General features: G+C 47.0%; 1 protein-coding gene across 1 annotated transcript; it reads left to right on the forward strand.

Moving 5' to 3' along the window:
• Positions 1-22022: 22022 nt before the first annotated feature.
• LOC309568140 (von Willebrand factor A domain-containing protein 5A-like) lies at positions 22023-103078 on the forward strand (the record flags this gene model as incomplete). Its single annotated transcript, XM_082273746.1, has 19 exons — positions 22023-22168; positions 24657-24700; positions 27144-27343; positions 30578-30797; positions 32980-33131; positions 35598-35739; positions 53720-53889; positions 54115-54203; positions 54488-54632; positions 61034-61119; positions 67822-67936; positions 69190-69366; positions 73529-73632; positions 77286-77494; positions 79512-79610; positions 88421-88465; positions 96526-96635; positions 98755-98881; positions 102821-103078. 19 exons carry the CDS (start codon positions 22023-22025, stop codon positions 102898-102900), a joined length of 2460 nt encoding a protein of 819 aa, XP_082129872.1. The 3' UTR covers positions 102901-103078.
• Positions 103079-144179: the final 41101 nt, after the last annotated feature.

A 144179-nucleotide genomic window follows, 5' to 3' on the forward strand; every position in this document is an offset into this window, starting at 1 on the left:
ATCACAACTCTGTTAAGCAGACAGCTCCTAGATTTACCTAGCTGTCTCCCTGTTAAGCAGAGAAAACTATATACACCTACCTAGCACCTACTTAGGAGGGTGATACAATTGTATATTAATGAAAAGCCTGCAAAGGGTTATAGCCATAGACTTCTGAGGCATAAACCCCACTTGGTCGGAGTGGATAATAGAAGATATCACTTTATTTAGTCTTACGGCCAAAACCTTTGCTAGTATTTTGACATTGTTTTGTAAGAGGGATAAAGGGCCTAACAAAGTCAGGATCTAGGGGGTCTTTGCCCGGTTTCAATAGCAAGACTTTATTGGCTTTGGTCAGAGATGGAGGGAGACACCTATTTTTCTTAGCCTCATTAAACACTGCTAACAGTCCTGGTAACATACTTTCAGCATATTGTTTGTACACTTTGATGGGAATGCCATCTTCCCCTGGGGCTTTTTAGTTGTGGAACACAATGGGTAAAACCAGGGCTTTTTTTCAGGGGGAACGTGGGGGAACGCAGTGCCGGCACCTCCAGAACTGAATGTATGTAATAGCAGGTGCTGGGGTGTGCTGGGGGGGTCTTTTGATGCTGGCTGATGAGGGATCTATTGTTGCTGGAAGGGATCTATTTTTGCAGGGGGGTCTATTGTTGCTGGTAGGGATCTATAGTTGCTGGGGGTGGGTCTTACGTTGTAGAGGGTTAGTTGTTGCTGGGAAGGATGTACTGTTGAGGGAGGGGGTCTTTGTTGCTGGCTTCTGGAGGGTCTATTGATGCTGGCTGTTAGGAGTCTATTGTTGCTGGTAGGGATCTATTGTTGCTGGCTTCTGTAGGGTATATTGATGCTGGCTACTGAAGAACCTTTTGTTGCTGGAGGGGATCTATTTTTGCAGGGGGGTCTTTGTTGCTGGTAGGGATCTATTGTTGCTGGGGTGGGTCTTATGTTGTAGAGGGTTAGTTGTTGCTGGGAAGGAAGTACTGTTGAGGGAGGGGGTCTTTGTTGCTGGCTTCTGGAGGGTCTATTGATGCTGGCTGTTAGGATTCTATTGTTGCTGGTAGGGATCTATTGTTGCTGGCTTCTGTAGGGTATATTGATGCTGGCTACTGAAGAACCTTTTGTTGCTGGAGGGGATCTATTTTTGCAGGGGGGGTCTATTGTTGCTGGTAGGGATCTATTGTTGCTGGGGGTGGGTCTTATGTTGTAGAGGGTTAGTTGTTGCTGGGAAGGATGTACTGTGGAGGGAGGGGGTCTTTGTTGCTGGCTGCTGGAGGGTCTATTGATGCTGGCTGTTTGGAGTCTATTGTTGCTGGGGTGGATCTATTGTTGTTGGAGTGTCCATTGTTGCTAGATCTATTTTACTGTCTTTCTTGTTATCATTAACAAATTCCATACAAATTACTTAGCACCACAAAATAATACTTGGGACTGTATTCTCAAAAAGGGGCGGAACCAAAGAACGGTGCTTGGAGGTGGGTAAGGGACGGTGTCAAAGGGTAACTTGAAAGGGAGGAGTTCCTGAACCTATTCTCTGAGAAAAAAATCCCTGGGTATAACCCACAGGAGGTTTTCAATGATCAGGCCAAGGTTCAGGAATTATAATGACCTGGCCTCTACAATGGCCTGTAGGGCACACATAGTAAAACTTATAATACAAACTTGAAGAACTGAACTGTTTATGGGCCGACCGGTCCTTTCACCCACTTGCCACTCCACTGCCAGCAGGAACCCAACTCCGATCAAAGTTGAAAGCACCTAGCACTGGGTAGAGAACTCTTTGTACACCCTAGTAGAAAAAAAATCAACTCAAGTTCCCAGCACAACGCGCAGGCACAAGTGGAAAGAAATATAATGTAACCCCAGGTCATGTAGAAGCAATTACCCTACAGGGGGTAAATATAGCTCAGTCCTCTTATGCTGCAGGCCTCCTGGCCTGACGAAAAGCATTCTCATTGGCATCCAGCCAGGCAGGAGCACTAGCTGCGTTTTCAAAGAAATGGACCTGGCCCCTGGCAGTGATCTGAAGCCTTGCAGGGTAAAGCATTGCATATGGAGCCTGTCATTTCTGGAGAAGTTCTTTAACCTCAGAAAAGAGAGCCCTGCATTTCTGGACTTCAGAGGAAAAGTCAGGATAAAAGGGGATGCGTACCCTATTAAACGCAATGTTTTGTCTCTCACAGGCCAGACGCAGGATGATCTCCCTATCTCTGTAGTGCAGCATCCGAGCCAGGAGTGGACGAGGAGGGTGCCCCGGTGGACGGGACCTTTTAGGGACTCTGTGTGGTCTCTCCACTGCATAGAGTGATGTAATGGCCTCCTTTCCAAAGACATAAAGTAGCCACCTCTCCACAAAGTCTGTGGGGTCTCTACCCTCCACCTTCTCTGGGAGACCCACAATGCGCACATTATTGCGTCTCAGCCTGTTTTTAGGGTCATCAGCGTGCATATCAACAGCTTTGGCTAGCCTAGTATATGATTGTGATTCTCAAATTAATGTGGGAAGCTTGTCCTCTATGTCACTGATCCTGCTCTCAGCAGCAGTTGTTCTCTCCCTGATTTTTTGCAGATCTTGTCCTATCAAAACCACCTCCTCCTTCAACTCGCTGAATCGTTCTTGCAGTGTGTTTACCGATTTTGTGCACTTATTAACTGCCCTCAAGATCTCTGCCCCCTTCAATGCAGAGATCATCATTCGTTCCCCCTTCAATGCAGAGATCATCATTCGTGCCCCCTTCAATGCAGAGATCATCATTCGTTCCCCCTTCAATGCAGAGATCATCATTCGTGCCCCCTTCAATGCAGAGATCATCATTCGTGCCCCCTTCAATGCAGAGATCATCATTCGTGCCCCCTTCAATGCAGAGATCATCATTCGTGCCCCCTTTCAATGCAGAGACTAGCATGCTGCGTGCCCCCTTCAATGCAGAGACCATCGTGCCCCCTTCAATGCAGAGATCATCGTGCCCTCTTCAATGCAGAGATCATCGTGCCCCCTTTAATGCAGAGTGAACAGCGTGCCAACTTGCCAAGCCCCCTCCCCCCGAGACCGGTGCACTTGACTTACCTGTTGTAGCGGCGGCTTCTTCTCTTCAGTCCCCGTGTCTCCTCGAGTCCTCCCACCTCCTCCTTGGCCAATGACATTGGCCGAGGAGGAGGAGGATCCATGTGACAATAGCAAATTTTTATTCGCTTTTGTCACATAATGGGTGGGCTCGGGGGGCACTGCTCTGCTCCCCGGGTCCAACCTTACCTACTAGAGCCAAATTGTAATAGGTGGGGAGTCGGGGACTGTCTGGGAGGCGGCGGCGAGGCGGCCTGGAGGAGAAAAGGGTGAATTCACTGGTTGCTAGACGCTAAATGGCTCTTGCCTAGCAACCATTGCAGTGTGTGGGCTGCGCTCCGGCCGCCTGCCTGCAGAGAGAGAGCGCCGACAAAGGACAGAGAGAGCAGCAGAGTGGTCAGCGGATCAGGATGATATACAGATGGTCACAACTCACAAGACGGTTCTGCGAACTTCGAAATATTTAGTAACCGGTTCCGTGGAACCGGTGCGAACCGGCTGAATCCCACCACTGGTCTTAGGGGGGTTTACTCATGGCCTCCTTGGACTTCTCTGTGCCATGTGGGCAACTCTGCGGGAGTAGGGTTGCCACCTCATCCCTTTAAACCAGGACACACATTAATTACACAGGTTCTGTGGCTGGTTAAGGTGGTAATTACACTCACTCAGTGCCTTATGTGCATTAAATTAGCATCAGAACCTGTGTAATTCATGGTGTGTCCTGGTTTAAAGGGATGAGGTGGCAACCCTATGCGGGAGGCAACAGCATCAGCATATTGTTGCTCTGTGCGCGGAGCTTCGCTCTTGTTTTTACAGATGACCATCAAGGACTGGGTTGAGCCAAACGTGCCAGGAGAGAGTCACTGGATGTACTGGAACCTTCAGGCGTCCAAAAAGGCGAGCCTGCTGCACCGGAACAGGATTGATTCAGGGTAACTGGTGGGAGCTCTGTGAAAAGCGGCTGCTCACATGCCGATCCTGGCCATGCCCCCAGAGCATGCAGATTAGTGCTTTCTTTTTTGGGGGAGGGGGTATCTTCACTGACACATAATGCTCAAACTTTTTTTGGGAGGTGGGGGGGGGGGCGCAATTTGGCATTTTTGCCCTGGGCTCTAGATTACCACATCTACACCACACTACCTGTAGCTGACAGAGGGGTCTAGCGACATAAACATATTACCTTGCACATGCTAGTATAGGGAAAGGAATCAGGGCTGGGACAAGGGGTGGGCAGGAGGGAAGGCTGCCCTGGGCGCAATGTTTTTTTGCAGGCATTTGGGCGCCCTGATCCTAACCGTAAGGGAAGGAGAGGGTGCAGTTTGGCATCTCTGCCCTGGGCGCTGGATGGCCTTGTCCCAGCACTGGCAGGAATGGCCTTCTGGACAAAATAATGGCAGCTGGGTACCTATCACTGTGGTGGAGCACAGGCCATAAACTTAAGGTAAGGGGTCAACTCCATGAGCATGTCAAAAAAAGCCAAGGGGTTTCCAGTCACAACTTACCAACCAGCCTGCGACCAAACAAATGAACCTGTCTAACAGTATGCGTTAAAAACTGGTTTAGTTGCACACATTTGCAAATGCATGCGTAAGCAGCAAGCTGCAGGCCCCGGCAAGGCACCCTGATATCTGCAGACCCTAACTCTACCTTTGAAGAGTCTCTACAGTAAGAGCACCTGTATTCTGATGGATAGATGGAGGACAGGTGACTGGGGGAGCCCACCCCTCCTTAAAGGCACAGGGTCACACTGAACACCTAGCACATTGCACAATGGCAGCAAAGATGTCAGCAACTCCATGAGCAGCTGCAAAGCTAGCAGTTTTTCCAAGTAAAAACAGCAAGATAAAAATAATTAGCCATTCAAAAGATTTAAAAAAAAGCCTTTTCTGCCAAATTCACCCTAAATCCATACATTTCCCATGCAGTACTTTTTTATTGCCACTAGATGTCTACAGTCTGATGACCAACATAATTTTAATCTACTTCCTCTGAGCCCAGGTTCTGCTGGCCCTGCCCCCAGCCTATGACTGAACAGTAAAAGGAGAAGCAGCACAGTGCTCCCTCCTTCTATCAGCATGCTTCTTGTCAGCACCATGAACTGATTTGGCTCCTTGACCTGCTTCTTCCTCTCACACTCCAGCCCAGTTGTACAGGACTGATACCAGATCACATACAGGTTCTTTAACCACTTACCGCAAAGCTTGGGTGCCGATCGATCGGTTGAGCGATTCCCCCCCTCCCGCCGCCTTCCGTGACTTTGCCTGGGCCTCCTGTCCCACCGGAGACCCGAGCACCCAGCCGGCGCGTCCGCTGGCTGGATGGAGTCCCGATCTAAGCCGGAAGCGGCTTCGATCGGGTCTCCGATAACGTAACCCGGAGGCGGCGTCCATGACGTCACTTCCGGGTTACTCTGCTGCAAAAGGCGGCAGATTTAAAAAAGGACTGTATACAAAAATGCCGTTTTGAGCGTTTTGAATACATGGAAGTGCAGTGGAGGGGTTTGGGGTCTTTTAGACCCTCGATCCCTCCATAAAGAGTACCTGTCACTGCATATAGGTGTCACAAGGGATGTTTACATTGCTTGTGACAGCAATAAAAGTGATCAGATTTTTTTTTTTTTTTTTAAAAACCTGTAATAAAGTTAAAAAATAAATAAAATAAATAGGAAAAAAAAAAATTTAGCCTCCCCCGTCACCGTTAGCTCGCGCACGAAAGTAAACGTATACGGATGTCGAGCTGCAAATTAAATCACTGTTCAAACCACACATGTGAGGTATCGCCGCGATCGCCAGAGCGTGAGAAATCATTTAAAAAAAACAGCTACATTCTAACTGTAAACTGGTAACCGTTAAAAAATTTTAAACGTCGCCTATTGAGATTTCTATTGACCGTAGTTTGTCGCCATTCCACTGGTGTGTGCAATTTTAAACCGTAACATGTTGGGTATCAATTTACTTGGCGTGACATCATCTTTCACAATATACAAAAAAAATGGGCTAACTTTACTGTTTAGTATTTTTTAAATGCAGTGAAATGTGATTTTATGTAATTTTTCCAAAAAAATAGCGTTTAAAGACCGCTGTGCAAATACAGCATGACAAAAAATATTGCAATGACCGACATTTTATTCTCCAGAGTCTTTGCTAAAAAAAAAAAAAAAAAAAATATATATATATAATGTTTGGGGGTTCTAAGTAGTTTTCTAGGAAAAAATACTGATTTTAACTTGTAAACAAAAAGTGTCCGAAATAGGCCTGGGGCTTAAGTGGTAAAAAAAAATAATTGTAATGATTGATTGCAGGGCTGAATGAATGTCTGCCCATTATATTTGGCTGGAGTTTAGCTATTTCATTAAATCCAAAAACAAAAAATTTTAAATATTGCAGCTCACCAATCGCTAAATGTGGTCACGGCATTCGTTTTCTCTTTTAGGATTTTTTCCCCTTTATTTTCTCCTGTTGATCCGGGCAGTAATACATTTCTTGTCTGGGTGTCTCCAGTCTGGATGGAGGAGCGACGGAGACACCATTGGATAGCAGAATTGTCAGTCGGGGGGGGGGGGGGAGAGGGGTGTTGGATGGACTAGTAGATTTAGATACAAAACAAATTGAAGCCAAACTCCAGCCCACACTTTTGGGATCTATATATATATATATATATATATATATATATATATACACGCACACTCTTATAAATAACTGTAAACAAATATGTTAAAATGTATTAAAACATAGATGGTGTCAGTAGGGCAGAGATTGGGGTCAGTGGTTTTCTTTTATTATTTTCGTTTTTTATAATTTTTTACAATTGTTTTATTTATTTATTTATTTATTTATTTTTTACAATTTTTTAGAAGTCCCTTTGGGGGCTTTGGTGAAATATCAGGGATCTGAACTGACCCCTGATGTCTCACTTTTGAGATACTGTGTTCATTCAAAAAAGGGAGGAGCCATTAAATGACATATTTACCCTGCCCCTTCCCCCTCACTCCATCTTAAAACATCCCCTGCAGCAACTGGTAGGAGAGAAGAGGAGGGAAGCCATCAGCACTGTGGGGGGGGGGGGGGGCAAGGGGTCCCAGGCAGCAGGGGGGGCAAGGGGGCCCAGGCAGCAGGGGGAATCTGCGCCGCATGGGGTGATTAGGGTGTGCCCAGGCACCTCCAGCACACCCTGTGCACACAGCTATGGTCTGTGGAGTCTGTATACTTTGTCTGGACAGCTTGTTCTGTTATAAAAGGATGAATATTCTATGGTTACTGGTAGGATCACCAGGTGAAAAAAAAAGAAAAAAAAAACTAAAAAACAAAAACTAATGGAGCCATCACATAAGAATTGGTATGTTGCAATATAATAAAAAGTTTCTTTTAGGGTTTTATACCACTTTAAATTGTGGAATCTGCTTTAAAACACAAAGCACATTAATAAGATTTATTCTGTGCTCCCTCCTCTTTTCCAGCAGACTGTCTATAAACACAGGCGGACGCACCCAGCAATGATTTACTTCCTCAGCTCCTCGGAAAGAGCAACAGATAGCAGAAGAGGAGAGGACTCAGCACTGAGTGTACATAGGTACTGTATCTATAACAATATACAGACATGTGTTCTGCATGTGATGCTGGAGATATAATGCATGGATCTGATGCAGATGGAGGAGGCATTGAAGATTCATCAGGTGTCTGATGACTTGGAGAGGAAGAACAGATATGCATCAATGATTTAGATTGGCTAGATTTTTTGGTTATTATCCTCTAGTTTATTGGTCATGCTGAGACATGCAAAATATCTGAATTTTTCAGAATGGAGGGGACATTAGAAACAGCAATCTTGGTGCAGGTGGGGAAGGATGTAATTTTAATGGGGGGGGGGGGGGGTCTGGCGTCTGGCTGTCAATGGAGGGTCACAAGCAAATATCTCAACTGATGGGGGGGCAGGAGTATCTGTTTTTCAAAGATAGATAGGAAACAGATTGAGATCCCATACCTAAGGGTTTTCAGAGACGCAGAATATAAAATATATTTTAAACTTATAAAAGACACACATTATTATAGCTCATTAATACATCCCTAAATATACATTTTTAGAGAAGCACAACGAGCCAATCAGTTCATGTGCTGACAAGAAGCATGCTGATAGGAAGAAAGCGCAAAGTGTCAGAGAGATGAGCTCATCACTGTGCTGCTTCTTCTTTCAGTGTCCAGTCACAAACTGGGGGCTCATCCGGGATTACCTAGGTTTCCTTAGAGGCAGCCTAAGGACATCTTGTGGCAGAAAAAGACCTTTGCATTGAAGATGAATATTGCAGCAAAAGCTGTTTTTTATTCTGTCTTTTAAATGCTAATAATTACTTTTAAAGGGAAACGCCAGTCAAAAATGAAAATGTTCCTATTAATAGTATGTTAACAATCTTTATGTTTGATATTATTCATTTTCTGCCTAGCTGCTTGTTGAGCTTAGAAAGTCTTATCTACACTGGACAAACAGCTTCTTTCTGTTTTTCACCAACAACTCTATTTCCTGTTATCTTAATTTGATAAGTTGTATCTCACTTCCTGATAAGGTTGTCAGTCTTTCTTAGACAGGCATGCCTTCACCATGATCTCCCCCTGTCTTCACAGCCTTGTTTAGGCCAGCAGCTTCTCCTGAGAGAGAGAGAGAGAGAGAGAGAGAGAGGGGGGGGAGAGAAGGGGGGAGGTTGAGAGAGGGGGAGGAGAGAGAGGGAGAGAGAAAGAGTGGGGGAGAGGGAGAGAGAGAGAAGGAGAGAGAGGAGAGAGAGACGGAGAGAGAGAGAGGGGGAGAGAGGGAAGGAGATAGAAAGAGGGAGGGAGAGAAAGAGAGGGAGAGAGGAGAGAGAGAGGAGAGAGAAGGGGAGAGAGGGAAGGAGATAGAAAGAGGGAGGGAGAGAAAGAGAGGGGGAGAGGGGGAAAGAGAGGGAGGGAGAGACAGAGGGGGGGAGGGAGAGATAGAGAGGGAGAGAGGGAGAGAGGGAGAAGGAGAGAGAGAGGAAGGGGGAGAGAGGAAGGGGGGGGAGAGGCAGAGAAGGAGAGAGAAAGAGGGAGGGAAGGAGAAGTAGAGAGAGAGAGAGAAAGAGGGAGGGAGGGAAGGAGGGAGGGAACAAGAGAGAGAGAGAGAGAGGGGGGAGAGAGAGAGAGGGGGAGAGAGAGAGAGGGAGGGAAGGAGAGAGAGGGAGAGAGAGAGAGAGAGGGAGAGGGAGGGAAGGAGAGAGAGAGGGAGAGACAGAGAGAGAGAGGGAAGGAGAGAGAGAGGGATGGAGGGAGAGAAAAGGGAGGGGGGGGGGCGGCACAATATATGAAAGAAATAAGGTACAAAGGAACATTTGTGAAAGTTTAGAAGGATATAGATCCATTTCTATTGCTCATTATATGTGAGTAATGAGTTTGTTTCTCTCTGTTTCCACTAGTGCAACTTGTCATGCAACTTCGGACACATTAAGTCGCATGACAAGTCACAGCCCATTGATTTCAAAGGCACCTGTTCCCATCTATGCCACTTTGAAAATCAGCAACTTTGAAAAGGTGCCTGCACTACTTTGATGCAACTCTTGATGTGAATTTTGTCCAGAGAGTATAAATTTGAATCAAATTTGCATCAAAGTGGCACTCTAAGTCGCAATAGTGGAAATGGAGACTAAAGCTCCGTTTCCACTAGGTTGCTGATTTTTGTGGCAGCACTGAATACTGCAAAATAAAGGTAGAAAAACTGGAATTTTTTCATTGTGACACATAAGGCTGAACTCCGCTCACATTAATGATTGCAGGGGAGAATTCAAGGTATTAGGTTGTACTTCCGCTTTAATATTCTAATCATTATTATTATTATCTTGGTGTTCTGCTTTAATCATAAATTGAATATTCAGTATGATAATAGAAATTATACATAAAAATTCATTGGGAAACCTATACATTTTAAGATAAATTAAAATTGACCAAAACCAATATTATTTTCCCTTTAACCCCTTCATGCCGACGTAAAGCAAATATGCTGCCTTCTGCTGCAAGGGGTTGTAACGGGATGATATGCAGCTGCAGGCATCACCCCGGTACCGTTCTTTAGAGCCAACGGTCGGCTTTGTTGTAATAACAACCAATGCTCAGGAGACCCGAGCAACCATCCACAACCTCTTCCGGCTGGCTGGAGACCCGAACAAAGCTGGAAATGGCTTTGATCGAGACTCAGATCTAGTATTCCGGAAGCCACATCACTACATCACTTCTGGTTTACTGGAGTCTTACAGGTGTCAGTTTTAAAAAATAGAAAGTATTCAAAAACGCTGATTTTGCCATTTTTAATACTTTCAAGTGCAGTGGAGGGGTTTGGGGTCTTATAGACCCCCGATCCCTCCATAAAGAGTACCTGTCACTGCCTATTACTCTCACAACGGATGTTTACATTGCTTGTGACAGCAATAAAAGTGATAAAAAAAAATGTAAAAGGACAGTGTAAAAATAGAAAATATAAAGTAAAATAAATAAGAAAAAAAAATGCAAGCGCCCCATCCCTCCATGCTTGCGCGCAGAAGCGACTGCACACTCGAACCCAAAAATGTAAAATGGTGTTCAAACCACACATGTGAGGTATCGCCGCGATCATAACAGCGAGAGCAATAATTCTAGCTCTAGACCTCCTCTGTAACTCCAAACTGGTAACCCCTAACATTGTTTAAAAAGTCGCCTATGGGAGTTTTTTAAGAAATTTCTATTGAGTTTTTTAAAAGCATGAAACGTGACAATGATGCACACCCTGTTTAGTAGAGAAGTACAAATGAAAAACATAACCTTAACAATTCTAAGATATAACATGGTCAATTATGATGTCTAATAGCAAGGTTGATGTATAGCAAGGTATATGACCGAGTGTAATTCTTGGAAATGGGGAAAAACCCTTAAAGTGGTAGTATAATCCGCTTTTTTACTTTTACCTACAGGTGAGCCTATAATAAGGCCTATAATAAGGCTTACCTGTAGGTAAAATGAATATCTCCTAAACCGGCATGGTTTAGGAGATACTCACTCTGGATGCAGCCGCTGACACCAGCAGCGCATGCGCTCTAAAGGTCCGGCGTTTCTTGCTGGACATTCAGTGCTCCTTGCCGGCTCCTTGCTGGAAAGTGAATTCCCACACATCGCGGCTCCGGCCATTCACAGCGCCGGAGCCGCCAAACCTGGAATAGACGCCAAAGGGAACATGTCAGCAGCTCCAAGTGATTGTGTCGGGGCTTTGTTTCTAAGGTAAGTATTTCATAATGTGCTAGTAGGGTTTTTTTTTTTTTAGTTTTTGTCTTTTTGGAGGGATGAAACCGCTTTAAGAGATGAAGTGACTGTTATTATTGAAGGTTTGAGTATAAACCAGTTGAATTTCAGTAACTATTAGGATAACTAGATATTCCAGATGGTGTATGTGGGGTGCATGTAAGCGAAAGAATATATGTTGTAAATATCTATTATTCTGTACTGGAATCGTTTCTTTATAGAGATATTTTAAGGTCTGGAACTGATTTGGGGTTGTAGGGGTTTGAGAGGGAGGGAGGGGTGTGGTGATTCTAAAGGAAGGGGATGGGGGGGTGATGTGGGTTATAATAAGGGGGGGTTTGATAATTGAATTTAGGAAAGTCGGAAAACGAATGGGGTTAGGGTTGGAAGAGGGGGAAGGGGGGAAGGGGAGTGGCCTACTTATGGAAGTGTAAAAGGTATATGTATGGCCATTAGTGCCGGGGCAAAGTCATCCAGCGCCCAGGGCAAGGGTGCCAAACTATGCCCCCCCTTCCCTTAGGGTTAGGATCAAGGTGCCCCCCCCCCAATCCCTGCAATAAACCATTACACCCAGGGCAACCGGCCTTCCTGCCCACCCCTTGTCCCGGCCCTGGTGGCCATCCTCCTCCCCTACAAAATGTTGTTTCTTAGGTGGTAGCTGTACTATTTCCTATGGGAATTTTTAACTTCTGTAGTTTGTCGCTATTCCACGAGTGTACGCAATTTTAAAGTACGACATATTAGGTATCTATTTACTCCATCATCTTTCACATTATACAAAAAAACATTGGGCTTTTTTTTTTAATTCATAAAAGTGCATTTTTCAAAAAAAATTGCGCTTGAAAGACCGCTGCGCAAATACAGTGTGACATAAAATATTGCAGTGAACATCATTTTCTTTTCTAGGGTCTCTGCTAAAAAAAATAAATATAATGTTTGGGGGTTCTAAGTAATTTTTCAGCAAAAGATATTGATTTTATCTTGTAAGCAAGTAATAAATAAATAAATAAACTAATAAGAAATGAAATGATTTCCTTTCCAGAGCCAGTCATCAGATTTAAAGTCTATGTACTTCCTGACAATGAACTTGTCTTATTTACTCCCTTTGGTCTGATAAATAAACCAGTGAAAGGGTTTTGTTACATCTGCTCGATAAGTGCAAAAAAGAAAAACCTGTTGATCCTGACAGATATCTATGCTGTCCCCTGCACTCTGTGCTGTTATCATTGTTCCCCAATTCATCTCTTTGGACTTGAGAACATTTTCCTCATATTCATACCTCCCAACTTTCTGAAATGGGAATGAGGGACACCTATTAGCAAAATTATGTAGGCATAGCCCCCCCCCCCAGCCACTCCCCTTAAGCCCCGGAAGATTTTACCCCCTTCCTGACCAGGGGGTATTTTGCGATTCGGCACTGCGTGACTTTAACGGACAATTGCACGGTCGTGTGACACTGTACCTAAACGAATTTGACGTCCTTTTTTTCCCACAAACAGAGCTTTCTTTTGGTGGTATTTGATCACCTGTGCAATTTTTTGATTATGCGCTATAAACAAAAAAAGAGCAACAATTTTGCAAAAATAACAATATTTTTCACATTTTTTATATGAAATTCCCAAAAAAAAATGTAAAAATCTAAATTTTTTTTGCATTTTAGGCCAATTTGTTTTCTGCTACCTATGTTTGGTAAAAAAAAATCGCAATAAGCGTATTTTGATTGGTTTGCGCAAAAGTTATTGCGTTTACTAAGGGAAAGATTTTTGTCATTTTTATTGTTTTTTTTTTTTACGAGTAATGGCGGTGATCTGCGATTTTTTTTTGCTGGACTGCGACATTGCGGCGGACAGATCGGACCCTTGACTGACATTTTTGACACTTTTGGGGGTACCAGTGACATTACTGCAGTAATCAGTGCTATACATATGCACTGTTACTGTAAAAATGACACTGGCAGGGAAGGGGTTAACTTTATTGGAGAAGGAGGGGTTAAGTGTGTCCCTAGGGGCGTGGTTCTAACTGTTATGGGATGTGGCTGTTTGTGTAACTACAGAGATATACGATCCTGCATAGCAGGGCCGTATTATCTCTGCATTTACACAGGGGAGAATGACAGGCGCGTGGGTCACACGCGTGGGGATGACAGTGAGCGAGCGGGGGCGCGCCTCCGGCAGCACGCGCTCGCCCCCTATTGGCTCAAAGGCGAGTGACGTACCCATACGTCACTTTGCCTGCACGGGGCTGACCGCAGCAGTATTTGTACTTGCGGCGGTCGGCAAGTGGTTAAAGGAGAATTGTACTAAAAAATTACAGTAATAGGTTCAACCTGCAAGTGCTTTTTTCCCACTACTTTTCCTTTATATTGGCTTTTAGAATTTACAAATGCAGAATTTGGAAACTAGATGAAAGGTATAGCCCTGGGAAACACTTTTTGAAAGATAAAAAGTGCAACTATGTAGATCAGACCAAAATAAGGGACAAATGAGGAGGAAAGAGGGACTTTGTTCTAAACCAGGGACAGTCTTTCAAAATCAGGGACAGTCAGGAGCTATGCAAATTCATACCTCCTAACCGTCCCTGATTCGCCGGGACTGTCCCGAAATTTGATCCATGTCCTGGAGTCCGGGCGGAATCAGGGCTAAGTCCCGGAATGTCTGCGGCATGTGCGGGGCATCTTGGTTCCTGCACCCTACGGACAACACTTTGCATGGCAGCCGGCATCTCTTCCCGGCTGCCTCTAACACACACAGTGCAGAGCGGAGGGAACTGAACCCTCCTTCTCTTCCTGCTGTGATGTTTTCCTGGACACAGAGGAGGAGGTGGGGAGGACTGGTCTGAAGTCTGTAATGATTTCTCTGTACACAAGACTTTATGAAGAGGGGGGGCATGGGGAAGAGGGAGAGGGGGGCAAGTCTTCAAAGTTCACGTGGAGTGATTTGAGGAGTGGGCACAACATTCTAGCTAAACAGCGCTGATCTGAGGTCTGTAATTATGTATCTATAGGCGAGACTTGCAGAGAAGGGGGGCATGGGAAAGAGGGGGAAGAGGGCAAGCCTACAGTTTACTTGGGCTGATTTAAGAAGGGGGGGGGGATATGTGCTAGGGAACACTTTAGGATTGGAGAGGCCTTTTGCTCCAGGAAGGGGGTTGGATATGAAATCATCCCCCTCACCCCCCCAGCAAAAGTCTTCTCCCCTCACAAAGCGCCCCCTAGCACATATTCCCCCTCCAAATCAAAGAGATGCTGGCTGCCACATATCGGGTGGCCCTAGACACCCCACAAAAGATGTAGTACAATTGCTCCAGCTGCCCAAGCTAGTGCCTCCCTTCCAGGCAAGTTAGTGGAGCCAAGTGTGGGTTCCAGGACATAGAAGAGGTTCACACTATGAATTGCACAGGAATGCAGTGTGCGTTCTGTGCGATTCACACATGACCCATGTGCAATTCACACACACTATTCGTTTTTTACTACTATTAAAAAAAACCTGTCAGCTCCAGTTGGAGCTGCTGTACTAACCAATGCAAGGTTAGTTCAGCGATACCCGGACTGAGCTTCTGTGTTCTGACAGGGAGCGGCCCTCCCGCCAGAACACTCTAATCAGAGCTCTCTGCTATTGGCTGAGAGCGCTGATCGGGAGTGGGCCGGCTCCTGGTTTTTCAGCATGCACACCCAACAGAAGCCAGCTGAACAGCCGGCTTCTATCAGACAGATTGACATACATAGGGCCAAATGTCGGACGTTTTTTTTTAACCAGCTGTTTTCTCCTGACATTCGGCCTGTGTGTATGAAGCTTTACGTAGGGAGGAGAAGGAGGGATTTGAGAGGAAGGGTGAACTTGTGCTTTAGGGGGGAGAGAATTTTTGCTGGGATAAGAAATGTGGGGGGGATTTGTTGTGCTGGAAAGGGGGATTGGGGGGGGGGGATTTGTGTTAGGAGGGGGAACTAAGGGGTGTGAGAATAAGTGCTAGTATAGAGAAGAAGGGGGAATTGTACTGGGACTGGGGATTTGGGGAGGGTGGAGGATGACTTGTACTGGGGAAGGGGGGAAGAATATTTGCATGGGAGGATTTGTTCTGGGAGGGGGGGAGAAAGGATTTGCGCAGAGGGGGTTAGTGTGCAAATTAGTGCTTTTTTTTTTTTTTTTGGAGGGGAAGGAGTAAGATTGTGCTTGTGGATGGAATTTTGCCCTTTCCTTATCCCTACACTGTCACCCCTGATTCCTGAACTCTTTTTGTTTTTTACTCCTGATTCTTACTATGCATTACACACCCCTGTCCCCTTCACTGTGTACATTGCATACTCCTGCCCCCTGCATTCTGTACATTACATACTCCTGTCCCCTGCACTGTGTACATTACATACTCCTGCCCCCTGCATTCTGTACATTACACACTCCTGTCCCCTGCATTCTGTACATTACACACTCCTGTCCCCTGCATTCTGTGCATTACACACTCCTGTCCCCTGCATTCTGTGCATTACACACTCCTGTCCCCGGCATTCTGTACATTATACACTCCTGTCCCCTGCATTCTGTGCATTACACACTCCTGTCCCCTGCATTCTGTGCATTACACACTCCTGTCTCCGGAATTCTGTACATTACACACTCCTGTCCCCTGCACTGTGTACATTACATAGTCCTGTCCCCTGCATTCTGTACATTACACACTCCTGTCCTCTGCATTCTGTACATTACATACTCCTGTCCCCTGCATTCTGTACATTACACACTCATGTTCCCTGCATTCTGTACATTACACACTCATGTCCCCTGCATTCTGTACATTACATACTCCTGTCCCCTGCATTCTGTGCAATACATACTCCTGACCCCTGCATTCTATACATTACACACTCCTGTCCCCTGCATTCTATACATTATACACTCCTGCTCCCTGCATTCTATACATTACACACTCCTGACCCCTGCATTCTATACATTACACACTCCTGTCCCCTGCATTCTATACATTATACACTCCTGCTCCCTGCATTCTATACATTACACACTCCTGTCCCCTGCATTCTATACATTACACACTCTCGCCCCCTGCATTCTATACATTACACACTCCTGTCCCCTGCATTCTGTACATTACACACTCCTGCCCCCTGCATTCTATACATTACACACTCCTGACCCCTGCATTCTATACATTACACACTCCTGTCCCCTGCATTCCATACATTACACACTCCTGCCCCCTGCATTCTTTACATTACACACTCCTGACCCCTGCATTCTATATATTACACACTCCTGCCCCCTGCATTCTATACATTACACACTCCTGTCCCCTGAATACTATACATTACACACTCCTGACCCCTGCATTCTATACATTACACACTCCTGTCCCCTGAATTCTATACATTACACACTCCTGCCCCCTGCATTCTATACATTACACACTCCTGACCCCTGCATTCTATATATTACACACTCCTGCCCCCTGCATTCTATACATTACACACTCCTGCCCCCTGCATTCTATACATTACACACTCCTGCCCCCTGCATTCTATACATTACACACTCCTGCCCCCTGCATTCTGTGCATTACACACTCCTGCCCCCTGCATTCTGTACATTACATACTCCTGCGCCCGGCATTCTGTACATTACACACTCCTGTCCCCTGCATTCTGTACATTACACACTCCTGTCCCCTGCATTCTGTACATTACATACTCCTGTCCCCTGCATTCTGTGCATTACACACTCCTGTCCCCTGCATTCTGTACATTACACACTCCTGTCCCCTGCATTCTGTACATTACACACTCCTGTCCCCTGCATTCTGTACATTACACACTCCTGTCCCCTGCATTCTGTACATTACATACTCCTGTCCCCTGCATTCTGTGCATTACACACTCCTGCCCCCTGCATTCTGTACATTACATACTCCTGCGCCCGGCATTCTGTACATTACACACTCCTGTCCCCTGCATTCTGTACATTACACACTCCTGTCCCCTGCATTCTGTACATTACATACTCCTGTCCCCTGCATTCTGTGCATTACACACTCCTGTCCCCTGCATTCTGTACATTACATTCTCCTGTCCCCGGCATTCTGTACATTACATACTCCTGCTGGTTACGGAGCAGTCCCTGAATATTGTAATGAAGTTCTTCTTTAAGGTAGACTCAGACAAAGCAATTAAAGCATATTTTATAAGAATATTTTATAGGAAGCCAGGGTTTTGTTTAACCAATTCCCTGCTAAGCGCTTGGCCACGCCTACATTTTACCTGGGCATACGTAGCGCGCTGCAGGACTTGTCCCTCCTCCAGTGTCCCTCATTCTGAAGTTCAAAAGTTGGGAGGTATGCATATTTTATAGACATGAGGAGAGGAGGAGGTTTTCTGCAGCTATAAGCCCCCGTTCACACTAAGGCGACCTGTGAGGCGACCTGGTCGCCTCACAGGTCGCCGCAGGTCGCCTCCCATAGGGAAGCTGCGGACCCGTTCTAATAGGAGCGACACAAGTCGCTCCGACTTAGAAAAAGGAGGAGCTTCTTTGGGGCGACCAGGAGGCGGCCGCCATAGACTTCAATGTTATGAAGTCCGTGGCGGCCGCTCCGAGGTCGCGGCGCGCTGCTCGCATCGCGATCTCGGAGGTCGCCCCGGGAAGTAGCGTCGCGTGTATGTGAACCGGCGCTAAAACCCTTCTAAAAACAAAAAATGCTACATTTGGCAACCAGATGGCACTAAGTGTCACAGGCACATACTTAGCGCTATCTAGTGGCCAATTTCGATATTTTCCATGTTAAATTGATTAAACATTCAACCAGCACAGGAAATAGCATAATATTCTTTTTCTTTTTGCCCCATTCACACAGATTTTATGTACATGCACTTTCAATTGGCAAATTGATACACACGTTTTTCATAAATGCACCCCTTAACCTCACCTTGACCTTAACTTTTAAGGTAACCCTGCAAATGAATCCTAATGCTTAACCCTAAAATTGCACCTAATTTATAGAGTGTACACTTATCTTTTCAGAGAAAAAAAGGAGGAGGTGGATTAACACTGTACAATGAATCCCGATCACAAAGACCAGTGGCGCTGTATGGGCATAAATGGCGTATAAAAGTTTAATTATATGATTTATATATCATGATGTAATTTAATTTGCTTAGCCGATTGTTGTGTAAAGGTATTACAAAGAAATGTGCAATTAAACTACAGTCCTCCCATGATGATGATTTAAAAGCCAATAAATGCTTCCATTTTAAAGGATCCTTTGATGTAAAAATACTCCAATGGGAAATGTTAATGTCCAGATTATCTAGACTGAATGAGAAAAAAATCTGAACTTCAATATACTGTATAGTCATAGTATTAGTGAATAAATTGCAGATCTGTCAGAGCAAGATCACCTAGGATAGACCCATCTTATTCATGTGTGGTGTCTGGAAAGCACCAGTGTCTAAATCAGGTGCACGTGGCAATTATAAAGGCAGCAAAGGATTCTACTTCAAACCAATGGACAACAATTGAAATGTGCTTGTAACAAGCAATCAATGGGAGGATAATCTACATGGAATTGAAGAGAGAGATCCTGTGGCCAATAGAGGCAGGGCTGCTGTTAGAAATCACGGGGCCCCGTACAGCCTACCTGACAGAGCCAGGGGGGCCCGGGGGCCCTGTCAGGTAAGCTGTATGGGGCCCCATGATTTCTATCCCTGGGAATAGAAGCAGGCATAGTGAAGGGAGATTAGATGGGAACATGAAGATCTTGGACACAAAGCAATGACTTGACAGATTCTATAATTAGCAGACAGGGCCCCCCACACAGAGCTCCCCTTACATCAGAGCCCCCCAAAACAGAGCCCCCCTTACTTTAGAGACCCCCCACACAAAGCCCCCCTTACTTTAGAGCCCCCCTTACTTTAGAGCCCCCCCACACAGAGCCCCCCTTACATCAGAGACCCCCCACACAGAGCCCCCTCTCATCAGAGACCCCCCACACAGAGCCCTCTCTCATCAGAGACCCCCCACACAAACCCCCCCTCACATCAGAGACCCCCCCCCACACAGAGCCTTTCTTACATCAGAGACCCCACACACAAAGCCCCCCTTACATCAGAGACCCCCACACACAAAGCCCCCCTTACATCAGAGACCCCCCACGCAAAGCCCCCCTTACATCAGAGACCCCCACAGAGCTCCCCTTACATCAGAGACCCCACACACAGAGCCCCCTTACATCAGAGCCCCCCCCCCCCCACACAGAGCCCCCTTACATCAGAGACCCCTCCACACACAGAGCCCCCCTTACATCAGGGCCCCCCACACAGTGCCCCCTTACATCAAAAAAACCCTCCACAGAGCCCCCTTACATCAGAGCCCCCCACACAGAGCCCCATTACATTCAGAGCCCCCTCACACAGAGCTCCCCTTACATCAGAGCCACCCCCACACAGAGCCACCCCACATCAGAGAACCCTCCACATCAGAGACCCCACACACAGAGCTCCCCTTACATCAGAGCCCCCCACACAGAGCTCCTTTACATCAGAGGTGACCCCCCTCCACACAGAGCCCCACTTACATCAGAGACCCCCCTCCACACAGAGCCCCCTTACATCAGAGGCCCCCTTCACATCAGAGACCCCCCCACACAAAGCCCCCCTTCCATCAGAGACCCCCCCACATCAGAGAGCCCCCCCACACAGAGCCCCCCTTACATCACAGAGCCCCCACACAGACCCCCCCTTACATCACAGACTCCCCACACAAAGCCCCCCTCACATCAGAGACCCCCCTTACATTTATTGCAGGAGAGAGACCTCACCTCACGCTGTCTTCAGCTTTTTTTTTCTTTAAACTTCCCGCTCACTCATCCCCGGGGAGTGTGGGCGGGGCAGACCCAGGAGGAAAAGGGGCGGGAGGAGGAGGAGAAGGGGTGGGAGGAGGAGGAGCTGACGATCTCTCTCCTCTGGCGTTCCTGCAGAGAGAAGGAGGGATCAGTCAGCGGCGGCATCTCTGTGGCTGAGCTGTGTGTAGTACACAGCTCAGACTGCAGCAGTAGGAGACCGAGGCACAGCCGCACAGCGGGAGGTAAGCGGCAGCCGCGGCCTGTGTTAGCCCTGTCCAGGCTGCGGTCGCTGCTTACCTCCCGCTGTGCTGCCTGATCTTCTGCGAGCTGTGATGGCCGCACGGCGCCCGTTGCCCATGGCGCCCTGTGCGGCCGCACAGCTCGCACACCCAAAAGGCCGGCCCTGTTAGCAGACATATATGATATAGGTCTCCAGGAGCTGGTAGCACCTCTCCTCTCAGCTTACAGATCCATCCCCACAGGGGAAAAAAGACAATCTCCTCAGGGCTCCAGACTATTTAACAGCAAACCAACCACCATCTGGGCACACTTTCCCAGGGATTGGCTAGGCCCTGCTGAATATTCAGACTGGACATTTAACCACTTCCCGCCCGCCCTATAGGCAAATGATGGCGGGAAGGTGGTTGCATTATCCTGATTGGAAGTCATATGACGCGCAGAGCGGCGATCGGTGATGCGGCGTGTCACTCTGACACACCGAATCTCCGATCTTGGTAAAGAGCCTACTGACGTAGGCTCTTTACCATGTGACCAGCTGTGTCCAATCACAGCTGGTCACATAGTAAATAGGAAGTGCCGTTGATCGGCTTTCCTCAGTTCGTGCCTGACAGGCACCAGTAGAGGAGAGCCGATCTGCGGCTCTCCTGACAGGGGGGGGGGGGTCTGCACTGGTAATCAGAGCATTGATTACCAGTGCAGACCCTTGGGGGGGGGGGTTCCACTAGAACCACCAGGGATGCCCACCCATGACCCCAGGGATTCCCACCATGTCCACCAGGGATGGCAATCAGGGCTCAGGGAGCCAGCCAGTGCCCTCCCCATCAGTGCTGCCCACCAGTGCCCATCGTTGCCATCTATCACTGCTGCCCACCAGTGCCCATTATTGCCCAGTCGTGCCGCCTATCAGTGCCCATTAGTGCCCATCAGTGCCGATCAGTGCCACCTATCAGTGCCCATCAGTGCCGCCTATCAGTGCCCATCAATGCCGCCTATCAGTGCCCAGCAGTGCCGCCTATCAGTTCCCACCAATGCTGCATATCAGTGCTACCTATCAGTGACACATATCAGTGCCACCTATCAGTGTTGCCTATCAGTGCCGTATATTAGTTCCACCCCATCAGTGCCACCCCATCAGTGCCTCCTCATCAGTGCCTGTCAGTGCGGCCTCATCAGTGCTCATCAGTAAAGGAAAAAACGCATCTATAACATAAACAAAAAACTTTTTTTAATTTTAAACATTTTCGATCTTTTTTTATTTGTTTAGCAAAAAAGAAAAAAAACCTTGCAGTGATCAAATACCACCAAAAGAAATCTCTATTTGTGGGAAGAAAATCACATAAATTTGGTGTAGGTACAGTGTTGCATGGCCACGCAATTGTCATTCAAAATGCAACAGCGCTAAAAGCTATAAATTGGCCTGGGCGGGAAGGGGGGAAAAGTGCCCGGTATTGAAGTGGTTAAATCCTCCTGCCCTAAGCTGTAGAAACTTCTTCTAGTGATTACAGCAAAGGCCAAAAGGAAATTTCCCTAGCAACCTAACTAGGAGGATGCTACATCACAAAGTGATCCTTATCGACATTTTTTGGCTTTCAGGTTGCCAAAACTGTTGAGGAAGCACCATGGATGGAAAGACAAGCAGGATATTCTGTTGTTTGCCAAGACCAAGCCGACACTCCAAGAGCAGGTCATCATCTGGAGAACTAAACCCACCACATAAGGAGGACAACTGTGTCCAAATGGTTGAGAAAGAGAACTTGTTATCAGTGTAATTTTCTTAAATCTGACTTTCATCGTCCCTTCAGTCTTGCACAGTAGTACAGGTTCCTCTACTCTACTGAATTTTCTTTCTCTGATTTAATTGCACACTGTGAGCTTCTAATAATGTGCATTAGAAGGTGCAGCAAGTCAGGCAGAGCCTGCCTCGTTTCCTGGCTGGAGGACATGCAGCATCATCTAGCCCTTTCCTCCCCAGCCTGACTGTCCCTGGCCGCCCTTCCCCAGCCTCACTGTCCCTGTCCCTATCATTCATTGAACCATAGTTCTTACCATCATGGAGGTTCAGCGTCACATTAGGGTGGTTTGCGTGGAAATACAGCTTGCCTAGGAACATCCACTTCTTCAAAATTACATCCACTCATTAAGACATTTATGCTGGGTTCACATACATGCAAATTGGAATCAGACCTGATTCGCATCTGAACCGGTGAACAGACACGCACCGTACCCCAGGCACTAACCCGCGGCCGCACATATGTGAACTCGGCTTCAGATATTTGCAGAGCCCACCCACTGCTTGTATCAGAGCTCTTAGGTAGGGATGAGATCAGGCATGTTCGAATATTAGTCGAACCGAGCTATTCCATCAGGAAGCTATTACCCCAGACTGTCAATAATAAGCAGCTAAGGCATTCCCACACCCAGTAGCCATACATATGGCTGCAGACGGAGAATGCCTCAACTGCGTATGATGGGTAATCCACAGTGGTTGTGGGATTCCTGGTGGGATAGCTCAGGTGGGTTCAGACTAGTATCCAAACATGCCCGATCTCATCCCTACCTAAGAGCTCTGAGGCAGGGTGCTGTGATGTATCCAGCATGTGTGGTTAAATGATGAATCTTATCCATGTAGACAGGAAGTGGCTAAATGAGGCTGCAGGAGATCAGTAGTTTGACGGTGGCGGGTATCAGACCCCTGGCCTTCTCATCCAACTCGTGACCAAAGACCAGGCAATCTCACACCCTGCCGCCACTTGCGTAACAATGCCACTCTCAGCTGCACCCGGCACACAGATTGTCCAGCTTGCGGGACCACAATCTAGATGCCAGCAGACTGAGAGCGATTGTCACCGGGCTAATTAAACAATTAACCCTTTCTCTGCCACCACCTCTATGTTATAATGAGCCCAGAGGACGCTTGTCATTTTAGAAATACCAATTATGACTTTAGAATAATCATCTGTAACACTCACCACAGACAGGAATGTCCAGAGGATTTATCCTAAACAGTAGCGCTCTTCAGGGGGCAGATTCTGTGGGGTCAGTTTGCCTTTAAGAGCTTAGAGACAAAAGTAACACTTTTCAAAATAAGGTTTAATTATAAGAGAGGTTAAAATATGTGCAAATAAAAATATTTACAGAAAAATGGGTTACAAAGAAATAGAGACACAATACAGCAATTTAGAAGAATAGATAAAGAATTAGAAATGAAATACTTGCATTCAAAAGTCCTGGGCATTTCAGAGTTTCAGAGGCTGAACATGAGTGATCCGTTCCCCCTTAAGCGATGTTACTGCTTGATGTTAAAATTGAGAACTGCGAGCTCCATCAGCTCCTGTCTTTTTCTCTGACCCGCAGGGGGTGTCACCAGAAGTACTTGACCAATAAACACTGGGGCCATGGGCGGCCCCGGAGGTTCATAAACTGCTAAGGGATCCCCTGGTTAGACAGATTTCTAACAGAAGACATATCTCGAAATATGTAATGGTTACATTCTTAAAAACTGATATTTTATTGTCCGGCATTAAATGTATTATCCACAGACACTAAACAGGGGTTATCTCAGAATAACCTCTGACCCATAAGGCATCTGATCGCTAGCTTGTCTTCCCTAGGATCGAAATGTGATCATGTATGATCTTAATTCGATCGGTATTTTATTTGCCATTCAAATATATATTTTCTAGAGACATATCATGTTCGGTTAAAAAGTTATGAATTGGGTATGGATTTGTGAGATGTAGGTGTTACATTTTAATTAACAACTGGGCTTGTGGAATTTACAAGGCAACCTCCCTGGCCATCTGCTCAGACCTCTGTCTGCGTTTGAGATAAGATCTGCTCGTTTATGACCCGGCATCTGCCAGGATGTGTTAATAAGGTTTGCTTTGAAGCCCTGAGGCCCAAACTTCCTGCATTCCAGGAGGTAATTAACACTGCAAAAAGGAGCTGGGATGAGGGGCTGGTAAAGGAATGACCTTTTTGGTTTTGAAAACTGTCAGCTGCTGGAGTTACGCAAAATGGTGGCAACAGCGCAGGATACCATGACAAAATGGTGTCCCAGCGCACGATCTCATTACAAGTAGCACTGAAATTGGGAAAAAAAAAAGGTAAAAAGGGATTTTGTGGAAATCAAAATATTTCAATACCAAACTAAAAATGTCATCCAATTAGGGTTTACAGCTACCTGTAGCTGGATATACTTTTCAGGCAAGAGGTCTTTCATACTGCTTCTTGTTATTTCTTTCCTTCTGTAGGACACCATGTTATGGCCTCCTCACCGTGTCGTCCCGCCAGCCAGGTGAGTGTACTTTTACTGGTAGATTACAGTATGAGCAACCTGGGAGGCGGCACCAGACCCAAACTTTAAGGAGGTGTGAGTCCTTAATTATATGATTTTCTTGTACAACTTCTGTACACTCTTCATTAGATTTAGCTTCAACTATGTAGTGGGGCCTGTCTGATTGGATACAAATTGAAAGTGTTCTTTAGGTTTGACCTCATATTATATGATTTTTGGTAAATCTAAAGGAAAATTGTACAAAAATGTTGTATAATGTATGGCCAGCTCTAATTTAGCACTTGACAAGAAGCCTGGTAAGCTGCCCATGCATCAGTCTTTTTTTTTTCCAACCAGACCCAATTCCTCCATCCACACATTTGAGGTGGATGGGTGAATCTTCCCCTGTGTCATTGTACTCTGACAGAGGGGAGACCTCCCCAACATAAGAATACACAGATCAGTTATAAAGGCTATAGTCTACAGCGCTGATCAAGCGGCCAAAATCGGACAGGATGGTTGAACAGAAGTCAAATGGAAGATTACTTTTGTTCAACCACAGTGGCCATACATGGATCGAAATTCAGATGGTCTCTGCTGAACCAGTTGAATTTTGATCCAAGTATGGCTAGCTTTACAGTACTTGAAGAATCCCTGTTTGACCTTCTTGGATTCCTCGTAGGATCTGTACCAAGATTTCTACAACCTCCACTACCTCCAGGGCTTTCGGAGTTCTCAATAATGACTATGGGCATGTTCTCTGACCAGAAGGGTATTTAAGCTCTAACCTTTGAAGTGCCTGGTGCTGTATATGTTTGCCAGCTCCATGAGAGCTAAAGACCTATAACACTTATCTGCCAGTTTCCATTTAGTTGCTCACCCCTCTTTTGACTACTCACTGCCTTGACCTGACTTTTCTCTTGCCCATCGCCTGCTGTGACCCCTGCCTAGACCTTATTACTCTCTAGTCTGATGCGACCCCTGCCTGGACCTTACTACTCTCTAGCTTGCTGCAACCCCTGCCTGGACCTTACTACTCTAGCCTGCTGCGACCCCTGCCTGGACCATACTACTCTCCATCTTGCTGCAACCCCTGCCTGGACCTTACTAATCTCTAGCCTGCTGCGACCCCTGCCTGGACCTTACTACTCTAGCCTGCAGCAAACCCTACCTGGACCTTACTACTCTCTAGCCTGCTGCGACCGCTGCCTGGACCTTACTACTCTAGCCTGCAGCAAACCCTACCTGGACCTTACTACTCTCTAGCCTGCTGCGACCGCTGCCTGGACCTTACTACTCTCTAGCCTGCTGGGACACTTGCGTGGACCTTACTACTCTCTAGCCTGCTGCGACCCCTGCATGGACCTTACTAATCTCTAGCCTGCTGCGACCCCTGCCTGGACCTTACTACTCTAGCCTGCAGCAAACCCTACCTGGACCTTACTACTCTCTAGCCTGCTGCGACCGCTGCCTGGACCTTACTACTCTCTAGCCTGCTGGAACACTTTCGTGGACCTTACTACTCTCTAGCCTGCTGCGACCCCTGCATGGACCTTACTACTCTCTAGCCTGCTGTGACCTTCCTGGACCTTACTACTCTCTAGCCTGTCTTGAAACCTGCTTGGACTTGACTACTCTCTTGCCTGCCATCTGCCACAACTCTGCCTGGACCTGACTACTTTCTTGTTTGCTACCTACCAAGACCTCAACCTTAACCTGACTAATTTCTTGTTTTCTGCTTCCAAAGACCACTACCTGGACCTTACTACTCTCTTGCCTGTCACCTGCCACGATCATGGGCCTGGACTAGTCATATATTTGCTGTCTGTCATGGCCTCTGCCTGGACTGGACTACTCTCTTGTTTGCCACCTGTCAAGACCTTTTTGTGGACTTGACTACTTTTCTGCCATGATCGCAGGCCTAGGCTTGACTACTGTCTTGTCTACCGCACCATGAACAGTCTCTGCTTTGCAGTCCTTCTGTCCATCAACAAATTGATGGGGCGATTCTGAGCGAAAACCAGGGACCAAAGAAATTTGGGGACCAACAGTGTCTCCAGCCCATTTCCAGGAGTCTGGTGAAAACCAACTGGTACTTAGACTTTTCACATTGTGTGAGCCCACTTCACCAGTCATGGGGCACCATAACAGAGTCTATGACTTAAATTGAATCTATGGGCCCACCTTAAGAAGACATTGTCACCTTGTACATTCTGGTTATTGACCACAAATGCCTGAGCACTGTCCCATGGAAAAGGTTACATGCTCCCACATACCCAGAAGACCCTCTCTGCTAGTGAAGGCTCTTGAAGTGCAAGGAGGTGCCAACGTCTTGTCTATAATAATTTTCATGGGTGTTCCCCTAGACCTAGAAATAATTTCCTATGAGGAAGCTTGAGAAAGGTTTATCTAGCAGATGTATAAATCAGACCCCAATTTTAGGCTTCTTCTTGTGTGTGCCCAGTCCCTTTGCAGGGGATCTGGGTTGATGTCCAAGTAGAAGGCTTTGTGGCCGATGTATCAGCAACACTCAAGTATAGGAACAAGAAGAAGGCAGTGGACGTGGTCTTTGTCTTCCCCGTGGATGAAGACTCTGCCATCTACAGCTTTGAGGCCACAATAGAGGAGAAGAAGATTATAGCCGACCTCCAGGAGAAGACGCAGGTAATGAGGAAGCTTTATTTACAAAATTCTTCAGTTTCCTTCTCTTGGGGCCATTTACAAAATCTACAAGATTTCTCATCTTGGGACCCATTCACACTATCTTCTTTCAGTAATGCACAGTCCATTGCAGTGCCATTCATTTTGAATGGTTCCTCAAGACACCTAGTTGGTGCGCAGTTGTAATCACAAGTGAACCATTTTGTGTGTTGAGATGCAATGCATTAAAAATATACCATAACAATGTTCACTCTCCCATCTGTATCTACAGTGCATCTGGAAAGTATTTACAGCGCTTCACTTTTTCCACATTTTGTTATGTTACAGCCTTATTCCAAAATGGATGAAATTTATTATTTTTTCTCAAAATTCTACAAACAATCCCTAATAATGACAATTTGAAAGACGTTTGTTTAAAATCTTTGCAAATTTATTAAAAATAAAAAAATGAAAAAAGTTACATGTACATAAGTATTCACAGCCTGTGTTCAATAATTTGTTGAAGCACCTTTGGCACCAACTACAGCCTCAAGTCTTTTTGAGTATGATGCTACAAGCTTGGCACACTTATTTTTGGACAGTTTCTCCCATTGTTTTTTTGCAGGACTTCTCAAGCTCCATCAGGTTGGATGGGGAGCGTCCTTGCAGAGCCATTTTCAGATCTCTCCACAGATGTTCAATTGGGTTCAATTCTGAGCTCTGGCTGGGCCAATCAAGGACATTCACAGAGTTGTCCCATAGCCACTCCTTTGTTATCTTGGCTGTGTGCTTAGGGTCATTGTCCTGTTGGAAGATGAACCCTCACCTGACTCTGAGGTCAAGAGTGCTCTGGAGCAGGTTTTCATCAAGGATGTATCTGTAAATTTCTGCGTTTAACTTTCCCTCGATTGTCACTAATCTCCCAGTCCCTGCCGCTGAAAAACATCCCCACAGCATGACGCTGCCACCACCATGCTTCATTGTAGGGATGGTATTGATAAGGTGATGAGAGGTGCCTGGTTTTCTCCAGACTTGACACTTGTTATTCAGGCCAAAGAGTTCAATCTTTGTTTCATCAGACCAGAGAATTTTGTTTCTCATGGTCTGAGAGTCCTTCAGGTGCCTTTTGATAAACTCCAGGCAGACTGTCATGTGCCTTTTACTGAGGAGTGACTTCCGTCTGGCCACTCTACCATACAGGCCTTATTGGTGGAGTGCTGCAGAGAGGTTCTCCTCTCTCCACAGAGAAACACTGGAGCTCTGTCAGAGTGACTATCGGGTTCTTGGTCACTTCTCTAAGTAAGGCCCTTCTCCCCCGATCGCTCAGTTTGGCGGGGCGGCCGGTTCTAGGAAGAGTCTTGTTGGTTCCAAACTTCTTTCATTTACAGATAATGGAGGCCACTGTGCTCATTGAGACCTTCAATGCTGAAAAAATGTTTCTGTACCCTTCCCCAGATCTGTGCCTCCATACAATCCTGTCTCGGAGGTCTACAGACAATTCCTTGGACTTCATGGCTTGGTTTGTGCCCTGACATGCACTGGTAACTGTGGGACCTCATATAGACAGGTGTGTGCCTTTCCAAATCATGTCCAATCAACTGAGTTTACCTCACGTGGATTCCAATCAAGTTGTAGAAACATTTTAACCACTTAAGCCCCAGAAGATTTTACCCCCTTCCTGACCAGGGCCTATTTTGCGATTCGTCACTGCGTGATTTTAACGGACAATTGCGCGGTCGTGCGACGCTGTACCCAAATGAAATCGATGTCCTTATTTTCCCACAAACAGAGCTTTCTTTTGGTGGTATTTGATCACCTGTGTGATTTTTTGATCATGCGCTATAAACAAAAAAAAGAGCGACAATAACAAAAAAAAGAGCGACAATTTTGCAAAAATAACAATATTTTTCACATTTTTTTATATGAAATTCCCCCCCCCCCCCCAAAAAAAATGTAAAAATCAAAATTTTTTAACATTTTATGCCAATTTGTTTTCTGCTACATATTTTTGGTAAAAAAAAAATCACAATAAGCGTATTTTGATTGGTTTGCGCAAAAGTTTTTTGCGTTTACTGACTAAGGGAAAGATTTTTGTCATTTTTATTGTTTTTTTTTTTTTTAACGAGTATTGGCGGCGATCTGCGATTTTTTTTGCGGGACTGCGACATTGCGGCGGACAGATCGGACCGCTGACTGACATTTTTGACACTTTTGGGGTTACCATTGACATTACTGCAGTAATCAGTGCTGTATATATGCACTGTTACTGTAAAAATGACACTGGCAGGGAAGGGGCTAACTTTATTGGAGAAGGAGGGGTTAAGTGTGTCCCTAGGGGCGTGATTTTAACTGTAAAGGGATGTGGCTGTTTGTGTAACTACAGAGACATATACGATCCTACATAGCAGGACCGTATGATCTCTGCACTTACACAGGGGAGAATGACAGGTGGCTTTGTTTACATTAGCCGCCTGCCTTTCTCCCTCTCCACCGGGAGATCGCGAGTGACCGGCTGACATCGGGCCCGTCGGTCACACGCGCGGACATGTTAGGGAGCGGGCGGGGGCGGGAGCGCGCCTCTGGCGGCGCGCGCTCACCCCCTAGAGGCTCACAGGCTAGCGACGTAGCCCTACGTCACTTTGCCTGTGAGGAGCTGACTGCCGCCGTAAATAGTCTTGCGGCGGTCGGCAAGTGGTTAAGGATGATCAGTGGAAACAGGATGTACCTGTGCTCCATTTTGAGTGTCATGGCAAAGGCTGTGAATACTTATGTACTGTACATGGGATTTTTTTCATTGTTTATTTGCAAAGATTTCAAACAAACTTTTTTCACGTTGTCATTACGGGGGATTGTTTGAAGAATTTTGAGGAAAATAATGAATTGAATATTTTGGAATAAGGCTGTAACAGAACAAAATGTGGAAAATGTGAAGCGCTGGGAATACTTTCCGGATGCACTGTATGTTGGTGCAGAAAAACACGGATCAAATGCATATTTTTACTGCCCCCTTGCTGCCCGTTTGAACCTAACCTTAGTTTTTTGTTTTTTTTAAAGAGTTTTAATAAAGATAGTAGAGATGTACACAACAAAAAGATGTGTTTTGTTTAGTTTCTGATTAATTTGTGAAGTTAATTATTTCATTTTGTCAAATTTGTTATGTTACAATGATTTATTTCTGGAATTGGTTTCCAATATTCGGATTCCTTTCATATATTCGTTGTTCCGAATCAATTCCTATTCTTCCTGCCTGTCTTTTAGGCTTACAAAACCTTTGATGGGTCCATCTGTCGGCCCCGGGAAGCCTTCCTCCAGAAGGAAGAGGAGAGTATGGAAAATATCTTCAGCTGCAGCATTGGGGAGCTCCTTCCTGGTCAGGAGGCCGAGGTCACCCTGAGATATGTGCTGGAGCTGCTGGTGGAAGCAGACGGAGCTGTGCGTTTTGTACTGCCAGACATCCTCAAACACTCAATCCTAAAAGGTACAAATAAGAAGGTATTAAAAAAATATATGTATGTATGTTACGAAAAGTCCCATACAGCCTTATTCAGGTGAGATTCATTAGCTCATCTCTGCCTGCCCCCCTCCCAGTTGAGATTCAAAGGCTCAACACTCCCAGCTCCACCTCACGGTAGTGATTCTTCAGCTTAGCTCTTCCTGCTCCTCTTCTTAGTAATGATTCATTAGCTCCGCTCTCCCTGCTCTTCTTCCCAGTAGTGATTCGTTAGCTCAGCTCTCCCTGCCCCCCTCCCAGTAGTGATTCATTAGCTCAGCTCTCCCTGCTCCCCCTCCCAGTTGAGATTCATCAGCTCAGCTCTCCCTGCTCCCCCTCACAGTAGTGATTTATTAGCTCCGCTCTCCCTGCTCCTCTTCCCAGTTGAGATTCATTAGCTCAGCTCTCCCTGCCCCCCTCCCAGTTGAGATTCATTAGCTCAGCCCTCCCTGCCCCCCTTCCCAGTAGCGATTCATTAGCTCAGCTCTCCCTGCCCCTCTTCCCAGTAGTGATTCTTTAGCTCAGCTCTCCCTGCCCCCCTCCCAGTTGAGATCCATTAGCTCAGCTCTCCCTGCCCCCCTCCCAGTTGAGATTCATCAGCTCAGCTCTCCCTGCCCCTCTTCCCAGTAGCGATTCATTAGCTCAGCTCTCCCTGCCCCTCTTCCCAGTAGTGATTCTTTAGCTCAGCTCTCCCTGCCCCCCTCCCAGTTGAGATCCATTAGCTCAGCCCTCCCTGCCCCTCTTCCCAGTAGTGATTCATTAGCTCAGCTCTCCCTGTCCCCCTCCCAGTTGAGATTCATTAGCTCAGCTCTCCCTGCCCCTCTTCCCAGTAGCGATTAATTAGCTCAGCTCTCCCTGCCCCCCCCCCCCCAGTTGAGATTCATTAGCTCAGCTCTCCCTGCCCCCCTCCCAGTTGAGATTCATTAGCTCAGCTCTCCCTGCCCCTCTTCCCAGTAGCGATTAATTAGCTCAGCTCTCCCTGCCCCCCCCCCCAGTTGAGATTCATTAGCTCAGCTCTCCCTGCCCCCTCTCCCAGTTGATATTCATTATTTCAGCTCTCCCTGCTCCTCCTCATGGTAGTGATTTTTTAGCTTAGCTCTCCCTGCTCCTCTTCCCAGTAGTGATCCATTAGCTCAGCTCTCCCTGCCCTCCCTCCCAGTTGAGATTCATTAGCTCAGCTCTCCCTGCTCCCCCACACAGTAGTGATTTATTAGCTTGGCTCCCCCTGCCCCCCCCTGCTCCCCTGCACAGTAGTGGTTCTTTAGCTTAGCTCTTTCTGCTCCTCTTCTCAGTAGTAATTCATTAGCTCAGCTCTCCCTGCTTCTCTTCCCAGTAGTGATTCATTAGCTCAGCTCTCCCTGCCCCCCTCCCAGCAGAGATGAATTAGCTCAGCTCTATCTGCACCCCCTACCAGTAGTGATTCATTAGCTCAGCTCTCCCTGCAACCCCTCCCAGCAGTGATTTATTAGCTCAGCTCTTCCTGCTCCCCCTCTCAGTAGTGATTTGACCAGCAGTGACTGACCATCAATTTCCCTACTCCCAGCATTGACTGACCATCAAGGTTTTGTTCACATGGGTGCATTGCGGGAATTTGCGCAAAATAGTTCATTCCTGCAATGCACAAAACATGCTTCCCATTTGTACCATGCATTTTTGGTGTGTGGCGATTTTTAAAAATGGTGCAAGCACCTTTTTTTGTGTGTGTGTTTTTCACAAATAGGGCAGCCCGTTGAAATGAATGGTGATGTGAAAAAGACCTAACCCTGCAGCTCAGTTCTCCCTGCTGCCCCCTCCCAGCAGTGACTTGGCAGTTCCTTTCCCCTTGCTCCCACTTCCCAGCAGTGACTCAAGCGAGAGGCTGCAACAGAGTCTTATCTGTGTCAAACAGCCAAGAAATGCACACGCAGCAAGATTTACACAATTGTGCCATCTCTGAGCTGGCATCTCAGTCGGCGTATTACAGGCTGACCTTGGATGATGCCTAGATAAAGATGGTGTTGTCCTTCTGGAGAGAAAAGCAGATAAATGCATTGTCAGGGAAGTACTGTGTTAAATACCCGCATGTACCTTTTTTAATGTCATGTATGTGATGCTAGGTCCACTCTAAGGCCTTTACATATGAGCAGCGCTCTTATATGCTTTAAAGCAACCTCTCTCTACCATTTTCCAGGCCACACTGGGAGCATGACTGCCCGTCCACAGATCCCCCAAACCCTGAGTCTGAGTGCTCACTTCAAGTCTGTGTACGGCATCACCAAGATCGAGTCCAACTGTGATATCACCCCTCTGGAGTACACGGATAATGACAACACCGACGCCAAGGTGAGTGGGGCTCATTTCTTCTACTAACCAGATAAATCTTCCATCCTTTTGACTTTTGGTCACTATCATATACAGTATATCACAAAGTAAGTACACCCCTCACATTTTTTGTAAATATTTTATTCTATCTTTTCATGTGACAACACTGAAGAAATGACACTTTGCTACAATGTAAAGTAGTGAATGTACAGCTTGTATAACAGTGTAAATTTGCTGTCCCCTCAAAATAACTCAACACGCAGTCATTAATGTCTAAACCGCTGGCAACAAAAGTGAGTACACCCTAAGTGAAAATGTCCAAATTGGGCCCAAAGTGCCAATATTTTGTGTGACCACCATTATTTTCCAGCACTGCCTTAACCCTCTTGGGCATGGAGTTCACCAGAGCTTCACAGGTTACCACTGGAGTCCTCTTCCACTCCTCCATGATGACATCACAGAGCTGGTGGATGTTAGAGACCTTGCACTCCTCCACCTTCCGTTTGAGGATTCCCCACAGATTCTCAATAGGGTTTAGGTCTGCAGACACGCTTGGCCAGTCATCACCTTTACCCTCAGCTTCTTTAGCAAGGCAGTGGTCGTCTTGGAGGTGTGTTTGTGGTCCAAATAGAGGGGATCATGCTCTGCTTCAGTATGTCACAGTACATGTTGGCATTCATGGTTCCCTCAATGAACTGTAGCTCCCCAGTACTGGCAGCACTCATGGAGCCCCAGACCATGACACTCCCACCACCATGCTTGACTGTAGGCAAGACACACTTGTCTTTGTACTCCTCACCTGGGTGCCGCCACACACGCTTGACACCATCTGAAATAAATACGTTTATCTTGGTCTCATCAGACCACAAGACATGTCTACTTGTCTGCTTGTCTTCAGCAAACTGTTTGCAGGCTTTCTTGTGCATCATCTTTAGAAGAGGCTTCCTTCTGGGATGACAGCCATGCAGACCAATTTGATGCAGTGTGCAGCGTACGGTCTGAGCACTGACAGGCTGACCCCCCACCCCTTCAACCTCTGCAGCAATGCTGGCAGCACTCATACGTCTATTTCCCAAAGACAACCTCTGGATATGATGCTAAGCATGTACAAGCAACTTTATGCTCGACCATGGCGAGGCCTGTTCTGAGTGGAACCTGTCCTGTTAAACCGCTGTATGGTCTTGGCCACCGTGCTGCAGCTCAGTTTCTGGGTCTTGGCAATCTTATAGCCTAGGCCATCTTTATGTAGAGCAACAATTCTTTTTTTCGGATCCTCAGAGAGTTCTTTGCCATGAGGTGCCATGTTGAACTTCCAGTGACCAGTATGAGAGAGTGAGAGCGATAACACCAAATTTAACACACCTGCTCCCCATTCACACCTGAGACCTTGTAACACTAATGAGTCACATGACACCGGGGAGGAAAAATGGCTAATTGGGCCCAATTTGGGACATTTCCACTTAGGGGTGTACTCACTTTTGTTGCCAGCGGTTTAGACATTAATGGCTGTGTGTTGAGTTATTTTGAGGGGACAGCAAATTTACACTGTTATACAAGCTGTACACTCACTACTTTACATTGTAGCAAAGTGTCATTTCTTCAGTGTTGTCACAAAAAGATGTAAAAAAATATTTACAAAAATGTGAGGGGTGTACTCACCTCTGCCCCCCTTTCACATCACCCCCCACTGTAGCACCTTCTGACCCCCCCCCCCCTCCCTCACAGTAGTGTCCTGTGCTCCCAAAGCAGTGCCCTCCACTCCCCCGTAGTAGTGTCCTCTGCCCCCCACACAGTAATGACCTCTTTCCCCCCGACCATAGAAATGTTCCCTTTCCCCCTTCTCATCACTCTAGTAGTTTCCTGTGCCCCACCCCCGGCCTACAATGGTATCCTATAGCCCTTTAAAGCAGTGTCCTTTGTCCCCACAGTTGTGCTCTGTGCTCCCCACACAGTAATGACCTCTTTCCCTTCTCATCAACCCCCCCCCCCCCCCAGGAGTGTGCTCTGCCTCTCTGCTCCCCCTCCCCCAAAGTAGTGCCCTCTGCCCCTACAGTAGTGTCTTGGGTCCCCCCCCCCCGCCCCAGTAGTGTCCTTCACCCCCCAAACCAGCGTGCTCTGCTCTTCTGCTGCTGGCTCATCTCTATTATAGAACTTCAGCTTGGGTATGGGAACACTTTGCCCTAAGCACCGGTCTTCAGCCACGAGGGACTGAGCGGGCAGTTGAGCTTGGGTATTGTTTGACTCTTTGGTCTATTTCCTGTACTAACTGCATACAGCAGGGAGCCTAAAACTACGGCCCTCCAGCTGTTGAAGAACTACACATCCCATGAGGCATTGGAAAACTCTGACATTCACAGACATGACTAGGCATGATGGGAATTGTAGTTCCTGAACAACTGGAGGGCCATAATTTGAAGACCCCTGGCATACAGGGATACCAAAGATTACTTTGAACCAGAATGTGTAATATTCGTGTTCTTGCCTCAGGTGTCACTGGTGGAGGGACACAAGTTTGATCGAGACGTAGAACTATTGGCTTATTACACCGATGTGAACAAACCCAGCGTGATGGTGGAGGCGGGGCTTGGATCTACAGACACCGCCCAGGATTTAAGAGCGCCACCAACAGGTGATATCACAAGCACACATGACCTCTACAGCTAACATTTTGTAGCAGAGTATAAATGCTTGTGAACATGGGGGTCTACCTGGGGGGGGCAGTGTCCTGCTGAACTATAGCAAGCAATAAAGAGTCCTCCCTAGATGACATCACATTCAGATGGGGCGGATGGTGTCACGGAACCATGAACCAGACGTACAACAACAGATAAGTGAAAATAAGAAGGCTTTATTGAAAATCAAGCTGTAAAGCAAAAGTCCAAACGGAAGGCGAAACCGAGGCAGAGTCCTTGCGAAGCCAGAGGTCAGGAACCAGGAGGGTAGTCAGACGAAGCCAGGATCAGGAACCAGCAGGGTAGTCAGACGAAGCCAGGATCAGGAACCAGCAGGGTAGTCAGACGAAGCCAGGATCAGGAACCAGAAGCAGCAGCAGTCTTAGAAGCATGTGAACACAGGAGGACCAAGCAAGGAACTGAAGCCACAGACCTCCTATATATATGAGCTAGGCATCCAGCTCCTCCCCGTGGGAAGGAGGAGCCGCAGGGTGGGAGGCTACAAGAAACCCAGAAACCAAGATGGCCGCCAGCACATGTCAAACGAAGGAGAACAGCAAGAAGGTAAGACCATGACAGTACCTCCCCCTCAAGGGCCCCTCCTCCGCGGAGTAAAGAACGGTTTCTGGGGGAAGCGTGCGTGGAAGGCTCGGAGCAAGGCAGGAGCATGGACATCTGCGGAGGGAACCCAGGAACGCTCCTCTGGACCATAACCACGCCAATGAACCAAAAACTGCACCCGACCGCGGACCAGGCGTGAGTCCAGGATATTGCTCACCTCATACTCCTCACGATTGCCCACTTGGACCGGACGGGGCCGAGGAACCGAGGAAGTGAAACGATTACACACCAGTGGCTTCAACAGGGAGACATGAAACACGTTGGAGATCCGCATGCCAGGAGGAAGCGCAAGGGCATAGGCTACCGGGTTTACCCTGCGAAGCACTCGGAAGGGACCAACAAAGCGAGGCGCCAGCTTGGGAGTGGGCACTCGAAGGTTGAGGTTGCGGGTGGACAACCATACACGGTCTCCGGCCTGGTAGGAAGGAGCAGGCGCTCGTCTGCGATCAGCCTGGAGTCTCTGGCGCTGCGCAGAAACCTCAAGGGACCTCTGGATCTGTACCCAAGAAGCACGTAGGACGGAAAGGTGATCCTCCACAGCCGGAATATCCTGGGGAGAGAATACCTCCGGTAACACGGCAGGTTGGAACCCATAATTGGCCATGAAGGGAGACGTCCCAGAGGAAGAGTTCACCGCCGTGTTCCTGGCAAACTCAGCCCAAGGCAGGAGGTCAACCCAATTGTCTTGGTGATCGGAGACATAGCAACGAAGGAATTGTTCCAAGGCCTGATTGGATCGTTCTGCGGCCCCATTGGACTGAGGGTGGTAGGCCGAGGAGAAGGAGAGATGAATCCCCAACTGGGAGCAAAAGGCGCGCCAGAACCTGGACACAAACTGACTCCCCCGATCCGACACAATCTCCTTGGGCAAACCGTGCAACCGGAAGACCTCCCTGGCAAAAATCGTGGCCAACTCCTGTGCAGAGGGTAACTTCTTGAGAGGAACACAGTGGCACATTTTGGAAAATCGATCCACAATCATGAGAATGACCGTATGGCCTCGGGATGCAGGGAGGTCCACAATGAAATCCATCCCCAGGTGTGACCATGGGCGCTCCCCGGAGGCTATGGGTTGCAGAAGGCCCAACGGAAGGTGCCGAGGGGACTTACTCTGGGCACAAACGGAGCATGCCGCTACATATGCGGCGATGTCGGAACGTAGGGAAGGCCACCAGAACAGACGTGAAACAGCCCAGGACAGCTGATTCTTTCCAGGATGCCCCGCGGTCTTGGAGTTATGGTAGGTTCGCAACAACCGAGTGCGCAACTCCTCAGGCACAAAACATCTGCCGTTGGGTCTCTCAGAGGGAGCACCAGATTGAGCCGCCAAAATCTGCTCACCCAGGGGAGAGGTCAGGCTGGTGCGAATGGCGGCCAGGATCTGATTCGGAGGTATGACCGAAGTCGGAATCGACTCCTCCCTGGACAGGTCGGAGTACTGCCGTGATAAGGCATCCGCCCTGATGTTCTTGGAACCGGGTAGGTAGGAGACCACGTAATTAAAACGTGACAAGAACAGAGCCCATCTGGCCTGACGTGGTGTCAATCTCTTGGCCTCAGAAAGGTAGGTCAGATTCTTGTGGTCCGTCAGGATGAGGACCGGAACCACCGAACCCTCAAGCAAGTGCCTCCATTCTTTAAGGGCCTGCACGATGGCCAATAACTCCCTGTCACCAATCTGATAGTTGCACTCCGCGGAAGACAGTTTCCGGGAGTAAAACCCACAAGGAAGCAGAGGACCCTCTGGTGTTCTACGCTGAGACAGAAGGGCGCCTACTCCCGTCTCAGACGCGTCCACCTTGAGGACAAAGGGCAACCCAGGGTTGGGATGCGACAGAATCGGAGCCGACACAAAGGCGGACTTTAGAGCCTCAAAAGCTCGGATGGCCTCGAGCGGCCAGACCAGTGAATTACTGCCCTTCCTGGTCAGATCCGTGAGAGGCTTGGCTAGCATGGAAAAGTCCCTGATGAACTTCCGATAATAATTGGCGAAGCCCAAAAAGCGCTGCAGGGAGCGAAGACCACTAGGCTGGGGCCACTGTAAGACAGCCGAAACCTTCTCAGGATCCATGGAGAACCCCTCAGCGGAAATGATGTAACCTAAGAAGGTTACCTGGGATCGGTGAAATTCGCATTTCTCAAGCTTACCGAACAGCTTGTTCTCTCGTAACCGTTGCAACACTCGTCTGACATCCAGAATGTGGGTCTCCATGGATTCAGAATATACCAAGATGTCATCCAAATAGACCACCACACACTGCTGCAACAGGTCACGGAAAACCTCGTTAATGAATTCCTGAAAGACTGCGGGCGCATTGCACAACCCAAAGGGCATAACCAAGGATTCATAATGACCGGTCCTGGTGTTAAACGCGGTCTTCCACTCATCGCCCGCCTTGATCCTTACGAGGTTATATGCCGCCCTCAGGTCGAGTTTGGTAAAGACCATGGCCCCTCTAAGGCGATCGAACAGCTCGGAAATCAAGGGTATCGGGTAAGCGTTCTTGATCGTGATGCGATTGAGACCCCTGTAATCGATGCAAGGCCTCAACTCACCGCCCTTCTTTTTCACAAAGAAAAATCCAGCCCCTGCCGGGGACGAGGATTTGCGAATGTGTCCGCGTGAAAGCGCCTCCTTCCCGTACTCCTCCATGGCCTCATTCTCCGCTACCGACAGTGGATAGACCTTGCCACGAGGAGGAACGGCACCAGGTTGTAACTCGATGGCACAATCGTATGGGCGGTGCGGAGGTAGGGCAACCGCGCGCACCTTATCGAATGCATCCCGGTACTCCTCGTATTCAGGAGGCAACAGAGAGTCCGAGGAAGTACACAGCAACTTGACAGGCCCATGGATGCAACTAGCCCCACACTGCGGTGACCACGAGAGGATCTCGGCCGATCTCCAATCGAAAGTCGGATTATGCTTCTGGAGCCAGGGGTACCCCAAGACCACCGAGTAGTGTGGAGACGAAATAACCTGGAAGCAGACCGACTCTCTGTGAACGGCACCAATGGCTATCCTCACTGGAAGGGTCTCATGAGTCACGTGTGGCGGCAGAAGGGGTCTGCCGTCTATCGCCTCAAGAGCCAGTGGAGAACCTCGGGCCTGCAGAGGAATGGAATTGGCGGCAGCGAACACACTATCAATGAACAAGCCACCAGCACCAGAGTCCACCAACGCCTGGGTCGTCACTGAGCCCCCGACCCAGGAGAGGACAACAGTGATCAGTGGTTTGTCAACACGGGAAACCGGGGACGAGGAGACTCCACCCAAGATCTGCCCCCGACAGGATCTCAGGTGCGAGCGTTTCCCGGACGGTTCGGGCATGCCAACCGAAAATGCCCACCGAGACCACAGTACATGCATCGACCCTCGCGTCTTCGGAGTACCCTCTCCCCCTCGGACAGGCGAGCAAAGCCCAGCTGCATGGGTTCACCCCCAGCCAAGTCATCCCCAGGAGGCGTGGGAGGAGAGGGAGGCACGGGTGGGACAGCAAAGGTAGGCGCCAATCTGTTAGGAGGTCTCTGCAAACTCTCCTTAAAGGAAGGTCTCTCCCTGAGTCTGGTGTCAATCAAAATCAAGAAAGAAATAAGAGACTCGAGCTCCACTGGTAGGTCCTTAGCTGCAACCTCATCCTTCAAGGCATCCGAGAGACCATGAGAGAAAGCAGCGACCAGAGCCTCATTATTCCAGCCCACCTCTGCTGCCAGGGTACGAAACTCAATGGCGTATTCAGCTACGGATCGTGAACCCTGTCTGATGGACATAAGGAGCTTCGCAGCAGAGGCAGCACGAGCCGGCACATCGAATACCCTCCGAAGAGAAGCAACAAAACCGGAAAACTCGGCAACCACCGGATTGTTGTTCTCCCATAAAGGGCTGGCCCAGGCCAAGGCCTTGTCCGAGAGCAGCGAAATTAAGAAGCCCACCTTTGATCTCTCAGTAGGAAAGGCATGTGGCAGCAACTCGAAATAAATGCCCACCTGGTTAAGGAAACCTCGGCACTGAGTTGGCTCTCCCCCAAAGCGCTGTGGAAGGGGGGCAGAACCGATCATACCCCGAAACACCGCAGGCGCAACAACAGGTGTCGGGGTAGACTCTGGCGCAACAACCGGAGCGGCAGTAGGAGCGGGCCCAGGAGCGACAACCGACCCATCGGCAACGGGAGCGAAATGAGCCGTGCGTTCCAGCAGGGTTTGCAACGCCACGGCGAACCGACCCAACAGGTGATCCTGCTGATCAAGTCTGGCAACCAGCGTGGGTAGCGAGGATGGCCCTGTACCGTCAGAATTCATGGCTTGGTCCTAATGTCACGGAACCATGAACCAGACGTACAACAACAGATAAGTGAAAATAAGAAGGCTTTATTGAAAATCAAGCTGTAAAGCAAAAGTCCAAACGGAAGGCGAAACCGAGGCAGAGTCCTTGCGAAGCCAGAGGTCAGGAACCAGGAGGGTAGTCAGACGAAGCCAGGATCAGGAACCAGCAGGGTAGTCAGACGAAGCCAGGATCAGGAACCAGCAGGGTAGTCAGACGAAGCCAGGATCAGGAACCAGAAGCAGCAGCAGTCTTAGAAGCATGTGAACACAGGAGGACCAAGCAAGGAACTGAAGCCACAGACCTCCTATATATATGAGCTAGGCATCCAGCTCCTCCCCGTGGGAAGGAGGAGCCGCAGGGTGGGAGGCTACAAGAAACCCAGAAACCAAGATGGCCGCCAGCACATGTCAAACGAAGGAGAACAGCAAGAAGGTAAGACCATGACAGATGGTGGTTACGTTAGTGATGTCATAATGATCATTACTGGAGAGATCTCATGTGGAACATAGAGTAAGCTGGGATTGTGCAATACCTGGGTTGGGACAAGGGGTGGGCAGGAGGGACAGCTGCCCTGGGCACAGCGAAACAAGCAGAGAATGGATGCAGGACAATAAACCCATTCTACAGCATGCATTAACAGTGGAGGAGTGGGTGCAGTTCTGAATCCTTGCCCTGTGCACTAGATGAAATTGTCCTGGTAATGCAGCCCAGATTTTTTGGGGGGCTACGCTGATTAAAAGGGACACTAAACTCTAAACCCCCCTTCTTTCTACCTATATTTCATGACCTGTGTGAATAATATGTGTATAGTCAGGGAAAAAAGTATTTGATCCCCTGCTGATTTTGTACGTTTGCCCGCTAACAAAGAAATGATCAGTCTATAATTTAAATGGTTGGTTTATTTTACCAGTGAGAGACAGAATATCAACAAAAATATCCAGAAAAACGCATTTCAAAAAAGTTCTAAAGTGATTTGCATTTTAATGAGTGAAATGAGTATTTGATCCCCTATCAATCAGTACGATTTCTGGCTCCCAAGTGTCTTCTGTACAGGTAACAAGCTGAGATTAGGAGCACTCTTTTAAAGGGAGTGCTCCTAATCTCAGCTTGTTACCTGTATAAAATACACTTTTCCACAGAAGCAAACAATCAGATTCCAATCTCTACACCATTTTTTTCTTTTTAAGCCCGTGGTGTGTGAAACACACTCGAACTAATACCCGGTGCATAAAAAAGTGCACACACGCAAACGTGAGACACAAAGACTGCACTAGGTGAACACATGGCCCCCCTCCGAAAAGGAAGGGCCCTGACCCTGATCCCCTGGGGCGCAAGACTCCCGACGGGGACTGAACCTCTACACCATGGCCAAGAGCAAAGAGCTGTCCAAGGATGTCAGGGACTGTAGACCTACACAAGGCTAGAATGGGCTACAAGACCATGTCCAAGCAGCTTGGTGAGAGGGTGACAACAGTTGGTGAGATTATTCTTAAACGTGAGACACACAAAAAGTGCACTAGGCATACACATGGCCCTCCTCCAAAAAGGAAGGGCCCTGACCCTGATCCCTGATCCCCCGGGGCGCAAGACTCCTGATGGGGACTGAACCTCTACACCATGGCCAAGACCAAAGAGCTGTCCAAGGACTGTAGACCTACACAAGGCTGGAATGGGCTACAAGACCATCCCCAAGCAGCTTGGTGAGAGGGTGACAACAGTTGGTGAGATTATTCGCAAATGGAAGAAACACAAAATAACTGCCAATCTCCCTCGGTCTGGGGCTCCATGGAAGATCTCACCTCGTGGAGTTTCAATGATCATGAGAACGGTGAGGAATCAGCCCAGAACTACACAGGAGAATCTTGTCAATGATCTCAAGGCAGCTGGGACCATAGTCCTCAAGAAAACAATTGGTAACACACTACGCCATGAAGGACTGAAATCCTGCAGCGCCTGCAAGGTCCCCCTGCTCAAGAAAGCACATGTACAGGCCCGTCTGAAGTTTGCTAATGAACATCTGAATGATTCAGAGGAGAACTGGGAGAAAGTGTTATGGTCAGATGAGACTCTCATGGCATCAACTCAACTCGCTGTTTTTGGAGGAGGAGGAATGCTGCCTATGACCCCAAGAACACCATCCCCACCGTCAAACATGGAGGTGGAAACATTATGCTTTGGGGGCGTTTTTCTGCTAAGTGGACAGGACAACTTCACCTCATCTAAAGGACGATAGATAGGGCCATGTACCATCAAATCTTGGGTGATAACCTCCTTCCCTCAACCAGGGTATTGAAAATAAGTAGTGGATGGGTATTCCAGCATGACAATGACCCAAAACACACGGCCAAGGCAACAAAGGAGTGGCGGCGGACAGATCGGACCCCTAACCTGAATTTTTGACACTGTTGGGGGGACCAGTGACATTACTACAGTAATCAGTGCTAAAAATATGCACTGTTACTGTAATAATGACACTGGCAGGAAAGGGGTTAACTCAGGGGCGATCAAAGGGTTGAGTGTATGCCTAGGGGGTGTTTTCTAACTGTGAGGGGGGTGAGCTTGTGGAATCAACACAGAGACCTGTGATCCTAAATAGGAGGAACACAGGAGCTCATGTGTTTACAACAGCAGACCACCGTTCTCTCTCCACGGGGAGCGATCACGGGTGCCCGGCGGCAATCGCGGTCGCCGGCCCCGTGGACCAGCTTCCACGCTGCCTAATGGGGGTGAGTGCGCACCTCCGGCGGTGCAGGCGCACCCCCAGTAGCGCTCTTGCGAACCGACGTACCTATACCTCGGTGTGCGCAGCCGAGCCAGCCTGCCACAGTATGTCTGCGGTGGGTGGTCGGCCTGTTGTTAAGCATAATTAGCGTTAGGATGGAATTCTACTTTAATGGCCTATTTGTGCTTCATACATCAGTGCTCTAATATTGTGTGACATAAAAAAAAAAATTGAAACCACCACTATTTTATTCTCCGAGGTCTTTGCCTTCAGAAAATATACACTCACTGGCCACTTTATTAGGTACACCTGTTCATTTGCTTGGTAACACAAATTGCTAATCAGCCAATCACATGGCAGCAACTTAAAGGCATCTAGACGTGGTGAAGACTACTTGCGGAAGTTCAAACCGAGCATCAGAATGGGGAAGAAAAGGGATTTAAAAACTTGTTCACACTGAACACGGCATAAAAATCATGCAATTTGACATGAACTCGCATGATTTCAAAGTCGCATTGCAGTTTGACTTTGGGGGACGATTTGAAAGATATCTGTGCGGGTTTATACACAGATGTCTAATGAAGTCACCCCCCCAAGTCACCAAAAGTAGTGCAGGAACTACTTTTGGAAATCGGTGCGTCGCACCGATTGGGACACACCAAAGGCTACAATTGGCACAGGCTCACCAAAACTGGACAATAGAAGATTGGAAAACGTTGCCTGGGCTGATGAGTGTCGATTTCAGCTGCGACATTCAGATGGTAGGATCAGAATTTGGCGCATGGATCCATCCTGCCTTGTATCACCGGTTCAGGCTGGTGGTGGTGTAATGGTGTGGGGGATATTTTCTTGGCACACTTTGGACCCCTTAGTACCAATTGAGCGTCGATTAACCTCTTGCTGCGCCGTGACCCCCGATCTTGGTAAAGAGCCAATGACGTGTCTCTTTACCCATGTGATCGGCTGTGTTCAATCACAGCCGATCACATGTAAATGAGGAAGTGCCATTTATCCGCACTCCTCGCCTCACACTGTCAGAGTGTGTGGCGATGATAGACGATCAGCGGCTCCTCCTCAAAGGGGAGTCCCGGACAGGTAATCAGTACACTGATCATCAGTGCCCTGGTTACAGTAATGCAAGAGCAGTGCCCATCAGTGACACCAAACAATGCCCATCAGTGACACCGATCAATGCAAATCAGTGACAGCAATCTGTGGCCATTAGTGACCCCAATCAGTGCCTATTAGTGATGCCAGTCAGTGCCGTCAGTACCTGCTCATCTGTGGTGCCCATCAGTGCTGCCTATCAGTGCCCATTAGTGCCACCTATCAGTGCCCATCAGTGCCACCTATTCGTGCCCATCTGTGCCACATATTAGTGCCTCCTCATCAGTGCCACCTAATCAGTGCCACCTCATCAGTGCCCATAAGTACCACCTCATCAGTGTCCATCAGTGCAGCCTATCAGTGTCCATCGCTGTTGCCTCATCAGCGCACATCAGTGAAGGAGAACAATTACTTATTTACAAAATTTACTGACAAACTATAGAAAAACTTTTTTTTCTTTTTTTTTTTTCTATAGTTTGTCAATAAATTATTTGAAAACAATAAAAAAAAAAAAAAACAGTGGTGATTAAATACCACCAAAAGAAAGCTCTATTTGTGTGAAAAAAAAGTGATAAAAATTTTATTTTGGTACAGCATTGCATGACCGCGCGATTGTCATTCAAAGTGTGACAGCGCTGAAAGCTGAAAATTGGCTTGGGCAGGAAGAGGGTGAAAGTGCCCGGTATTGAAGTGGTTAAATGCCACGGCCAACCTGAGTATTGTTGCTGACCATGTCCATCCCTTTATGACTACTGTGTCCCCTTCCAGCAGGATAATGCACCATGTCACAAAGTTCCAATCATCTCACCACTAGTTTTTTCAACATAACATTGAGGTCACTGTACTCCAATGGCCTCCACACTCATCAGATCCGGTCACTGTACTCCAATGGCCTCCACACTCACCAGATCCGGTCACTGTACTCCAATGGCCTCCACACTCATCAGATCCGGTCACTGTACTCCAATGGCCTCCACACTCACCAGATCCGGTCACTGTACTCCAATGGCCTCCACACTCACCAGGTCCGATCACCGTACTCCAATGGCCTCCACACTCACCAGATCCGGTCACTGTACTCCAATGGCCTTCTCACTCACCAGATCCGGTCACCATACTCCAACGGCCTCCACACTCACCAGGTCCGATCACCGTACTCCAATGGCCTTCTCACTCACCAGGTCCGGTCACCGTACTCCAATGGCCTCCACACTCACCAGATCCGATCACCGTACTCCAATGGCCTCCACACTCACCAGAACCAGACATTGTACTCCAATGGCCTCCACACTCACCACATCTCATCGAATAGAGCACCTTTGGGAATGTGGTGGAACGGGAGATTCACATCATGGATGTGCAGCCAACAAATCTGCAGCAACTGCGTGATGCTATCATGTCACTAAGGAGCAAAATCTCTGAGGAACGTTTCCAACACCTTGTAGAATCTATGCCGCGAAGAATGAAGGCAAAAAGGGGGTCCATCCCGGTACTAGCACGGTGTACCTAATAAAGTGGCCGGTGAGTGTATAATGTTTGAGAGGTATAAACAATCTTCAGGCCTAAAATGATTATTGTTAAAGCGGAGTTCCACCCTAAAATTCAACTTACCTCCATTTTCATGCCCGGGGTCACCTGAAAAACAAATGGATAATCGCAAATTTTTTTTTTTTTTTTTTACTTACCTGGTTTAGAAGAAAATATACTCACCTTACTTCCTCTTCCTCCCCTCGGCGGCCACGGCAATTCATCACTTCCTGGCTTGCAATGATTCCTGGGAGCTGAACGTCATCGCTCCCAGGAATCAATGAGCTTGCACCGGCCCCCGACGTCAGTTCCGGTGCGGGCGCCATCATACCTTGCTAAACAGCTTCTGGGCATGCCCAGAAGCTGTGCAGGGATGACGCTGCGGCACCGAGGCCGATGCAGTGCATCGTGGGACCAAAGAAGACGGAAGAGGACACGGAAGAGGATCGCGCTGGCTTCAAACTGCCCACACCTGAGATGGCAGCGCTGGACAATACTTTGTCAAGGTAAGTATTTCTTCCTACAGGTAAGTGCAACCCGGGACAGATCAGAGGCTAGCCATTGTGGAATGTACTAGCCCTGACTGTCCCGGGGGTATTTTTATTAAAAAAAGCTTTCCCAGGGTGAAACTCCGCTTTAAGGTGACCTCTAAGGCTCCTTCAAATTGTCATTCTGTGTTCAGAATTTATTTGTTCTTTTCCAAATTGTATTTTTTTTCCTTTCATTTGATGCTCCGTGTTCCCGGAAGATATGACCCAGCCATAAAATGTCATAACAGGAAGCCATAAAAATCAAATCATAAAACACAATCAGATAGGGAGGTGGAGGATGTTTGTCAACCAACAGATCTACTTCCTCTTAGACCCGGTTCACACTGATGCGAGTGCCGGGTTCGCATGTAATGTCGGAGCGCACTGCTCCGACATTACATGCGATCAGCTGTGCGGTGCGAGTTTAGCCATACAGTTTGTATGGCTAAATTCGCATCGCACCCGGTGCAAACACGCACAGGAGGCATTTTTGCAGCCGCATCAGGATCGGATCGCACAGCGGTTCACACTTGTGCGATCCCATCCTGTGCGAACTGCACGATCGCACTGCGATATGCGATCAAACTGGGGGTGTCGTTAAGATTACATTGACACCCCCAGCGTATCGCATATGGCAGTGTGAACTGCCGGGGGTGCGTGTGCGATGCGGGAAAAGGCTGCGAATTCGCAGCCTTCCCGCATCGCAATAGTGTGACCCGAGCCTGACACCGAATAATAGAGAAGTCTGCTATATAACATTCCCAAAAAAATAAATATTTTTTTCATCATTTTAGGCCAATTTGTTTTCTGCTACATATTTTTGGTAAAAGAAAAATCACAATATGCATATTTTGATTGGTTTGTGCAAAAGTTATCGCTTATATAAACTAGGGGAAAGATTTATGTAATTTTTATTTATTTATTTTTACTAGTAATGGCGGCGATCTACAATTTTTAGCGGGACTGCGACATTGCGGCGGACAGATCGGACCCCTAACTGACATTTTTGACACTTTTGGGGGGACCAGTGACATTACTACAGTAATCAGTGCTAAAAATGTGCACTGTTACTGTAATAATGACACTGGCAGGCAGTGGCGGCCGGTTCATAGGGGGCGCAAATAAAAAATAAAATAAAAAAAATTACCATTTGCAGCCCACTAGGGGCGCCGGACCTACTACGGTCTATGGGGGGGGGGGTGGGATTTTGCACCCCACGTGCGCCAGGCAGAGGCGTTGATTGGAAGCCATCTGGGGATCATCGGGGCGCAGAGCAATGCGCCCCGACACTCCCCACTGTAGTGCTGTCCTGGCTGTGATTGGTCCAGACTCCAGCCTGGACCAATCATACAGGAGGACATGCCGGGTGTGTGCGTCAGTCACTCACCGTCCCAGCGTCGCGTCATCACCTTCCCGCCTGCCGTCAGACGGACTCAGAGAGGAGGAGCAGCAGGCCGGCGCGCGTGATCGAGGAGGAAGAACAGGAGAAGAGGTCGCTCATCTCGTCTTCAGAGTAGTCCCGGCCGTCAGCATCAGCAGCAGCACGTCGCCAGGCACCAGGCAGTGTAAGTCGACTCGGTCCGGTCGTCGTGACGGAGGTAAGTGAAGTGATGCCTCAGACTCAGTGCCTCCCTCCTCTCTCTCTCCTGTGTGCGGGCAGCGGGACTGCGGACTCTTGTCCGTCCGGCGGTGGGGAACTTTGCAGACTCAGTCAGAGTCTGTCTGACTGAGTCTGACCAGGCCAGCCTGGCAGCCAGGACACCTCCTCTTCCTCCGAGTCCTATCTCTCCAAGCCAGCCAGTCAGTCTCCTGGAGGATAGATGCCAGCCACCAGAACCATGATGTGTTGGGAGGATTGGGAACCATCTTATACCAGGCCGCTGTGTGCCATTTACTATTAATAAATATATAGTGCCAGCCAGGCTAGCAGCCTGCTTAGCAGTGTACACAATATAAGACAGTGCAGGCCAGGCCAATTACACTGTACACAGGTAATGTGCTATCCTATACCATCATCTGTGCCATGCCTGTACCATCACCTGTGCCATGCCTGTACCATCACCTGTGCCATGCCTGTACCATCATCTGTGCCATGCCTGTACCATCACCTGTGCCATTCCCTTACCATGACCTGTGCCATGCCTATACCATCTCCTGTACCATGACCTGTGCCATGCCTATACCATCTCCTGTACCATGACCTGTGACATGCCTGTACCATGACCTGTGCCATGTCTGAACCATGACCTGTGACATGCCTGTACCATGACCTGTGACATGCCTGTACCATGACCTGTGCCATTCCTGAACCATGACCTGTGACATGCCTGTACCATGACCTGTGACATGCCTGTACCATCACCTGTGCCATGCCCTTACCATGACCTGTGCCATGCCTGTACCATGACCTGTGACATGCCTGTACCATGACCTGTGACATACCTGTACCATGACCTATGCCATTCCTGTGCAATGCCTGTACCATGACCTGTGACATGCCCAGTGGCGTTGCGTGAGTTGTCAGCACCCGGGGCAAGGCAAGTAATTTGCGCCCCCTAACCCGCGGGATTTTAGCCCTCGAGTCTCTTCCACTAGATTAGTTAAAGAAACCCTTACCCCCTAAGCACATGTATTGTTTGTTATGAAAATACTGATGTAATTAAAGTAAAATGCATCTAAATACAAGTTTGAATGACCAGCGTGCCCCCTTTCAATGCAGAGAGACCAGCGTGCCCCCATTCAATGCAGAGACCAGCATGTCCCCATTCAATGCAGAGAGACCAGCGTGCCCCCTTTCAATGCAGAATGACCAGCGTGCCCCCTTTCAATGCAGAGAGACCAGCGTGCCCCCTTTCAATGCAGAGAGACCAGTGTGCCCCATTTAATGCAGGATGACCAGCGTGCCCCCTTTCAAAGCAGACAGACCAGCGTGCCCCCTTCAATGCAGAGAGACTTACCTGCAGCAGTGGCTTCTCCTCAGTTCCCTGTGTCTCCTCGAGTCCTCCCGCCACCTGCTCGGCCAATGGCATGCGTTCGCCTTTCGGCCAATCAGGAAGCGGGTCCGAGACCCGCTTTCTGATTGGCCAGGAGGAGGATCCGTGTGACAATAGCGAATTTTCATTCGCTATTGTCACACAATGGGTGGGCTCGGGCGCACTGCTCTGCGCCCCGGGTCCACCCTTTTTTGAAGCCTATTAGAGCCTCTGGCTCTAATCAGTGGATTTAAAAGAAAAACCCACTCTGTGACAGCGGCAGGCTGCTAACTCACTCGCTGCTAAACTGACTGAGGAGAGACAGCATAGGCGGGGCTTGGCTTGCAACGCTACCCCACCCTACAACAATGGACAGGTGAGGCACAGTCCAGCCCCGCCCCGCCATTTTCACCCATAGGGCGACCGCGCTGGACATCTCCCAGCCTAAAGATGGAGGCAGCTGCAGACAGTGTGTGAACTGTGTATGTCAGAGTCAGACAGACAGAGTGACACTGCGGATGCGCCCCCCCAGATGTTGCGCCCGGTGCGGCTGGCCCCCCCTGCACCCCCCACGCTACGCCACTGGACATGCCTGTACCATGACCTGTGACATGCCTGTACCATGACCTGTGACATGCCTGTACCATGACCTATGCCATTCCTGTGCAATGCCTGTACCATGACCTGTGACATGCCTGTACCATGACCTGTGACATGCCTGTACCATGACCTGTGACATGCCTGTACCATCACCTGTGCCATGCCTATACCATCATCTGTGCCATGCCTGTACCATGACCTGTGCCATGCCTATACCATGACCTGTGCCATGCCTATACCATGACCTGTGCCATGCCTATACCATCATCTGTGTCATGCCTGTGCCATGCCTGTACCATGACCTCAAACTCACGCAATTTATTACCACGTTTTTGCCCCGAAGCAATACCTATTACATTTTTCTTTTTGCGCCCCCCCCCCCAAAAAAAAAATTTGAGCACCAGCTGCCACTGCTGGCAGAGAAGGGGTTAACCCAGGGGCGATCAAAGGGTTAATTGTGAGCCTAGGTGAGTGATTCTAACAGTATGGGGGAGGGGCTTGTGAAATCACCATAGAGACCTGTGTTCCTATATAGGCGGATCACAGGGGCTCTGTGATCATTCTAGAGAGAAGAACGGTCGGCTGTGTTTACAACAGCTGACTGTCCTTCTCTCTCAGCGGGGGGGGGGGGGGGGTTGGCGGGGCCTGGTGGAAATGGCGGCCGCCGGTCCCGTGGATTGGTATCCCCACTGCCTAGTGGGGGCAAGAGCGCACTGCCAGCGGTGCGCACTCGCCCCCTAGCACCGCTCCTGCGACCGACATACCTCTACGTCGATTTGCGTAGCCGAGCCAGCCTGCCGCAGTAAAACTAAAGTAAGCTTTTTTATGCTCTTTCTTGCTTTTTTTGCACGTTTTTGGGGACTTAGGCGTCTTTTCTGGGCGAAAGCTCCTCTCAAAAATGTGAGTTTTGTGAGTGGGGGGAGGGGGGGTTATGCCTGTAGGAGGATATGCCTGTAAACTCCTGAAAAGGCCATAGTGTACAGGGACACATTGACTAACATGGGGGGGAGTTTCCAGGCAAAAAAATGCAAGCTCAAAAAGCTCACAAGCCTATAGGAGCCGCTTCTTTGAGCTTCAATGAGCTGCCATGTGCATGGGCCCTTAAAGTGACTGTAAATAATCACCTTGTAAAACAACCTATTCAGTTTAAAATAGAAATGAAAGGCAAAACATTTTTGTGTAGATATAAAAAAACATTATAAATACCTTTTTGTCTTTTTTTTAAGGGCTTAAGGGCTCATGCACACTGCAGCTCAAAGGAGCTGAAAGAAGCGCCTCCTACAGGATTTTGAGCTCCCATTTTTTCTGCCTAGAAACTCCCCTCCATGTTACCCATTTTGTCCATGCACACTTTGGCTTTTTCAGGCGTTTTCAGGCATTTGCTCCTACAGGCAGAAAAAAAAAAACACACCAAACTCGCTTTTGAGAGGGAGCTAGTGCACCAAAGAGCTCAAAATGGCTTGAAAACCCTTGTTCTAGCTTTTGTTTTTTGTTTTTAGAGTGGCTAAGAAAATACTATCTAGGAGGGTTTGTGGAAAAAAAAAAAAACTTAAAGGAGCTTAAAGAAGCTCAATAAAAACGTGCGCAAGAGCACAAAAAAAGCACAAGCGTCTTCAAGCTGAAATAAAAGCTCAAATGCCTGTAAAAGCAGCTTCTTCTTTTTTTTTTTTTTGAGCTGCAGTGTGCATGAGCCCAAAGTGATCACATTCTCCCTGTTCTCAGCTGCATAAGAGCTGGTGGAGGAGAAGCAGCAGCACATTGAGCTTCTCAGTGAACTGCTGTGCAGAGGGGGCGTGTCAGGACAAGTCTGATCATTGGAGGAGAGCAGGCTTAGTTCCCAGCATAGCTAGAGAACTGACCACAGGGTGCTCTCCTGCTTAGTGTGGTCAGTTTTTAATAGGAAAGCAAACGGAATAAGCAGGAGCACCAAGAATTTCACATAAAGGAAGCGATAAAAAGAGAACAGAAGACTTTCTCATACTAGTACTGTGCATGGTACAGCAGGCATGTATCAGGAGGAATATGAAGTGTTGGGGTAACAAATGCTTTAAGTGTAATGTATCAGTTACTGCAGGGAGTGAACTGCTGCTATACAGAACTGATACAATGTTGCAGTGACTGAATTCATTGTTTGACAAGTTCCTTGCTGAAACCCTTCAAAGATCACCAAAGGTTTGTTTCTGTAACATTGTATCCATTCTGTAAAGCAGTTTACTCTCTGCATTAGGGATCGACCGATTATCAGCAAAGCCGATATATCGGGGGCCGATATGCACTTTCCCTGATATATTGGAAACGGCCCCTGAGATCACCGATATTGCCGACATTTCGGGAAAGTGCTTGTACCGATGCCTGCAGCTAGAGCCATCACCCCGGTACCGGCGTCCATAGCCGACGGTCGGCTGTCTTGTAATGACAACCGATGCGGCTGAGAAGCCACTCAGCTGTCATTACATAAAGCGGGAGGGGACGTTCCACCGAAACCCCCCCCCCCCCCCCCCGCGGCTCGTTTGGGTCTCCCATCCCACGGGCACGGCCACCGAAAAGAAGACCCGATGAAAGCTGCATTCGGCTCTGATCGGGTCTCTATGCAAAAACCCAGAACTGATGTCATGACATCACTTCCCGGTACTCGCGCCAAATTCAAACAAATGACAGTATTCAAAACAGCCAAACTTGGCGTTTTGCATGCTTTTAAGTGCAGAGGAGGGGTTTGGGGTCTTTTAGACCCCCAGATCCCTCCACAAGAGTACCTGTCAAGTAGAAAAAAAAAAATGTACGAAAATATCGGCCAATACCGATATGCGATGACCAAAATATCGGTATCAGCAATGAAAAAGCGATATCGGTCAATCACTACTCTGCAGTTGCATATTCATTACATTGTCATTGGTGAGCACAGGAAACGTCACACACAGTGGTCTCCCCGTATTATTTCCTCTTCTGGTCGAATGTTCTTAGCCTATAATGGTAGGCTAGTTTCTTTATTGGTCAAATGTTTTTTACCTCTTCTGGTCAAATGTTCCTTACATGCTCTCTTACAGCCCATTCAGACTGGCGCGATCCGACTTTGTGGGGCGACCTGTGAAGTTGCGGTGCACGCTGTGCACTTCGGCGCGACTTGCACGGACTTCATATAATTGAAGTCAATGCAAGTCGCCTCCAGGTCGCCCCAAAGTAGTACAGGACCCTTTTTCTAAGTCGGAGCGACTTGTGTCGCTCCTATTAGAACAGGTCCTGTGCTAATCAATGGCGAGCGACTGAGCGCGACTTGTCAGGCTGACAAGTCGCCTGACAAGTCACGCTAGTCTGAATGGACCCTTAGGATCAAATTTTAGGGAATGTTACATTTGCCCTGTGAAAGGCAACAAATGGAAACACTGTACACATATTACAAAATGATGGGTGTTATTCAGAACTTTTGTGACACTTGTGACTTTCGCATGAATGCTCAAACATTCGCACAGCAATTTTTTTTTCATAAATGGACCCCTTTGTCTCAATGACAATGTATTTTCTCCTTGTGTTCTGTAGGGTCCCTTATGGCGGAGTCAGTCGCCATGTTGACTTTCTACCCCAATTTCCCAGAGGCAATGGAGGAGTCCAGTTCTAAGGAGTTCATATTCCTCGTGGATCGGTCTGCCAGTATGAGATGTACAATAACGTCAGAACCAAACCTTCCACGTAGGATTGAGAGCGCCAAGGTCAGTGCCATGATCCAGCCAAGTCTGAATTATAGTTTCATAAACTCTTTTACCACACACATGGTGACAATCTCAATTAGTCGAACAGATCATGGAAAGCCAGAGATTCCATACTTTATCTAAGTTGGTGGAATAAGTTTGATACTCAAAGGTGGACTTGTTTAGGATGTGAGGAGGACCTATTTCTTGCCCATCCAGTTACTAATTTCTCAATTTTCTCTCCAGGGGACGCTGGTTTATTTATTGAAGAGTTTACCCCTCGGAAGTTACTTCAATGTCTTTGGCTTTGGTTCCAGTTTTCAGTCTTTCTTTCTGTGAGTACCTCTCCATAGAACATGATCATCTTAAACTGCTTTTGGTTCCAAATAATGTATTTGTTGTAATCAGCTTTGTACAAAGTTTCCAGAGCCTCAAAGCAGATAGAATCTGCTGGGCTATCTCTAGATAAATCACAATGCTTGGGGAGTCCTTTTTGTTAAATTATAACTAAAGGCAAAACCTTTTTTTTTTAGCTTTGGATAGAGTAGGAAGGGATTAGAACCCCTGTCAGGTTGTTATTGCTGTCTGTGCCCCTGTTTGAGAGATTCCCTCTCTCTAGGGAGAGTGTGGCCTACACCCAGCAGTCCATGGAGGGGGCATTGAGGAAAGTAGATGAGATGGAAGCTGACCTTGGAGGAACTGAAATTCTTGAACCCCTAAAGAAGATCTACGACACAGCTGGGAAGAATGGACGCCCCCAACTGGTACGTGAGGCCGAAAAATGCTTGTCTAACTATTGGTTGCTGGTTGAGGAAACATCCTAGAAGGACACTTCCAATGATCTAAGGTTAGGTTATGGGGTGATAGAGGCAAAACCAATCATAGATGAAAATGCCAGTCAGGGTCAAGATCCTTAGAAACCATTTATAATATCAGGATATATACAGCTGATATTTTTTGGGCAGTCTTGTCAAGGATGATGTTTAGTATTTAGAATTTGGGGACTTGTACCCTCTGACAGGCTCTCCTACCTCTCTGGGACTCTGTCACGGGGCTTACCTTTGTTGGAGTCTGTAACGCAGAGATGTACGCTCACCCTTGCAGATATCCACAGTCCAAGATGACCAGGCAAGAAAGCCACCTGGGCTGTGAATCTGTGCACGGGGGCTTGTCAGGGAAGGTGCTCCAATAAGTAGGACCTGCAGGAATACAATGGGAAGGGAAGTCCACGAATAACTGTAGTCACTGGATGACACAAGTCCGGATAAGGATCACAGGAACAACAAGGAGCGAAGGTAAGGATGGAAGCCGGAGTCAGTCTGGAACACACGCTTAGGAAACAGGAACAAAGGAACAAAGTCTGTTAAACAGGAAAAATCTGGAACAAAGATCAGCAATGAACTGACACTGCTCTAAGCGAGAGGCAGTGTTTTACAGCTTGCATAAATGAGCAATTAGCTTCAGGTGGATAATGAGAGACAGGAGTATACTCAGGTGAAGTCCAGCCCCCTAGTGCTGCAGGCAATACCAGATTAACAAGACTGGATCCATATGAGCTGAAGTGTGGCTCAGAGGTAGGATAACAGGACAGAAAGTCAAAGTACACAGGTTCAAATCCCATGTCAGGCACTTAATGGCGACCACGCCTGTCTGTCTGTAAGCCATGGCAAGAACCATGACAGGCTCTCTGCCCATTATATCACCAAAGCAATTAAAAATGTATCAATTTATATATATATGTATAAAAAGACAATACAATACATGAGTTCAATAAAGTGACATAATGGTTCACATATATATTACTGTTGTGTAAGCGTAACCTCAGATCAACTGTGATGACAGAGATATGAACTCAACGCGTTTCGGAAAGTCATATTTTTTTTTTCTTCTTCAGGGGTAAATGGTTACACAGTGCATTTTTTCTGATATATATATATATAAAGAAAATATAATACGGTTAAATGTACATCTAATACACTCCTCATGCCTATTTGCACTTACCTGCTGGGGCTGCACAACAATGGAGAAACAACCGCATAGTTGAAGACACAAAGCCACATTTTGGTGTAGCCTTTGAAGTGACAGGCGACAGCAAAAACCACACTTTTGTGTTTTTAACTATGCGGTTGTTTCTCCATTGTTGTGCAGCCCCAGCAGGTCAGTACAATCAGGCATGAAGAGTGTATTAGATGTAATTTGTATGTACATCTAACTGTATTATATTTTCTTTATATATAACAAAAAAAAAAATAAATTGCACTGTATAACCATATACCCCTGAAGAAGAAAAAAATGATTTTTCTAAAAGCGTTGGGTTCATACCGGTATCTCTGCCATCACAGTTGATCTGAGGTTACGCTTACACAACAGTAATATATATGTCAACCGCTATGTCATGTTATGTTATTTTATTGAACTCCTGTATTGTATTGTCTTTTTATACATATATGTAAATTAAAATTGTTGTGGGGCCCAAAGCAGCTGCCCCATTGAGCCTGTGCGGCCCGTAAATAGCTGATAAGTGGATTTAAGGGGGCGCCCAAAAAAATGTTTGCCCAGGGTCCAATCAATATTAAAGATGGCCCTGGCTTTGGTGATATTGTTGCCCTAAATAATCCCACATTAGGGGGTCCTTCCAACAGAGTTTAGACTTTAGGGATGCGGGCACCACTTGCCAGTATTTAGCAGCTAACTGTATCATTAAGCACTAATTGATTCAGCTGTTATTCAGGTATATAAGAGTTAAAGCGGAGTTCCGCCCCCCCCTCCAAAAATTAAAAGTCAGCAGCTACACATACTGTAGCTGCTGACTTTTAACCGGTTCGGGACCACCCACCGCACATTTACTGTGGCAGGACCGCCCTCCTGTGCGAACCGATGTAGACCTACGTCAGTTGCGCGCCTACAGCTAGGGGGCAAGCGCACGGCGCCGGCGACGGCGCCCCCACTCATCAGCAGGGACTCTGATGCACAGGGCAGGCGGCTCCGATTGCTACCTGACACCCACGATCGCTCCCCGCTGAGAGAGAAGAACAGGCAGCTGTTGTAAACACAGCAGACCATTCTTCTCCCTCGAATGATCACAGAGCGCCTGTGATCCTTCCATATAGGATCACAGGTTTCTATGATCATTTCACAAGCCCATCCCCCCCCCCCCCCACAGTTAGAATCACTCCCCTAGGCTCACATTTAATCCCTTGATCACCCACAATGTTAGCCCCTTCCCTGCCGGTGTCATTATTACAGTGCATATTTTTAGCACTGATTACTGTAGTAATGTCACTGGTACCCCCAAAAGTGTAAAAAATGTCAGTTAGGGGTCCGATCTGTCCGCCGCGATGTCGCAGTCGCGCAAAAAATTGCAGATCTCCGCCATTACTAGTAAAAAAAAGCAAAAAAACAATAAAAATGACATAAATCTTTCCCGTAGTTTGCAGACGCGGTAACTTTTGGGCAAACCAATCAAAATACGCTTATTGCGATTTTTTTTTTTTTTACCAAAAATATGTAGCAGAAAACAAATTGGCCTAAAAAAAGACAGATAGGCGGTCCTATGCAACTTTGTTTTCGAATGCGATGCAAATTCAGCCATACAATGTGTATGGCTGAATTTGCATCGCACAGACATCACATGTCGTTTGCACAGCAGTGTGGTGCGAATCACATGCGATGTCTGACATGGCTATAGTGTGAACCGGCACTGAGCGATTCACACTGATCTGACTTGGTCGCCTGACAAGTAGCTTCCAATGCTGTGCAATGGAACCGTTGTAATCAGAGCGACTCAAGTCGATCCGACTTAGAAAAAGGTTCCTGCACTATTTTTTTTTTTGCAAAGTCGGAGCGACTTGCATTGACTTCTATTATGAGAAGTCGTTGCAAGCCGCGCTGAAGTCGCGCTGCACGGGCGACTTCATTAGTCGCCCGAAGTCAGGGCGACTTCGAGTCGGATTAGTGTGAACCGACTCTTATATTAAAAGTCAACAGCTGCAGTATTTGTAGGTGCTGACTTTGAATTTTTTTTTCCAGACTGGAGATCCTCTTTAACCACTTTAAGACCGGAAGGATTTGCCCCCCTTCCTGACCAGGCCACTTTTTTGCGATTCGGCACTGCGTTATTTTAAAGGACAATTGCGCGGTCGTGCGACGCTGCACCCAAATAAAATTGATGTCCTTCTTTTTCCCATAAATAGAGCTTTCTTTTGATGGTGTTTGATCACCTGTGCGATTTTTATTTTTTGCGCTATAAACAAAAAAAGAGCGACAATTCTGAAAAAAAAAAAAAAAATATATATATATATATATATATATATATACATATATTTTTTTTTTCACATTCTGCTATACAACATTTAAAAAAAAAAATTAAAAAATCTAAATTTTTTAACATCTTAGGCCAATTTGTTTTCTGCTACATATTTTTGGTAAAAAAAAAAAAAAAACACAATAAGCGTATTTTGATTGGTTTGCGCAAAAAGTTATAGCGTTTACTAACTACAGGAAAGATTTATGTCATTTTTACTTATTTATTTGTTTTTTTTAATAGTAATGGCGGCAGTCTGCATTTTTTTGCGGGACTGCGACATTGCAGCGGACAGATTATTTATGGTAAAAAAAAAAAATCACAACAAGCGTATTTTGATTGGTTTGCGCAAAAGTTATTGCGTCTACTAACTATGAGAAAGATTTGTCGTTTTTATTCATTTTTTTACTAGTAATGTCGGCAATCTGCGATTTTTTTTTTTGCGGGACTGCGACATTGCGGCGGACAGATTATTTTTGGTATAAAAAAAAATCACAACAAGCGTATTTTGATTGGTTTGTGCAAAAGTTATCGCGTCTACAAACTACGAGAAAGATTTGTCATTTTTATTTATTTATTTATTTATTTTTACTAGTAATGGCGGCAATCTGCGATTTTTTTTGCGGGACTGCGACATTGCGGCGGACAGATTATTTTTGGTATAAAAAAAATCACAACAAGCGTATTTTGATTGGTTTGTGCAAAAGTTATCGCGTCTACAAACTACAAGAAAGATTTGTCATTTTTATTTATTTATTTATTTTTACTAGTAATGGCGGCAATCTGCATTTATTTGTGGGACTGCGACATTGCGGCGGACAGATTATTTTTGGTAAAAAAAAATTACAATAAGCGTATTTTGATTGGTTTGCGCAAAAGTTATCGCGTCTTCTAACTAAAGGAAAGATTTATGTCATTTTTATTTATTTATTTTTTTTACTAGTAATGGCGGCAAGCTGCGATTTTTTTTTGCGGGACTGCGACATTGCGGCGGACAGAACCCCTAACTGACATTTTTGACACTTTGGGAAAGATTTGTCATTTTTATTTATTTATTTTTTTTTTTTTACTAGTAATGGCGGCAATCTGCGATTTTTTTTGCGGGACTGCGACATTGCGACGGACAGATTATTTTTGGTAAAAAAAAAATCACAATAAGCGTATTTTGATTGGTTTGCGCAAAAGTTATTATTCGCGTCTATTAACCACTTAAGCCCCGGAGGATTTGGCTGCTAAACGACCAGAGGGCATTTTGCGATTCGGCACTGCGTGACTTTAACGGACAATTGCGCGGTCGTGCGACGCTGTACCGAAACGAATTTGGCGTCCTTTTTTTCCCACAAACAGAGCTTTCTTTTGGTGGTATTTGATCACCTGTGCGATTTTTTGATCACGCGCTATAAACAAAAAAAGAGCGTAAATTTTGCAAAAATAGCAATATTTTTCCCTTTTTTTTATATGAAATTCCCCCAAAAAAAAATGTAAAAATCAAAATTTTTTAATATTTTCGGCCAATTTGTTTTATGCTACCTATGTTTGGTAAAAAAAATCGCAAAAAGCGTATTTTGATTGGTTTGCGCAAAAGTTATTGCGTTTACTAACAAAGGGAAAGATTTTTGTCATTTTTGTTGTTTTTTTTTTTAACGCGTAATGGCGGCGATCTGCGATTTTTTTTGCGGTACTGCGACATTGCGGCGGACAGATCGGACCCTTGACTGACATTTTTGACACTTTTGGGGTTACCAGTGACATTTCTACAGTAATCAGTGCTATACATATGCACTGTTACTGTAAAAATGCACTGGTAGTGAAGGGGTTAACTTTATTTGAGAGGGAGGGGCTGTGTGTGTCCCTAGGGGCGTGATTCTAACTGTGATTGGCTGTGGCTTCAACTGTATGAGGAGTGATCAATGGATCTACATAGTAGATCCATGTGATCAGCTCTCATACAGAGAGGAGAATGACAGGCAGCTTGTTTACACAAGCTGCCTGACTATCTCCCTCTCCCCCGCCGATCGCAGAGTGGCCGGCGGCGATCGGGTCCGCCGGTCACGCGCGCGGGGGGGTCCGTGACCACGCGGGAGCGGGAGCGCGCCTCCGGCGGCGCGCGCTCGCTCCCTAAACCCTCACAGGCGAGCGACGTAGACCTACGTCACTTTGCCTGTGAGGGGCTGACCGCCCACGTAGATAGTCGTGCGGCGGTCGGCAAGTGGTTAACTACAGGAAAGATTTATGTAATTTTTTATTTTTTTTTTACTAGTAATGGCAGCGATCTGCGATTTTTTGCGGTACTGCGACATTGCGGCGGACAGATCGGAGCCCTGACTGACATTTTTGGCACTTGGGGGGGGAACCAGTGACATTACTACAGTAATCAGTGCTAAAAATATGCACTGTTACTGTAATAATGACACTGGCAGGAAAAGGAGTTAACCCTGTGGGTGATCAAGGGGTTAAATGTGAGCCTAGGGGAGTGATTCTAACTGTGGGGGGGATGGGCTTCTGAAATGACCATAGAGACCTATAGAAGGATCACAGGCGCTTTGTGATCATTCCAGGGAGAAGAATGGTCAGCTGTGTTTACAACAGCCGACCGTCCTTCTCTCTCAGCGGGGAAGGATCGTGGGTGTCAGGCGGACATCAATTTTTATTTGGGTACAGCGTCGCACGATCCTGCAATTTGTCCGTTCAAGTAACGCAGTGCCGAATCGCAAAATAGGGCCTGGTCATTAGGGGGGCAAATCCTTCCGGTCTTAAAGTGGTAAGGTTACTGAATTGCCAGGTTTCTGTTATGTCCAATGTGATCTGTTCATCCTTTTTTTTCCTTGCGATTGATCTGCGACCTCCTGTATTTTCTTTCAGCTTTTTGTCTTTACGGATGGAGAAGTTGAGAAGGATATTGAAAAGGAAGCGATCGCAGAAGTTCAGAAAAATGCTCAGAAACACCAGTAATTATATTCTCTACCACCTTCCACTTCCAGGTTAAAGGAGATGTAAACCCCGACCTGATTGACATATTGATTGCTAAATCACTTTGTATCAATAAAGTGGTTGTAAATCTCAGACATGAAATATGAAGAAAGTATATCCCTCTATAGTGTGTACTTGTCTCAGTCCAGAGCTCTAAGTGCCATCTCTGTCTGCTGCCTCCTTCCTCTGCTACAGTGCCTTGAAAAAGTATTCAAACCCAGTGTCGGGACAAGGTTATCTAGAGCCCAGTGTGAGCATGCGGAATCGCGCCCCCCCCCCAAGATGTATAGCTATTATGTGTCAGCAAAAATCCCCTCCTCTCTGCATGCTTACACCCTAAGCAACAATTCCCCCTCCTTCCAGTACAAATCCACACCCCTGTTGAAATCCTCCCTCCCAGCACAAATCCCCCCCCACCACTCCTAATCCCCCCTCCCAGCACAAACTCCCCTCCCCTAATCCACCATCCTAGCATAAATCCCCCCCTCCCCAAAAATAAATATGTCCCTTTCTAGCACAAATAATGCCCCCCAAAAAAACCCAACTAGCATCAATCCCTCTCCCCAAAAAAATTTCCCTTCCGAGCTCAAATCCCCCCCCCCACCACTCCAAATCCCCCCTCCCAGCACAAACTCCCCTCCCCTAATCCTCCATCCTAGCATAAATCCCCCCCTCCCCAAAAATAAATATGTCCCTTCCTAGCACAAATAATGCCCCCCAAAAAAGCCCAACTAGCATCAATCCCTCTCCCCAAAAAAATTTCCCTTCCTTGCACAAATCCTTTACCCCTCAAATTTCCCTTCCGAGCACAAATCTCTTCCCCCCCACCACTCCAAATCCCCCCCCCCCCCCAGCGCAAACTCCCCTCATCCTCCATCCTAGCATAAATCCCCCCCTCCCCAAAAATAAATATGTCCCTTCCTAGCACAAATAATGGCCCCCAAAAAAAGCCCAACTACCATCAATCCCTCTCCCCCAAAAAATTTCCCTTCCTTGCACAAATTCTTTACCCCTTAAAATTTCCCTTCCGAGCACAAATCCTCTCCCCCCCACCACTCCAAATCCCCCCTCCCAGCACAAACTCCCCTCCCCTAATCCTCCATCCTAGCATAAATCCCCCCCCTCCCCAAAAATAAATATGTCCCTTCCTAGCACAAATAATGCCCCCCAAAAAAGCCCAACTAGCATCAATCCCTCTCCCCAAAAAAATTTCCCTTCCTTGCACAAATTCTTTACCCCTCAAATTTCCCTTCCGAGCACAAATTTCTTCCCCCCCACCACTCCAAATCCCCCCCCCAGCACAAACTCCCCTCCCCTAATCCTCCATCCTAGCATAAATCCCCCCCTCCCCAAAAATAAATATGTCCCTTCCTAGCACAAATAATGCCCCCCAAAAAAGCCCAACTAGCATCAATCCCTCTCCCCAAAAAAATTTCCCATCCTTGCACAAATTCTTTACCCCTCAAATTTCCCTTCCGAGCACAAATCTCTTCCCCCCCACCACTCCAAATCCCCCCCCCCAGCGCAAACTCCCCTCATCCTCCATCCTAGCATAAATCCCCCCCTCCCCAAAAATAAATATGTCCCTTCCTAGCACAAATAATGGCCCCCAAAAAAAAGCCCAACTACCATCAATCCCTCTCCCCCAAAAAATTTCCCTTCCTTGCACAAATTCTTTACCCCTTAAAATTTCCCTTCCGAGCACAAATCCTCCCCCCCCCACCACCACTCCAAATCCCCCCTCCCAGCACAAACTCCCCTCCCCTAATCCTCCATCCTAGCATAAATCCCCCCTACCCAAAAATAAATATGTCCCTTCCTAGCACAAATAATGCCCCCCAAAAAAGCCCAACTAGCATCAATCCCTCTCCCCGAAAAAAAATGTCCCTTCCTAGCACAAATTCCTCCCCTACCATATTACCTTTTCTAGCACAACCCCCCCCCCCCCAAACCCCACTCCTAGCACATGTCCCTAAATGTCCCCTCTTAGAACAATTCTTACCTCCTGCCGCCCCCCAAATCCCCCCTCTCAACACAAATCCCCCTCCCCCCAATCTCCTTGTGGTGCCCCTGTACCTCATATGATACCACAGTGCCCAGGGCAGTCGTCCCTTCTGCCCACCCTTTGTCCCGGGCCCTGTTCATACCCCTTGAAATTTTCAACATTTAGTCATGTTACAACCAAAGATGGAAATGTATTTTATTGGGATTTTATGTGATAGAGCAGTGATGGCGGACCTTGGCACCCCAGGTGTTTTTTGGAACTACTTTTCCCATGATGCATCATGGGAAATGTCGTTCCAAAACATCTGGGGTGCCAAGGTCCGCCATCACTGTGATAGACCAACACAAAGTGGCACATCATTGTGAAGTGGAAGGGAAATGATAAATGGTTTTCAAAATTTTTTACAAATAAATATCTGAAGAGTGTGGCGTGCATTTGTATCCAAATATAACGTTCAATTTTGCTCTTCCACATGTTTGCTGTGTCCCCCACATGGCTTCTCGCAAACTGCAAATGGGGCTTCTTATGGCTTTATTTCACCAATGGCTTTCTTCTTGTCAGTCTTCCATAAAGGTCAGATTTGTGGAGTGCCGACTAATAGTTGTCCTGTGGACAGATTCTCCCACCTGAGCTGTGGATCTCTGCAGCTCCTCCAGAGTTACCATGGGCCTCTTGGCTGCTTCTCTGATGAATCCTCTCCTTGCCCGGCCTTTCAGTTAAGGCCAGCCTTTCTCAACATTTTCAACACAGAGGAACCCTTGAAATAAATTTCTGGTCTCGGGGAACCCCTACTAAAAATCTACAACTCCTGATACATTAGTGTGACAGTCAGTGGGGAGAATTCTCCTTACTCTTGTCATCATTGGGAAGAATTACCCCCTTACAGATAGCTAAAAGGAATAATGGTGTCATTGGGAACTTATCTGAGAGGTAGAAATTGCCCATTGCTCAAGGAACCCCTAGCAACCTCAGGAGGAACCCTAGGATTCCACTGATCCCTGGTTTAGGTGGACGGCCATGTCTTGGTAGGGTTGCAGTTGCGCCATACTCTTTCCATTTTCTGATGTTGGATTGAACAGCGCTCTGTGAGCATACTTGCCAACTGTCCTGTTTTTGCCGGGACAGTCCCGACAAATGGGAGCCTGTCCCGGGTAATTTACATTGTCCTGGCAATGTACTTATTTATATTTCCATATTCCATTTTTTGTATGGTCACACCTGAGCACATTTGACACTTTAGAATTGCAGGGAATTGTGATGAGAATTTTAACCACTTTAGGATCAAGGATTTTCCTGCTTTACGTCCAGGCCACTTTTTGCGATTCTGCACTGTGCGACTTTAACTGACAATTGCACGGTCATGCAATGCCGTACCCAAACAAAATTTACGTCCTTTTTTTCCCCACAAACAGAGCTTTCTTTTGGTGGTATTTGATCACCTCTGCGCTTTTCATTTTTTGCGATATTAATAAAAGAAAGCGACAATTTTGAAAAAATAACAATATTTTTCTACTTTGACAGTTAAAAAATATCCAATATATTCAATTTTTGTCATAAATCTAGGCTAAAATGTATTTAGCTTACATGTCTTTGGCAAAAAAATTCTCAATGACCATATTTTTAACCGCTTTAAGACCGGAAGATTTTATCCCATTCCTGACCAGGCCATATTTTGCGATTCGGCACTGCGTTATTTTAACGGACAATTGCACAGTTGTGCAAAACTGTACCCAAATTAAATGTATGTCCTTTTTTTCCCCACAAACAGAGCTTTCTTTTAGTGGTATTTGATCACCTGTGCGATTTTTACTTTTTGCGCTATAAACAAAAAAAGAGCGACAATTTTGAAAAAATAAAAATATTTTTCACATTTTTTTTTTATATGAAATTCCCCCCAAAAAATGTAAAAATCTAAATGTTTTAACATTTTAGGACAATTTGTTTTCTGCTACATATTTTTGGTAAAAAAAAAATCGCAATAAGCGTATTTTGATTGGTTTGCGCAAAAGTTATTGCAGCTACTAACTACAGGAAATTTATGTAATTTTTATTGTTTTTTTTTTAACTAGTAATGGCGGCGATCTGGTGGCGATCTTCAATTTTATTTGCGGGACTGCGACATTGCGGCGGACAGATCGGACCCCTAACTGACATTTTTGACACTTTTGGGGGTACCAGTGACATTACTACAGTAATCAGTGCACTAAATAAATAAATATGCACTGTTACTGTAAAAATGACACTGGCTGGGAAGGGGTTAATTTTATTGGAGAGGGAGGGGTTAATGTATGCCTGGTGCTTACTAACATGTGTGGGGGGAGGGGACAGAGTGACACAGGGACAGATCGAATGTTCAGCTATGCTGAACCCTGCAATCTGACCCTGCCTGTCACTTAGGAGATCCGCCCGCTCTGTTTACACAAGCGGGCGGATTTCCTCACACGATCCCCGACGATCGGGGAAGAGCAGCGGTGATCACCGCCTCTCCTCCCCTGGGCTGACCCCCTCGGTGTCTGAATACAGCGGGAGCGAGCCCCCGGCGGCACGCGCGCGCGCCGCCCACAAGGTGAGGAGTCCAGCGACATAGACCTACGTCGCTGGACGATAATGAGCCACTTTGCCGCAGTACGCTCAATGTGAGCGGTCGGCAAGTGGTTAAACTTTAGGCAGAAGTAGTGCAGCTGAATGGGAGAATTATCCCATCTCTGCTACTTTGGCCTTAAATTTAAAAATTCCCTTTTCAATTTCCTGTAATTCTCTCTATATTGAGTAGACCCTATAATCTGATGATAAGTAGGCGGAGATTAATTAGGTGGAGTGGGCGGAGCTTCAGGGAAGTGGGTGTGGTAAGTAATTGATATGTGTGCTGCAAAGTGTCCCTGGAATTTTTTTTAAATGTTGGCAACTATGAGTGATATGTTCAAAGCTTGGGATATATTTTTTATAACCTAACCCTGCTTTGAACTTCTCCACAACTTTATCCCTGACCTGTCTGGTGTGTTCCTTGGCCTTCGTGATGCTGTTTGTTCACTAAGGTTCTCTAACAGACCTCTGAGGGCTTCACAGAACAGCTGTATTTATACTGAGATTAAATTACACACAGGTGGACTCTATTTACTAATTAGATGACTTCCGAAGGCAATTGGTTCCAGTCGATTTTAGTTAGGGGTATCAGAGTGAAGGGGGGTGAATACAAATGCATGCCACACTTTTCACATATTTATTTGTGAAAAATTTTGAAAACTATTTTATCATTTTCCTTCCACTTCACAATTATGTGCCACTTTGTGTCGGACTATCGCATAAAAATCCCAATAAAATTCATTTACATTTTTGGCTGTAACATGACAAAACGTGGAAAATTTCAAGGGGTCTGAATACTTTTTCAAGGCACTGTATCTGTATGGGTCAATTCTGACAAGTTTTTCTGACACCAAGAGAAAAATGGTGACAGGGGAGGGACCTCCAGCTGATGGACAACCTCAGCTCTGTTGCTGTGTGAAGGGAGGGGGGGGGGGTTGTCCCTTCCCTCCAATCAGCTCTCAGAGCTCTCCTTACTAATGTAACCTCAGCTCTCCACCCCCTGCTTTTCAGAGCTGAGAGATCCTGTGTAAATGCTGCACTTTGAATGGATGTAGGGGGGAAAGACAGCTGTAGATAAACAGGTACAACTTATGTAGGAGGATTCCTACATAAGTTGTAAAGTGCAGCAACCCGGATCATGTGTGGACATTCCTTTCTTGGATATAAAGGTCAACAGCCAGGAATGTAGTGTGGAGGCCTCTGGCACCGAATGGGGCACAATATGGGTGAGGGTTCAGCCCAGAGTTGTATAAAGTACTCGAAACCCCAATTGTAAAAGTACAATTGCTCGATCAAAAAGTGACTTGAGTAGAAGTGGAAGTGCTCGATCAAAAAGTGACTTGAGTAGAAGTACTAAAGTATTCAACATTTTTTGTACTTAAGTATTGCAAGTAGTTTTCTTAAAAATTTTGCTACTCAAGTACTGAAAGTAAAAGTACAAGTACTGTGTTATGTAGTTATTAAAGAAAGAAGTCAAAAGTTTGAACATCATATTGGTTTTTATTATTTCAAATGCAGCTTTTATTTATATATACAGTAGCTTTTATTTTCGTATGCGCTGATAATACACATGTTTTGAGCTTCATGAATCCAGCCATCTACTGTTCTGGCAGTGGTCATTTTTATAATAGTAACGAGTAACTATGCAGCACAAAAAAAAAATATCGGAGTAGAAGTATTGAAATCATCGAAAAAATGTAGTGAAGTAAAAGTAGAAGTAGGAGAAAAAAATTCTACTCCAGGAAAGTACAGATACCGCCTTTCGGTACTTAAGTACAGTAGTGAAGTAGTTCTACTTAGTTACTATACATCTCTGGTTCAGCCCCAGCAGGAGGAATAGTGTCCTAGCAAAGGGGCGGGGACTCTTGGCACTAATTCTAACCAATTGCAAAGAATAGGGGCAATGGCCAAGGGTAAAAATATCCAGTCCACCCATGACTGTCCTGCAGGAGGTGATACCTCCTAGAATGCCAAGAATGCTGCATTGTTTTATCACTTGAGAACTCAAAGCCCCAGCAGCAGAAAACCTTTAGTTCTACTTGTAGGTCCAGAAGAAATCAGCTGCTCACACTCTTTGTTCCTCCTTTTGCAGGTGCTTCACTTTTGGAATTGGTTGTGGAGCTTCCACATCCCTTGTTAAAGGCATGGCAGAGGCCGGGAATGGAAGCTTTGAGTTTATTTCTGACACAGAACGTATGCAGCCCAAGGTAAGCATGAATACGAGATAGATACATAAATGCAGTGTACACCAGTGGCGTAACTAGGACCCCCCCTGACCCCCGCTTGGGTTCTTGCCTCTGAGTCCGGTGCGGAACGCCAGGGCCCGGTCGTTAGTGCGACCTTTGTGACCCTGGTAGTTCAGCCACTGGTGTCAGTAGTTTTTTATTTTTGTTATTATATTTTTTTATTATTCTTTACTTTTTTTGTTCTTCTTTTTTTTCTTTCTACATTATTATTTTATTTTATTATTTTTTACAATTATTATAAGGAGCCCCATTGGGGAGGGCTTTGGTGAGATTTCAGGGGTCTAAACAGACCTGTGATGTTCCACCTTTGAGACAGAGAAAGGAGATTGAGGACACAGCCTTCCATCTCCTTCTCTGCAGCCTCAGCTGCACAGAATGAAGAGGCTCCCCTTTCATTTACAAACTGAAGCATAGTAAACACAGTTTACTATGTTACATTTATGAATGGAGACAGTCAGTGATCGGTACAGATCACTTACTCTATTCATTCAGACAAGGAAGGAGTTGGTAAATTACACATTTTTAGGCCCCCTTCTCCGGTATCCTTTCCGACAAATCCCCCGCAGCAGCAGCCAGTGGGAGAGGGGAGGGGAGAACCCAGCAGAGCTGTGGGTGATGAGGGGAGGGGGGGCTGGAGAGAGCATAGGGGGGGTGACAGAAAGATTCTGGATGGGGTTGGGGCCGCTGCATATAAAGGAACCAATCTCTTCATTTTCCTCCCGCTGAATGCCTGCGGACGGGAGAGGAAGAGAAGCAGGCATTCAGTAGCTGTAGGAGGAAAATGAAGAGATCGGTTCCTCTATATGCAGCCACCCCCACCGCTCCTCCTATCTAGGTGTACGGGGGGGCCCAAGGGCCAGAGCTCGCAATTGTGACCCCTGTAGACATGCCTCTGATGTACACTATAATAAGGGCAGATCAAAAGTGTCTGATCTACAAGTGTATGGCCAGCTTTGGAGCTTTCTCACTCCAAAAAGCAGAAAATGGACATCAATGTTGATTAAATTGAATACAATCCTCAAGTGAATAAATACGTGATGGTATGGAAGGTAGAAAAAGGGCTTGGATGGAGCAAATAATGTTCAAGCTCTTTATTTAGGCCACAAGCACACTTCAGGGTGCCAAGGTGCCCATATCTACACTTCATAGATACGCTTCAAGGTGCCATGAACAGGATTAATGTACTACTACTTTCTTTTTTCTAACCTCTCTAGGTGCTTCAGACTCTCAAGTTTGCCTTACGGCCCATGGCAAGGAATGTTTCTCTGGCCTGGACCCTTCCTCCCGGTATAGAACCTACCATCCTTTCCAGCCTTCCCACTGGCTTCCTCCATGGTCAGTGGTCCATTGTCTACATTCAGCTGAATGGAGCCCAGGGAAGATTGGGTTCGGTGTTTATTCATTTTCAGACTTGTATAAAGTACTCAAAATTTCTACTTGAGTAAAAGTACAAGTGCTCGATCAAAAAGTGACTTAAGTAGAAGTGGAAGTGCTCGCAGAAAAAGTTACTTAAGTAGAAGTACTAAAGTATTCAACATTTTTTTAACTTAAGTATTGCAAGTAGTTTTTTAAAAAAAATTGCTACTTAAGTACTAAAAGTAAAAAGTACCAGTAGTTTTGAAAAAAAGATTCTACTCAAGTACTGAAAGTAGAAGTACAAGTACTGTGTTATGTAGTTATTAAAGAAAGAAGTCAAAAGTTTGAACATCATATTGTTTTTTATTATTTGAATTTATTTCAAATGATTTATTCAAATGATTAACCTAAAGGACAATCACAATTCCTTAGGCTGTAACTTTTGGTAAACAAAAAACAGATAAAGTATGTCCCTCCCTTCCCCTTTTAAAGCATCCCTCCTTCTCTTCCCTGCCTGTTTTTTTTCTCCACAGCTTATTGGTGCGCAAAATCATATATAAACCAATGTGATATACAACAATATATTCCAATAATGAAATAAAGGAAGAGTGTACGAAATCAAAGTCAATAAAAAGTTCAAAGTATTGTGAATCTTCAAATATATATATGTGACAAAAAAAGATGAATATAATTTCATATCTGCTGTTAATGGGAAAGAACCTCCCAACCAGGGCCGGCCTTAGGTGTTCAAGCGCCCTGTGCGAGCTGATCCTGTGGCGCCCCCACCAGCGCCCTGCACATTTTTTCTTGCACTTTTTTTGCACTTCATTTGACTTTTTTATGATCACTTCAAACTTAGCCCCCCTTACATTAGAGACCCCCCTTATATCAGAGACCCCCCAACGGAGCCCCCCTTACAACAGAGACCCCCCAACGGAGCCCCCTTACAACAGAAGCCCCCCACAGAGGCTCCACTTACATAAGAGACCCCCCACAAAGAGCACCCTTACAGCAGAGACCCCCCAGCCCCCACAAAGAGCCCCCTTTACATCAGAGACCCCCACACAGAGCCCCCCTTACATCAAAGACCCCCCACACAGAGCCCCCTTACATCAGAGACCCCCATACAGAGCCCCCTTTACATCAGAGACCCCCCCACACAGAGCTCCCCTTACATCAGAGACCCCCCCACAGAGCCCCCTTACATCAGAGCCCCCCACACAAAGCCCCCCTTACATCAGAGACCCCAACACAGAGCCCCCTTACATCAGAGACCATCCCCACACAAAGCCCCCTTACTTTAGAGACCCCTCACACAAAGCCCCCCTTACATCAGAGACCCCAACACAGAGCCCCCTTACATCAGAGACCATCCCCACAGAGCCCCCCTTACATCAGAGCCCCCCCACAGAGCTCCCCTTACATCAGAGCCCCTCCACACAGAGCTCCCCTTACATCAGAGCCCCCCACATCAGAGCCCTCCCACACAGAGTCCCCCTTACATCAGAGACCCCCCACACAGAGCCCCCTTACATCAGAGACCCCCTTACATCAGAGACCCCCCACACAGAGACCCCTTACATCAGAGACCCCCACACAGAGCCCCCTTACATCAGAGACCCCCCACACAGAGCCCCCTTACACCAGAGACCCCCCACACAGTGCCCCCTTACATCAAAGACCCCCCACACAGCGCCCCCTTACATCATGACCCCCCACACAAAGTCCCCTTCACATCAGAGACCCCTTACATCAGAGACCCCCCACACAAAGCCCCCTTACTTTAGAGATCCCTCACACAAAGTCAACCCTTACATCCAGAGACCCCAACACAGAGCCCCCTTACATCAGAGACCATCCCCACAGAGCCCCCCCCTTACATCAGATCCCCCCCATAGAGCCCCCCCTACATCAGAGCCCCTTCACACAGAGCTCCCCTTACATCAGAGCCCCCCTTACATCAGAGACCCCCACACAGAGCCCCCTTACATCAGAGACCACCCACACAAAGCCCCCCCTTACATCAGAGACCCCCCATGTTTCCCTTAACCAAGATGGCCGCCAGTGCCTCGATCGCACTGCGCATGCGCACGTGCCTCTACTGCGCGGTCGCCGGAATCCCCGCCTCCCAGCGCTGAGACGTCAGCGAATAGAGACAAGGAGGGGAGGAGCGGAGTGGCTGAAGGCCGCCACACATGTCAGAGCGCTGAGAGGCGCATGTGGGAGCACTCCACGCCGGCCCAGCGGAAGCCTGGAGCGGAACAACGCTACCCAAATGGCCAGAGACCAGGTACCCATGAAAAAGGGGGGTATCTTTACCTTTGCCTTCCTATAGAAAAGGGGAGGGGAGGGGGGAAGGCAGAATAGGGAGGATAATTGAAAGAGTAGGAGAGAGCAGTAAGGAGGGAAACCAAACAAAAAAGGGAAAGGCAGAGAAAAGTAACGAGTAACGATGCAGCACAAAAAAAAAATATCGGAGTAGAAGTATCGAAATTATCGAAAAAATGTAGTGAAGTAAAAGTAGAAGTAGGAGAAAAAAATTCTACTCCAGGAAAGTACAGATACTGCATTTCGGTACTTAAGTACAGTACTTAAGTAGTTCTACTTCATTACTATACATCTCTGTTCATTTTGTACACGTCTTTATCTGCATTAGCTGTTTATTCTCCCCAGTGAGTGTTACCTCTCCCTGGGCCATCCCTCCATTGTTGAAGGACAAAGGTCTATGGTGATGGTGGCATGCAGCTGTAGACCAATACCTATCAATAATGAATGAGTTATCCCAAATAGGACATAGAACTGGGCTAATTCCTGGTGAGCAGATGTTAGTTGCAGATCACCAGTTCACTCCTCCAGGAGGTCCTTTGGAAAAGACATTACAGAGTGTAGAGAAGGTCCCCTTCCCCCCGAGCTCATTTTTTGATCTCCTGTTGGCATGAATAGAACCTTATTATAATGGCACACATGGGTGCTCCACTTCATTACCATGATGACTTGGATTGTAGTCAATTGTGGTATAAAATGTCTGGGGGAACCCCTGCCATTGTAGCGCGACATAAGTGCATATGGATCAGGGTGGTACCCTATTGTACCCAACACATTTTGGATGTAAATGGAGCTCCCACTTGTCTCCTCCCTAGAAAAAGAACCCTCCTTGATCCAAAAATTGATGGTGATTACTAGATTTAGGGCTTGTTTACACCTGCAGCAATGACTGCCCTGTCTCTGGAAAGCAATCTGTGTTAGGATGGATTTTTCAATGGAAAAGTCCTGGAAGTTGCACATCTGTGTAAAACCCCATAAGAAGGCATGTGACAGCTTTAGCCCATGCTCCAACCAGACCATGCTTCCAACGCGTTTCATTCCACACACACAGAGCTTAGTCATGATCGATTTTTAGATGCATTTGACAAATGGTGAGGGGGCACTAGGTCATCCTTCCACCTCCTGTTTTAACCCTGCAAATGCCACACAACCACTGTGCCACAACTGTGTATGGCACACCTTTGCAATGCTGCCCCATTCACTTGAATTAAATTAAAAAGCATGTTGCTTTAGGCAGGTGTTGCCACCGCTGAACGTGACTAATGCAGCTCTATGGGGCCACCCTGCAACCGCCCCACAACAGTGTGCAATGCGTGGCGCGGTAGTGCTGTACCTAAAGGGTTAAATCAGGCAGCAGGAAGGCAACATATCGCCTCCTCCCCTACTGTTAAATGCATCTGAAATGCAATCTGCATGTGGATTGTTTTTAGGGGAGTGGCAGTCCTTAAACAAGCCGTTAGGGCTGGTTGCAGGAACTACAATCATTTCTAGATCCAGCACTTTTAGGGCTTGTTTAGATTTATTGTTTTGGGGGTGATAAAAACACACAGTTGAGCCACAATCAAAAGCAGATAGCTTTTCAGAGGTACGGGAATCTTGGCGCATGTCTAAACTTATCTTTATGGTGCCTGGCGCTGACCCAGCCTAACAAGCGCCAACCTTTAACTGTCATATGATTTGTAGATGGACTGCCCATTTTCTGGCCTTTGCAGGATGGGTTCTTCTAACCCTGACTGCTGCACATCCTGATGGCTTTCCCAAAAAAAAAAATATTCTTCTATTTCCCACTACACTAAATGGCATCCTATGTACATATATGCTCCTTAGTTCCTATGGATTTAGTGCATTATGATTATTTCATTTTACTTTTAGGTGGAAGATGAAGCTGAAGGTGAGGTCTGCCTGCAGTATGAGCTCCAAGATGAAATTGTAAAGAATAATATTCATTTCCCACTGAACGTGCAGAAAACTGAGAGGTGAATACCAGTGGCCGGCTGGTGCTCCATTTTTTTGGGGGGGGCAGGAAAACAAACCCCCCCCCTCCGCTCGCTTGCTGGACTACACACTCACCCACCAGCCAGCCACAATTTTGTTCACACCAGAGTTGTGTTTATTTGGATTGGAAATAAAAGTTCCTTACAACTTTCCACGACTAGTACTCCAAACACTAAAAACCAAGAAATCACCCAAACTAAATAAATAATAATATAGTTAAAAGCTGCTGACACTTTAACCCTGGTCAAGGAACATCAAAATAATAACACACAAATGCAACGCCTAAGGCCTCTTAAAAAGTCCAATATGCAAATCCTAAGGCCTCCTAAAAAGTCCAATATGCAAATCATAAGGCCTCCTAAAAAGTCCAATATGCAAATGAAAAACAGCATTCCAAAAAAAAAGAGTCCAAAAAATGTGCAAAAATGCATGCAGGAGAAGTGTTGAGAAGAATCCGCCACCGGAGGAAAGAGTTCACACTGACCCTTACCCCTAAAGATGGACTACTTGTGCAAGAGTGGTCAATAAACCTTAGGCATATCTCACTCCAACTCTCCACTGTTATGGCATCAAGGATCTTCAATAAAACGGCATATAACACCATATATACAGTAGACTCTCATGATAGATATATGTAGGGATAAGCAGAAAAGAACCTCATTGCGCAGTATTTTTCATAAGTAATTATTTATTGATAAGATCCAAAATACTCACAAACAGAAGCATAAACATGTAAATGTAAATCCTCATATGATAGCTGATGTTTCCATCCAACAGTATGGATGATTACCAGCGTGGCGATGTCATCTGACTTAGCTCCTCCAGACACGTTTCGTCATAAGAAGACGTCATCAGGGGCGTGGTGACGTCGCCAGTGTGGCGATGTCACATGACCTAGCTCTTTCGGACGCGTTTCGTCATAAGTAGACATCATCAGGGGCATGAAGACATCGCCAGCATTTCATCATAAGTAGATGTCATCAGGGGCGTGGCAACATTGCCACACCCCTGATGATGTCTGCTCATGATGAAACACGTCTGGAAGAGCTTGGTCACGTGACGTGACCTAGCTCCTCCCGATGCATTTCATCATAAGTAGACGTCATCAGGAGTGTGGCAACATTGCCACGCCCCTGATGATGTCTGTTCATGATGAAACACGTCTGGAAGAGCTTGGTCACGTGACGTCGCCACACTGGTTAGTCAGCCATACTGTTGGATGGAAACATCAGCTATCAAATGAGGACTTACATGCGTTTTTTTTATGCTTCTGTTTGTGAGTATTTTGGATCTTGCCAATAAATAATTACTTATGAGTAATACTGTGCATTTAGGTTATTTTCTGCTTATTCTTACATATATCTATCATGAGAATATATGGTGGTATATGCCGTTTTATTGAAGATCCTTGATGCCATAACAGTGGAAAGTTGGAGTGAGATATGCCTAAGCTTTATTGACCACTCTTGCACAAGTAGTCCATCTTTTGGGGGTAAGGGTCAGAACTCTTCCCTCCGGTGGCAGATTCTTCTCAACACTTCTCCTGCCCCTTATGGAGCGGCCACCGCTGGTGAATACATCATGTCCCGCCATATTTAACAGAAGAGTGAAACATAGTGGGACCACACAAATCACAATGTTATTTTTCTTTGGCTACACAAGACTAACAATGATGTTTTAACTGTAGTGCCCCATTAGGCTATTGTTGTTTAAATTTAGTTTTTGGTCTCCCTGTAATCTGGGAGAGCAGTAATTGTTTGGTAAGGTTTTCTCTGGCTCTGTGTAGTAATACCTTTCCAACCCATGCCTGGTCAGGAATGTGAATGACCAGCAGGGGGCTGAGAGGGGTATAAATAGGCAGGAACCCAGAGCAGAGGTCTATTGTTCCTGGAGGAGTAAGACCCAGCCAGAGGGCTGTGGCATCCCTTGTATTTGCAGAAAGTTCTCCTAAGGATCCAGGCAGTGCTGTATTTTGGCCTAGGCCAACAAGGCCCAGGCCTAGGGTGGCACTTTGAAGAGAGGCGGCAAAAATGCGGCCCCCCCCCCTCCACCTGAGACTCTATTGGCCACTGGTTGCTAGAGTTGCCTCTCTCATTCCCCCCTCTCTCTCATCCCCCTCTCTCTCTCTCTCTCTCTCTCTCATCCCCTCTCTCTCTCTCACCCCCCTCTCTCTCTCTCTCACCCCTCTCTCTCTCTCACCCCCCCCCCCTCTCTCTCACTCCCCTCTCTCTCACCCCTCTCTCTCTCTCTCACCCCTCCTCGCTCTCTCTCTCTGTCATCCCGCTCTCGCTCTCTCATCCCCCCTCACCCACCCCCTCTCTCCCCCCCCCCCCCTCATGAGATCTCAGGGGTTCATGCTGGGACTTGTAGTCCTTCAATTTCGGAGGGAGCCACATCCATTAAAAAAGGAGAGGGGCAAATTGACATAGGAGGGGGAGGGGCGCCCAATTTTAGTCTTGCCTAGGGCAGCACAAAACCAAAATACACAACTGGATCCATGACACAGGCAAACAGAGTACAGAGACTGACTGATACTTCAGGTGGCTGTACAGTATTTAGGACACAAAGATTTACTAACGCCGGGTTTACACTGATGCAAATTGGATGGGAGTTTCCCCGCATCCAATTCTCATGACAGGAGAGTGTGACTGCCTCTCAATGGAGCCGGATCACACAGCTCCGGCGTGGCTGTGGAGCGCACTGGAGAAAAGGGTCCTGCTTATCTTTGGCTCAATTTCAGGTCCGAATACAGGCAAAAATTCGGACCTGATTTACACCTGAAACAGAAAACAGGGACGCACCAGATCCCAGGCACAAACCCACACTCACATCAGTGTGAACTCAGCCTAAAACTGGAAACTGGAGAATCTGGTGCAGCTGTGCATGGTGGCCAATCAGCTTCTAGCTTCAGCTTGCTGAATTAAGCTTTGACAATAAAACCTGGAAGCTGATTGGTTTCTTTGCAGAGCTACACCAGATTTTGCACACTTCAGTTTTAGTAGATCAGCCCCACTGAATACCAGCCTTCTTTGGCTTTTTTTGGGAGATTTACTTTACTACCATCATGCACTGTCTATCCTCTTTCAGGCCCACTATTCATAGACTGGAATAGCTCTGATCTCCTCATGCTCTGTCTATCTTCTGTCATCCACCATCCACAGACTGGCACGGTTCTGGTCTCCTCATGCACTGTCTAACCTCTTTCAGGCCCACCATCCACAGACTGGCACGGTTCTGGTCTCCTCATGCACTGTCTAACCTCTTTCAGGCCCACCATCCACAGACTGGCACGGTTCTGGTCTCCTCATGCACTGTCTAACCTCTTTCAGGCCCACCATCTACAGACTGGCACGGTTCTGGTCTCCTCATGCACTGTCTAACCTCTTTCAGGCCCACCATCCACAGAATGGTACGGTTCTGGTCTCCTCATGCACTGTCTAACCTCTTTCAGGCCCACCATCCACAGACTGGCACGGTTCTGGTCTCCTCATGCACTGTCTAACCTCTTTCAGGCCCACCATCCACAGACTGGCACGGTTCTGGTCTCCTCATGCACTGTCTAACCTCTTTCAGGCCCACCATCCACAGACTGGCACGGTTCTGGTCTCCTCATGCACTGTCTAACCTCTTTCAGGCCCACCATCCACAGACTGGCCGCCAAAGCTCTGATCTCTGAGTTGGAACATGGATCAGAGTCGAACTCGGAGGAGGTTAAGAAGAAGATCTTGGAGACCAGTCTACAGTCTGGTGTTATCTCCTCTCTCACGGCCTATGTGGCCATCAACAAGGACACCAAGAGACATGTGGAGGGTCCTCCAATATATAGAGATGACCTGATTCCAGGTATGTAGTTGCACAGTTTTTGATGCAGGGAACTGATCCTTACCACTGTGATACAGAAGAATGGAACTGCATTTAATATCTTATAAAAACATTGAATAGCTGCACCTGCTTCCCAGATTTGAATCATACTGGAGGTTCTGGGTGTCCACCATGATTGCTGTATGGAATAAAAGTGATAGAAGCGATAGAGCTCCCCTGGGTAAACAATGACAAACACCCTATCCCCACCCTTGTAAATCAATACCATCATATAGATTTCAAATACCCAGAGCCCCCATGTAATGCATTCCCACCTTTATTAAAGCTAAACTCTGGGGTAATAAGTAAAATTCAAGTACCGGTGTCATGGGTCTGCCACCTAAGGGTTAACTTGCATACTAATTTCAGTAATTGGCAACAGGCTGCCTTATTTAAAGCGGTAGTATACTCAAAGGAAAAAAAAACCCTGCAAGACAAAGGCATAATGAGCTAGTATGCATTGCATACTAGCTCATTATGAAACACTTACCTTAGAACGAAGCCGCGACACGGACCCCCGGACACCGCTGTGGGAGCGGACATGATCCCTCGGCGTCTCTTCCGGGTTCGGCGGCTCCGGCGCTGTGATTGGCCGGAGCCGCGATGACGTCACTCCCGTCATTTCCCGGCAATTCTCAGCAAGGAACTCTGAAGGTCCGCCGGACCTTCAGAGCGCATGCGCCGCACGCGTCAGCGGTTGCATGCAGTGCAAATATCTCCTAAACCGTGCAGGTTTAGGAGATATTAATTGTACCTACAGGTAAGCCTTATTATAGGCTTACCTGTAGTTAAAAGTCAAAAAAAGCGGTATAGTACCGCTTTAAACACCTCAGCAGCACTCTGTCTTTGCTGTCTGATCTGCAGCTTAACCTTGAGTTCTGTCCCTATGTTTGTATTGATTCCTGTATTGACCTGGCTTGTCTGACTTCGTTGCTATCTCCAGTCCTGACCCCGGCTTGCCTTGACTCTGCTATACCTGCTTCCTGCCTGATATCCTGCTGCCAACCCCTGCCTGTACACCGACTATTCTTTCCCTCCTTCTTGAACTGTATTTGATTACCTGTGTCTGAAACCAGCTTGTCTGACCCTGCTCCAGTCTTTGCCCATCCAGCTCCTTCCAGTGCCTGGAGACGCTGTCCTGCATCCGCTGTGCATCCGCACCTCTGTACCTGCTTCTTCCTGCTGCTCAGCAATCCAGCCGTGTTCAGTGACTTATCAGCTACTCTTCTCAACTGCCAATAGAAGACCAGCGCAGGCACTCTTACCTCACTACGCTCTTGCATCCACTGTTGCAACTCCAGTGGTGCCTGAGCCAGGGCTGTACGAGAGGTCTCCCTCTGCACGTCAGGCTCTGCTGCAAGGTACGTGACAACCGGTATCGGTGGCATGACATGGATATATAAGAAAGGTCCTAATACAACTCTGCCATTTCACAGATATTCCTGAAGAAAAATCCGTGACATTGTCTCCCCTATTTATTAAATGTAGCACCAGCCGGGCTCCAGGAGGAGGTGTCATGGAGGTGGACATGTCACCTCAATTCACCATGTGTCACCGCTAAAAGTTGCAACAATTCCTATCATGTAATGGGGATTGAAGTAAATTGGTGTTAATGGGGGTGAGGGATTGGAGGCATGACAGGATCCTAGAGGTAATTTGTCATGTAAATTTCATGCTCATTCCTTCATCCCCTCAACACATTGATGGCGATGGCACCTAACTCTCGCAAAACATAACCTGCTAGCAATACCATGGTAATGTGTATATACAAAGTGGAAGGTTTAGAAGTTCAAAATTTACTAATCGAAAAATGTTTAAAAAACAAGGGCAGGATGTACAGTATGTTCTCTATCCTTCCCCATGGTAACATGACTGGTACACTTTGTTGACGGCATAACTTAGTGTTATATCATTTTCACTCTTTGAGGGGGCAGGGGTCTGTATAATAATACCTCGTCATCTGTCCATCATCTCTCATGATGTATCCTTTTCTTTTCAGCAGACATGATGTGTTCAGAGTATGCAGAGCACCCCCCCATTCAATATGAATATTCTCTGCACCCAATGTCACATTTCCATCACGTGGCCGGCATGAATAGTAAGTGCCATTTTAACTTGAAGGAACTATGTAAGCAGTCTCTAGTGGGTACTATACAATGCAGCACCCAATCCCTGGTGGGTACAATGTAATCCACACCACAGTCTCTGGTGGGTACTGAGCAATTGAGACATTAGTCTCTGCTGGGTGCTACAATGTTGACTTCAGTCTTTGGTGAGTACTATACAATACAGGCTCCAGTCTTTGGTGAGTACTATACAATACAGGATCCAGTCTTTGGTGGTACTATACAATACAGGCTCCAGTCTTTGGTGGGTACTATACAATACAGGCTCCAGATTATGGTGGGTACTATACAATACAGGCTCCAGATTCTGGTGGGTACTATGCAATACAGGCTCCAGTCTTTGGTGGTACTATACAATACAGGCTCCAGTCTTTGGTGGGTACTATACAATACAGGCTCCAGATTATGGTGGGTACTATACAATACAGGCTCCAGTCTTTGGTGAGTACTATACAATACAGGCTCCAGTCTTTGGTGAGTACTATACAATACAGGATCCAGTCTTTGGTGGATACTATACAATACAGGCTCCAGATTATGGTGGGTACTATACAATACAGGCTCCAGTTTTTGGTGGGTACTATACAATACAGGCTCCAGATTTTGGTGGGTACTATACAATACAGGCTCCAGTTTTTGGTGGGTACTATACAATACAGGCTCCAGTTTTTGGTGGGTACTATACAATATAGGCTCCAGTGTTTGGTGGGTACTATACAATACAGGCTCCAGTTTTTGGTGGGTACTATACAATACAGGCTCCAGTTTTTGGTGGGTACTATACAATACAGGCTCCAGTTTTTGGTGGGTACTATACAATATAGGCTCCAGTCTTTGGTGAGTCCTATACAATAAAGGCTCCAGTCTTTGGTGGATACTATACAATACAGGCTCTAGTCTTTGGTGGGTACTATACAATACAGGCTGCAGTCTTTGCTGGATACTATACAATACAGGATCCAGTCTTTAGTGGGTACTATACAATACAGGCTCCAGTTTTTGGTGGGTACTATACAATACAGGCTCCAGATTTTGGTGGGTACTATACAATACAGGCTCCAGTTTTTGCTGGATACTATACAATACAGGATCCAGTCTTTAGTGGGTACTATACAATACAGGCTCCAGTTTTTGGTGGGTACTATACAATAAAGGCTCCAGTCTTTGGTGGATACTATACAATACAGGATCCAGTCTTTGGTGGGTACTATACAATACAGGCTCCAGTCTTTGCTGGATACTATACAATACAGGATCCAGTCTTTAGTGGGTACTATACAATACAGGCTCCAGTTTTTGGTGGGTACTATACAATATAGGCTCCAGTCTTTGGTGGATACTATACAATAAAGGCTCCAGTCTTTGGTGGATACTATACAATACAGGCTCTAGTCTTTGGTGGGTACTATACAATACAGGCTGCAGTCTTTGCTGGATACTATACAATACAGGATCCAGTCTTTAGTGGGTACTATACAATACAGGCTCCAGTTTTTGGTGGGTACTATACAATACAGGCTCCAGATTTTGGTAGGTACTATACAATACAGGCTCCAGTTTTTGGTGGGTACTATACAATACAGGCTCCAGTCTTTGATGGGTACTATACAATACAGGCTCCAGTCTTTGGTGGGTACTATACAATACAGGCTCCAGTCCTTGGTGGGTACTATACAATACAGGCTCCAGTCTTTGGTGGGTACTATACAATACAGGCTCCAGTCTTTGGTGAGTACTATACAATACAGGATCCAGTCTTTGGTGGTACTATACAATACAGGCTCCAGTCTTTGGTGGGTACTATACAATACAGGCTCCAGATTATGGTGGGTACTATACAATACAGGCTCCAGATTCTGGTGGGTACTATGCAATACAGGCTCCAGTCTTTGGTGGTACTATACAATACAGGCTCCAGTCTTTGGTGGGTACTATACAATACAGGCTCCAGATTATGGTGGGTACTATACAATACAGGCTCCAGTCTTTGGTGAGTACTATACAATACAGGCTCCAGTCTTTGGTGAGTACTATACAATACAGGATCCAGTCTTTGGTGGATACTATACAATACAGGCTCCAGATTATGGTGGGTACTATACAATACAGGCTCCAGTTTTTGGTGGGTACTATACAATACAGGCTCCAGATTTTGGTGGGTACTATACAATACAGGCTCCAGTTTTTGGTGGGTACTATACAATACAGGCTCCAGTTTTTGGTGGGTACTATACAATATAGGCTCCAGTGTTTGGTGGGTACTATACAATACAGGCTCCAGTTTTTGGTGGGTACTATACAATACAGGCTCCAGTTTTTGGTGGGTACTATACAATACAGGCTCCAGTTTTTGGTGGGTACTATACAATATAGGCTCCAGTCTTTGGTGAGTACTATACAATAAAGGCTCCAGTCTTTGGTGGATACTATACAATACAGGCTCTAGTCTTTGGTGGGTACTATACAATACAGGCTGCAGTCTTTGCTGGATACTATACAATACAGGATCCAGTCTTTAGTGGGTACTATACAATACAGGCTCCAGTTTTTGGTGGGTACTATACAATACAGGCTCCAGATTTTGGTGGGTACTATACAATACAGGCTCCAGTTTTTGCTGGATACTATACAATACAGGATCCAGTCTTTAGTGGGTACTATACAATACAGGCTCCAGTTTTTGGTGGGTACTATACAATAAAGGCTCCAGTCTTTGGTGGATACTATACAATACAGGATCCAGTCTTTGGTGGGTACTATACAATACAGGCTCCAGTCTTTGCTGGATACTATACAATACAGGATCCAGTCTTTAGTGGGTACTATACAATACAGGCTCCAGTTTTTGGTGGGTACTATACAATATAGGCTCCAGTCTTTGGTGGATACTATACAATAAAGGCTCCAGTCTTTGGTGGATACTATACAATACAGGCTCTAGTCTTTGGTGGGTACTATACAATACAGGCTGCAGTCTTTGCTGGATACTATACAATACAGGATCCAGTCTTTAGTGGGTACTATACAATACAGGCTCCAGTTTTTGGTGGGTACTATACAATACAGGCTCCAGATTTTGGTAGGTACTATACAATACAGGCTCCAGTTTTTGGTGGGTACTATACAATACAGGCTCCAGTCTTTGGTGGGTACTATACAATACAGGCTCCAGTCCTTGGTGGGTACTATACAATACAGGCTCCAGTCTTTGGTGGGTACTATACAATACAGGCTCCAGTCTTTGGTGAGTACTATACAATACAGGATCCAGTCTTTGGTGGTACTATACAATACAGGCTCCAGTCTTTGGTGGGTACTATACAATACAGGCTCCAGATTATGGTGGGTACTATACAATACAGGCTCCAGATTCTGGTGGGTACTATGCAATACAGGCTCCAGTCTTTGGTGGTACTATACAATACAGGCTCCAGTCTTTGGTGGGTACTATACAATACAGGCTCCAGATTATGGTGGGTACTATACAATACAGGCTCCAGTCTTTGGTGAGTACTATACAATACAGGCTCCAGTCTTTGGTGAGTACTATACAATACAGGATCCAGTCTTTGGTGGATACTATACAATACAGGCTCCAGATTATGGTGGGTACTATACAATACAGGCTCCAGTTTTTGGTGGGTACTATACAATACAGGCTCCAGATTTTGGTGGGTACTATACAATACAGGCTCCAGTTTTTGGTGGGTACTATACAATACAGGCTCCAGTTTTTGGTGGGTACTATACAATATAGGCTCCAGTGTTTGGTGGGTACTATACAATACAGGCTCCAGTTTTTGGTGGGTACTATACAATACAGGCTCCAGTTTTTGGTGGGTACTATACAATACAGGCTCCAGTTTTTGGTGGGTACTATACAATATAGGCTCCAGTCTTTGGTGAGTACTATACAATAAAGGCTCCAGTCTTTGGTGGATACTATACAATACAGGCTCTAGTCTTTGGTGGGTACTATACAATACAGGCTGCAGTCTTTGCTGGATACTATACAATACAGGATCCAGTCTTTAGTGGGTACTATACAATACAGGCTCCAGTTTTTGGTGGGTACTATACAATACAGGCTCCAGATTTTGGTGGGTACTATACAATACAGGCTCCAGTTTTTGCTGGATACTATACAATACAGGATCCAGTCTTTAGTGGGTACTATACAATACAGGCTCCAGTTTTTGGTGGGTACTATACAATAAAGGCTCCAGTCTTTGGTGGATACTATACAATACAGGATCCAGTCTTTGGTGGGTACTATACAATACAGGCTCCAGTCTTTGCTGGATACTATACAATACAGGATCCAGTCTTTAGTGGGTACTATACAATACAGGCTCCAGTTTTTGGTGGGTACTATACAATATAGGCTCCAGTCTTTGGTGGATACTATACAATAAAGGCTCCAGTCTTTGGTGGATACTATACAATACAGGCTCTAGTCTTTGGTGGGTACTATACAATACAGGCTGCAGTCTTTGCTGGATACTATACAATACAGGATCCAGTCTTTAGTGGGTACTATACAATACAGGCTCCAGTTTTTGGTGGGTACTATACAATACAGGCTCCAGATTTTGGTAGGTACTATACAATACAGGCTCCAGTTTTTGGTGGGTACTATACAATACAGGCTCCAGTCTTTGATGGGTACTATACAATACAGGCTCCAGTCTTTGGTGGGTACTATACAATACAGGCTCCAGTCCTTGGTGGGTACTATACAATACAGGCTCCAGTCTTTGGTGGGTACTATACAATACAGGCTCCAGTCTTTGGTGGATGCTATACAATAAAGGTTGGTACTATACAATGCAGACCCTAGTCTTTAGTGGGTACTATACAATACAGACCCCAGTCTTTGGTGGATACTATACAATGCAGACCTCAGTCTTTGGTGGCTACTATAAAATGCAGACCCCAGTCTTTGCTGGGTACTATACAGTGCAGACCTTAGTCTTTGGTGGGTACTATACAATGCAGACCCCAGTCTTTGCTGGGTACTATACAATGCAGACCCTAGTCTTTAGTGGGTACTATACAATACAGACCATAGACTTAGGTTGGTACTATATACAGTAGACTCCAGTCTTTGCTGGGTACTATACAATTCAGACGCCAGTCTTTGGTGAATACTATTTAATGCAACCCCAGTCTTTTGTGGGTGCTGTACAATGCAGACCGCAGTCTTTGGTGGGTGCTATAGAATGCAGACCCCAGTCTTTGGTGGGCACTATACAATGTAGGCCCCTGTCTCTGGTGTAGACAGTACAGTACTCACCCCAGTCTCTTGTAGCATTCTTAAACGTAGACTCCAGTCTTTGGTGGGTACTATACAATGCAGACCCTCAATCTCTGGTGGGCTCTATATAATACAGTCCTTCTTGCTCCTAAACCACTTCTATCGATTAAGATTGTATTTATTTTGCTCCAGAGACAAAGGGAATTCCCACTAAATGCTCAACATTCAGGGTTTGGGCTTTGATGTGACAGTATTGTGGTGGTCATTTTCATCATGACCCACAGCCAGGTAAAGTTCAGTTCAAGAGGTCCTTCTGTGGCAATATCCAAAACTTGGTAAATACTGGTTAGACATTAGGCAAACCTTACACACTCTTTTTGGTCTTCTGATACCAATAACAATGGATACCAACATTTCTCCTCTTGCCCTAAAGTGAGTCTGACTTCAAGCCCCAATCTCGTAGTATAATACTGGAAATCCCCCACCCAGCCTTGATGAGGGTCAGGGTTTCTCAAATTAACTCTACCATTAAACTAGAAAAAGCCTATATACCTTCCAGAGGAAATGCTGTACATTTTGAGAAATTGTGGGGTCCTTGATGTGGCCAGAAAAAGAGGCTAATGGAGCGTGATCTGCACTACATCAGCTTCAATGAAGGAAAGGGGAGACATCAGGGGTCTAATTGACTCCTTATCAGTAACAAAGACTGACAGCACTATTACCCTGTAATCCTGTTTTAAGCGAGGTTAGATACTTTACTGGTGCCCTGCTCAAAGCCTCTGCAAGCCTAAGGCTGCATTCACATGTCAGCGTATTGATCGCGGGCAGAATCACCGCGATTCCGCCCGCGATCCGGAAATCATTGCAAATCGCGGGACGCATGTGCGTTGCCCATGATTTGCAATAGCACCCCAAATGCTGTTCGATGTTGCCGCGATTTCCGCCTGCCAAATCGCGGTAACATCGCGCAAAAAAAATAGCGGGACGCATTACGCTCCAAAGAAGTACAAGAGCTTCTTTGGAGCGTAATGCGTCCCGCGATTTCTTTTGCGCGATGGTACCGCGATTCGGCAGGCGGAAATCGCGGCAACATCGAACAGCGTTTGGGGTGCTATTGCAAATCAAGGGCAACGCACATGCGTCCCGCGATTTGCAATGATTTCCGGACCGTGGGCGGAATCGCGGTGATTCTGCCCGCGATCAATACGCTGACATGTGAATGCAGCCTTAGGTATACCACAGTCAAAAGAGCCGGCAACTTGAAAGGTTTAAATAAAGTCTTCTTTATTGTAAACAATGGTGGGGTAAAAATACTGGAAGAAGATGTATTTCAGCCTATGCAGGCCTATACTGTCTTGTTCCTTGATCTTTACCCCACTATTGTTTTCAATAAAGAAGATTGGATTTTAACCTTTTGCAGTGTCTAATAGATCCCTGATGTCTCATTGAAGAGAACCTGTCACAGTAAACGTTGCATCTCATAGGGGGCTATTGGTTCCCTATGTGATAGCAATGCAGATAAGTGAAAATAAAAAGTATACAAAAGTTACACCCAAGCACTAAAAAAAAAAAAAAGCCAAAAATCTTTGAAACCCTGTGTACATGCACACACGTACCTAAACGCACGCATCAGGGGCACCTACAGTGTGCATGAAAATGTCAGTTGTGCTACACATGTTACATATCACCTCACAGAGCAGAGTGAGAGCAATCATTCTATTCATACATCAATTATTCCACAATTCTCTCAAATAAATAAAAAACTAAAAAAAAGGGGGGGGGGGGTTGGGGTCCATTATATACAGTAAACTCCAAAGGGATGACCTGTAGGGGCTTTTAAAGCATTAAATATGGAAAATTTTGTGTATTCAAGTTTGTCGCTGTTTCACTGGTGTGTGCAATTTTATGACTTGACATGTTTGGTATCTTTTTACTCGCCGAAAGCTCATCTTTATATTTTACCAAAGAAAATTGGGGTGATATATTGAATGTAGATGCACAGCTTTAGTGTATTTCTTACTGAACGGTTACATAGTTTGTGAGGTTGAAAAAAGACGTCAGTCCATCCAGTATAACCTATGATGTGTGTGTTTGCTGTTAACCGTACATTGTATACCCCTGTATGTTGTGGTCTCTAAGGTGCCCATGTAATCATTTTTGAAACTATCGAAGCTCCCTGCTGATACCACTGCTTGTGGAAGAAAATTCCACATCCTTACTGCTCTGACAGTAAAGAACCCCTTACGTAGTTTAAGGTTAAACCGCCTTTCCTCTAGTTTTAGTGAGTGGCCACGTGTCTTATTGTATTCCCTTTCTCTGAATAGTTTGTTCCTTATGCTAGGGTCGCCAGTACAGTATTTGTACATTGATATCATATCCCCCCTTAATCGTCTCTTCTCCAGAGAGAATAGGTTCAGTGCTTGTAGCCTTTCCTCATAGCTGATGTCCTCCATTCCCCTAATTATTTTTGTTGCCCTTCTCTGGACTTTCTCCAGTTCCAGCACATCCTTCCTGAGGACCGGTGCCCAGAACTGGACAGCATACTCCAGATGTGGCCGGACCAGAGTCTTGTAGAGAGGGAGAATAATCTCTTTATTTCTGGAGTGAATCCCCTTTTTTATACATCCCAGTATTCTGTTGGCTTTGCTTGCAGCGGCTTGGCATTGCATGCCACTGCCAAGCCTGTTGTCTACCAGTACCCCCAGGTCCTTTCCCATCCTAGACTCACCCAGAGGTCCCCCCCTAGTGAGTAGCTTGCTTTCTGGTTTCTGGCACCCAAGTGCATTACTTTACATTTTTCAACATTAAACCTCATCTGCCATGTAGTTGCCCACCCCATTATTTTGTTCAGGTCCGCTTGTAAGGTTTCCACATCCTGCATAGAAGATATTGGCATGCTTAGTTTAGTATCATCTGCAAATACTGAGATTGTACTAGATATCCCCTCCTCTAGATCATTTATGAATAAATTAACCAGGATTGGCCCAGTTGCAGTGAATAAGCCGTTGTGTGAATATCCTGTGAGCTGGACACACCACTGTTTAATTCTTCCAGGTTGCTGCTTTCAGAAAAATGTATCCTGTTTGAGGTTTTAGCTAATCTTCAGGTCTAAAATGTTTCTTTAAGGTGTGTAAAAGGCACAAAAAATGGTACTGGTATCGAAAGGGTCCACCATGTGTCATACAGCCCTATGGGGTACAGGACGGGATTTTTATGTCCTGATGATGCCGTTCAGTATAAGACGTGTTTGTCCTCGGGCCCATCCACCCAGTGACCTCTACTTGGGGTACTTGAGCTCTGAAAGGGAGTGTGACCACTATGGGGTGCACTGTGGTCCCTGCAAACAAAAAGTAGACTTGGAAGGGACCTGTTTATCAGGTATTGGGCCACCTGGTGGAGAAAGTCGGCAGTGAACATCCATTCCCTACAGGACAATTTCCCCAATCCATTCATTGTTTGTGATTCTGTATTACTTGGATGAAAATAAAATGTCATTATTAATAGGATGTCTCTCTTTTTACACAGATTCCCATCTCTTCCATGGTCATCATTTCGATGGTCCAGAAGCAGGTACCGGACAGAGTTATGGGTTATTTCTGTCTCGCTAACTTAAGGGACAGTTGGGACGGGGGACACAGATGTAAGGAGGGACTCTGATGGGGACACTGATATAAAGGGGGACCCTGATGGGGTGCCTGATGTAAAGGAGGACTCTAATGGAGACCCAGCTGTAAGAGGGGCCCTAATGTAAGGGGACACTGATGGAGGCTCTGATGTAAGGGGAAGTCTGCTAGGGACTGATGCATGGTGGACTCTGATAGTGAACCTGATGTAAGAGGGCCCCCTCATATATGGGGGGCTCTCATGGGGACTCTGATGTAAGGGGAAGTCTGATGGGGATCCAGATGTAAGAGGAGCCCCTAATGTAAGGGGACTCTGATGTAGGAGGAGGACTCTAATGGAGGCCCAGCTGTAAGAGAGGCCCTGATGCATAGGGGACTCTGATGTTAAACCTTATGTAAGAGGGGCCCCTTAAATATATGGGGGCTCTGATGTAAGGAGGGACTGTGAGGTGGACCCCGATGTAAGAGGAGCTCCTAATGTAAGGGGACTCTGATGAAAGGGGAAGTCTGATGGGGATCTTGATGTATGGGGGACTCTGATGGGGACCCTGATGTAAAGGAGGACTCTAATGGAGACCCAACTGTGAGAGGGTTCCTAATGTAAAGGGACTATGATGGGGAGTCTGCTAGGGGCTGATGCATGGTGGACCTTGAAGTTGAACCTGATGTAAGAGGGCCCCCTGATATACAGTGCATTGCGAAAGTATTCGGCCCCCTTGAACTTTTCAACCTTTTGCCACATTTCAGGCTTCAAACATAAAGATATAAAACTGTAATTTTTTGTGACGAATCAACAACAAGTGGGACACAATCATGAAGTGGAATGAAATTTATTGGATATTTCAAACTTTTTTAACAAATAAAAAACTGAAAAATTGGGCGTGCAAAATTATTCAGCCCCTTTACTTTCAGTGCAGCAAACTCTCTCCAGAAGTTCAGTGAAGATCTCTGAATGATCCAATGTTGACCTAAATGACTAATGATGATAAATAGAATCCACCTGTGTGTAATCAAGTCTCCGTATATATATATATATAAAAATTTCAGTTTTTTATTTGTTAACAAAGTTTGAAATATCCAATAAATTTCGTTCCACTTCATGATTGTGTCCCACTTGTTGTTGATTCTTCACAAAAAATTACAGTTTTATATCTTTATGTTTGAAGCCTGAAATGTGGCAAAAGGTCGAAAAGTTCAAGGGGGCTGAATACTTTTGCAATGCACTTTATCTCTCATGGGGACTCTGATTGATGGGAAAGTCTGATTGGGACTCTGTTGTGGACTCTGATGTAAGGGAGACTCTGATAAGGATCCAGATGTAAAGGAGCCTCTAATGTAAGAGGACTCTGATGAAAGGGGAAGTCTGATGGGGTCCCTGATGTAAAGGAGAACTCTAATGGAGGCCCAGCTGTAAGAGGGGCCAAATGTAGAGGGACTCTGATGGGGGCTCTGATGTAAGTGGAAGTCTGCTAGGGACCCTGATGCATAGGGGACTCTTACAACATCAGAGTCCACCATGCATCAGCCCTTAGAAGACTTCCCCTTACATCAGAGCCCTCCATCAGTGTTCCTTTACATTAGGAACACTCTTACATTTGGGTCTTCATTAGAGTCCTCCTTTACATCAGGGTCCCCATCAGAGTCCCTCTTTACATTAAGGTCCACATCAGAGTCCACCATACATCAAGATCCCCATCAGACTTCCCCTTACATCAGTGTCCCCTTACATTAGGAGCTCCTCTTACATCTGGATCCCTATCAGAGTATCCCTTACATCAGGGTCCACCTCACAGTCTCCCCTTACATCAGAGTCCCCATCCGACTTCTCCTTACATCAGGGTCCACCTCACAGTCTCCCCTTACATCAGGGGCACCTCTTACATAAGATTCAACATCAGAGGGGCCCCTGATATATGGGGGGCTTTGATGAGGACTCCAATGTAAGGGGAAGCATGATGGGGATCCTGATGTAAGGGGGACTCTTATGCGGACCCTGATGTAAGGGAGACTCTGATGGGGATCCAGATGTAAAAAGAGCCCCTAATATAAGGGGACTCTGATCTAAGGGGAAGTCTGATGTGGATCTTGATGTTAAAGGGGACTCTGATGGGGACCCTGATGTATTGGGGTATCTGATGTGGGCAGGCCCGGACTGGGACAAAAAATAGGCCCGGGCATTTTGGACTGAGCAGCCCGCGAGGGGGGGGGGGGGGGGGCGTGGCGTTCGTCGGGATGGTTGATGACAGGATTTAATGTTCCAGGATGTGTGGATTTGATTACGGTACCTTTTTTAGTTCAATCTTCAATTTAGATCAGAGCTGCTATATGATGCTGTTTATTTTGTCTTACTTTAAATCCTGTTTTGATGGTTGAGTCCTAAAAATAGTATGAAGCAGATCAGTCCCAATTCCTGCACCTTCACACATCAAATCACCCCAATTCCTGCACTATCATACCATAGATCACCCCAATTCCTGCACCTTCACACCTCAGATCAGCCCCTGGTAGGCTGGCACCGGCAGCAACAATTTTATTCAAATCGGGATTTATTCTGCAAATAGGCTGACCTGGCACTGGCAGGCATAGTACTAGACTAGTACTATGCCTGGCTGCCAGTGCCAGACAATTTGCAGAAGAAATCCTGATTTATTTGAATAAAATTGTTGCTGCCAGTGCCAGTCCAGCCTATCTGCAAAAGAAATCCCTAAGTAGAAGTCACTCCTCTCTCCAGTCCTCCACTTACCTTAGGTGTGCTGTGCGGTGTGGCTGCAGAGTGTTCCCGCTGGACATAGTACAGGAGATGGTCAGAGACTGCAAACATGATACAAGAGATGGTCAGAGACTGAGGACATGATACAGGAGATGGTCAGAGACTGAGGACATGATACAGGAGATGGTCAGAGACTGAGGACATGATACAGGAGATGGTCAGAGACTGAGGACATGATACAGGAGATGGTCAGAGACTGAGGACATGATACATGAGATGGTCAGAGACTGAGGACATGATACATGAGATGGTCAGAGACTGAGGACATGATACATGAGATGGTCAGAGACTGAGGACATGATACATGAGATGGTCAGAGACTGAGGACATGATACATGAGATGGTCAGAGACTGAGGACATGATACATGAGATGGTCAGAGACTGAGGACATGATACATGAGATGGTCAGAGACTGAGGACATGATACATGAGATGGTCAGAGACTGAGGACATGATAGAGGAGATGGTCAGAGACTGAGGACATGATAGAGGAGATGGTCAGAGACTGAGGACATGATAGAGGAGATGGTCAGAGACTGAGGACATGATAGAGGAGATGGTCAGAGACTGAGGACATGATAGAGGAGATGGTCAGAGACTGAGGACATGATAGAGGAGATGGTCAGAGACTGAGGACATGATAGAGGAGATGGTCAGAGACTGAGGACATGATAGAGGAGATGGTCAGAGACTGAGGACATGATAGAGGAGATGGTCAGAGACTGAGGACATGATAGAGGAGATGGTCAGAGACTGAGGACATGATAGAGGAGATGGTCAGAGACTGAGGACATGATAGAGGAGATGGTCAGAGACTGAGGACATGATAGAGGAGATGGTCAGAGACTGAGGACATGATAGAGGAGATGGTCAGAGACTGAGGACATGATAGAGGAGATGGTCAGAGACTGAGGACATGATACATGAGATGGTCAGAGACTGAGGACATGATACATGAGATGGTCAGAGACTGAGGACATGATACATGAGATGGTCAGAGACTGAGGACATGATACATGAGATGGTCAGAGACTGAGGACATGATACATGAGATGGTCAGAGACTGAGGACATGATACATGAGATGGTCAGAGACTGAGGACATGATACATGAGATGGTCAGAGACTGAGGACATGATACATGAGATGGTCAGAGACTGAGGACATGATACATGAGATGGTCAGAGACTGAGGACATGATAGAGGAGATGGTCAGAGACTGAGGACATGATAGAGGAGATGGTCAGAGACTGAGGACATGATACATGAGATGGTCAGAGACTGAGGACATGATACAGGAGATGGTCAGAGACTGCGGACATGATACATGAGATGGTCAGAGACTGAGGACATGATAGAGGAGATGGTCAGAGACTGAGGACATGATAGAGGAGATGGTCAGAGACTGAGGACATGATACAAGAGATGGTCAGAGACTGCGGACATGATACAGGAGATGGTCAGAGACTGCGGACATGATACAGGAGATGGTCAGAGACTGCGGACATGATACAAGAGATGGTCAGAGACTGAGGACATGATACATGAGATGGTCAGAGACTGAGGACACGATAGAGGAGATGGTCAGAGACTGAGGACACGATAGAGGAGATGGTCAGAGACTGAGGACACGATAGAGGAGATGGTCAGAGACTGAGGACACGATAGAGGAGATGGTCAGAGACTGAGGACACGATAGAGGAGATGGTCAGAGACTGAGGACACGATAGAGGAGATGGTCAGAGACTGAGGACACGATAGAGGAGATGGTCAGAGGCTGAGGACACGATAGAGGAGATGGTCAGAGACTGAGGACACGATAGAGGAGATGGTCAGAGACTGAGGACATGATAGAGGAGATGGTCAGAGACTGAGGACATGATAGAGGAGATGGTCAGAGACTGAGGACATGATAGAGGAGATGGTCAGAGACTGAGGACATGATACAAGAGATGGTCAGAGACTGCGGACATGATACAGGAGATGGTCAGAGACTGAGGACATGATACAGGAGATGGTCAGAGACTGAGGACATGATACAGGAGATGGTCAGAGACTGCGGACATGATACAGGAGATGGTCAGAGACTACGGACATGATACAAGAGATGGTCAGAGACTGCGGACATGATAGAGGAGATGGTCAGAGACTGCGGACATGATACAAGAGATGGTCAGAGACTGCGGACATGATACAAGAGATGGTCAGAGACTGCGGACATGATACAAGAGATAGAGACTGCGGACATGATACAAGAGATGGTCAGAGACTGCGGACATGATAGAGGAGATGGTCAGAGACTGCGGACATGATAGAGGAGATGGTCAGAGACTGAGGACATGATAGAGGAGATGGTCAGAGACTGAGGACATGATACAGGAGATGGTCAGAGACTGCGGACATGATAGAGGAGATGGTCAGAGACTGCGGACATGATACCTGAGAGACTGCAGATGTGATACAAGAGAAGGTCAGAGACTGCAGACATGATAGAAGATAGGACACTAGGGGGGCCGGAGAGCACAGAGAAAGCAGATAGCGCTGAAGGGCAGGGGGGGGGGGGACTGGAGAGAAGTAAGGAAGGCGCAGGGTGTGGATAGCACTGGGGGGGGGGGGGGGGGCAGGGAAAACCAGGGGGATGGAGAGCACAGGGTAGGGGGACTGGAAATCACTTGGCCAGGGAGCACAGGGGGGTGGAGAGCATTAGGGGAGCCAGAAAGCATAGGGGGAGATGAAAAGCACTGTGGGGACTTGAAGAGCAGGGGGGGGGCTGAAGAGAGGGGGGGGGGGCTGAAGAGAGGGGGGGGGGGGCTGAAGAGCAGGGGGGGGCTGAAGAGCAGGGGGGGGCTGAAGAGCAGGGGGGGGGCTGAAGAGCAGGGGGGGGGCTGAAGAGCAGGGGGGGGGCTGAAGAGCAGGGGGGGGCTGAAGAGCAGGGGGGGGCTGAAGAGCACAAGGGGGGGCTAAGAGCAGGGGGGGAGGGTTAAGATCACTGGGGGGGGCAGTAAAAGAAGTTGAATAGGAGGGGGATGGGACAGCTCAGCTGCATATAGAGAAATTGATATTTCTCCTGCAGCCACAGAATGCCTGCAGAAGGGAGGAGGAGAATCAGGCATCCATCCAGCGGCAGCAGGAGGAGGAAGAGGGAAACATCAAATCCTCTATATGAAGCCGCCCCATCCCCCTCCTATTCAGTAGCAGACAGTACACACGGCCGGTGACACCAGGGCTGCACAGCACTGAAGAAACTGGCGTCGTGAGGAGCCGCACTTACCTTCTCTCTCCGGCCCGTCGCCGCCCCCGCGAGCAGCCCGGAGTCAGAGTGAAGGAGCTGCCATCTGCAGCTGATTGCTTCCATGGCCGATCCTGCGAGTGCGGGCTGTGCTGCTGGCCGCGCCGGGCAGGACACCGGCTGCGGCGGGAAGGAACACACATACGAACTTCTCTTCACTTCCGGCTCCCTAGCCAATCAGCCTCCTGCTCAGGGGGGTGTGACTCACAGCAGAAGGCTGATTGGCCGCGGAGCCGGTGTAGCTGGCAAGAACACTGGCCGCGGCCGCCGCAGTGAGGGTTCTTTACATTCTACTGTGAGGAGTCGGACTAAGTGAGAGCGGGCGCCGCGGCCCACCGGGATTATGCCCGGTCCGCCCGATGGTCAGTCCGGCCCTGGATGTGGGTCTTGATGTTAAAGATGACTTTGATGGGGACCCCGATGTAAAGGAGGACTCTAATTGAGTCCCAACTGTAAGAGGGTCCCTGATGTAAGGAGACTCTGATGGGGCTTTGATGTAAGGGGGAGTCTGCTAGGGATTCTGATGCATAGTCCCCACCAGACTTCCCCTTACATCAGTCTCCATCAGAACCCCCATATATCAGGGACCCCTCTTACATAAGATTCAACATCAGAGGGGCCCCTGATATATGGGGGCTCTGATGGAGACTCCGATGTAAGGGGAAGTCTGATGGGGACACTGATGTAAGGGGGGACTGTGATGCGGACTCTGATGTAAGGGAGGCTCTAATGGGGATCCAGATGTAAGAAGAGCCCCTAATATAAGGGGAAGTCTGATAGGGACCCTCATGTATTGGGGTATCTGATGGGGACCCTGATGTAAAGGGACTCTGATGGGGGCGTTGTATGTAAGTGAAAGTCTGCTAGAGACTCTGATGCATGGGGGACTCTGATGCTGAACCTGATGTAACAGGGGCCACTAATATATGACCCTTACATCAGGGTCTGCATAAGAGTCCCCCCTTACATCAGGATCCCCATCAGACTTCCCCTTACTTTGGAGTCCTCATCAAAGCTCCCCATATATCAGGGGCCCTCTGATGTTGAACCTTATGTAAGAGGGGCCCCTGATATATGGGGCTCTGATGGGGACTATGATGTAAGGAGAAGTCTGATGGGGGCTCTGATGGAGACTATGAAGTAAGGAGAAGTCTGATGGGGACTCTGATGTAAGGGGAGTCTGTGAGGTGGACCCTGATGTAAGGGATACTCTGATGGAGATCCAGATGTAAGAGGAGCCCCTAATATAGGGGGACTCTGATGTAAGGAGAAGTCTGATGGGGGCTCTGATGGGGACTATGGTGTAAGGAGAAGTCTGATGGGGACTCTGATGTAAGGGGAGACTGTGAGGTGGACCCTGATGTAAGGGATACTCTGATGGAGATCCAGATGTAAGAGGAGCCCCTAATGTAGGGGGACTCTGATGTAAGGGGAAGTCTGATAGGGAACCTAATGTATTGGGGACTCTGATGTGGATCTTGATGTAAAGGGGGACTCTGTTGAGGACCATGAATGCAGACATTTGGATCAGGGCACGTATTCCTGCATGCCGGTCGAGTTTTTCCCCGGTGTCAGCAATCCCCTCTATAGGCTGATTGGAATCTTATCTTAACAATCGTTCAGTAAATGTCATTTCTCTGAGCTAGTGAGAGTTCCCTCTAGTGGCTGATTTACAAATCTCTGACTCCAGGTGTTAGAGAGCGCGCTCCGAGCACAGTGACTGAGCGGTCAGAGAACAATCATGTGACCACTTTGACAGCCAATCACGGGAACGGGATAGGATGCAGTTCGGCTTTAAATGCTTTGCAAATAAATGACGAGCTTGCCTTTAAAGATGAGAAAGCCAAAACAGCCCAAATATCTGATATCTGCCAGGATTTCTATCCTGATTATTAACTCTTTTATTTTAATATTTATCACCCCCCCCCCCCCCCCCCCGCCACTCCAGTTTGGCTGATTGGCCTGCAGAACGCAGACGGATCCTGGAACCTGACCCCCGGATTCTCTTATACCCTGGAGATATCCGAGAGAGACATAAAGGCCGGAAATCCTTACCAGGTATGGTGTCACTCCGCGTATCTAAATTCTAGCAATGCCAGAAGGTCAAACATTTAGGTACACCCAGATTTTACCATATAATAAAGCTATAGTATCTCACAAAAGTAAGTACACCCCTCACATTTTTGTAAATGTTTTATTCTATCTTTTCATGTGACAACACTGAAGAAATGACACTTTGCTACAATGTAAAGTAGTGAGTGTACAGCTTGTATAACAGTGTAAATTTACTGTCCCCTCAAAATAACTCAACACACAGCCATTAATGTCTAAACCACTGGCAACAAAAGTGAGTACACCCCTAAGTGAAAATGTCCAAATTGGGCCCAAAGTCTCAATATTTTGTGTGGCCACCATTATTTTCCAGCACTGCCTTAACCCTCTAACCAGTATAGATCCTAACAAACACATTACCCAGTCCATACCAGTATAGATCCTAACACATTACCCAATCCATACCAGTATAGATCCTAACACATTACCCAGTCCATACCAGTATAGATCCTAACACATTACCCAGTCCATACCAGTATAGATCCTAACACATTACCCAGTCCATACCAGTATAGATATCCAGTATGATATTTTTCCCCATTGAGATCTGATGTGTTTTCAACGTGTTCCTTTTATTTTTTGAGCAGTGTGTATATGTATACGTGTGTATATATATATTTTTTTTTTTTTTTGCCATAGATATCACAATGATACAGCTGCATTACAACATGTAAACATTTATCGTGCTACCTAACAAAAAATCATACATATATGGAAAGATGTAACAATAAGAAAGATACTTGTAACAAATGTGATTATTCAGTCTCACACTCTGCCATCTAGTGGCATAACTGATTAATTACACTACCCAATATTAAAGAGGAAGTAAACCCTCCTCAGCAAGTTGTACCTATAGGTATGCCTATATTAAGGCTTACCTATAGGTACTGTAAATATTTCCTAAACATGTACCGTTTAGGAGATATTTACCTTTCATGCAGCCAGTGACGTCACTGGCGCATGCGCTCTGAAGGACCGGCCGCTGGTGCCGTTCCTTCAGAGTCCCGTGCCGTGACTGTCGGCTCCCGCACGCGTGCGCGGGAGTGACGTCACCGCGGCTCCGGCCAATCAGATGGCCGGATGCCGCGATCCCGGAAGACGGGCGACTGAACATGTCGCACGTCATACAGGTGAGTGAGCGGCACGGCGGGGGCTCGTTCTAAGGTAAGTATTTCATAATGAGCTAGTATGCGATGCATACTAGCTCATTATGCGTTTCTCTTGCAGGTTGTAAAAAAAAAAAAAACAACCTCTTTAAATAGAACACACCATAATGAAGAAACATTTATTAAAATACCAGCACATGATCATTAACTCATTTACTGTTCTAACTTAGCCAAACGGAAAAATAATAAAAAAAAAAAAAATATATATATATATAGATATACTGTATACAATTTTTTTATTTTATTTTTTTTCATAGATATAATGTTACAACTGTATTACAGCATGTAAAAATGTATCATGCTACATAGCAAAGAATCATTTATATATGTAATGGAAAGATGTAACAATAAAAAAGATACATGGAAAAAATGCAATTATTCAGTTTTACATCCTGCCATCTAGTGGCAGAACTGATTCATTACAATATCCATTATGAAATAGAACAGATTACTGTTAAATCAGATCTGTACTGTACTATCAATAAAATTAATTTAACGACAGGTGATTGGCTGCACAGATCTCCAAGTATTCTGCTCTGTACAGTTCTCAGGGTGGACTGCCTTCTGATCAGTCCATTGGTCCTGCATGGATGTACGGAAAGGATGCACTTGGAGATCCATGCAGGTCCACAGCTTCTCACAATGTGAACTAGAAGCTGCAGCAAGTCAGATGTTTTCAGGAAGCTATGTACAACATCCTTTCCACAAGCCATGATCTGTCTGCACTGCATAGAGAAAAACAGAGACCCAGTGATGACATCACTGGGTCTGTAAAAAGGTATGTTATGAAAATGGAAAGGTTTTTTTTTTTTAAAGAAATGTCAGTAGCATGTTGATTGGAGGGCTTAATTGTTAAGAATCCAGAACTGTACAGATATGTCTTCTTCCCTCCTCTACAGAACGTGGAGGTGTCGGTGTGGGTGACGGTCTTGGCGGTGATCTGGCTTCACGCCAGCTGTCTGGATCAGAGCGCGGAGTGGGAGCTGCTGGTGGGGAAGGCTGTCTCCTGGGTCAGGGATAAAGCCGGTAAGTCCTGGGAAAATGGGATGACCATATAAGGAGAAATCCAGGCTACTGTGATTCCTAAAATGTGTCATTCTCTTCAGACTGGACTAAGAAACATCCTTATATTCTGCTCTAGACATGTCCGCTTTGTTTCCTTCCGAATCTAAATTCCTACAAATTTTTTGCAATTCTGGTACTGTTTTTTTAGGGCAGACGGTCAGCTTTCAGGTGATAAAAACCGATGCAGCTAAGCAGCCGCTCCGCCGTTATTGCAAGCAGCAGGAGGGGACGTCCCCCCTCCTGCCGCTCTGCCCAGGTCTCCTGTCCCACCCGGAGACCCGAGCGACCAGCCCGCATGTCTGCCGGCTGGCCTGAGACCCAAATGATGCCGGATTGGGCTTTGATCGGGTCTCCGATGTAGTAACCCGGAAGCGGCGTCATGACGTCACGTCCGGTTTACTCGGCAGCCAACGACGCCGATTGAAAAAAATGCACAGTATTCAAAAACGCAGATTTTTGAAAACTTTTAAGTGTAGAGGAGGAGTTTGGGGACCCCAGCTCACTCCATAAGAGTACCTGTCACTGCCTATTAATGTCATATGGGATGTTTACATTTCTTGTGACAGCAATAAAAGTGTAAAAAAGAAAAAATAAGAAAAAGAAAAAGAAAATAAAAAAAAACATTTTAAAGCGCCCCCGTCCCCACGTGCTCACGCGCCAAAGAAAACGCATACGTAAGTCTCACCCACAAATGTAAACAGTGTTCAAATCACACATGTGAGATATCGCCGTGATCGTTCGAGCGAGAGCAATAAATCTAGCTAAATGTCGATCCAAGTCGAATCCCAGAAATAGACACTAGAGGGCTTCAGATGCCCACAGTGGACATGGACCCTGCCAACTTCAGAGATCAAGGTAGTTGTTCTTTAATTAAACTGAAACTTAAAGGAATACGCTATAGACACCAGCTAAATTAGCATATAAAGTTGATCAAATTAGAGTGGAGTTGGAAAAAAAATCTGATTTGGGGGACTGGAACTCCGCTTTAAAGGTGCCTTGGTGGAAGCGTTTGGCACACCAGCACCTTGTCTGTATATGGTTAGAAAGTTATAATAAAGAAGACCTGCATGCAAAATCACGGACTCCAATACTGACCACTATTAATATGTTGTTCGCAGGGTCGGGAAGAGGAGTGGGCAGGAGGGGAAGATGCCCTGGGTGCTGTGGTATCATGTGAGGTGGGGGGAGCATCACAAGGAAGTTGGGGAAAAGGGATTTGTGTTGGGAGGGGGGATTTGGGGGGTTGGGGGGTGGCAGGGGATAAGGATTTTTTTAGGAGGGGAAATTGGGGGAGGTCTGCTAAGAGTGGTGATTTGAGGGGATTTATGTTGGAAGGGCAAGTGGGAAATTTGGTTGGATTGTGCTAGAAAAGGTAATATGGTGTGTGTGGGTGGGTGGGGGGGGGGGGGGGGTTTGTGCTGGGAGGGGAATTCTTTTTTTTGGGGGGGGGATTGGAACTTGTGCTAGCAGGAGGGATGATTGGGGTTATTTGTACTATGAGGGGACATTTAAGGGATTTGTGCTAAAATGGGGGATTGGGGAAAATGTGTGCTGGGAGGAGGGATTTGGAGTGGGCGGGGGGAGAGGATTTGTGCTCGGAGGGGAAATTTGAGGGGTATAGGATTTGTACTAGGAAGGGGGTAATTTTTTTCAGGGGGGGTGGATTTGTGCTGGGGGCATATGGAGAATGAGACAATTTGAGCTGGGGGGTTGGGGAGGCAAAGATTGGTGCTGGGAAGGGGATTTCAGCAGATGGTGGATTTGTACTGGGAGGAGGGGGAATTTATGCTTAGGTGGTAAGCATAAAGATTAGTGCTCGTTTTTTTTTTTTTTGGGGGGGGGGGGTTGAAACTTGTGCTAGCAGGAGGGATGATTGGGGGGGGTTTGTGCTATGAAGGGGACATTTAAGGGATTTGTGCTAAGATAGGGGATTGGGGAAAATTTGTGCTGGGAGAAAGTATTTGGACTGGGGGGAGAGGATTTGTGCCCGGAATGGAAATTTGAGGGGTATAGGATTTGTACTAGGAAGGGGGTAATTTTTTTCAGGGGGGCTGGGGGCATATGGAGAATGAGAATTGAGCTGGGGGGTTGGGGAGGCAAAGATTTGTGGTGGGAAGGGGATTTCAGCAGAGGGTGGATTTGTACTGGGAGGAGGGGGAATTTAGTGCTCTTTTTTTTGGGGGGGGGGGGGGATTTTTGCTGACACGTAATGTTCATACATCTTGGGGGCGGAGTTTGACATGTTCGCCCTGGGCTCTAGATGACCTTGTCCCGGCACTAGTTGTTCGTTAAGGAAAGAATTTAGACATTCTGATCATTTTTTTAGAATTTTTGTGATTTAGGTAATTTATGTTTATAGCGAACACACATGAATAGCGCACCGCCATCCATTCACATACTGCTGATCACTTTACGTTTCTGAGTACTTGAACATGGTGGGAGCAGCGATTCACATCACATAATTATCAATTATTTTGTTGTTCTACCACAGCAGCGAACCTTTTTCAATGATTCACAATAATTCTAGGAAAACTCCTCCTCTGTAACTCTAAACTGATAACTGTTAAAAAATTATAAAGCGCCACCTATGGAGATTTTTAAGTATCATAGTTTGTCGCCATTCCACGAGCGCGTGCAATCTTAACCTCTTGCCGACCGCCCACTGTAGTATTACTGCGACAGGGCGGCTCGGCTGCGCAAAACCACGTAGTACTACATGATTTTGAACCGCTCTCCCGCTTTGTTTAGACACAGCGGGAGGCAGGCCGTGGGAGGAGCGGTGGCGATTGCCGCCGGCCTCCCGTGATCGTCAGATAAACTGACAGAAGACCCGCCTGCTTATGTAAACAAAGCAAGCGAGTCTTCTGTCACACAGGCAGGGAGAGATCAGCAGTTTCAGCTAAGCTACAACCCCAATCTCTGTGCCGGTCACAGAACCCCCCCCCCCCCACACAGTCAGTAAGCATATTTAGGCACATATTAACCCCTTTGGTCACCCCCAGTATTAACCCCTTCCCTGCCAGTGTCATTTATACAGTAACAGTGCATAATATTTAGCACTGATTACTGTAGTAATATCACTGGTCCCCAAAAAGTGTGAAAAATGTCAGTTAGGGGTCCGATCTGTCCGCCGCAATGTCGCAGTCCCGCTATAAAACGCTGATCGCCGCCATTACTAATATAATAAAACAAAAAAATAAATAAAAAGTCCAAAAATCTATCCCGTAGTTTGTAAATGCCAGAACTTTTGCGCAAACCAATTAAAATACGCTTTTTGAGATTTTTTTTACCAAAAATATGTTGCAGAATACAAATTAGCCTAAACTGATAAAAAACATTTATTTTTATTTTTTTTATTGGGAATGTTTTATAGCAGAAAGTAAAAAATATGGCGTTTTTTTTGTTGCTCTTTTTTTTGTTTATAGCGCAAAATCTAAAAACCGCAGAGGTGATCAAATACCACCAAAAGAAAGCTCTATTTGTGGGGGAAAAAAGGACATCAATTGTATTTGGGTACAGCGTCGCACGACCACGCAATTTTTTGTTACAGTAACGCAGTGCCGAATCGCAAAAAATGGCCTGGTCATTAAGGGGGTAAAACCTTCCGGGGCTGAAGTGGTTAAAGTGTAACATGTTAGGTATCTTTTTACTCGGCATACCATCATCTTTGACATTATAAAAAACATTGGGCTAACTTTTCTGTTGCGCAAATACCGCATGACATAAAATATTGCAACGACCGCCATTTTATTCTCCAGAGTCATTAGAGACATCCAGAGACATTATATGAAATGTTTGGGGGGTTCTAAGTAATTTTCTAGCAAAAAAAAAATGATTTTAACTTGTAAGCAACAAATGTCATAAATAAGCCTGGTCTTTAATAGGTTAATGTGTCCTCAGGGTCCTGTCTGGGTGAGCTGGTCCGGGCCGGAAATGTGCTGCTGAAATCCTCGGTGGACCCGAAAGTGTTTGGTCTGTGAGAAGAGAGACTTCTGGAGAAACCTAGATGGCGGAAGGCTTTTCCTGCTGGTTTCCAGATGTTCTGCACTACGGGATGCCTCTTCTTTGCCTAGCCAGTGTTGTGCCTTTGTACTGCACTCCTCTATGTGTGAGCCCTATCAGTGTTAGATGTGTTGGGTTTACTGTTTGGGGTATGACAACTGTTTGCACTATGTATATTTTTTTTTTGCTCTTTGCTATCCTGCAGTCTTTTTATATATCAAAAAGCAGCATTTACTGTATTTTTTATATTTGCAGAGCAAAAGCACTTTACAATTCCCATCTGCAGTGTCACGTCTAATAAATATCTCCGTCCAGTCTCGTCTCCCCGATAAATTAGATGTAATAAATATACACAACTGCCATTTTTATATTGTTATCACTTTTATCATCCTTGGTTTTAGCTCAGTGCTGCTGATCTCCTGCAGTCTCTTTCCAGCCGCTTCCTGTCTGCATGCACTCCAGAGATGGATGCCTGCTATTTCTCAGTGAGCCATGCCTGGGTAATGCATTGGAAGGGATCCTTGCAGTCTTTAACAGGGGTGCATGTGGCAGGGTGACAACACAGAAAAAGAACAGTTAGGAGACAGTTGTCACCCCATAACAGGAAGTGTCTGAATATGCATCTTCAGGGCAGGAGCATTGGGGAGTCTTCTAATGAAAGCTGCAGATTATAAAAGATTGAAAACAGGATGATCCAGGAAGTGTGTGAAGAACCGGGGACGGATCTAAATTTCTGGCAGGATCAAAGTATTTTTTATTTTTTGTACCTTTTGAACAGCTTTAATAAAACACGTTCATTGGTATATTTTACAGATAGTGTTGAGCGAACACGGACTGTATTATTCGTGTTCGTACCGAATAATTGGATTTTTTGTACCCGAACACGGACACGGACACTTTACTGTATGTTCGGGTAAAAATCCGTGTTCGGTCGTTTTATTTCCGGGTTTTGCATGCTTTGGCGCTCTTTTCATGGCGGGCTTTCAACAGCCAATCAACAATCGTTTAACTGGTGTGCCTTAAGCCATCCCAGCCATGCCTGCAAATGTCTCAGTAGCTGTGATTGGCCGTCTGAAGCATGTGACCAAGTCTTTATAAGTTCGAGGCAGCCGCAGCGGCGTCATTCTGCTGCTTAGATTCAGGGACAGAGCACACATCAACGTGCTGGCTGCTGATTAGGGAAAGATAGGCAGGAAAAAACCATTTGTGTCCGGATAGAATTGAGGGACAGGTCGGAGTGTTTAGGCAGGGCGAGTTGTAGGCATTTTAGGGATAGAGTCTGCTGAATTATAGGGTCAGTGTCTTCTACAAACTACAATCGATATTGCTGTGTGGGGGGTGGGGTCTGCACTCAATCCTGATCTACGATCTCTTCTCAATCCTGTTAGGGACAGAGTCTGCTGAATTTTAGGGAAACTGTGTTCTACAAACTACAATCGATATTGCTGTGTGGTGTGGGATTGGAGATAGGCAGGTGTCAGTGATCCACATCCATTTTTCTGTGTGTGAGCTGCAGTGAACACAATCTTTTTGGGCTGCAGTGAACACAATCTTTTTGGGCTGCAGTGAACACAATCTTTTTGGGCTGCAGTGAACACAATCTTTTTGGGCTGCAGTGAACACAATCTTTTTGGGGTGCAGTGAACAAAATCTTTTTGGGGTGCAGTGAACACAATCCTTTTTGGTGTGCAGTGAACACAATCTTTGTGGGGTGCAGTGAACAAAATCCTTTGTGGGGTGCAGTGAACACAATCTTTTTGGGGTGCAGTGAACAAAATCCTTTTTGGGGTGCAGTGAACAACATCCTTTTTGGGGTGCAGTGAACACAATCTTTTTGGGGTGCAGTGAACAAAATCCTTTGTGGGGTGCAGTGAACACAATCTTTTTGGGGTGCAGTGAACACAATCTTTTTGGGGTGGAGTGAACAACATCCTTTTTGGGGTGCAGTGAACAAAATCCTTTTTGGGGTGCAGTGAACAAAATCATTTTTGGGGTGCAGTGAACACAATCTTTTTGGGGTGCAGTGAACACAATCTTTGTGGGGTGCAGTGAACACAATCTTTTTGGGGTGGAGTGAACAACATCCTTTTTGGGGTGCAGTGAACAACATCCTTTTTGGGGTGCAGTGAACACAATCTTTTTGGGGTGCAGTGAACACAATCTTTGTGGGGTACAGTGAACAGAATCTTTGTGGGGTGCAGTGAACACAATCTTTGGGGGGTACAGTGAACACAATCTTTGTGAGGTGCAGTGAACACAATCTTTGTGGGGTGCAGTGAACACAATCATTGTGGGGTGCAGTGAACTCAATCTTTGTGGGGTACAGTGAACACAATCTCATACTGAAGGTTTGAGGGTGCTGCCTGTTCCATACTCCCCCTACTCCTCATCTAGCCTTTTAGGGGTACAAACAATAGTAATTGGGGCCTAGTGTGGTTGTGTACGTGTGATATACATACACTTTTTTGGGATCATATTTTCTATTCCGCTATTTAATCAAAAACCTTTGGGGATCAGTTAAATTGGGGGATAGTCTGTGTTGGTACGTGTGAGAGAGATCCACCTTTCCAAGTTGTTGGGGTTCATCTCATACTTCTGAAGGTTTGAGGGTGCTGCCTGTTCCATACTCCCCCTACTCCTAGCCTTTTAGGGGTACAAACAATAGTAATTGGGGCCTAGTGTGGTTGTGTACGTGTGATATACATACACTTTTTTGGGATCATATTTTCTATTCCGCTATTTAATCAAAAACCTTTGGGGATCAGTTAAATTGGGGGATAGTCTGTGTTGGTACGTGTGAGAGAGATCCACCTTTCCAAGTTGTTGGGGTTCATCTCATACTTCTGAAGGTTTGAGGGTGCTGCCTGTTCCATACCCCCCCTACTCCTAGCCTTTTAGGGGTACAAACAATAGTAATTGGGGCCTAGTGTGGTTGTGTACGTGTGATATACATACACTTTTTTGGGATCATATTTTCTATTCCGCTATTTAATCAAAAACCTTTGGGGATCAGTTAAATTGGGGGATAGTCTGTGTTGGTACGTGTGAGAGAGATCCACCTTTCCAAGTTGTTGGGGTTCATCTCATACTTCTGAAGGTTTGAGGGTGCTGCCTGTTCCATACTCCCCCTACTCCTAGCCTTTTAGGGGTACAAACAATAGTAATTGGGGCCTAGTGTGGTTGTGTACGTGTGATATACATACACTTTTTTGGGATCATATTTTCTATTCCGCTATTTAATCAAAAACCTTTGGGGATCAGTTAAATTGGGGGATAGTCTGTGTTGGTACGTGTGAGAGAGATCCACCTTTCCAAGTTGTTGAGGTTCATCTCATACTTCTGAAGGTTTGAGGGTGCTGCCTGTTCCATACTCCCCCTACTCCTAGCCTTTTAGGGGTACAAACAATAGTAATTGGGGCCTAGTGTGGTTGTGTACGTGTGATATACATACACTTTTTTGGGATCATATTTTCTATTCCGCTATTTAATCAAAAACCTTTGGGGATCAGTTAAATTGGGGGATAGTCTGTGTTGGTACGTGTGAGAGAGATCCACCTTTCCAAGTTGTTGGGGTTCATCTCATACTTCTGAAGGTTTGAGGGTGCTGCCTGTTCCATACTCCCCCTACTCCTAGCCTTTTAGGGGTACAAACAATAGTAATTGGGGCCTAGTGTGGTTGTGTACGTGTGATATACATACACTTTTTTGGGATCATATTTTCTATTCCGCTATTTAATCAAAAACCTTTGGGGATCAGTTAAATTGGGGGATAGTCTGTGTTGGTACGTGTGAGAGAGATCCACCTTTCCAAGTTGTTGGGGTTCATCTCATACTTCTGAAGGTTTGAGGGTGCTGCCTGTTCCATACCCCCCCTACTCCTAGCCTTTTAGGGGTACAAACAATAGTAATTGGGGCCTAGTGTGGTTGTGTACGTGTGATATACATACACTTTTTTGGGATCATATTTTCTATTCCGCTATTTAATCAAAAACCTTTGGGGATCAGTTAAATTGGGGGATAGTCTGTGTTGGTACGTGTGAGAGAGATCCACCTTTCCAAGTTGTTGAGGTTCATCTCATACTTCTGAAGGTTTGAGGGTGCTGCCTGTTCCATACTCCCCCTACTCCTAGCCTTTTAGGGGTACAAACAATAGTAATTGGGGCCTAGTGTGGTTGTGTACGTGTGATATACATACACTTTTTTGGGATCATATTTTCTATTCCGCTATTTAATCAAAAACCTTTGGGGATCAGTTAAATTGGGGGATAGTCTGTGTTGGTACGTGTGAGAGAGATCCACCTTTCCAAGTTGTTGGGGTTCATCTCATACTTCTGAAGGTTTGAGGGTGCTGCCTGTTCCATACTCCCCCTACTCCTAGCCTTTTAGGGGTACAAACAATAGTAATTGGGGCCTAGTGTGGTTGTGTACGTGTGATATACATACACTTTTTTGGGATCATATTTTCTATTCCGCTATTTAATCAAAAACCTTTGGGGATCAGTTAAATTGGGGGATAGTCTGTGTCGGTACGTGTGAGAGAGATCCACCTTTCCAAGTTGTTGGGGTTCATCTCATACTTCTGAAGGTTTGAGGGTGCTGCCTGTTCCATACTCCCCCTACTCCTCATCTAGCCTTTTAGGGGTACAAACAATAGTAATTGGGGCCTAGTGTGGTTGTGTACGTGCGAGATACATACACTTTTTTTGATCATATTTCCTATTCCGCTATTCAATAAAAACCTTTGAGGATCAATTGAATTGCGGGATAGTCTGTGTCGGTACGTGTGAGAGAGATCCACCTTTCCAAGTTGTTGGGGTTCATCTCATACTTCTGAAGGTTTGAGGGTGCTGCCTGTTCCATACCCCCCCTACTCCTCATCTAGCCTTTTAGGGGTACAAACAATAGTAATTGGGGCCTAGTGTGGTTGTGTACGTGCGAGATACATACACTTTTTTTGATCATATTTCCTATTCCGCTATTCAATAAAAACCTTTGAGGATCAATTGAATTGCGGGATAGTCTGTGTCGGTACGTGTGAGAGAGATCCACCTTTCCAAGTTGTTGGGGTTCATCTCATACTTCTGAAGGTTTGAGGGTGCTGCCTGTTCCATACCCCCCCTACTCCTCATCTAGCCTTTTAGGGGTACAAACAATAGTAATTGGGGCCTAGTGTGGTTGTGTACGTGCGAGATACATACACTTTTTTTGATCATATTTCCTATTCCGCTATTCAATAAAAACCTTTGAGGATCAATTGAATTGCGGGATAGTCTGTGTCGGTACGTGTGAGAGAGATCCACCTTTCCAAGTTGTTGGGGTTCATCTCATACTTCTGAAGGTTTGAGGGTGCTGCCTGTTCCATACCCCCCCTACTCCTCATCTAGCCTTTTAGGGGTACAAACAATAGTAATTGGGGCCTAGTGTGGTTGTGTACGTGTGATATACATACACTTTTTTTGGATCATATTTTCTATTCCGCTATTCAATAAAAACCTTTCTAGGGCAAGATCTTAAATTACAGAAATATGAGGAGACCGTCAAATAAGGGCCGTGGCCTGGGTCGTGGTGCTGCTGGTAGAGCTCCTGTTGCAAGGAGAGGACATGGTCGATCTGTGCCAGCTACACGCACAAGTGAAACACCTTCCTCAAGTGTGAGTAGGCGACAGAACCTGCATCAGTATTTGGTAGGGCATCAAACGCCCCTAGAAGTGATGAGGCCAGAACAAGTTGAGGCGATAGTAGATTGGTTTGCTGCTGACAGTGCCTCCAGTTCCTTCACATTGTCTCCCACCCAGTCTACTGCAGAAAGGTCAGAGTTGGCACCTGCAGCCAATGTCCAACCGTCTTTCACCTCACCCCCTTGCAAATCAGGCCAGCAGTCTGAGCCCCAAGCCATACAGCAGTCTCTTATTCTTTTTGAGGACTCTGTCAGCAGGGTTTCCCAGGGCCATCCACCTAGCCCTGCCCCAGAAGTGGAAGAGATTGAGTGCAGCGATGCCCAACCACTTATTTCTCAAGATGAGTACATGCAAGGATCATCGCAGCACGTCTCCGATGATGACGAAACGCAGGTGCCAACTGCTGCGGCGTTCAGCATTGTGGAGACCGACAAGGAGGGCAGGGGTGAAGACTGGGTGGAAGATGATGTGGAGGACGATGAGGTCCTCGACCCCACATGGAATGAACGTCATGCAGGTGAACTGAGTAGTTTGGAGGAAGAGGCGGTGGTCGCACAGAGCCACCAGCACAGCAGAAGAGGGAGCAGGGTGCAGAAGCGGAGCGGCCGTGCCCTAGACACTACGCCCGCTACTGCCCAACGCAGCAAGGGAACGAGCGCACCAAAGTCAGCTCAAAGGAGTTCTCTAGCGTGGAAGTTCTTTAGAAAATGTGCTGATGACAGGACACGAGTGGTTTGCACCCTGTGCAATCAGAGCTTGAAGCGAGGCATGAACCTTCTCAACCTGAGCACAACCTGCATGATCAGGCATCTAAGTGCAAAGCACGAGCTGCAGTGGAGTACACACCTTCAAAACCAAGAAACGTCTCTGGCTCATCCTGCTTCCTCTTCTGCTGCAGTCTCGGCCGCTCCAGCCACATCTGTAGTGATACCGGCACCTGCCACCCCGCAAACAGACGATCTGTCAGCAACACCACCACCTGGGTCACCAACAACCATCTCCACAATGTCCCGTGGAAGCGTTCAGCTTTCCATCTCCCAAACACTTGAGAGGAAGAGGAAGTACCCCCCTACCCACCCGCGATCCCTGGCCCTGAATGCCAGCATTTCAAAATTATTGGCCTTTGAAATGCTGTCATTCCGTCTGGTGGAGACGCACAGTTTTAAAAACCTTATGTCGGTGGCTGTCCCACAGTACGTCGTGCCCAGCCGCCACTACTTTTCCAGGCAAGCCATCCCTTCCCTGCACAACCAAGTGGGGGAAAAAATCAGGTGTGCACTGCGCAACGCCATCTGTGCCAAGGTCCACCTAACTACGGATACGTGGACCAGTAAGCACGGTCAGGGGCGTTATATCTCCCTAACGGCACACTGGGTAAATGCAGTGGCGGATGGGCCTGAGGCGGATAGCAATTTGGCGCATGTCCTTCGACCACCGAGGATTGCAGGGCGCTTCAGTTTGCCTCCTGTTCCTAACTCCTCCTACTCCGCTTCCTCATCCTCTACCGCCTCCTCATCCGGACAGCGTAACACCTTCACCACCAACTTCAGCACGGCCAGGGGTAAACGACAGCAGGCAGTTTTACAACTTGCCTGTTTGGGGGACAAACCACACACCGCGCAGGAGTTGTGGAGGAGCATGGAACAGCAGACAAATGAGTGGTTGCTGCCAGCGAGCCTCAAGCCCGGCCTGGTGGTGTGCGATAACGGGCGAAATCTCATAGCAGCTCTGGGCCTAGCCGGTTTGACGCACATCCCTTGCCTGGCGCATGTGCTGAATTTGGTGGTGCAGAGGTTCCTTAAAAACTACCCCGATATGTCAGAGCTGCTGCAGAAAGTGCGGGCCGTTTGTGCGCACTTTCGGCGTTCTCACCCTGCTGCTGCTCGCCTGGCAGCGCTGCAGCGTAACTTCGGCCTTCCCGCTCACCGCCTCATATGTGACGTGCCCACAAGGTGGAACTCCACCTTGCACATGCTGGAAAGACTGTGCGAGCAGCAGCAGGCCATAGTGGAGTTTCAGCTGCAGCACGCACGCGTGAGTCGCTCTGCGGAACAGCACCACTTCACCACCAATAACTGGGCCTCCATGCGAGACCTGTGTGCCTTGTTGCGCTGTTTTGAGTACTCCACCAACATGGCCAGTGGCAATGACGCCGTTCTCAGCTTAACTATCCCACTTCTATGCCTCCTTGAAAAAACAATTCGGGCGATGATGGAAGAGGATGTGGCACAGGATGAGGAGGAGGAGGAGGATGAAGAGGTAACATTTCCAAGGCTTTCAGGGCAGTCATTCGCAAGGGGCTCCGAGGGTGGGTTCCTGCACACGCAAACGCCAGGGACGCAATTGTCCAGCAGGGGCACAGTTCTGGAGGATGAGGAGGATGAGGAGGAGGAGGAGCTGGAGGAGGAGATGGAACCATGTTCACAGCAGGGTGGCACCCAGGCCAGCTCATGGCCATCACTGGTGCGTGGCTGGGGGGATACAGAGGACACGGACCATACACCTCCCACAGAGGACAGCCTTTCGTTGCCTCTGGGCAGCCTGGCACACATGAGCGATTACATGCTGCAGTGTCTCCACAACGACCGCCGAGTTGCCCACATTCTAACTTGTGCTGATTACTGGGTGGCCACACTGCTGGATCCCCGTTACAAGGACAACGTACCGTCCTTAATTCACTCACTGGAGCGCGATCGCAAGATGCGCGAGTACAAGCGCACGCTGGTAGACGCCATGCTGCTGGCATTCCCATCTGACAGCGGGGCCACAGTGGAAGCACAAGGCAGAGGAGGAGGAGGAGGAGGTCGCCAACGCAACCAGGGCACCGCCAGCACCTCAGAAGGCAGGGTTAGCATGGCCGAAATGTGGAAAAGCTTTGTCAGCACGCCACAACAAACAGCAGCACCAGCAGCTCAGATGGAACGTCTTAGCAGGAGGCAGCATTTTACCAACATGGTGGAGCAGTATGTGTGCACACGCCTACATGTAGTGAATGACGGGTCTGCCCCCTTCAACTTCTGGGTCTCCAAATTGGGCACATGGCCTGAGCTTGCCCTTTACGCCTTGGAGGTGCTGGCGTGCCCTGCAGCCAGTGTATTATCTGAACGGGTATTTAGCACGGCTGGGGGCGTTATAACAGACAAGCGCAGCCGCCTGTCCAGAGACAATGTGGACAAGCTCACGTTCATTAAAATGAACCAGGCATGGATCCCACGGGACTTTTCCGTACCTTGTGCAGAATAGCAATGGATACCGACCTTACCCACCCATTGTTCCATTTTTGCTCTTTCTCACTCTTTTGGGGTGTACCCTCATTTAAAATTTGTGAAAAGAAGCAGTGTTGGCTACCTCGTCCTCCTCCTCAGGGCCAGATTAATGTAGGGGCTATTGGAGCTGCAGCTCCAGGCCCCTACCTTTTATATAGGCCCCGGGTTGGCCATATTCACTGTTACCGCTCTTCTGTCACTTGTAAACACAGAAGTCTGGCTTCTATGCTCGCTTCCCCAGGCAGCACCCTCAGAACCTCCCCACACAGCGTGAAGGCCGGACAAGGAGGGACAGTTGGCGATGCATGGATGTGTTTATGGGCTTCAGAGACAGCATCCCATGTTGAATTAGGCATGCATGGCTGCACCCTTCCTCCTCTGGGTGCATGGCAAGGCACGGCCCTAAGGCCCTTCAAAATCCTCAGCACCAAGCCCATGATGCTGTTAATCCGGCCCTGGTCCTCCTCCACCGCCGCTTCCACCTACACCGCCCATAGGTGTGCGCAGCCTATTGCATTAAGGTGTGCACCCCAAAGTTGAAATACACATGCATGTGTTTGCCAGCAGGGAGAGTAATGTATCGGGGCCATGTACCTGTAGGCAAGGAGAAATAGAGCAGAGCAGGTCCCAGGGAGATCTTTCCCATCTCCTCACTGGCAATGCTATGTGCCCTAGGTGATTAGGGTGTGCCCAGGCACACCCAGCACACCCTGTGCGCACGCCTATGTCACCGCCACATCCACCACCACCTCAACCTCCCTCCTACTCCATATGGGCCTCGTCCTTCAGAGATGAAGAAGAACATTGTTTTATTTTTCTGTTTTTTTTTGTTGTTTTAAGTTATTTCCCTATCCACATTTGTTTGCAGAGCACTTGCCATGCTCTTAATTACGTTTTGCTGCCATTTGCAGCACTCTAGCCCTTTCCTTTGGTGTTTTAGAGCCATTTTAGTGCCTTAAAGTTCGGGTCCCCATTGACTTCAATGGGGTTCGGTGTCCGGGAAAAGTTCGGTAAAAGTCCGGGACACGGACCCGGACTTTTTTTTAAAGTTCGGCCGAACCCGTCGAACACGGACATCTAGGTGTCCGCTCAACCCTATTTACAGACCAAAATGAAGCAAATAAGTTCATCGTTCGAGTTCACATACACTGATATCCTTGTCCACCCATGCTTCTAGCAGGACTCTGCGCCTGTTTTGTAAGGTGTAATTACTGGTTGCATCCATAGGTGTCACTGCAGGTAAAATGTGTCTATGCCCCTTCCAGTTTTGGAGGGGGTGACATATGGAGTTGTCAGAATCTTTGTTTTACAGCAGGGGTCTCCATACTACTGCCTGGGGGTCAAATCTGACCCACTGCAAGATTGCAGTATGTAAGGGGCTGGGGGGCTCTGATAGGGACCCTGATGTGAGGGGGGCTCTGATGGAGACCCTGATGTAAGGGGGGCTCTGGTGGGGACCCTGATGCAAGGGAGGCTCTGATGGGGAACCTGATGTAAGGGAGGCTCTGATGGGGACCCTGAGGTAAGGGGGGGGGGGGCTCTGGTGGGGAACCTGATGTAAGGGAAGTTCTGATGGGGAACCTGATGTAAGGGAGGCTCTGATGGGGACCCTGATGTAAGGGGGGCTCTGGTGGGGGACCTGATGTAAGGGAAGCTCTGATGGAGACTGATGTAAAGGGGTATTCTTAATGGAGAACCTGATGTAAGGTAGGCTCTGATGTAAAGGGGTATTCTGATGGGGAACCTGATGTAAGGGAGGCTCTGATGGGGACCCTGATGTAAGGGGGGGGGGGCTCTGATGGGGAACCTGATGTAAGGGAGGCTCTGATGTAAAGGGGTATTCTGATGGGGAACCTGATGTAAGGTAGGCTCTGATGGAGACTCTGATGTAAAGGGGTATTCTGATGGGGAACCTGATGTAAGGGAGGCTCTGATGGGGACCCTGATGTAAGGGGGGGGGCTCTGATGGGGAACCTGATGTAAGGGGGTATTCTGATGGGGAACCTGATGTAAGGGGGGACTCTGGTGAGGTCATTTGACTATAGGCTGGACAAGAAGGTGTTAAATTGAACAGGTCAGCTCATCCAGAACCAATATTTCAATATTTAGATAATGCTGGAGATTTCGATTTTGCTGACAGTTTGTTTTAAAGGGAACTGTCTGTAGTGCCCAGGTCTGTACACCTGCTGTGCCCATTATGAGGGGTTCCCACCATCCCTGTGCTGAGTTCCCAGGTCTGTACACCTGCTGTGCCCATTATGAGGGGTTCTCACCATCCCTGTGCTGAGTTCCCGGGTCTGTACACCTGCTGTGCCCATTATGAGGGGTTCTCACTTCCCACCAATGCACCCCATTACCACAGTGGCTTGATTTTGTAGTGAGGAGGGTCAGAACGTGACGAGGAGAGAAGAGTTGGAATGGTATGGGCAGCGACTATCATGCAACAAATGAATGAACTGTGGAGTGACATTTATTTTTTTGGCACACATAAACTCAGTCCACCAATCCTTGGTAATATATAACAAACCATCGGGCAAAAGCAAGTGCAACCAAAACTTTGTTCTGCTTCACACGATCCAAAATTCTCCCGCACTCCTCCACAGCTTTCCAACCTGCTTCACATAGGTCCATGGAATGCAAGAAAAGAAATCCCCGTCTACACTTACACCGAGGCCCCATTTACACCTCCATGTTGACTGCCTGAGAGTTTTTTGTGCCTTTTTTTTTTGCGACAAACATAGAGTGGCCTATTTATTTTAATGGGCTGCCCTACCCATGACCAATGTGCTAAAAAAGCTTGTGAACCTTCTTTAGGGGTGCGTTTTTTACTCCACATTGTTTGTCACACGTTTTGCTGTGCGCAAAGACACATGTTTGGGTGCCAGAAACAAGTAATGGCACTGCAAGAGTGCCACGTGTTTGTTGTGTATTCCATGAAAAATCGCGTTCATGGAGCGTGCAGATGAGAATGATGCAGCCAGGAATGAGACCTACAGACCCCCCTTGTCATCATGTCATGTCTCTGTCATCATGTCAATGTCTTTGTTCCCACAACACTCAGTGCATTTATAATGTATTATGCCATTGTATCTGCTGCCACCTTGTGGACAAAATAGTTACATACTAGAATTGAGTATGCCAAGATAACCATTGCTAGTCCATCAAACTCCCTCATTTGTTACAAAGCAACCATTAGTTTTAGTGCCGGTTCACACTGTTCCGACTTGTCAGGCGACTTGTTTGCCTGACAAGTCGCGGACCGTGCTGTGCAATTGGAACCGTTCTAATAGGAGCGACTCAGGTTCCTGCACTACTTTTGGACAAAGTCGGAGTGACTTGCATTGACTTCCATTATGTGAAGTCGGTGCAAGTCGCGCCGAAGTCACGGTGCACGGCGACTTCATTAAGTCGCCCCGAAGTGTGAACCGACTCTTAGGGCCAGTTCAAACTGACTTTCGCTAACATGAATAATGAATGCACATTTCCATTTTAGTCGCGTTTTAATGCACGCTGACGCCCATTGACATACATTTTGATGTCCATTGACATGCATGTGGAGTGTTATGGTGTGAATAGGACACATTGGAAATGATTGTTTTTCAGATGTCCTTCCAGTGTGAATTGGCCCTTTACTGTTAGGCCTCATGCACATGGGCATGCAGGGCCATCTTACTGAATGGGCATGCTGGGCAGGTGCCCTGGGGCCCCACTTGCCCAGGGGCCCCATCTGCCCAGAGACCCAGCCCCAGCCAAGCATTAGTCCCGATTCCTGTGTGCATCCCGCTGCAAAACTTAGCAGATGGCAAGCACCTGTCAGCCCTGTGTTGCTGTCAGGCCACTTGGACCGTGGAGGGGGAGCCCACAACTGCAGGAATGCCTGTCCGCCTCCAGGGGAACAGGCACACACAGGACAGTCGAGTCTGACTCCCATCCATGTGTGTGTTTATCGGACCCAGCAGCCGAACTTGGAAGCTGTCATTAGCCTGCCACTGCTGTACCAATAAATATCGCCTTATCGATAATTAGCATTTTTATACTCGTGGGTGATTGTGTAGGCGGGGCCCCAATGCACTGCATTGCCCGGGACACTTTAATGCTCTTAAGATGGCACTGTGGGCATGAAAAATTCAGCTTTCAGAGCAGGGGCATACCTACAGGGGTTGCAATTGCAACCGGGCCCCATGCTCCAGGAGGCCTGTGCGGCTCCCTTGTACACCTGGATAGGAGGGGCGGCGGGGGCAGCATGTAGAGAAATCACTGTCATTCTTTTTCCTCTTGTAGCTGCAAGAGGAAAATGGAGGAGATTGGTTCCTCTGTATGCTGCCCCCGCCACTCCTCCTATCCAGTCCACTTGTGTTCTGCTGTCTCTGGGCCCCTGTGACATTGTAAAAAAATAAAATAGAATTATAAAAAATAATACAATTAAAATACCAAAATATAAAAACTACTGACACCAGTGGGTGAACTTCCAGGATAACAAAGGTCACACTTTCAACCGGGCCCTGGCATTCCACCACCGTGGGGAGGCCCCAAAATGGCAGGAAGGGGGCCCACTGCAGAACTTGTGAAAGGGTCCTGCTGTGGGACCGTAATAAAGGGCCCCGAAACAAGAGTAAAGGACCCCAGGATCAGTGATAAGAGCCCCAGACTTAAAGGGAAGGGGTCCGGGGGCCCTTCATGGTTTCTTGCACCACGGCCCTGAAGGTTCTAGTTACGCCTCTGTTTCAGAGGCAATCTGGCACTTTTTATAAAGCCCCTGAACACAGCTGCATGTTAACTAATGTGACCATGCATGTGCAGTGATTTAAATACGTATTTGTGTGCTGCATTCAGGGGCGTAAAAAATGCCTCACACTAGCATTCCTGGAAAAGCCCATTTGTGTTTTTTACATGGAGGCGGAATGCATCTCAGTGTCTAGAGTTAAATAAATTTCTAGCCAACAGAATGAGTTTAAATGCATACACTTCAAAATGTCATATGTCTGTAAACAAGCTGGGTGGGGCAATGTAGTGGGATGCTGGTACATGCACACTAGACTCTGAGAGCGAGGGATTATTGCAATGGTGTGACGCTTCATTCATATTGCATGTTGTCAGTCCTCAGTGCTGGGCAGAGCACTTGCTTTGTGAGTACAAATTGTTTTTAATGGGTGTTCTAATAAAGTTACATTGTTGCACTATGAGCCTTTTTTCTCTGTGATTTACTTGCTATTATTTAATAATACTAAAGAGCCGGGATGTCATCCACCTCCCTGTTCATCAGACACTTTTTGATCAGTTTGTAATGAGAGGTTAGACAAATCTGGAGAGGGATTCTGAGTTGCTGGGGGGCACTTATGAAGGATCTGATTGAAAGCTCAATGTTAGGTAATGGGAGGTGAATGTAAACGAACAGATAAGGGATGACATTTTATGGGCATGGTGGGTTTGACTACCCACATATATAAACATATCTCCGACTCGGACTATCCTGGAATCCGCAGGACTGATAAACATACCTCCTGACCATCCCGGATTCCACTGGACTGATAAAAATACCTCCTGACCATCCCGGATTCCGCAGGCCTGATAAACATACCTCCCAACCATCCCGGATTCCGCAGGACTGATAAACATACCTCCCAACCATCCCGGATTCCGCAGGACTGATAAACATACCTCCCAACCATCCCGGATTCCGCAGGACTGATAAACATACCTCCCAACCATCCCGGATTCCACAGGACTGATAAACGTATCTCCTGACCATCCAGGATTCTGAAGGACTGATAAACATACCTCCCGACCATCCCGGATTCCGCTGGACTGATAAACATACCTCCTGACCATCCTAGATTCCGCTGGACTGATAAACATACCTCCTGACCATCCTAGATTCCGCTGGACTGATAAACATACCTCCTGACCATCCTAGATTCCGCTGGACTGATAAACATACCTCCTGACCATCCTAGATTCCGCTGGACTGATAAACGTATCTCCTGACCATCCTAGATTCCGCTGGACTGATAAACGTATCTCCTGACCATCCCGGATTCCACTGGACTGAAAAACATATCCCCCAACCATCCCGGATTCCGTTGGACTGATAAACATATCTCCTGACTATCTCTGATTCCGCAGGACTGATAAAGATACCTTCTGACCATCCCGGATTCCGCTGGACTAATAAACATACCTCCCGACCATCCCGGATTACGCTGGACTGACAAACATATAATCTGACTATCCGGGATTCAGCTGGACTGATAAACATATCTCCCAACCATCCCGGATTCTGCTGGACTGACTGATAAACATATAATCCGACTATCTGGGATTCAGCTGGACTGATAAACATATCTCCCAACCATCTGGGATTCCGCTGGACTGATAAACATACCTCCAGACCATCCTGGATTCCGCTGGACTGATAAATATAACTCCTGAATATCCCAAATTACACAGGACTGATAAACATACCTCCCGACAATCCCGGATTCCGCTGGACTGATATCTCAATGTTTGGTATATGCTGGAGATTATAAAATTACTCCAGGATTTTTTTTTTCATTGTTAGCCCCCCACCCGGAACTGTCCCTTGCTGTTCAGCACTGGCAGTCTTCTTCAGGGCTGAAAAACAATCTGTCATTCTATCCATCTTCTTTAAGGCTCACCTCAAGGCGAGCCAGTATCATTCAGCCCACCTTCTCTGAGCCCAGGTCACCCTGGACTCGTCCTCAGCCTGTGACTGGACAGTGAAAAGAAAAGTAGCACAGTGATTGGCTCATCTGTCTCTCTGCTCTCTCCTCCTATTAGCATGCTTCTTGGTAGCACAAAAGCTGGCAACAAAAGTGAGTACACCCCTGAGTGAAAGTGTCCAAATTGGGCCCAATTAGCTATTTTCTCTCCCCGGTGTCATGTAAATCATTAGTACTACAAGGGGACAATGGGGAGCAAGTGTGTTAAATTTGGTGTTATCGCTCTCACTCTCTCATACTGGTCACTGGAAGTTCAACATGGCACCTCATGGCAAAGAACTCTCTGAGGATCTGAAAAAAAGAGTTTTTGCTCTACATAAAGATAGCCTAGGCTATAAGAAGATTGGCAAGACCCTGAAACTGAGCTGCAACACGGTGGCCAAGACTATACAGCGGTTTAACAGGACAGGTTCCACTCAGAACAGGCCTTGCCATGGTCGACCAAAGAAGTGCTTGTGCTCAGCGTCATATCCAGAGGTTGTCTTTGGGAAATAGAGGTATGAGTGCTGCCAGCATTGCTGCAGAGGTTGAAGGGGTGGGGGGTCAGCCTGTCAGTGCTCAGACCATACGCCGCACACTGCATCAAATTGGTCTGCATAGCTGTCATCCCAGAAGGAAGACTCTTCTAAAGATGATGCACAAGAAAGCCCGCAAACAGTTTGCTGAAGACAAGCAGACTAAGGACATGGATTACTGGAACTCGGGCCTGTGGTCTGATGAGACCAAGATAAACTTATTTGGTTCAGATGGTGTCAAGCTTGAGTGGCGGCAACCAGGTGAGGAGTACAAAGACAAGAGTTTCTTACCTACAGTCAAGCATGGTGGTGGGAATGTCATGGTCTGGGGCTGCATGAGTGCTGCCGGAACTGGGGAGCTACAGTTCATTGAGGGAACCATGAATGTCAACATGTACTGTGACATACTGAAGCAGAGCATGATCCCCTCCCTTCGGAGACTGGGCCACAGGGCAGTATTCCAACATGATAAAGACCCCTAAACACACCTCCAAGATGACCACTGCCTTGCTAAAGAAGCTGAGGGTAAAGGTGATGGACTGGCCAAGCATGTCTCCAGACCTAAACCCTATTGAGCATCTGTGGGGCATCCTCAAACAGAAGGTGGAGGAGCGCAAGGTCTCTAACTTCCACCAGCTCTGTGATGTCATCATGGAGGAGGGGAAGAGAACTCCAGTGGCAACCTGTGAAGCTCTGGTGAACTCCATGCCCAAGAGGGTTAAGGCAGTGCTGGAAAATAATGGTGGCCACACAAAATATTGACACTTTCGGCCCGATTTGGACATTTTCACTTAGGGGTGTACTCACTTTTGTTGCCAGCGGTTTAGACATTAATGGCTGTGTGTTGAGGTATTTTGAGGGGACAGCAGATTTACACTGTTATACAAGCTGTACACTCACTACTTTACATTGTAGCAAAGTGTCATTTCTTCAGTGTTGTCACATGAAAAGATAGAATAACATTTTTCCAAAAATGTGAGGGGTGTACTCACTTTTGTGAGATACTGTATGAGGAGTAGACGGGGTAGTAAAAGGGGTGTAAGTCTGGGCCAAATGTGTACTTTCTTTTTCTCCAGGCCAAATGCCTTCTGCTACCCCCTTTTTTTTTTCAAGTCCATACTGTGGTGTGCAAAAACAAAACACTATAAGTGAACCAGAAATGTGAATGTGAACACGAGGGCAAGGCACACTTGGGTCCACCTAGCCAAATGGCCCACCAGACCCTTCTCATTATCAGCCAAAGCCACACAACCAGTACTAGGTGAGAGGCTTGAAGGCAGGTCGCAGTTTCTCATCCATCCAGTAGGTGGTGCTGTGCCGCTGTACTGATGGAGATGAATTTCTAAAGAGACTCTGTAGTTGTCACAGAGGTTGCAGCTGTGTGATTGGATGCTGCAACTTCTGATGACCTCTAGCAGCCATCTTTGGTGTTGGACTCTATATAAATTAGGGTGCACCTAGGGTTGCCACCTCATCCCTTTAAACCAGGACACACATTAATTACACAGGTTCTGAGGCTGATTAACCACTTCAATACCGGGCACTTTTCCCCCTTCCTGCCAAGGCCAATTTATAGCTTTTAGCGCTGCTGCATTTTGAATGACAATTGCGCGGTCATGCAAAACTACACCTAAACCAAATGTATGTCATTTCTTTCCCACAAATAAACTTTCTTTTGGTGGTATTTGATCACTGCAAGGTTTTTTATTTTTTGCTAAACCAAATAAAAAAAAACCGAAAAGTTTGAAAAAAAAAAAAAAAATTTTTATGTTCTAAAATTTTGCAAATAAATACGTTTTTTTCTGCACTGATGAGGCCGCACTGACAGGCACTGATGAGGAGGCACTGATGGGGTGGCACTGATTGGGTGGCACTAATATGCAGAACTGATAGGCAGCACTGATAGGTAGCACTGATATGAAGCATTGGTGGGCACTGATAGGGGCACTGCTGGGCACTGATAGGCGGCATTGATGGGCACTGATAGATGGCACTGATGGGCACTGATAGGTAGCACTGATATGCAGCTTTGGTGGGCACTGATAGGGGGCACTGCTGGGCACTGATAGGCGACATTGATGGGCACCGATAGGCGGCACTGATGGGCAATGATAGGTGGCACTGATGGGCGGCACTGATGGGCACTGATAGTCAGCACTGGTGGGCAATAATGGGCACTGGTGGGAGGCATTGATAGATGGCAATGACGGGCACTGGTGGGCAGCACTGATGGGGAGGGCACTGGGCGGGCTGAGCCCTGATTGCCATCCCTGGTGGCCATTGTGGGCATCCCTGTGGTCATGGGTGGGCATCCCCGGTGGTTCTAGTGGCACCCCCCCCCCCCCAAGGGTCTGCACTGGTAATCAATTCTCTGATTACCAGTGCAGACCCCCCCCCGTCAAGAGAGCCGCAGATTGGCTCTCCTCTACTCGTGCCTGTCATACACAAACTGAGGAAAGCCGATCAACGGCTCTTCCTGTGTACTATGTGACCTGCTGTGATTGGACATAGCTGGTCACATGGTAAAGAGCGACACCCCGCATCACCGATCGCCACTCTGCGCACCCTCGCGCATTATCCTGCCGCCGTCATATGACGTCCGGTCAGGATAATATAACCCCCTTCCCGCCGTCATTTGCCTATAGGGCGGGCGGGAAGTGGTTAAGGTGGTAATTAACCTCACTTAGTGCCTTAGTGCATTATATCAGCCTCAGAACCTGCGTAATTATTATGTGTCCTGGATTAAAGGGATGAGGCGGCAACCCTAGGTGCACCCTCTATTTGAGTGTGCCTGGAGCGAGCTGTTAGATGAGTTCCCATTTGTTGGTGAAAGTAATTCCCCATACACACGTGCAGATTGTCGGCCGAAAAGATTCGGCCGACGACCGATCGGCCGATTTTCGGCTTGTTAGTATGATGCTTCCGACAGCCGACAGCGCACTTTCGGCCGAAAAGAATCTGTCGTGCAAGCATTAAAATCGGCCAACACCAGAGCGGCCGATTGTTCGCCAGTCAGTACAGAATTCGGCCGACAGACAGCAGATTTGCGAGACTGGGCATGCTCAGAAAAGAAAAAACACAGGGAAAGTTAACCATCACATGACATCACTTCTGCAGTCGACTGTAGTCGGCGGACAAAATTCATGTGCAGTCTTTTGCACTTTTCAACAGACACGACAGCCCGGGGACAAAAGACGGCCGATCGTTCGGCCGACGATCTGCACGTGTGTACGAGGCATAACAGTGCAGGCATTCCCATTTCCGGTCAGCATAGAGTGCCGCCGCCTTATGTCCCCATCCACCACCCCTCCAGCAGATGCCATCCTTTAGTAAATCAGGCTAAGACTGGAATGCTGCTTTATTGCAATCCTAAACCATTGCCGATTAACTTGCTGTTGCAAAACTGAGCCATTGCCGATTTATCTGCAGTTGCAAAACTGAGCCATTGCAGCGTAATCTGCTGTTGCAAAACTGAGCCACTGCCGTTTATTCTGCTGTTGCAAAACTGAGCCATTGCCGATTAATCTGCTGTTGCAAAACTGAGCCATTGCCAAGTAATCAGCTGTTGCAAAACAGAGCCATTGCCGATTATTCTGCTGCTGCAAAACAGAGCCATTGCCGATTAATCTGCTGCTGCAAAACTAATGCCCCATACACACGTGCAGATTATCTGCAGACTTTTGTCTGCAGACTTACCTTTTCTATGTAGTGCAAGGGCCTGCCGGATTGCATACAAATTGAAAGTGTTTAGGTTTGACCTCATATTATATGGTTTTGGTAAGTCTGCAGACAAAAGTCTGCAGATAATCTGCACGTGTGTATGGGGCATGAGCCATTGCCAAGTAATCAGCTGTTGCAAAACAGAGCCATTGCCGATTAATCTGCTGCTGCAAAATGGAGCCATTGCCGATTAATCTGCTGCTGCAAAATGGAGCCATTGCCGATTAATCTGCTGCTGCAAAACTGAGCCATTGCTGATTAATCTGCTGTTGCAAAACTGAGCCATTGCAGAGTAATCTGCTGTTGCACCACTGTGCCTTACTGAGTATATCAATGCTGCAACACTGCGCCATTGATAACTGTTCCCTTAAAATTGTATGAACCCCCCATATAATGTTTTACTTAGATACTAGTGCCTGAGACAACTAATTGCATTTACTTCTGTTAATTATATTACAATATACAGTAAACTATACATACAACCTCCAGGACTGTGTGTGGGGGTGACTGTGAGTTTGGGTACATGAGCCCCTGGCCCCGCTCTACAAGCTTTCTCCCAAAGGCAGGGGAAGAAGGAACATAAAGGCCACACATCCTCCCCCTAGACTTTTGGGCACACCTGAAAACTCACACCCAACCATCCAGGTGACAAAGCACACAGGTAGGTGCTGAGTTACATACGTAAGGAAAAATAAATACAAGAAAATAAAAAAGCTGATAGTGTAGGTGCAATGCCTAGGTGGCCTGGTAATGGAATCTGTCCTGGTCTCAGCCCAAAGGCCTCGCCCATGGGGCTTAGTGCAGAGAAAAGCTCAGGTGTCATGGCCTAATGTTATTTCACACAGTTGGATCCCAAACCCAAAGTGCTCCCTCGGCACACCCGGGACCCCACTCCCCTCAGCACACCCGGGACCCCACTCCCCTTGGCACACCCGGGACCCCACTCCCCTCGGCACACCCGGGACCCCACTCCCCGGGGACATGTGACACCCTGGGCCTTCTGCCTTTCTAGCCCTCAGCCAGATAAAGTAGCACAGTTCAAATCAGGAGGCACTCGGCCCCTTGCAACCCTCCACATCAGAGAAATGCTTCCACTCTCCACCTTACCCAGTGGGCGCTTTCTTCTTTATGCAATTCCCGAACTGTTAAGACTTCCCTTACACCTAAAATGGTGGTAAATTCTTTGAGAAGAAAAAAAAAAGTTTCCACCTGCAAGGCAATATCATAATGTGCTAGTATGCATATACAAATACTAGAACATTATAAAAGACTTACCTTAACTGCTTCTGGACCGGAAAGGTTTTACCCCCTTAATGTGGTTGTAAACCCAACTTCAGAACTTTTACCTATAGGTAAGCCTTTAATAAGACCTATCTATAGATAATGTAAATATCTCCTAAACTTGCACCGTTTAGGAGATATTTACATTTCATGCAGCCCAGCCAATGACGCCATCAGTGCATGCGCTCTGAAGAAACCTCCACCCGTGCCGTTCCTTCAGAGCCCAGTGCTGTGACCGGCGGCAGGAGTGACGTCACGCGGCTCCGGCCAGTAATACAGCTGGAGTCCGCAGACCCGAAAGGAAGACAGGCGACGATAAATGTAGCCGCCAGCGGGTACGACGCGGACTTCGTTTGAAGGTAAGTATCACATAATGTGCAAACATGCGATGCATACTAGCACATTATGCAGTTACTTAACAAGGAAAAAGAAAAAAAAGGAAGAGTTTACTTCCTCTTTAATGATCAGGCCATTTTAAGCGATTCGGCACTGCGTTACTTTAACGACCAATTGCGCAGTTGTGCGGCGCTGTACCCAAATAAAATTTACGTCCTTTTTACCCCACAAACAGAGCTTTCTTTTGGTGCTATTTGATCACCTCTGCGATTTTTATTTCTTTGCGCTATAAAAAAAAAAAAAAAAGAGCGACAATTCTGAAAAAAAAAACAATATTTTTCACTTTCTGCTATATAACATTCTCAAAAAAAAAATGTAAGAATCAAAATGTGTATTCTGCTACATATTTTTGGTAAAAAAAAAAAAAACCCAATAAGCGTATTTTATTTGGTTTGCGCAAAAGTCTACAAACTAGGGGAAAGATGTCCTTTTTATTTATTTATTTATTTATTACTGGTAATGGCAGCGATCAGCGATTTTTAACGGGACTGCGACATTACGACGGACAGATCGGACACCTAACTGACATTTTTGGGGGGACCAGTGACATTACTACAGTAATCAGTGCTAAAAATATGCACTGTCACTGTACTAAGGACACTGGCAGAGAAGGGGTTAACCCAGGGGCGATCAAAGGGTTAAATGTGCCCCTAGGGGGTGTTTTCTAACTGTGGGGGGGGTGGACTTGCTGGATGAACACAGAGACCTGTGTTCTTAAATAGGAGGATTCCTGTGTTCATTGCTGACAGAACAGTGGTCTGCCGTGTTTACAACGGCAGACCGCCACTCTGTCTCGATGGGGATCGATCGCAGGTGGCCACCGGCCCCACAAATCAGGTTCCCCTCTGGTAAAACTGCACGCATGCGCGCCTCCACGAGCACTCCTGCGAAGCGACGCATGGGTACGTCGCTTCGTGGAAACCTGCCGAGCTGCTGCAATATATGTACGGCGGCTGGTCGGCAATGGGTTAAGGGAATTCCTTGGGGACCCCTGGGTCAATGTGTCCCCATTGGAAGATTTCCCCTTTAATACCTTTCTGGGGACAACCCAAAATGTGGGATTTTCTTTTACTTGCTCTTTCAATGATAATGGTAAACCGGACAAATAGACAAAACGGGGACACAGAGAACAATAAAAAAAACTGACAGGGGTTCTAACCCATCTCCATTCTATGTAAAACTAACAAAAGAAGTTTTGTCTTTAGTTATAATTGAATGCATTCTCTGCATTAAGGTAAACATCCTTTTAATTGTGGCTCCGCCCACTCACCTGAACCCGATCTCGGTTCAGCGCTGTGCACGTTTGCAGAAGCTCCTCTCCCGGTTCTGATAGGCTTGGCTGAGACAAGCGGAAGACATTGCCTCCTGTAAATTGGCTCCTGTAGATTGGCTCCAGTAAATTGGCTCTTGAGGATTGGCTCCTGTAAATTGGCTTCTGTAAATTGACTGCTGTAGATTGGGCTCCTGTCGATTTGGCTCCTGTCGATTTGGCTCCTGTCGATTGGCTCCGGAGGATTGGCTCTTGTAAATTGGCTCCTGAGGATTGGCTCTTGTAAATTGGCTCCTGTAGATTGGGCTCCTGTAGATTGGGCTCCTGTAGATTGGGCTCCTGTAGATTGGGCTCCTGTAGATTGCGCTCCTGTAGATTGCGCTCCTGTAAATTGGCTCCCGTAGATTCGCTTCTGTAGATTGGGCTCCTGTAGATTGGGTTTCTGTAAATGGGCTTCTGTAAATGGGCTCCTGTAGATTGGCTCCTGTAGATTGGGCTCCTGTAGATTGGCTCCCATAGATTGGCTCCTGTAGACTGGCTTCTGTAGATTGGCTCCCGTAGATTGGGCTCCTGTAGATTGGCTCCTGTAGATTGGCTCCCGTAGATTGGGCTCCTGTAGATTGGCTCCTGTAGATTAGGCTTCTGTAGATTGGCTCCTTTAGATTGGCTCCTGTAGACTGGCTCCTGTAGACTGGCTCCTGTAGACTGGCTCCTGTAGACTGGCTCCTGTAAATTGGCTCCCGTAGATTGGCTCCTGTAGATTGGGCTCCTGTAGATTGGGCTCCTGTAGATTGGCTCCTGTAAATTGGCTCCCGTAGATTGGCTCCTGTAGATTGGCTCCTGTACATGGGCTCCTGTAAATTGGCTCCTGTAGATTGGCACCTTTAGATTGGCTCCTGTAGATTGGCTCCTGTAAATTGGCTCCCGTAGATTTGCTCCTGTAGATTGGGCTCCTGTAGATTAGACTTCTGTAAATGGGCTCCTGTAGATTGGCTCCTGTAGATTGGCTCCTTAGGATTGGCTCCTGTAAATTGGCTCCTGTAGATTGGCTCCTGACGATTGGCTCCTGTAAATTGGCTCCTGTAAATTGGCTCCTGTAGATTGGCTGCTGTAGATTGGCTCCCATAGATTGGCTCCTGTAAATTGGCTGCTGTAGATTGGCTCCTGTAAATTGGCTCCTGTAGATGTCAGTCAAAAACCTGTCACTAGAGAGTGGGGCCGAGCCAGGCTGTGTGTGTCTCAAAAGACGCATCAAGCACGCATGCGTGTCCCTAGGGAAGCAGCTTCCTACTGGCACATTAAGCGAGGGGGAGGAGACAGAAGCGCCAGCAGGGGACCCGAGCAGAGGAGGATCCGGGCTGCTCTGTGCAAAACCATTGCACAGAGCAGGTAAGTATAACATGTTTGTTTTCTTTGTTTTCTTTTTTTTTTTAATTCAAGCTTTAGGCCCCTTTCACACTTGTGCGACCGGTCCTGCGATTTGGGACTGCAAAGTCGCATGGCAAGTCGTACTCCATGATTTCCAATAAGAACCGTTCATATCTGTGCGGCTTCAAGGTGCAACGACTTCAAAGTAGTCCCTGCACTACTTTGGGCCGACTTTGATGCCTTTTGAGGTCCATAGACACAGTCCAGTCAAAATCACGGCAAAAAATTGCAGTAAAAAAGCGTGACTTTTAGGTCGCACTAGTGTGAAAGGGGCCTAACAAACACTTTAACAAGGTAGTATGCTAATCATCAGCATACCTAAAGTATTTGACACCGGGAGGTGGATAATTGTTAACCCCCCTGACTCCCCCCCCCCCACTCATTTACACACTCTTCAAATTTATTTCATGGTCTGTGGCTATCCCAAGGACAGACGAAGGTACAAAATCCACATCAAATCAGACAAAGGACAATGGAGAACAAACTGTGCCTGCAAAACTGTTTGCTCATCGTGTGGAGGACATTGTAAAGCTCACAAGAGGCTCTTAAACGCTTAAGGACCAGAAGATTTACCCCCCCCCCCTTAATGACCAGGTCATTTTTTGTGATACGGTGTTCTATCAGAATAGCGCTACCTATCAGATTCTGCAACCAGAAATTAGGTTCGGACTAAAACTTACTGTGCATGCGCCATGCGTTCCAGCATGGCCGCTATGCGTTCCAATTGGTTTCCTAATGTGACAAAGCACGAAGCAGAAGCGGACATCTTCCTACACCCAAAGCAAGTCTTGAGTTTTACATTTATTTTAACCATAAACTCACCTTATATACTGAATAATGAGATTACATTTCTATTATTATTGTAATATAGTAAGTATAGCGAGAAACCTGCAGGTAGAAGGTGGTGGCGGCCATCTTGGTACACCCCGCACTGCTCAGCGGCAAAATAATTATATAGTGAAATAGACTATTTCAGTATATAAGGTGAGTTTACTGCTAAAATCTGTCTGAAATTGAAGACTTGCGTGGGTGTAAGAAGATGTCCGCCGCCGCTCCATGTTCTGTCACGTTAGGAAACCTATTGGAACGCATAGCGGCCATGTTGGAATGCATGGCGCATGCGCAGTAAGTTTTCTCGTCCGAAAGTCACTTCCGGTTGCAGAATCTGATAGGTAGCGCTATTCTGAAAGAAAACAGCACTGCGTTAGTTTAACTGACAATTGTGCGGTCGTGTGACGCTGTACCCGAATAAAATTGATGTCCTTTTTTTCCCACAAACAGAGCTTTCTTTTGGTGGTATTTGATCACCTCTGCGATCTTTATTTTTTGCGCTATAAACAACAAAAGAGCGACAAAAAAAAACAAAACAATATTTTTCACTTTCTGCTATATAACATTCCCAATAAAAAAATGTAAAAATCACATTTTTTTCTTCATTTTAGGCCAATTTGTATTCTGCTACATATTTTTGGTAAAAAAAAAAAAAATCCCAATAAGCGTATTTTGATTGGTTTGCCCACAAGTTATCGCGTCTACAAACTAGGGGAAAGATTTATGTCATTTTTTATTTTTTTTACTAGAAATGGCAGTGATCAGCAATTTTTAGCGGGACTGCGACATTGCGGCGGACAGATCAGACCCCTAACTGACATTCTTTACATTTTTTGGGGGGACCAATGACATTACTACAGTAATCAGTGCTAAAAATATGCACTGTTACTGTAATAATGACACTGGCAGGGAGGGGGTTAACATTATGGGTGATCAAGGGGTTAAATGTGAGCCTAGGGGAGTGATTCTAACTGTGGGGGTGGGGGGGCGTGGATTCAGAAATGATCATAGAGACCTGTGATCCTATATAGAAGGATCACAGGCGCTCTGTGATCATTTCAGGGAGAAGAACGGCTGGCTGTGTTTACAACAGCCGACCGTCCTTCTCTCTCAGCGGGGAGCGATCGCGGGTGTCAGGCAGCAATCGGAGAGGGAGCCCCCTAGCCTCCTGCGCACGACCGACATATAGTTACGGTGGTTTGCGCAGTAAAACTGCGGCGGGCGGTCGTAAAGTGGTTAACAGCAGTCCGAGAGCTGACAGCCAAGGGTTCATTCCCACACTGTGCTGTGTCTTTCATGTCCCTTTAAATGTGTCGTCAGTTTGCTACACCTTTATCTTTATACTGTGGGTACAGTAAGACTAATTACACATGCAGGGAAGGGGTTAACCCAGGGGCCATCAAAGGGTTAAGTGTGAGCCTAGGGGGTGTTTTCTAACTGGGGGGGGGGGGGTTGGGCTTGTATTTATAAGATTTATTGAAAAGATTTATGTAATTTTTATTTTTTTACTAGTAATGGCGGCGATCTGCGATCTTTTAGCGGGACTGCGACATTTTTTTTTCCTTTTTATTTTCATTATGATTTGGACTTTATATGATTTTAATTATATATTAATTATATATTTGGCACCTATGATATTAATTGTGTCTATCGATTGAGAATTGATATAAGTTTATATTTTGATTTGAGCAGAGCAATCACCTGTTGTTTTTTTTATATTGATCAGCTTTTATTTATTTATGTAAAACCTTAAAATGAGAAGAAAAGTTGTTTGCTGTAACTCCTTGAAAAGTATTAGCTGGAGTTTATCTTTAGTTTCTAAATCTGCTAGTACATCTAACACTCCCCTCCCCCCAGACTGACAATACTGCTGTTCAAGCATGTCTCTGTTCTCCTTCATGCAGAGTGGGGGGCACTCTAATACCGCAGCTGTGATACTGGATAGATCACCAGGTAAATACTCTATATACTACCCTAGCCCGCCTCTATACTACCCTAGGCCACCCCTATACTGCCCTAGCCCGCCCCTATACTCCCTAGCCCGCCCCTATACTACCCTAGCCCGCCCCTATACTACCCTAGCCTGCCCCTATACTGCCCTAGCCCGCCCCTATACTACCCTAGCCTGCCCCTATACCGCCCTAGCCCGCCCCTATACTACCCTAGCCCGCCCCTATACTACCCTAGCCTGCCCCTATACTGCCCTAGCCCGCCCCTATACTACCCTAGCCTGCCCCTATACTGCCCTAGCCCGCCCCTATACTACCCTAGCCTGCCCCTATACCGCCCTAGCCCGCCCCTATACTACCCTAGCCCGCCCCTATACTACCCTAGCCTGCCCCTATACTGCCCTAGCCCGCCCCTATACTACCCTAGCCTGCCCCTATACCGCCCTAGCCCGCCCCTATACTACCCTAGCCCGCCCCTATACCGCCCTAGCCTGCCCTTATACTACCATAGCCTGCCCCTATACTGCCCTAGCCTGTCTATATACTACCCTAGCCTGACTATATACTACCCTAGCCTGACTATATACTTCCCTAGCTTGTCTATATATACTACCCTAGCCTGTCCATATACTGCCCCTATACTACCCTAGCCTGTCCAATTACTACCCTAGCCTGACTATATACTACCCTAGCCTGTCTATATATTTCCCTAGCCTGTCTATATACTAACCTAGCCTGCCCCTATATTACCCTAGTCTGCCCATATACTAAGCTAGCTAGGCTGCCCCTATACTACCCTAGCCTGTCCCTATACTGTGCTATTTGGCCCCTATACTACCCTAGCCTTCCCCTATACTGCCCTAGCCTGCCCCTATACTGCCCTAGCCAGTCCCTATACTGCCCTACCCTACTCTGCCCCTATACTGCCTTAGCCCGCCCCTATACTGCCCTAGCCTGTCCATGTACTACCCTAGCCTGTCTATATACTACCCTAACCTGTCTATATACTACCCTAGCCTGCCTCTAGATTACCCTGAGCCTGCCCATATGCTACCTGAGCCTGCCCCTATACTACCCTAGCCCACCCCTATACTACCCTAGCCTGCCCTATACCGCCCTAGCCCGCCCCTATACTACCCTAGCCCGCCCCTATACTACCCTAGCCTGCCCTTATACTGCCCTAGCCCGCCCCTATACCGCCCTAGCCTGCCCCTATACTGCCCTAGCCTGCCCCTATACTGCCCTAGCCTGCACCTACACTGCCCTAGCCCACCCATATACTATCCTAGCCCACCCATATACTACCCTAGCCCGCCCATATACTACCCTAGCCCACCCATATACTACCCTAGCCCGCCCATATACTACCCTAGCCTGCCCCAATACTACTCTAGCTTGCCTATATACTACCCTAGCCTGTCCCTATACTACCCTAGCCTGTTCACATCCTACCCTAGCCTGACCCTATACTGCCCTAGCCTGCCCTTATACTACCCTAGCCTGGCCCTATACTGCCCTAGCCCACCCCTATACTGCCCTAGCCTGTCTATATACTACCCTAGCCTGCCCCTATACTGCCCTAGCCTGTCTATATACTATCCTAGCCTGTCCATATACTGCCCCTATACTACCCTAGCCTGTCCAATTACTACCCTAGCCTGACTATATACTACCCTAGCCTGTCTATATATTTCCCTAGCCTGTCTATATACTACCCTAGCCTGCCCCTATATTACCCTAGCCTGGCCATATACTAATCTAGCCTGCTCCTATACTACGCTATTTGGCCCCTATACTACCCTAGCCTGCCCCTATATCGCCCTATCCTGCCGCTATACTGCCCAACCAGTCCATATACTGCCCTAGCCTGCCCCTATACTACCCTAGCCTGCCCCTATACTACTCTAGCCTGCCTATATACTACCCTAGCCTGTCCCTATACTACCTTAGCCTGTCTATATACTACCCTAGCCTGACCCTATACTGCCCTGGCCTGCCCTTATACTACCCTAGCCTGCCCCTATACTGCCCTAGCCTGTCTATATACTACCCTAGCCAGCCCCTATACTGCCCTAGCCTGTCTATATACTACCCTAGCCTGACTATATACTTCCCTAGCTTGTCTATATATACTACCCTAGCCTGTCCATATACTGCCCCTATACTACCCTAGCCTGTCCAATTACTACCCTAGCCTGACTATATACTACCCTAGCCTGTCTATATATTTCCCTAGCCTGTCTATATACTAACCTAGCCTGCCCCTATATTACCCTAGCCTGCCCATATACTAAGCTAGCTAGGCTGCCCCTATACTACCCTAGCCTGTCCCTATACTGCGCTATTTGGCCCCTATACTACCCTAGCCTTCCCCTATACTGCCCTAGCCTGCCCCTATACTGCCCTAGCCATTCCCTATACTGCCCTACCCTACTCTGCCCCTATACTGCCTTAGCCCGCCCCTATACTGCCCTAGCCTGTCCATGTACTACCCTAGCCTGTCTATATACTACCCTAACCTGTCTATATATTACCCTAGCCTGTCTATATACTACCCTAGCCTGCCTCTAGATTACCCTGAGCCTGCCCATATGCTACCTGAGCCTGCCCCTATACTACCCTAGCCCGCCCCTATACTACCCTAGCATGCCCCTATACTGCCCTAGCCCACGCCTATACTGCCCTAGCTTGCCCCTATACTACCCTAGCTTTCCCCTACTCTGCCCTAGCCCGCCCCCATACAGTCCTATCTCAGTGGCATATCATCCATTGGTTCTACATATTCACTGCACACAGGCCCTGAGGGGTTGGGGGCTCACTGCGCCCATGAATGCCCTAGGGCCCCAAGATGGTGGTATGTCACATAATTTTGCATTTAGACAAGGTGCATTTGCGTGTAAATCTGACTTCCTAATAAATTTACATTTAGTTGTAATTATCATGATATAAAATAATGATATGGGGGACTTTTTGGTGGGCACGGGCAGCATTTCATTCTTGGACCCGGGCAGCACAATGTTGTGGGCCAGCCCTGGCACTACGGGTTAACTCAGCAGTAGTGGCCTGCCTTTTTCTCATGATATGTCTCAAACCTAACTCTGACGGGAAAATAGAAGGGAGGAGTCACTGTTCTGAGGAGGGAGGGTCACTGAACTGACTTGTGAGTGTGCAAAATTCAGCTTGAGCTATTTTTAGAATGTTTCCATCAAAGAGGCTAAGAAGAGTCTGGTAAGCATTTGAAAATGCCTGGAGCTCCACCTGCTGGCTGAAAAATACAAAGTATTATTATGAAGTAAGTTATATGTACCTTAAGGCTTCTTGCACATTGCAGCTTGAAAAAGCTCAGTACAGCTTTTTTGTTTTTTTACTGAGCTAAAATACAGCCCAATAATTGTAATGTGCCTATGCACACAGGTGCGTAAACCAGCGCCGTGCATTCTTCAGTAAAAACAAAATAGAAAAATCTGCATTTTCGGTCAGTACTTTACGCCTCATGCGCGTAAATGCGTGCAAATACGTGCGATTGCGCACAAATTTTCTTTAAACGCCCATATGCATTTAGTAGAGAACAAGAACACAAGGAAAAGTTTTCACGCATTTGCGTGAAAATGCATGCATGCGCGTAAAAATGCGTGCAAATACATGCAAAAAAAAAAACTTCTGAAAAAGTGTATGCTCAAACAGGAGTATCGTGTGCAAGAGGCCTAAAAATATCAACACCTCTATCTTTCTTTCTTAAGGCCTCATGCACACTGGACGTTTTTGGAGCTGCTGTTAGCAGCGTCAGACGTTTTTTTTTGCAGCTGCAGAACGCCCATCCATGTTATTCTATGGCCTCATGCACACATAGAGCTTTTAGGAGCTCCAAGTGGCATAGGCGTTTTACAGCTCCAAAAAAACCCCAGGAACTGTGCGTTCTGGAGCTGCAGCGTCAAGCTGTAAAAACGTCTGACGCTGCTAAAGGCTGAATAACGTTGCTCAACGTGCGTTAAGCCACGTTATACGTTTTTTTTTCTTCCATTCAAAATCAATGGTTCCCTATGGGAGCCTATTGATTTGAATGGAAGTCGCACCGCAAGTCGGATCCGGATGATCCGACTTGCGGCACGACTTGCACTGTGAGAATCTTGAGGGGGAACTCCACGCCAAAATGGGGAAAAAAACGGCATGGGGTTCCCCCCCAGGTTCCAAACCAGGCGGGTCTGGTATGGAATTTTAGGGTAGCCCCACGCCGAAAAAACGGCGTGGGGTCCCCCCCAAAATCCATACCAAACCCTTATCCGAGCATGCAGCCCGGCATGCCAGGAAAGGGGAGGGGACGAGCGAGGGGCCCCACCCCCCCTGGATCATACCAGGCCACACGCCCTCAACATGGGGGGGTGTGGGTGCTTTGGGGCAGGGGGGGCTCTGCTCCCCCCACCTCAAAGCACCTTGCCCCCATGTTGATGAGCACAAGGGCCTCATCCCCACAACCCTGGCCGGTGGTTGTGGGGGTCTGCGGGCAGGGGGCTCATCGGAATCTGGAAGCCCCCTTTAACAAGGGGGCCCCCCAGATCCCGGACCCCCTCCCTATGTGAATGGGTATGGGGTACACTGTACCCCTACCCATTCACCCCATAAAAGACAGTGTGTGTAAATAACGACAGGAGACGTTTTTAGAAAGTTTATTAAAAATCTTCATCCCGTCTTCTCCCTCTCCGGTCTTCTGCTCTTTTGCTGTCCTCACTTCTTGTCTTCTCCTCTCTTCTGCTGTCCGCTCTTGTCTTCTCCTCTCCTGTCTTCTGGTCTTCTGCTCTTTTGCTGTCGGCTCTTCTTCTTCCTCCGGTCCTCCGACGACGACGTCTCTGGCGTTTATGCTGGTCTCCGGTCTCTGCAGCTTATTATATAGCCATTGGGGGCGTGGCCGCCAGATGACGTCATCTGTGACATAAGGGGACGGGGTCTCCCGATGACATCATCTGGCAGCCACGCCCCTAATGGCTATATAATAAGCTGCAGAGACCGGAGACCAGCATAAACGCCATAGAAGAAGAGCCGACAGCAAAAGAGCAGAAGACCAGAAGACAAGAGCGGACAGCAGAAGAGAGGAGAAGACAAGAAGTGAGGACAGCAAAAGAGCAGAAGACCGGAGAGGGAGAAGACGGGATGAAGATTTTTAATAAACTTTCTAAAACGTCTCCTGTCGTTATTTACACACACTGTCTTTTATGGGGTGAATGGGTAGGGGTACAGTGTACCCCATACCCATTCACATAGGGAGGGGGTCCGGGATCTGGGGGGCCCCCTTGTTAAAGGGGGCTTCCAGATTCCGATGAGCCCCCTGCCCGCAGACCCCCACAACCACCTGCCAGGGTTGTGGGGATGAGGCCCTTGTCCTCATCAACATGGGGCAAGGTGCTTTGAGGTGGGGGGTGCAGAGCCCCGCCTGCCCCAAAGCACCCACACCCCCCCCCCCATGTTGAGGGCGTGTGGCCTGGTATGATCCAGGGGGGGTGGGGCCGCTCGCTCGTCCCCTCCCCTTTCCTGGCATGCCGGGCTGCATGCTCGGATAAGGGTCTGGTATGGATTTTGGGGGGGACCCCACGCCGTTTTTTTCCCCATTTTGGCGTGGAGTTCCCCCTCAAGATTCTCACAGTGCAGGTCGCGCCGCAAGTCGGATCACCCTGATCCGACCTGCGGTGCGACTTCCATTCAAATCAATAGGCTCCAATAGGGAACCATTGATTTTGAATGGAGGCAGAAAAAACGCTGCTAACAGCTACTGTGGCCAAACGTGCAATAACGCTAGTAGAAAAAGCTACTGAAAGCACGTTTTTACAGCTGCTGTTTCCCGGCATCAAGTAAACAGCTTTGGAGCACATTTTTATTACGCCCTGTGTGCATGGAGCCTAATAATGCGCAGCTCAGTGTACATGCCGAGATGATGTGCCTCCTGTGCCCATGCGTAGGAGTGATGTCGTGACGGCCCCGCCAACCATATGGCTGACAGTTTGGAACCTGGAAGGAAGACTGAGAGAGGATGGCTGCACCCATGCCCGAGGGAGGTGCTGACAGCACAGCACTGGGGGGATCGTTTGCCAGGTGTGTTCGCCATAGTGTGCTAATATGCTGTATATACCAGTACATTATGGCTAACAGCTCCTTTAAAAATAAAAAAAATGGCGGAAGAGTATTTCTTATTATTCATTTTATTTTTTTAAATTAAATCCGGGGACAATTTTTTTTTTCTTTTATTGGCAAATGGCACAGGACTGCATAATACACAGAGCACTGGGTATAGGACTGCATAATACACAGAGCACTGGGTATAGGAATACATAATACACAGAACGCTGGGCACAGGACTACATAATACACAGCACTGGGCACAGGACTGCATAATACACAGAGCGCTGGGCACAGGACTGCATAATCCACAGAGCACTGGGTATAGGACTGCATAATACACAGAGCAGTGGCGGAGCTAGACTTTTAAAACAGGGGTGGCAAAGGGGTGGCTAGGTATTATTTTGGGGGGTCAATATACAAAGTGTAATTTAGTGTCAGATTCGTCCACCGCAATGTCGCAGTCCCTCTAATGATCGCTGCCATTACTAGTAAAGACAGGATACAGGTGGTGGTGATCAGAGGATACAGACACGATACAGGTTTGCCCCCAATGATTATTGCAGAGTGCCACAGCAATGCCCCCAATGATTATTGCAGAGTGAGACAGCAATGCCCCCAATGATTATTGCAGTGAGACAGCAATGCCCCCAATGATTATTGCAGTGAGACAGCAATGCCCCCAATGATTATTGCAGAGTGAAACAGCCTTGCCCCCAATGATTATTGCAGAGTGCGACAGCAATGCCCCAATGATTATTGCAGAGTGAGACAGCAATGCCCCCAATGATTATTGCAGAGTGCGACAGCAATGCCCCCAATGATTATTGCAGAGTGCGACAGCAATGCCCCCAATGATTATTGCAGTGAGACAGCAATGCCCCCAATGATTATTGCAGTGAGACAGCAATGCCCCCAATGATTATTGCAGAGTGAGACAGCAATGCCCCCAATGATTATTGCAGAGTGAGACAGCCTTGCCCCCAATGATTATTGCAGAGTGCGACAGCAATGCCCCCAATGATTATTGCAGAGTGCGACAGCAATGCCCCCAATGATTATTGCAGAGTGAGACAGCAATGCCCCCAATGATTATTGCAGAGTGAGACAGCAATGCTCCCAATGATTATTGCAGTGAGACAGCAATGCCCCCAATGATTATTGCAGAGTGAGACAGCAATGCCCCCAATGATTATTGCAGTGAGACAGCAATGCCCCCAATGATTATTGCAGAGTGAGACAGCAATGCCCCCAATGATTATTGCAGAGTGAGACAGCAATGCCCCCAATGATTATTGCAGAGTGAGACAGCAATGCTCCCAATGATTATTGCAGTGAGACAGCACTGCCCCCAATGATTATTGCAGAGTGAGACAGCAATGCCCCCAATGATTATTGCAGAGTGAGACAGCAATGCCCCCAATGATTATTGCAGAGTGCCACAGCAATGCCCCCAATTATTATTGCAGAGTGAGACAGCAATGCCCCCAATGATTATTGCAGAGTGAGACAGCAATGCCCCCAATGATTATTGCAGAGTGCGACAGCCTTGCCCCCAATGATTATTGCAGAGTGAGACAGCAATGCCCCCAATGATTATTGCAGAGTGAGACAGCAATGCCCCCAATGATTATTGCAGAGTGCCACAGCAATGCCCCCAATGATTATTGCAGAGTGAGACAGCAATGCCCCCAATGATTATTGCAGAGTGAGACAGCAATGCCCCCAATGATTATTGCAGAGTGCGACAGCCTTGCCCCCAATGATTATTGCAGAGTGAGACAGCAATGCCCCCAATGATTATTGCAGAGTGAGACAGCCTTGCCCCCAATGATTATTGCAGAGTGCCACAGCCACAGCATTTGCCCGCAATCATTGCAGAGTGCCAGCGTCCCCCCCCGTGAGACCGGCTTACTTACCTCATGGACGGACGGTCATCACAGCAGCTTCTCATCGGTCCGCGGCTCCCTGCATCTTCTCAGTCCTCCCGCCGGCGCCTCCTCGACCAATGGCACGGCGTTTGCCATTCGGCCAATCAGGAAGCGGGAGGACCCGCTCCCTGATTGGCCGGAGGAGGATCCATGTGACAATAGCGAATTTTCATTCGCTATTGTCACAGAATGGGCGGGCTCGGCTTCGGGACGCACTGCTCTGCTGCTCCCTGACCCTGGCCGCCAGCTTAGAGGGATCAGCCGGTTCTGCGAACCGGCTGATCCCACCACTGCCTGTGATTCCTCTGCTGCCAGCCAGGATCGGGGTGGCAACAGGGGTGGCAGGGAATTTTTCTGGGGTGTCAATTGACACCCCAGCTAACCCTCTGGCTCCGCCACTGACACAGAGCACTGGGTATAGGACTGCATAATACACAGAGCACTGGGTATAGGAATACATAATACACAGAACGCTGGGCACAGGACTACATAATACACAGCGCTGGGCACAGGACTGCATAATACACAGAGCGCTGGGCACAGGACTGCATAATACACAGAACACTGGGCACAGGACTGCATAATACACAGAGCACTGGGCACAGGACTGCATAATACACAGAGCGCTGAGCATAGGACTACATAATACACAGAGCGCTGGGCACAGGACTACATAAAACACAGAGCGCTGGGCACAGGACTACATAATACACAGAGCGCTGGGCACAGGACTACATAATACACAGAGCGCTGAGCATAGGACTACATAATACACAGAGCGCTGGGCACAGGACTACATAATACACAGCGCTGGGCACAGGACTGCAAAATACACAGAGTGCTGGGCACAGGACTGCATAATACACAGAGCGCTGGGCACAGGACTACATAATACACAGCGCTGGGCACAGGACTGCATAATACACAGAACACTGGGCACAGGACTGCATAATACACAGAGTTCTGGGCACAGGACTGCATAATACACAGAGCGCTGGGCACAGGACTGCATAATACACAGAGCGCTGGGCACAGGACTGCATAATACACAGAGTTCTGGGCACAGGACTGCATAATACCCAGAGTGCTGGGCACAGGACTACATAATACACAGAGCGCTGGGCAAAGGAATGCATAATACACAGAACACTGGGAACAGGACTGCATAATACACAGAGCGCTGGGCACAGGACTGCATAATACACAGAACACTGGGCACAGGACTGCATAATACACAGAGTTCTGGGCACAGGACTACATAATACACAGAGTGCTGGGCACAGGACTGCATAATACACAGAACACTGGGCACAGGACTGCATAATACACAGAGTTCTGGGCACAGGACTACATAATACACAGAGCGCTGGCCACAGGACTACATAATACACAGAGTGCTGGGCACAGGACTGCATAATACACAGAACACTGGGCACAGGACTGCATAATACACAGAGTTCTGGGCACAGGACTACATAATACACAGAGCGCTGGCCACAGGACTACATAATACACAGAGCGCTGGGTACAGGACTACATAATACACAGAGCGCTGGCCACAGGACTACATAATGCACAGAGTGCTGGGCACAGCACTACATAATACACAGAGCGCTGGGCACAGGACTACATAATACACAGAGCGCTGGCCACAGGACTACATAATACACAGAGCGCTGGGCACAGCACTACATAATACACAGAGCGCTGGGCACAGGACTACATAATACACAGAGCGCTGGGCACAGGACTACATAATACACAGAGCGCTGGCCACAGAACTACATAATACACAGAGCGCTGGGCACAGGACTACATAATATACAGGAGGGTGTTAGACATAGAGTGCAGGGTTCAGAGGTTTGCTATGCACAGAGGACACTTCTGCCCCCACATCCATAGCTCACCTCTGCACCCTTCTCTCACAGATTATCTCTGCAGCCACCTCTTATCCCTTCCCCCACAACAGCTAAACTCTCCATCTCTCCATGCATCTGCATCAGCTGTGACCCCCACTGTCCCCCCCCCCATCTACTCATCTCCCGCTCTCAGCCCTCCACACAGTCAATTCGGTGTTCTGCCGAAAACTCAAACTTGCCTTATTCTCCAACAACGTTATTTCGGGTGAGCGTACACCAGGAATAATTTGAGATTTCACACAACACAGACAGCCTTTACACTCCGGTAGATGCTATAATGCTAGTAACCAAAAACATGGCCGCCTCCAAGGCGGCGAAAACTAGTGGGCGGATTAACAATCTGCAGTAATTATAACATCTACCGGAGTGTATAGGCTGTCAGTGTTGTGTGAAAACACCAAGTGGTCGAAATCTCCATTTATTCCCGATGTACACGTTGGAGAGTTCAGCAAGTTGGAGTTTTAGGCAGAACAGCGGCAATGAGATCAGCCAGCAGGGGGCGTCTGCACCTGAGCCACTCAGCCAGCATGGGATGCCCTGTCTACATTAATCCAGCCCTGAATCCAGGGACAAAACCGGGGACAGACTTGGAATGGGGACAGTGTCCTCAATTTGGATACTGGCCCCAGAAATAGGGGACGTCTGGTCAGTGGACGGTCACCCTACTTTAACCACTTTAAGACCAGAAGGATTTGCCCCCTTAATGACCAGGCCACATTTTTCAACTTGGCACTGCCTGAATTTAACTGACAATTGCACAGTCATGCGACACTGTACCCAAACTAAATTTACGTCCCTTCTTCCCCACAAATAGAGATTTCTTTTGGTGGTATTTGATCACCTGTGTGATTTTTATTTTTTGCACTATACACAAAAAAAAGCGACAATTCTGAAAAAGAAAAAACAATATTTTTAACATTTTAGGCCAATTTGTTTTCTGCTATATATTTTTGGTAAAAAGAAAAAAAAATTGCAATAAGCGTATTTTGATTGGTTTGCGCAAAAGTTATTGCGTCTACTAACTACTGGAAAGATTTATGTCATTTTTATTGTTTTTTTTTTTTTACTAGTAATGGCGGCGATCAGCGATTTTTAGCGGGACTGCGACATTGGGGCGGACAGATCGGACCCCTGACTAACATTTTTGACACATTTTTTGGGAGGGGACCAGTGACATTACTACAGTAATCAGTGCTAAAAATGTGCACTGTTACTGTAATAATGACACTGGTAGGGAAGGGGTTAACATTGTGGGTGATCAAGGGGTTAAAAGTAAGCCTAGGGGAGTGATTCTAACTGTGGGGGGGGGGGGCTTCTGAAATGACCAGAGAGACATGTGATCCTATATAGAAGGATCACAGGGGCTCTATGATCATTCCAGGGAGAAGAACGGTCAGCTGTGTTTACAACAGCCGACCGTCCTTCTCTCTCAGCGGGGAGCGATCGCGGGTGTCAGGCGGCAATCGGAGCCGCCTGTCTGCTGCATCGGCTTCCCCGCTGACGAGCGGGGGGCGGGAGCGCGCGGCTGGCGGCGGGGGCGGGGGCGCGCGGCTGGCGGCAGGGGCGGGAGCGCACCGCTGGCGGCGCGCGCTCGCTCCCTAGCCTCCTGCGTGCAACCGACGTATAGTTACGGTGGTTCGCGCAGGTGCGGCTGCCTGCCGCAGTATAACTGCAGCGGGCGGTCGTAAAGCGGTTAACAGCAGTCTGAGAGCTGAGAGCCAAGAGTTCATTCACCCCATTGTGCTGTGTCTTTCATGTCCCTTTAAATGTGACTCTACACCTTTATCTTTATACTGTGTGTACAGTGAGACTGATTATCCATGCCCTGGGTGTCAGATTGCAAGCTCCAGATCTAGCTGAGCAAGTGAATGAATTTCATGTAAAAACAGAGACGGGCGAGGCCTAATCGGCCTGTTCCAGACTCCTCTGCCCTGAGCAAGTCCTCCTCTAAACATCAGATAAATCGCTCATCTGTGTGTACCAGATCCACGTCACCTTCTGTCCAAAGTCCTGCTGACATGCTGGGAGTAACAGCTGATTGGTGCGTCAACATCAGCTGGAGGCTCCTGTCAATCAGTACCAACAATGGGAGCGACAATGACACCTGGCCAAGGAGCTTAACCCCTTCTGGACCGGAAAGGATTTGCCCCCTTAATGACCAGGCCATTTTTTGCGATTCGACGCTGCGTTACTTTAACGGACAATTGCGCGGTCGTGCGACGCTGTACCCAAATAAAATTGATGTCCTTTTTTTCCCCACAAATAGAGCTTTCTTTTGGTGGGATTTGATCACCTCTGCAATTTTTTTTTTTTTTGCGCTATAAACAAAAAAATTCAGAAAAAAAAATATATAGATTTTTTCACATTTTGCTATATAACATTCCCAATAAAAAAAAATTAAAAATCTAATTTTTTCATTATTTTAGGCCAATTTGTATTCTGCTACATATTTTTGGTAAAAAAAACAAAAAATCCCAATAAGTGTATATTGATTGGTTTGCGCAAAAATTATCGCGTCTACAAACTAAGGGAAAGATTTATTTCATTTTTATTCATTTATTTTTTACTAGTAATGGCGGCGATCTGCAATTTTTAGCGGGACTGCGACATTGCGGCGGACAGATCGGACCCCTAACTGACATTTTTGACACTTTTGGGGGGACCAGTGACATTACTACAGTAATCAGCATAGCTCCCAGCTGTCCCTGATTTCGAGGGACTGTCCCTGATATGGAACAAAGTCCCTCTGTCCCTCTTTCCTCCTCATTTGTCCCTCATTTTGGTCTGATCTATATAGTTGTATATACAATGCACTTTTTATCTGTAAAAAAAAGTGTTTCCCAGTGCTAAACCTTTCATCCAATGTCTACATTGCTGTATTTTACATTTCATAAGCCAGTATAAAGGAATAGTAGTAGTAAAAAAAAAAAAAAAAAGCACTTGTGGGTTTAAATAATCATTTATTTTTTGTATAATTCTCCTTTAACCACTTTACCGCTGCTCACTAGAGCTCTACTGCGGCAAAGTGGCTCGATAACGTCTGGCGACGTACACTTACGTCGCCAGACATTCCCCTCTCTTGGCCGCGTGCGCAAGCCGCCGGAGGCTCGCTCCCACTGTTTTCAGTCACAGCAGGAGTCGGGCCAGGGGAGGAGCGGCGGCGATCACCGCTGCTCTTCCCCGATCGTCAGGGATCGAGTGTGGAGATCCGCCCGCTTGTGTAAACAGAGTGGGCGGATCTCCTATGAGACAGGCAGGGTCAGATTGCAGGGTTCAGCATAGCTGAACCTGCGATCTGTCCCTGTGTCACACAGCCCCCTCCCCCCACACAAGTCAGTAAGCACCAGGCATACATTAACCCCTTGATCACCAATAAAAATGAACCCCTTCCCTGCCAGTGTCATTTTTACAGTAACAGTGCATATTTATAGCACTGATTACTGTAGTATTGTCACTGGTAACCCCAAAAGTGTCAAAAATGTCAGTCAAGGGTCCGATCTGTCCGCCGCAATGTCGCAGTACCGCAAAAAAAAAAAAATCGCAGATCGCCGCCATTACGCGTTAAAAAAAAACCCAACAAAAATGACAAAAATCTTTCCCTTTGTTAGTAAACGCGATAACTTTTGCGCAAACCAATCAAAATACGCTTTTTGCGATTTTTTTTTTACCAAACATGGGTAGCATAAAACAAATTGGCCGAAAATGTTAAAAAATTTTGATTTTTACATTTTTTTTTGGGGGGGGGGGGGGAATTTAAATAAAAAAATGTGAAAAATATTGTTATTTTTGCAAAATTGACGCTCTTTTTTTGTTTATAGCGCATGATCAAAAAATTGCACAGGTGATCAAATACCACCAAAAGAAAGCTCTGTTTGTGGGAAAAAAAGGACGTCAAATTCGTTTAGGTATAACATCGCACGACCGCGCAATTGTCCGTTAAAGTCACGCAGTGCCGAATCGAAAAATATGGCCTGGTCAGGAAGGGGGTAAAATCTTCCGGGGCTTAAGTGGTTAATCTGAAGCACCCAGCCGGTTCTATTATCTCCCCACACATTGTAGGTGGCTCTGCCTCTCTCACTTGCAGGGAGATCATCCAGTTGGGGTTTTGGAATCTGCGCTGCACCCCAGGCCCCTTCATATCCCTTTTCCCCATCCTGCACTCTGTAGGAGCCGCTTGGGAGATCAGATCTATGGGAGCCGTTGGGAGACGAGTTGTCACTGATAAACA

This window comes from Pelophylax lessonae, assembly GCF_965119305.1.
Source record: "Pelophylax lessonae genome assembly, chromosome: 1".
Classification (NCBI taxonomy): Eukaryota; Metazoa; Chordata; class Amphibia; order Anura; family Ranidae; genus Pelophylax; species Pelophylax lessonae.